This window comes from Phasianus colchicus, chromosome Z, assembly GCF_987193195.1.
Source record: "Phasianus colchicus chromosome Z, bPhaCol1.hap1.1, whole genome shotgun sequence".
Lineage (NCBI taxonomy): Eukaryota > Metazoa > Chordata > Aves > Galliformes > Phasianidae > Phasianus > Phasianus colchicus.
In genome coordinates, this window is record NC_143476.1 from 6,455,309 (window position 1) to 6,575,278 (window position 119,970).

At 49.4% G+C, this 119,970-nt stretch overlaps 4 protein-coding genes and 2 long non-coding RNA genes across 7 annotated transcripts; all 6 read left to right on the forward strand.

Annotated features, from left to right (window-relative positions):
• Window positions 1-47,428: 47,428 nt before the first annotated feature.
• Window positions 47,429-49,327, forward strand: LOC149912330 (uncharacterized). Of its 2 annotated transcripts, XR_016461475.1 has the most exons (4): window positions 47,429-47,564; window positions 48,113-48,199; window positions 48,543-48,620; window positions 49,272-49,327. It is a non-coding gene; the product is annotated as an uncharacterized LOC149912330 (long non-coding RNA). The 2 variants fall into 2 exon arrangements; XR_016461474.1 differs by lacking the exon at window positions 49,272-49,327 and having other exon boundaries at window positions 48,543-48,730.
• A 158-nt stretch (window positions 49,328-49,485) lies between these two features.
• On the forward strand, window positions 49,486-51,775 carry LOC149912331 (rho GTPase-activating protein 32-like). Its single transcript, XM_090131009.1, has 6 exons — window positions 49,486-49,653; window positions 49,967-50,048; window positions 50,528-50,709; window positions 51,150-51,278; window positions 51,444-51,526; window positions 51,664-51,775. Exons 1-6 carry the CDS (start codon window positions 49,603-49,605, stop codon window positions 51,773-51,775), a joined length of 639 nt encoding a protein of 212 aa, XP_089987135.1. The 5' UTR covers window positions 49,486-49,602.
• Window positions 51,776-73,984: 22,209 nt separating this feature from the next.
• On the forward strand, window positions 73,985-75,035 carry LOC149912332 (uncharacterized). Its single transcript, XR_016461655.1, has 3 exons — window positions 73,985-74,034; window positions 74,511-74,654; window positions 74,939-75,035. It is a non-coding gene; the product is annotated as an uncharacterized LOC149912332 (long non-coding RNA).
• Window positions 75,036-75,141: 106 nt separating this feature from the next.
• Window positions 75,142-110,039, forward strand: LOC149912333 (maestro heat-like repeat-containing protein family member 2B). The gene is made up of 26 exons (XM_090131010.1): window positions 75,142-75,269; window positions 75,435-75,517; window positions 75,878-75,985; window positions 76,344-76,489; window positions 76,953-77,157; window positions 101,924-102,064; window positions 102,448-102,514; window positions 102,614-102,709; window positions 102,871-103,036; window positions 103,170-103,268; window positions 103,420-103,535; window positions 104,439-104,531; window positions 104,816-104,885; window positions 105,001-105,114; window positions 105,200-105,273; window positions 105,604-105,723; window positions 105,867-105,974; window positions 106,158-106,317; window positions 106,445-106,485; window positions 106,662-106,814; window positions 107,942-108,061; window positions 108,233-108,355; window positions 108,479-108,634; window positions 108,856-108,981; window positions 109,288-109,367; window positions 110,021-110,039. Exons 1-26 carry the CDS (start codon window positions 75,210-75,212, stop codon window positions 110,037-110,039), a joined length of 2,844 nt encoding a protein of 947 aa, XP_089987136.1. The 5' UTR covers window positions 75,142-75,209.
• A 9-nt stretch (window positions 110,040-110,048) lies between these two features.
• Window positions 110,049-111,137, forward strand: LOC149912334 (maestro heat-like repeat-containing protein family member 2B). The gene is made up of 4 exons (XM_090131011.1): window positions 110,049-110,113; window positions 110,498-110,593; window positions 110,767-110,903; window positions 111,092-111,137. Exons 1-4 carry the CDS (start codon window positions 110,057-110,059, stop codon window positions 111,135-111,137), a joined length of 336 nt encoding a protein of 111 aa, XP_089987137.1. The 5' UTR covers window positions 110,049-110,056.
• On the forward strand, window positions 111,121-112,657 carry LOC149912335 (maestro heat-like repeat-containing protein family member 2B). The gene is made up of 4 exons (XM_090132607.1): window positions 111,121-111,195; window positions 111,661-111,813; window positions 112,073-112,227; window positions 112,371-112,657. Exons 1-4 carry the CDS (start codon window positions 111,187-111,189, stop codon window positions 112,420-112,422), a joined length of 369 nt encoding a protein of 122 aa, XP_089988733.1. The 5' UTR covers window positions 111,121-111,186; the 3' UTR covers window positions 112,423-112,657.
• The last annotated feature ends 7,313 nt before the right edge of the window (window positions 112,658-119,970 follow it).

Consider the following 119,970-nt stretch of genomic DNA (forward strand, 5'->3'; position numbering starts at 1 on the left):
TAGTGCTGATGTCAGGAAGGACTGTAAGGATGGAAAGGCTGGTGTTTGCCATGGGCTGGGAAACACATCTGGTTTTCATCTTCCCTTTGTCTTTGTGTGCTAGAAAAAGAGGAGAGTGTGCCCTAACCTTGGACCCCTCCTGCCCTCTTCTGCTGAGATGGAGAAATGTTCCAGCTTCTAGAAGGACATCAGGACAAAGATATGTAATGAAAATAAGTCCAGGCTGGCTGTCCTTGTGGGCATCAGCTGCTGGCATCTGCATTGCTGCTGCCATGAGCATGGCAAAGCAGGTAAAAGATTGCGTTTCCTTGTGTGACACAGGAGCTCTTGACTTGAAAGCTAGAGGGATGCAATAGAAAGAGCTGCAACCTCTGCCAGACATGGCAAAGGTGAGTGGGATGTTGTTTCAATTAGTGCTGATGTCAGGAGGACTGTAAGGATGGAAAGGCTGGTGTTTGCCATGGGCAGTGAAACACATCTGGTTTTCATTTTCTCTTTCTCTTTGAGTGCCAGATAAACATGGGATAGTTTGCCCTCACCTTGGACCCCTCCTACCCTCTTCTGCTGAAATGGAGAAATGTTCCAGCTTCTAGAAGGACATCAGGACAAAGATATATAATGTAAATAAGTCCAGGCTGGCTGTCCTTGTGGGCATCAGCTGCTGGCATCTGCATTGCTGCTGCCTAGTGCATGGCACAGCAGGTAAAAGATTGCTTTTCCTTGTGTGACACAGGAGCTCTTGACTTGAAAGCAAGAGGGATGCAATAGAAAGAGCTGCAACCTCTGCCAGACATGGCAAAGGTGAGTGGGATGTTGTTTCAGTTGCTGCTGATGTCAGGAAGGACTGTAAGGATGGAAATTCTGGTGTTTGCCATGGGCAGGGAAAGACATCTGGTTTTCATCTTCTCTTTGTCTTTGTGTGCCAGAAAAAGAGGAGAGTGTGCCCTAATCTTGGACCCCTCCTGCCCTCTTCTGCTGAGATGGAGAAATGTTCCAGCTTCTAGAAGGACATCAGAACAAAGATGTGTAATGAAAATAAGTCCAGGCTGGCTGTCCTTGTGGGCATCAGCTGCTGGCATCTGCATTGCTGCTGCCATGAGCATGGCAAAAAGGTAAAATATTGCTTTTCCTTGTGTGACACGGGAGCTCTTGACTTGAAAGCTAGAGGGATGCAATGGAAAGGGCTGCAACCTCTGCCAGACATGGCAAAGGTGAGTGGGATGCTGTTTCAGTTGCTGCTGAAGTCAGGAAGACTGTAAGGATGGAAAGTCTCGTGTTTGCCATAGGCAGGGAAACACATCTGGTTTTCATTTTCTCTTTGAGTGCCAGTTAAAGAGCAGAGTGTGCCCTCACCTTGGACCCCTCCTGCCCTCTGCTGCTCAGAGGGAGAAATGTCCGAGCTTCTAGAAGGAAATCAGGACAAAGATATGTAATGAAAATAAGTCCAGGCTGGCTGTCCTTGTGGGCATCAGCTGCTGGCATCTGCATTGCTGCTGCCATGAGCATGGCAAAGCACGTAAAAGGTTGCTTTTCCTTGTGTGACACAGGAGCTCTTGACTTGAAAGCTAGAGGTATGCAATAGAAAGAGCTGCAACCTCTGCCAGACATGGCAAAGGTGAGTGGGATGTTGTTTCCATTGCTGATGATTGCAGGAAGGACTGTAAGGATGGAAAGGCTGGTGTTTCCCATGGGCTGGGAAACATATCTGGTTTTCATTTTCTCTTTCTCTTTGAGTGCCAGATAAAGAGCAGAGTGTGCCCTCACCTTTGAGCCCTCCTGCCCTCTTCTGCTGAGATGGAGAAATGTTCCAGCTTCTAGAAGGACATCAGGACAAAGATATGTAATGAAAATAAGTCCAGGCTGGCTGTCCTTGTGGGCATCAGCTGCTGGCATCTGCATTGCTGCTGCCATGAGCATGGCACAGCAGGTAAAAGATTGCTTTTCCTTGTGTGACACAGGAGCTCTTGACTTGAAAGCTAGAGGTATGCAATAGAAAGAGCTGCAACCTCTGCCAGACATGGCAAAGTTGAGTGGGATGTTGTTTCCATTGCTGATGATGGCAGGAAGGACTGTAAGGATGGAAAGGCTGGTGTTTGCCATGGGCTGGGAAACACATCTTGTTTTCATTTTCTCTTTCTCTTTGAGTGCCAGATAAAGAGCAGAGTGTGCCCTCAACTTGGACCCCTCCTGCCCTCTTCTACTGAGATGGAGAAGTGTTCCAGCTGCTAGAAGGAAATCAGGACAAAGATATGTAATGAAAAGAAGTCCAGGCTGGCTGTCCTTGTGGGCATCAGCTGCTGGCATCTGCATTGCTGCTGCCATGAGCATGGCACAGCAGGTAAAAGATTGCTTTTCCTTGTGTGACACAGGAGCTCTTGACTTGAAAGTTAGAGGGATGCAATGGAAAGGGCTGCAACCTCTGCCAGACATGGCAAAGGTGAGTGGGATGTTGTTTCAATTATTGCTGAAGTCAGGAAGACTGTAAGGATGGAAAATTCTGGTGTTTGCCATAGGCAGGGAAACACATCTGGTTTTCATTTTCTCTTTGTGTTCCAGAAAAAGAGGAGTGTGTGCCCTCACCTTGGACCCCTCCTGCCCTCTTCTGCTGAGATGGAGAAATGTTCCAGCTTCTAGAAGGACATCAGGACAAAGGTATGTAATGAAAATAAGTCCAGGCTGGCTGTCCTTGTGGGCATCAGCTGCTGGCATCTGCATTTCTGCTGCCATGAGCATGGCACAGCAGGTAAGGGATTGCTTTTCCTTGTGGGACAGCTGTTAAGCCATTCTGATTCACCCTTTTCATCCACAGCATACAGATTTTTCCCACACTGCTGTTTTTATCCAGCAGTGTGCATATGTGCAGTGGTACAGAGGTTGGTGGCCCTGCCTGTGGCAGGGAGTTGGAGATTCCAGATCCTTGAGGTCCCTTCCAACCAGTGCCATTCTATGTGTGTGTGTGTGACTGGCTAAACACCAATTGTTGCTAGCTCAGCAGGTATACTGCTAATTATTGAATGCCTGACAGCTGCTTATCAACACTTGGCCACTATTTCTGGACACCTGCTCATCCCTGAAGAGAGAGAAGTTTGGAAGGAGGACAGAGGGGAGTCTCTTGATGCCTGCCTGTTGCATCCCAACCTGCCCACAGAGTGAGTCAGTTCGGCCTTGTGTGGAGGCCCTGGCTTCTTTGGAGTCTGTTTTTCTTTTGCTGAGCTTCTCCTATCCAAACAGAATGGCCTTACAACATGCTTTCTGGTCCTTAATGCTATACCCATGCAGTTTGTAACTATTACAGTTCTGTAAGTGAGAATTGATCACATGATTGAACAACTGTATTTCTAAAATATGTTATGAAATAACTTCTTTTTACTAATACTAATAAAGTCTTTCTACTTTTTCAAACTGTTTCTAAGGGCAAATTACAAAACACATGGTGCTGTACTGCTTCAGAGCAATCCCACATTTGATAGCCAGTGCAGAAACAACATTCCATCCTACAGCATTAGCTAGTTCAGAGGTACCAGACGTGTATCTGGATGTGGCTGTTGTGCATAACTGGGGCTGAGGGATCAGAAATGACAGCTCCACTCTTGGAGACCACAGAACTAAAATGGAAAGATAAAATAGTTGCAGGGCAATTGTTCTCTGTGCCTGAAGCAGGGACCGATTTATGGGGGAGAGATTTAACAGTTAAATGAGGATTACAGCTGCAAGTCTGTGAAACAGATATCAGGGGTCAATGAATGTGTTATCAGCTGTGATGAGAAGAAATGAATCCAAAGGTGTGGGCAGGGGAAGGAAATCGGGGTGGACTCACAATTTTCCCTTACAAAGAACTGCCCAAGGAGGGAGTGGAGCTGTGAAACAGCAACAATATCCCATAGCCTTAGAAGGGAGAGTGGGTCTAAAAGCTGTAACACAGACAGTGCTTAAGGATGGTCTTCTGGAACCTTGTCTGTGGCCTTATAACACCCCAATCCTGTCGGCACGGAAGGCAGACGGCACGTATCGGCTGGTGCAAGATGTAAGGAAATGACTGAACCCGTTCTCAAAAGACAGCCTGTGGTTCCTAACCCCTATACCCTAATGAGTCAGATCCCACACGGACAGCAGTGGTTTGGTGTGAGAGACCTCAAAGATGCTTTCCGGACAGCCTCTGGACTCAGAGAGAAATGGCTGCGTTTGTATGAGGACACATTGTAATCCTGTCGTGATTCGTGATGATACTGTAGATACTGGAACTCGTGCTAATCCTTGTCTTTGCAGCATTTGAAGCAAGCAACTGGTGCTGCTGTCATGCAGAAAACTCCCTTCCAACCACTCAGCAAGCATTTGGATGAGACAGCTTCCTGCTGGGGAGCCCTCCGACATCACTGCTGCCTCCTCCAGAACCATACCTGCAGATGCTTCAGAGCTCTTCAGCATGGACTTCCTTCCTCCCATCAGCAGCTGCTCCTGCACTGACCTTCATTCACACTGGGATACCATCTGCTTCCAGCAGGAGCTGACCTGCGAGACAGAGAAAGGAAACGTGGGATGAGCACAAATGCAGAAGCACAAGGCTGTGTCACCACCACGTCTTGCAGCCTTGGGAAGTCAGCTGCAACTGCAGCCTTGGTCAGAATTACAACGGGCACCGTAAATTAAGTGTGACCTCTGAAGTTGTTGCCATGATCAGAAATAGACGCTGAAATCGCTCACATAACTGTCGGTGGTTCCCTCCAAATTCTTTTGCTTTGGGGAACAGATGGACTCGGAATGGAAGGACACGAGAAAAATGACATCTGTTTGAGCTCAGCAGACTTGAGAGGTGGGCCTGGGTGAACCTCATGAGGTTCAGCACAGCCAAGTGCAAGGTTTGGCATTTGGGCCGGAGGAATCCCAGGCATTCTTTTGTCATCGTGGTGGTTTCCAATAGACCCCAACAATGAGACATCAGGTCGCCGTGTGGGCTCCTGGGTGACACTGCCATTTCCCAGCCATTGCAGCCTAGGGGCAAATAAAGTAAAATACTTCAGAAAGATCTCACACTGATTGCATATTTTACTGTTCTTTTACACAAAACAGAAGGAGAGGGCAGCAGATGCATGCAGCTGCATCAACACCCAGGCTGCTGAAGGAATGGAAAGACAGAAACATCAAATATCAATGCCTTATTCTAATGCAAGGAGGGAAGCTTCTATCAATGTTACTTTTTATCATTTAAAATGAGCAGTTGGCACTCTTAAAGGAAAATCCTAGGCCCCAGGTTCTGACAGTGTGGCAATCTGGACTCAGCTGTGACTGATCCAAACAGTCTGTTCCAGATTTTAACATCCCTTCTATGCATTCACAAGTTTTCTCTCTTGACTTCCCCTTACAGCCGTTAGATGCCAGCAAAACATCCCACAAACACTCCTTAACTCTGTGCACACAGGCACCCATCCAACCAGAGCCATCAGTCATTCCCAGCCATGCGCTCTTCCTCCAATCATGGTCAGCATCACACGGCCGTCACGCAGCTCACTTGACTCAGTTTTTCTCTTCTTTCTGGAGGTGTCCTTGCTTCTCAGCCTTACCTTCTCGTGATGTTTATCTCGCTCTGCAGCTCCTGCTCTGAATAGGCTTTCTTGGATTCCCGCATGACAGGCACAAAATGCAGCCACAGCCCCTGCCACCAAGGTCAGCTCTTCAGCACACATTACCTGAGGAGCACTTGGCAACTCCTGCAACCTGAGCAGTGCCAGGAAGACTGTTTCACTTCTGCTTCTCCTGGCTCAGAAATTCATTTTCCTACCTAGAAAATGGAAAAAGAAAAGAAAGAAAAAAAATCCTGACATTAGCAGACACAATTGATACTATGGAATTCTGGAAGGCAAGGGATTTGCCCTCTATGATGAGAAGTTGACTGCAAAGAACTCAGAAGAGCCATGAGCAGGTTGTGAACTTGTGGGTAAAATCAGGAAGTGCAGCAGTGCAGGGCTTCTGGAGGTGAGGGTCTGCTACAGCCGCCTGGAAAGAGAGCCTGTTGGTGGGAGCTGCTTACTGCAGCCAGCAGAAGCATCGCACTCACTGACTCTCATCCTGATGGGGGATTCCAGTCAGTCTGGGAAATCAGCATGGCTGGCTGCAAGCAATCTGACAGACTCCTGGAGTGCAGTGAGAATCACTCTGTGGTGCAGGCATTGGGCACAGCAAGCAGAAGGGAAGCATTGCTGGACATGGTGCACACCAGGGGTTACGACAGGAGGCGGTCAGGGCTGCAGTGACCATGCCCTCCTTGAGTTGGTGATCTCAAGGAATGCGGGCCTGGCAGGAAGCAAAGGCAGGAGCCTGAACTTCAGGAGAGCCAGCTGCAGGCTGTTCCAGGAATTCTTGGACGAGATCCTCTGGACAACTGTTTGTAGGGGCAAAGGGATGGAAAAGAGCTGGTCACTTTCTCAGAAAAAAACTTGCTCAGGTTGCAGGCTGAGCTGCAGGAGAGGAAGGGGAGGAGGTGCCAGCACGGCTCTGCACGATGCTCTGCCACACTGGGCAGCTTGATCATGGCTCAGCAGTGGGATCAGACGAGGAGAAGGGGAGAAGGAAATCAAGGATGGGAGGGAACCATCAGACACAGTCAATAAGTGTCTGTGAAGTCTTGCAAACCAGAGATTCCCAGGTTGTTTCTGCTTTTGCAGCATTTGTGTGGTGCAGGGTGAGCAAATTCTTCTGCTGCTTGATTGCCGCCTAAAAGGGAAATGGCCACTGAGCTGCAGACCAAGCAGTACTGCCTGACGTTGGCCAGGGGGAGCTTCTCCTGCCGCAGTGTGCTGATGACAGGTCTGGAGATGATCTGCAGGGCCAGTTCGTAGATGGGAGCCAGGAAAGGACATGATGGGAGGAGGGAGGTGTTAAGCAACATCCAAGGCATCAAAATGCATCAGAAGGCCCTGAAAAGCATCACAAAGCCACAGCCAGGAAGCTTGGGAGTATCATGAGCAGCATCCAGGATGCGAGAGATTATTTGCTACCATGCCAAATGGTAGCAGAGCTCCCCCTGCAGACATCCCAAAGCCAGACAAAACAGGAACAAACCCGGAGCTGAGCTGCATGCACCCCACAGCCACAGCATTGCAAGCTGGGGTGCCTTGCTGTGTGCTGCATTCATCCCAGTCCGTGTGAATGAAGACTCTGGAGGCAGTCAAGGCGTTGGTTGAGCACAAGATTCCTTTTATTATTATATAAAGGACAGGAGGGTGTGAGAGGTCCACGGTGAAGATGGGACTCATCCTGTCTTGTCATGGAGAGAGTGGCTCAGAGCTCTCAGTGCTGCTGTCCGGTGCCTGGGACTGGAGGCCTGATTGAAAGTCCCCCTGCAAGAGGCTCTGCTCCTCTTCACTGATGCTGACCTGCTCCTGCATGGAGGTGCTGCTGTCGGGGCACTCACACTGTGCTTCAGATGGGCTGCACTGCAGAGACTCTGGGTTAAAATCCACACTTGTGACTGTGGTGTCTGGGAGGCTCAGGTCAGCAACTTCAGCAGAGCCAGGTGTAATGAGAGCATGGACTTCGATGAGCTCCTTCTCTCCATTAATGTTGTTAGATGGAAGGCTGCTATTAGAACTGCAGCAACTTGTGCTTCCTATGAGCTCTCCACTGATGGAAGCACACAGAGCATCCTCGCTACTTGCCCTGGATCTTATGGCTTGGCAAGGGCTCGATTCACCTAGAAAGGATACACAGGGGTTAGTGTCAAACTTTCACAAGCTGAATTACGACAGTGGTACTTGATCAGGGGTGAAGATTTAGGCACGGGATTGAACGCTAGAAAGAGATACATGTGCAGAGCAAGCTTGAATTCTATGCTCCTGAAAAGCAGGGATTTGGAAGCTGCATTTGCACCCTTACCTGCCAGGACTACCACTGCTGTTTCTGAGGGCTGCCTGGCATTGCGCTGCAGTTGGCGTTTGCTGCCAGAGGATGGCTTCCTGAGGCTGAAGCAGCAACACCAACTGCTAGCTGGTGATTCCTCAGTCTTGCTGGGTGGATTTTGTCTGGAGAGAGAAAACAGCCAATGCTGTGAGTCGTGCGTGGTGCAGGGTGAGGGAAGAGCAGCACTGAGCTCTTGGCAGCAGTTGCTTGTTCCTAGCACTGCCTGGTTTCTGCAGGAAAACAGAAAAACCCACCCAAACAATGATGCTAGGTGCTGGAAAAGAAAGTCCTCTTTACCTGTCAGATGGAAAGTCAACGACGGTGTGGAATTTGCCCTGCCCAGCTGCAGGGCTTTCTTCCACTTCAATGTCCCTGCTGCTCTCTGTCACAACAGGAGACCTGCTGTGGCCTCGCCTCTGTGCCTGTGCCTCCTCCAGGCTGAGCAGCTTTGTGGCAGCAGAAGAGACCCCCACAGACTTGGGCCCTGGGAGAGAATTGTGCCCTGTCAGGGAAAACCACAGGTAAGAGCGAGGATCAGAAAGCAGCAGCACAGCCACCACAGTTCTGGGGGAGGTGCTGTATTTTTCTCAGGCTTGCTTATCCGAGCCACTGGAAGAAGAGGAGCTCAAAATAACCATGTGGGAAGAGGTGTGTTTATGGCAAAGGACACGGTCATCATTAAGAGCAGCTTACTGTATCAAAATAGGCAAGGAAAAACCCAAGGAAATGGGGGCAGGGAACTGAGAAAGCTTCGCTGCCACACTTGCATCAAGCTTTTCCTGCGTGCAAACCATAATAATGACGGTTTCCTCCTTGTGAAGTTTGGGCTTGGACATTCTCAGCATCCAGCAACAGGATGCCATACCCTAATGGAAGTCCAGAGGTCTGCTGTCCCCTTGATGGTAAAAGAGTATCTCAAACATCCTGGAGAAGGCCTGCATTTGGTCAAGGTGTCAGGTCAAGATCAAGCTAATGGAGGAAGACACTCACCTGCTGCATCTGCAATGTCTGCTCCGGATTTGGAGCCGAAGAGGACGTCGGTGTGGTTGATGATGAATTCCACCACATCCGACTGCGTCTGCAGCTCCATGCAGGCAGCTCTTCCGCTGGCGCAGGCAGACTCGTTCTGCTGTGATCTGTAGAAAAGGCAGATTTTAGAAGTCATTTCTCCAAGACCGTTTCCCCGAGTCTGAATTGTTGCAGCCAAAAGCTGTCAGCTGAGGCTCTGGAGACTTCCGCAGTGGGCAATCAGTGATGCCACTGCAGAAATTCCCCTGGATGATCAAGGACACGTCAGTCCCATCTCAACAAGACTGCAGAAATTGTCACCTAGACATTGTGCCCGTGGGGATGGAGAACAGCTCAGGCTCCTGCTCTTCTGTCAGCCACAGATTTTACAGGAGAAGAGCACATTTGATGGAGAAAAAGGGAGCACTGTTTTTTTTTTTAATGGAGAACAGATGTAAGCGTTGTGTTGAAACAGAACCAGCAGTTTACCTTAAGAGGTTTGGAGCCCACACAATGGCTAGGTTCTTGGCATGCATGTTTGTGATGGTGGAGCTCCCAGCCAGACACGCCAAGTGTCTCATCAGGAACTCCAGTGTCCTGGAAAACAAGAGAGGCAAACGTTCAGCACCAACGAGCATGCCGTGCTGCAATTCAGAAAGCAAACCTCCATTCATGCTACTTCTTGTGATTGCTACTGTCACCGAAGATGAAGTAGATCCAACCTGACTGAGTGCCACGCTGCAGCACCAAGCCCCAGCACAGCACAGCCGCAGCCATCAGCTGCACCAAGCGTGCCCCCGTGCCCAGGAACTGACCCCATAAAGTAAGCCCATGGAGCCTTCAACCCTTCAGCATACACAGGCATCGTGTTGCCGGCGTGAGACAGAGCCTGGAACCGCATCGTTGCCCTCTGCAATGCAGTAGGGCTGAGCTCAGCAGGCTGAGGGCAGCACTGACCTGTAGTGAGGAGCGGGCAGCTGCTGGATGACGTCCTGCATTCTGAGCAGCCGCTCCTCCTCTGTAGCGGCACCAACAGCATCCTGGAGTAGTGCAGAAAGGGAGCGAGACACCAATCAGGCTAGTACACCACTGCGAGTAAACCTCGTGGGGCTGACAGCAAAAGGGCCTCCGAGCTGGGGCACTGCTGCAGCCATCTGCCAAGAGGCCCAGGAAGAGGGAAATGAAAGACGTGGCCTTGTGCTTACCGAGAACTTGCCGTACAGCTGGTGGGTGAGCAGAGGGTTCGGGAGCTCCCTGAAGTACATCTTGCAGAGGGAGCTCACGCTGTGAATGTCACGGACGGTGAGCTCAGGAATCTGCTCCGACTCAAATTCCTGCCTGGAGAGAGGGACGCAAACCCGGTTGAGCGAGAGGAAGGCAAGCCCAAAGCCACACCAGATGCACTCAGGCTGTGTCAGTCGCAGCACTCTTACCGCAGCCTCTGGATGTTGGACGCGACGCCGGACAGGCGGTATATCCCCTGCACCACGCCGTGCTGCTCAATGAACTCAGCGCAGCTCTGGAGGACCTGGGGGACTGAAGAACACGTGCCAGCCGTCAGTGGAGCTCCTGATTCAGTCGTGCTGCAGGCTGTGCTTCACATCCCATCCACTAAGCCCAGCCAGGCTTGGCTGAAGCAAATACAGATGTGCTTGTCTCTTAGGAGCATCCGCCTCACTTTATCCTTCAGCCATCAACTCCCATTACACGTGTCTCCACGGCTATCAGCCTGCCCCCTGCTAGATATGAGCTCCCTTTCATCTTCTTTAGATGCCCAGCAGAGGAAGATCTCAGGAATGGGCAGCTCCTTACCATCACGACCGGAGTGGAGAAGATGCTCTCCCAGGTCACCGCCAAACACCCTTTCCTTCTCCACCTCCCGCTCGGTCGGTTTCTTTGGGCGGGCCTTCACCAAGGAACGAAGGAAGGTGAGGATCTTGCTGCGTTTCTTGGGCACTGCACAACAAAAGGAAGAAACCAGGTCATTTCAGGTCTGGCTCCGTTGGACGAGGCCGAGCACAGCACATTCTACAGAGCACGTCAGAACGGGAAGAACATTACCAACCAGTACATACAAAAAGGGATTTTCCCCATCTCTGGAGGAGCCCAAGGCCAGGTTGGATGGGGTCCTGGGCAGCCTGATCTAGTCTCACATAAACTGTGGGGGCTGGGAGACCATCCTGAGGCGGGAGGGTTGGAGCATGATGATCCATGAGGTTCCTTCCATCCCAAGCCATTCCATGAGAGTTCTATAGTTTCCCCAAGTCCAGTCATAAACACAGGAGGATTGGGCCAAATCCCTGCCCCATGGTGTGCATAAAGAATCATCAACCCAGAGGACAATGTGGGATGGATAAAGGAGGTACTAAACATGGAACGCACCCCCAAAAAGACTTCATTTTGCTTCCCCACACCATCAAATGTAACATCCCTACCTGGCTTTGGCACTGAGTTGATGAGTGCCTCAGGAATGTTCTTATTAATGAGTTCCACACACTCCCCTGGGAAAAATCCAACCTGTAACAAGAAGAGAAGCCAACTATTGCATGCAGCACTTCTCAGGTCTGAACTGTTAAACCAAAAGCCACATAACATTTCCCTCGGAACGTGCTTGCCTGACGTTCCATAAGACTATCCAGCAGAAAATGGCCATAGTTCAAAGCATAAAGGTAATAATTTTTCAACATTTGCAGCCAAAGGCAAGGTCCCCTGACACCGACACAGGGAAACTGTTTACGTCCATTAGGCATCCTGTGCATGCAGAGCAGCTCTAAGCTAAGATTCCTGCCTTTACTGCAGTTGCACTCTCCAGTCTGAAGCTTGTGCCTACCTGGAAGCCGAGCTTGCCTCTCCACCAGGGGGTCAGCTCCTTTGGTGGCATGTCGATGACACACACGATGTCTCCCACCTGCAAGAGATTGCAGTGTCAATCCCAGCTTCAGCACAGCTGGGAGGAAAGCACAGCTCAAATGACTGCATTCTTCTGCACTGCCAAACATGGCCGAGCATGAGAGCACTTGCACCAGTGCAGCTCTGAAGACATTTGCCATTGTAAAATTGAGCAACAAGGAACGCCTTGAACTGCTTACCTCAAAGGAGAGTTCATCCGCTGCCTGGGCAACGTATCTCTTAATAGCATGGGCAGCAGCAATAGCTGGAACATTCACAGGTGCCACCTCATGGTCTAGCAGGGGCTTCCCCTTGTTCTCAGCCTGAAACAGAGAGCACAGGCCACGGTGAGGAGCTGGGAACCAACAAGGAGGATTTCAAGGTGAGGAGCACATCTGCAGAGAAAGCTGCAGGAAATGCACTCGGTCCTTATCGTGGGCACTTCAGAAGGAACTGCAAGTCTAATAACGGCTGTTTCTCTCCCTGGTGTGCAGCAGGCACACGCCAGCAAAGATGCATCTCTCCCCATCCAGACTAATCAGCAATGGCACTGACGCAGACAGGTGGCCTTGTGTATTTTGCCCCCTCCTTTCCTGCGCTCTTTGTGCAGGAAGGCTGACTGTTTAAGATGCTAGGAGACCGTGAAGAGGGAAACCAAAGCTACGGCTGCAGTTACAAGGTGCAAACAGTGCCATTGCAAGCACCAAGCAGCTCTCTTGAGCAGTCCAACCAACAGCGAGGCCAGACAGAGCAGAGAATGATTGTTGTTTCTGCAGCAATTTCAAGGGAAAAGTCAGTAGAGGACAAACACAACAGCCGAGATGGCTCTGGTACTTTTATAAACTTGCCACTCTTGCACTACTGTCTTGCCACAGAGGAGCTCTCTTGGAAAGCAGGAGAGCACATCTGCGGCTCACTCTGCTGGCTGCAGTCAGGGAACAAAGACCAATCAGAGCTTCATACTCTACCTCTGTCCATGCCAGGTCAGGCCCACAGCTGATCTCGCTGCACGCCACGGCCATCAGCGTAGGTGTGACAAGCTGGAACTGAAAAGAAACACACTTTTATGTTCTCTGTTCACATCTCTGCTGTGCTCCCTACAGCTGTCGGGCACACTCACACAGCCCAAGCACGCCTGCTGGTGTCCCTGGTGATGCTGTGCAGCTCTGCACAAGCTGGGGCTGGGACTCTTTGCCTAAGGGATTGCTTTCCATAAAACCAGCTGGTCACAGCACCACAGACAGCATCCTTCTGAGGGCTGAGCTGCAGAGCACGTGGAGAAAACCCACACGTGACCAGCGTCCCATCAAAGCTGGATGAGGCTGTGTTACTAAACACGGGGCGTCACGGGCTGCTAAAGCATGTGGGGGGACAAAGCATGGCAGGTACCTGGCAAGAGATCAGAACGAGGGAGAGAAATCTCTCGAATCCGCAGCCGTTCCTTGTCACTTTGCTCTGATCTTCCACGAGCAAAAGCTGCAGCAGGGAAGCAGGCAGAGGGTGGAGAGAGGAGAGAGAAAGAGCAGGTCAGTTTGCTTCCACGGTTTAGCAAAGACTACGAGGGAAAAACCAAAATCTGCCCTCCCTCAACTTAAAAACTTAAGTTTTCAACTTAAAACCATTTCCCCTTGTCCTGCTGATATCTACCCTTTCAAAGAGTTGATTCCCCTCCTCTTTTTAGGCTCCCTTTAGGTACTGAAGGCTGCCATGAGGTCACCCCACTGCCTTCTTTTCTCCAGGCTGAACAAGCCCAGCTCCCTCAGCCTGTCTTTGCAGGGGAGGTGCTCCTGTCCCCTGATCATCTCTGTGGCTCGCCTCTGGACCCTCTTCAACAGCTCCCTGTCTTTCTGGACACTGTACTGCAGCTGGGGCCTCACAAGAGCAGAGCAGGGGGGGACGATCACCTCCCTGTCCCTCATGGCCACCCCTCTGCTGATGGAGATAATGTGATCCTATGAGCTCCGCCAGCCAGCAGTTCTCAGCACTCACTGTCCCCCCGTCTCTCCCACACTGTCTCAGCTTACCTACAAGGTGCTGCACAGGACGGTGTGAAGACAAAGGGACGCAGTCGGTGCACAAGTGCAACAAGCGAGCTGCTCAGTCAGAGCTCCAGCGCTCCAATGAAGGGACGCAGCACGCACTGCTCCTCCCCTCATTCTAGCCCTTATGACATCACTGAGGGCCACCAGGCTGCTCCACCACGACGGACAGGGTGGGGAGGCAAGACCAGTCACAAGGGCAGAAGATTCCAAAAGCCCAGCCCAACGTTCTGGAATCAGGGGCTGCTTGGAATTCTAGCCCAGCCAAATCCTGGAGAAGCTGGCACAGGGTCGTCATGACCAAAGCGCAGGACCTGGCGCTTGCTCTTGTTGAGCCTCGCACAACTGGCCTCAGTGCATCCCTCTGGAGGGCCTTCCTGCCCTCAGCCAGATGGACGCTTCCTCCCAGCAGCGTACCTTGCAGTGCTGGGCCCATGTCAAATCCACACTAGAGTGGCTTTTGTTACATTCAAGGGCATGTTGCAGCACCCATCTATTTCACCTGGAAGGAAATAAAGCAGGAGATGGGAGAAACACAGAACTACTGCCAGACTGCTTTATCCCTTTCTTAGCCCAACTTCCCTTGCCTCATCCCCTACCCCAACTCCTGGATGATGCCCACGGGCTGATAGTTGGATCTCAAGTCCATAGGACTCCTTTCACAGGGCTCCATCAAAAAGGCTGTCACACTTGTTCCGTACACTCACACTGACCCAGCAGTGGTATCACAGTCACTTAACACACACACAACAACCAAACCCCGAGCATGCACATCCCTTCCTGCGTGACTGCAGCCCACAGCTCCCCTTCACACCTCCGTGGATCTCTGGTGTTTTACACTGATGCAGCCTCGCTGCAGCTCCGTGGCTGTCACACAAGGCCTGCAGGACCTCTTTCTCTGCAAACCCCGTCTGCAGGCATTGGTTCACGAGGTTCACCTCCTGCCCTCCTGAGCAAAAACAAGCACTAAGAACAAGAGCAAAGCACACTGGACTCGACCTGGCTGGATCCCCAACCCTCAGTCCTGTCAGACGGACCCTGGTGTGGAGACTCATCCCCAAAGCCTGGCTGGACATCAGCACAGGCATCCTTCTTCAAACGCCGCATCCAAGCAGCAAGGGATCAAAGCGTTGGCACAGCTGAAACAGAAATGCTGTGTGAGTTTCCTGTTAGCACTGAGCAGGAACAAATCTACCGCTGAGCAGCAGGATGTGAGACAAGCAGCAGAAGACACCCAACCTGCAGAACCAGCTCGTTTGGGGTCGGTCCAGATGTTTGTCTGCTCCCTTCCCTGGCCCAGGCCAAGCTTGTGAGCTGCTCCTCCTTTGTGCAGGGGGAAATGGTGCAGATGCCATGTGGTGGCTATGCACAGCGTGCCTTGGACTTGCTTTTCCTCTCTCCATCTGCCATTAGCAAACAGCATCTCCAGCCTCCAGAGATCACTGAGTCCAACCCCTGCACAACAGTGAAAAAAAAGATATGATAAGGGGTACTTAAAGCACAGCATCTGTAATCAGATCAGACTCCTGCACTGTGAAGACTTCCATGAGTATTCCTGCAGAGTGCATCACTTAGTCTCTCTTTAGCCTTGTGTTCATGGTTTTCCTGTAAGAGCTTGTCTAAACACTGCCTATAATCGTGGTTATGCTAGAAGCATTTGGATTTCTTGATCCTCAGTGTGATTTCAGTAACAAATCCAGATGCTTTTTTGTTAAGGGCAGCTTTCAATTTCTCAACTGAAATTTCAATATTGCATTAGGTGTTGACAACCACGGGGCTGCAGTACAGAGAATTACAGGAAGATTAATTTCTCCATCTCCATGCTCCTAGACATTTATGATTACAGTGATGTAGTTATATACAAAGTTGCAAGATACCAAAGCTAGAATAAGCTCTTGGTGCAGCAGGATGTCTGGAGCCCAAGTGCAGAGTCTCAGTGTTGCAAAGCCTTGAAGAGGTGCACCGTATGTGCTGGGGCTGATGACACAGACACTGGAGCAAGGCCAGTGTGATGTTAGAAACTTGACCAGCAGCTGATCTGTTGTCAGCCATTTCTGGACACAAACGGGATCTGGTCGACTTAGGACATGACCTTTGGGCTGGAGAGCAACTCCCCGAGGAATCACACAGCCACTGCAGACCGTTGGCAAGAACCCCATACCAAAACAGCTCATCTGCAATCAGTTTTTAATCTGTGCAGCAGTGATTGGAACAGGCGCACGCTCTCTGCAATTGCAGGAATGCTCACAAGTGGAATGTACATCACCTGTGTGCTCCAGCTCTTCTGTGTGCATGCTAGGAGCAGTGATCCCCCTGCACCCAGGGCTGCAATAAAGTCCTGTGGGCTTTCTAACCTGCCCACCAGCAGCCCAGGCTGCCCAGAGCCACATCCAGCCTGGCCGTGGATGCCTGCAGGGATGGGGCATTCACAGCCTCCCTGGGCACTTACATGTTTTCTTCCAACTCCTTGATAAAATTCCTGACTGCCTTCAGTTTTATAGCCAAAGCAGTGTTTGAGCTGGTAATGTACTCTTGAACAGCACTGCTGCCTTTAACATTTGTATGTTTAGATCTGAAAAGAGAGTTTGGTCATTATTTCATGATGAGAGAATCTTATATGACAAAACAGAATTACAAAAATCTGACAATACTGTAAAATGCCAGCGTAAGAATGTGGCTTTGATTTTTTTTTTTTTATTTTTTTTTAATGGTGAGTGTACCATTAATTCAAGACAAGAATTTTGTTTGTAAGTCGATCTCTATAACTGTTCTTGGCATCATTCTGTAGGATGAACTAGATACATGGAATTTGGCACTGGCTCCCCAGGGCAGTGGTTTGGCACTGAGCTGACAAAGGCCAAAGAGCATTTGCACAATGCTCTCAGACACAGGGCTTGACCCATAGGAGGTCCGGTGTGGAACCAGGAGGTGGAATACATGATCCTCGAGGTCCCTTCCAAATAAAGATATTCCATCATCCTCTAATACTTATATTCCCAAGTCCTGTACACAGTGCTCAGATGCTTAATTGAAAGGTTCCATGAAACAGTGAGGTATCTATGTCCCTTTACCACCCAGTTATTCAATTTGCCACATGGATCTTTCATCCAGTCACATTAAAAAAGCACTCAAAGTATTTCCTTCAGTCTTCCATTCTGATAGAGCTTTCTGGAGCAAATAAAGAGTTGCAACTCAGAATGTCCACACCTCCCTTCCTGCACCCTGCATACTTTTTTAATTGTACTGTGATTACGTACCATTCTATTGTCACCCTCATTCTGTCATTATCTAGGCAGTTTACTGACATTAAATTTTCCAGCAACAGATGCCCACAAGTACAGCCAGCCTGGACTTATTTCCAATACTTACCTTTGTCCTGATGTCCTTGTAGGAGCTGGGACATTTCTCCATCTCAGCAGCAGAGGGCAGGAGGGGTCCAAGGTGAGGGCACGCTCTCCTCTATTTTTCTGGCACTCAAAGACAAAGGGAACAAGAAAACCAGCAGTGTTTCCCTGCCCATGGCAAACACCAGCCTTTCCATCCTTACAGTCCTTCCTGCCATCAGCAGAGACATTTTGCTTTCTTGTGCCACTTCATCCCTTTAGCATCTGGCATCCTAACAAAAAAGTACTCTAACACAGGAATTTTAATATTTTCATATTAAATGTCAGAATTAGAACCATTATGTTTACCAAATATTTAAAACGTTCAACCCAGTGAGAAGTGAATTGATGTTGTATTTAGCATTCAGATAAGAACTTGTGAAGGAAGTAAAAAGTGCTGCTTTCATAAACTATAGTCTCATTGTCAAGCCTTGCACTGTCTCAGCAGCTTATTACAGAATGCTCATTCAAGCAGGAATTAAGAGATGCGTCTGAATTGATAACAACAACGAGTAATTAAGAAAGCTTGACTGCAGTCTGCTTGAGGATTCCAGTCTGAAGTGTGTTCCACGTGATGACAACTGGGAATGTCTTTCTCTCACCATTAGAACCATTGCACCTCTGACTAAACACATAGCTAATCACCACTGAAAACCTAGGTGCAATTTCTGCAGTGCACAGACCAACTGCATGTTGATTAACATTCAGAGAGATTGTGCAGGTGTCCTTTTAGGAACTGGCCTACAGTATGCTAAGAGGGATGGATGTGGGGACATTAGGATAACGTGCCCTCTGCCTGTTAAGACAGCCCCAGCAGAGCAGGTCAGCAGGCTGAAGAGCTGAGTGGGTCACCAGGGCTCAGAGACTTCACTCGGCCATCTGAAAGTTGAGGGACTTCGCCCCAAGCTGCCCTTTTCCATGCAGGCAAGGAGGCCAAGAGAAGGTGGATCGGCACGGTTCTGGTGCAGACAGGGGCTGCAGTGTGAGCAGGCCTACACAGACAAGGCTGTGCCCACACAGAGTGACAGCAGCTTTCGCTGTGAGCAGATTCCCAGGGGGCCTGAGCCATGGCAGTTCTTGATGGCAGCATGTTCCCATCAGCCCTGGAAGTCTTCTCTGGACGTCTGTCGCATTCTGGAATCCACACTGAGGACGCAGTCGCTGTGTCAGAGCAGCTGGCAGAGTCACGGGGAACCGTGACGTAGTTGGCCCAGGGAGCAACAACAAGGCCTGCACTGCTCAGCCAGCCCAGGCCAAAGGGGAGCACGAGAGAGAGCAGAGGAGAGAGGGGGGGAAAGAGGGCCAGGAAGGAAAGGCCTGTGCCTGAATGGACGTGTAGCAGCAGCTGCTGACAGCAAACTCGGTGATGGCAGGGGCACAGCAGAGCAGTGCAATGCTGGCAGCTTCCTGTGTCTTTCACACAGGCACTGCAGACATGGCCAGCACTGGGAGATCAGCAGAACTGCTGCACACCTCTGCCAGCCCAGGCCAGAGGAGTGCAGAACAGTGAGCTGCTGCTGAGGGGAGAGAGGATGGCCTGAGAGCTGACCTGAGAGGCAGGGCTGGCTGTGTGACAGCAGCCTCTGTGTCCTCCTCCTGTGTCTGTGAGGGCCAGAGGGCCAGAAGAGAACATGCCCAGACAACGAAGCCCTGCTGTCCTCTGCTGCTCAGCTGGAGAGATGTTCCGCCTTCCTGAAGGACGCTGATCCAAAGGGAAGGAATCAAAGGAAGTCCAGGCTGGCTGTCCTTGTGGGCATCAGCTGCTGGCAGCTGCCTCTGTGCTGCCATGGGCAGGGCACAGCACACACAGTGTTTGCAGTTCCCTGTGTGACACTGGCCCTGGTGACCTGACAGCCATAGGGAGACAAGAGAAAGAGCTGCCTCCCTCTGCCAGATGAGGCAAAGGTGAGAATCCCAGAATCACAGCATGGCCCGGGTTGGAAAGGAGCTCAAGGTTCATGAATCTCCAACCCTTGGCTCTCCAAGGGTGCACAGGGGGCTTTGTTCTCCCTGTGGTGCAGCTTCAGTGCCAACTCACAGCTGAGCTGGTTGGCACACTGTGACAGCCTGCCGCTCTGAAGCTCTTGGGGCAGTGCTCAGTTCTTTCTGAAGTACTCTGGAAAATGCTGCTTCTCCTTCACCAAGTCTGTTTCCAGACAGACGTCTTTTTCTCCTCTGTACACACAAACAGTATCTTGTAACTCCCTGGCACAGTGCTCAGAAGTGATACTTCTGGAAGCACGTCAGAGAAAAGTGGCCTTGTCCCAGTGGACTTTCAGAGCAGATGAGAACAAGTCCTGGTTGACGGCTTTCTTCTGCTTCTGGAACTGCACAGCCAGGTTGTGTGTTGTCATACTTTATGCCAGAGTGCCAAACTGAAGCAGTTTCTGCAACCTCTTTTTTTCATACTTGTCACTCTTTGCTGAGACCTTAACTTAGTCATTTTTAATGCGCTCTCATCTAAACTACTGTGTCCTCCAGTGTCAGTGTTGTATGAATCAGGACTGTGGGATTTCATCAGTGAAAGGATTCTGCTCTAATGACTGTCATTCTAAAGCTGATATTGTTTCTACCGCATCAGGCTTGCATGAAGCATCTTTGATCAACAGAGAAATCAGAAAAATTGCTTTTCCTATTGCAGTTTCCTTTTAACTAGTGATGAAAGCTGTCAGTTTATTTTTGGCACCAGAAATCCTGGGATGCAACCAGGTTAGATAAGAAGTGAAACTGAGTCAACAGTAAGGGAACACAGATGAGACAGCATCACACAGCTCTGGAAAAGATGTTCCAGCTCTGTGTCTACCTACACCTTCAGGAGATGAAAAGTACTGGCTTACTGAGGTGTCCTGGGTTGCAGGTTCTGTTAATCTCCATTTTTGGAAGAGCTGCTTGCAATAAATACCTTGTAAGGTGAATGAGCTTGATAGAAGTAGGGTGTGAAAGAGATGGATTTGCTGTTTCCCTGAAGGTGCAGGAGTATTGCTGTGCCTACAGTCAGTAAACAAGGCAGAAATCACTGTGTTCCTCAGAATGAAAAACAAAAGAATAAAAATCTTTTTGTGAGTGACAGCACGCCTGAATGAAGCACAAATCTAAACATTTAAAATAAGGGTTAGTGTCAAAGGGACTTGCAGTATTTCTCGTGAAGAAATTTTTGATGCTTCTTTATGAAAGTCATCATAACAAAAGTGTACTGATGTCTTTGCTGAGGATTTCCTTGGTTCCAGCCTGAAGGTGTGCGCAGGCATGAGCAGGCAGTGCTGAGCTGCAGGTGAGTGCCTGTGTCCCACAGCAGGAAACCCGTGGATGTCTTCAGGGGTTTGAAATGGGCAGAGCTGTGAAACCTGCAGGCTTTCACTGAAATTGTCCTCTGCTTTATTTTGTAATCTTAGTTTCACCAATGCTTTCCAATATTATTTTCATATGAATGCAGATACATGGGATAGGATTTAAAGTTTTTATGGTGCTGCTGTATAATTTTCTGTGGTCATCATAAGCCAATAAAAAAAATAAATGGTAATCAGGCAATCTATTAACAACCTGTGGCACGTGTCAAAACAATGAAATTCCTTGCAGGAAGACAATATTGCTATATAATAATGTGGCTATCCAAAACTGTTAATTATACTTGATGAGCTGGAGATAATCCTGAAATGGGGGACTTTGATCTTAGCCAAGAATAATAAAACTTATTATCATTCTTAAATTGGCAGCAGCTATCAAAAGCCTGTGTCTTATTTCCCTTTTAGTAACACTGGCTAAATCAGAGAAACTGATAAAAGAATATCATGATTGCAGCTTAGTGATTCTTTCCCACTTGACCAGAAGTAATCAATGTCCAAAAATGTCTGTAAATACTTTTTCTATCTTATTTTGCCAGATGAATTGATATTTGAGATGAATGGCAAAAACATTTTGCGTACATAGATAAGCAGTGCAAATTTGCAGGATTGTTTTAGAGAAAAAAGCTCCGGTTATCAGATCGTTTCCATGCAGAAATAAGATTTACAGAAAAATTCTCCTTATTATTATTCACGCATGAATAAGTACAAAAAAGAGATGTGGGGGATGTTGTTTCAATTCCAGGTGATTGTAGGAAGGACTGTCAGGATGGAAAGGCTAGTGTCTGCCATGGGCAAAGAAACACTTCTGGTTTTCATCTTCTCTTTGCCTTTGAGTGCAAGAGACCATGAGGAGAGTGTGCCCTAAACTTGGACCCTTTTTGAGCATTGCAGCAGAGATGTAGAAGTGTTCAACCTTCTAGAAGGACTTCAGGACAAAGATATGTAATGAAAATAAGTCCAGGCTGGCTGTCCTTGTGGGCATCAGCTGCTGACATCTGCATAGTTGTTGCTATGGGAATGGCAGAACAGCTGGAATATTGCATTTCCTTGTGTGACACAAGCACTGGTGAATTCAAAGCCAGAGGGGTATAATAGAAAGAGAATCACCTCCCTTCCAGATTAGGCAAAGGTGAGTGGGATGTTGTTTCAATTAGTGCTGATGTCAGGAAGACTGTAAGGATGGAAAGGCTGGTGTTTGCCATGGGCAGGGAAACACATCTGGTTTTCATTTTCTCTTTCTCTTTGAGTGCCAGATAAACAGGGGAGAGTGTGCCCTCACCTTGGAACTCTCCTGCCCTCTGCTGCTCAGAGGGAGAAATGTTAGAGCTTCTAGAAGGACATCAGGACAAAGATATGTAATGAAAATAAGTCCAGGCTGGCTACCCTTGTGTGCATCAGCTGCTGGCATCTGCATTGCTGCTGCCATGAGCATGGCAAAGCAGGTAAAAGGTTGCTTTTCCTTGTGTGACACAGGAGCTCTTGAGTTGAAAGCTAGAGGGATGCAATAGAAAGAGCTGCAACCTCTGCCAGACATGGCAAAGGTGAGTGGGATATTGTTTCAGTTGCTGCTGATGTCAGGAAGGACTGTAAGGATGGAAAGTCTGGTGTTTGCCATGGACAGAGAAACACATCTGGTTTTCATCTTCTCTTTGTCTTTGTGTGCCAGAAAAAGAGGAGAGTGTGCCCTCACCTTGGACCCATCCTGCCCTCTTCTGCTGAGATGGAGAAATGTTACAGCTTGTAGAAGGACATCAGGACAAAGATATTAAATGAAAATAAGTCCAGGCTGGCTGTCCTTGTGGGCATCAGCTGCAGGCATCTGCATTGCTGCTGCCATGAGCATGGCACAGCAGGTAAAAGATTGCTTTTCCTTGTGTGACACAGGAGCTCTTGACTTGAAAGCTAGAGGGATGCAATAGAAAGAGCTGCAACCTCTGCCAGACATGGCAAACTTGAGTGGGATGTTGTTTCAGTTGCTGCTGATGTCATGTAGGACTGTAAGGATGGAAAGGCTGGTGTTTGCCATGGGAAGGGAAACACATCTGGTTTTCATCTTCTCTTTGTCTTTGTGTGCCAGATACAGAGGAGAGTGTGCCCTAACCTTGGACCCCTCCTGCCCTCTTCTGCTGAGATGGAAAAATGTTCCAGCTTGTAGAAGGACATCAGGACAAAGATATATAATGACAATAAGTCCAGGCTGGCTGTCCTTGTGGGCATCAGTTGCTGGCATCTGCACTGCTGCTGCCATGAGCATGGCAAAGCAGGTAAAAGATTGCTTTTCCTTGTGTGACACAGGAGCTCTTGACTTGAAAGCTAGAGGGATGCAATAGAAAGAGCTGCAACCTCTGCCAGACATGGCAAAGGTGAGTGGGATGTTGTTTCAATTAGTGCTGATGTCAGGAAGGACTGTAAGGATGGAAAGGCTGGTGTTTGCCATGGGCAGGGAAACACATCTGGTTTTCATTTTCTCTTTCTCTTTGAGTAACAGGTAAACAGGGGAGAGTGTGCCCTCACCTTGGAAATCTCCTGCCCTCTTCTGCTGAGATGGTGAAATGTTCCAGCTTGTAGAAGGACATCAGGACAAAGATATATAATGACAATAAGTCCAGGCTGGCTGTCCTTGTGGGCATCAGTTGCTGGCATCTGCACTGCTGCTGCCATGAGCATGGCAAAGCAGGTAAAAGATTGCTTTTCCTTGTGTGACACAGGAGCTCTTGAGTTGAAAGCTAGAGGGATGCAATAGAAAGAGCTGCAACCTCTGCCAGACATGGCAAAGGTGAGTGGGATGTTGTTTCAGTTGCTGCTGATGTCAGGAAGGACTGTAAGGATGGAAAGGCTGGTGTTTGCCATGGGCAGGGAAACACATCTGGTTTTCATCTTCTCTTTCTCTTTGAGTGCCATATTAACAGGGGAGAGTGTGCCCACACCTTGGAACTCTCCTGCCCTCTTCTGCTGAGAGGGAGAAATGTTCCAGCTTGTAGAAGGACATCAGGACAAAGATATGTAATGAAAATAAGTCCAGGCTGGCTGTCCTTGTGGGCATCAGCTGCTGGCATCTGCATTGCTGCTGCCATGAGCATGGCACAGCAGGTAAAAGATTGCTTTTCCTTGTGTGACACAGGAGCTCTTGAGTTGAAAGCTAGAGGGATGCAATAGAAAGAGCTGCAACCTCTGCCAGACATGGCAAACTTGAGTGGGATGTTGTTTCAGTTGCTGCTGATGTCATGTAGGACTGTAAGGATGGAAAGGCTGGTGTTTGCCATGGGAAGGGAAACACATCTGGTTTTCATCTTCTCTTTGTGTGCCAGAAAAAGAGGAGAGTGTGCCTGCTACTTGGACCCCTCCTGCCCTCTTCTGCTCAGAGGGAGAAATGTTCCAGCTTGTAGAAGGACATCAGGACAAAGATATGTAATGAAAATAAGTCCAGGCTGGCTGTCCTTGTGGGCATCAGCTGCTGGCATCTGCATTGCTGCTGCCATGAGCATGGCACAGCAGGTAAGAGATTGCTTTTTCTTGTGTGACACAGGAGCTCTTGACTTGAAAGCTAGAGGGATGCAATAGAAAGAGCTGCAACCTCTGCCAGACATGGCAAACTTCAGTGGGATGTTGTATCAGTTGCTGCTGATGTCAGGAAGGACTGTAAGGATGGAAAGGCTGGTGTTTGCCATGGGCAGGGAAACACATCTGGTTTTCATCTTCTCTTTGTGTGCCAGAAAAATAGGAGAGTGTGCCCTAACCTTGGACCCCTCCTGCCCTCTGCTGCTGAGATGGAGAAATGTCCCAGCTTATAGAAGGACATCAGGACAAAGATATGTAATGAAAATAAGTCCAGGCTGGCTGTCCTTGTGGGCATCAGCTGCTGGCATCTGCACTGCTGCTGCCATGAGCATGGCAAAGCAGGTAAAAGATTGCTTTTCCTTGTGTGACACAGGAGCTCTTGACTTGAAAGCTAGAGCGATGCAATAGAAAGAGCTGCAACCTCTGCCAGACATGGCAAAGGTGAGTGGGATGTTGTTTCAGTTGCTGCTGATGTCAGGAAGGACTGTGAGGATGGAAAGTCTGGTGTTTGCCATGGGCAGGGAAACACATCTGGTTTTCATGTTCTCTTTGTGTGCCAGAAAAAGAGGAGAGTGTGCCTGCTACTTGGACCCCTCCTGCCCTCTTCTGCTGAGATGGAGAAATGTTCCAGCTTGTAGAAGGACATCAGGACAAAGATATGTAATGAAAATAAGTCCAGGCTGGCTGTCCTTGTGGGCATCAGCTGCTGGCATCTGCATTGCTGCTGCCATGAGCATGGCAAAGCAGGTAAAAGATTGCTTTTCCTTGTGTGACACAGGAGCTCTTGACTTGAAAGCAAGAGGGATGCAATAGAAAGAGCTGCAACCTCTGCCAGACATGGCAAACTTGAGTGGGATGTTGTTTCAGTTGCTGCTGATGTCATGTAGGACTGTAAGGATGGAAAGGCTGGTGTTTGCCATGGGCAGGGAAACACATCTGGTTTTCATCTTCTCTTTGTCTTTGTGTGCCAGATACAGAGGAGAGTGTGCCTGCTACTTGGACCCCTCCTGTCCTCTTCTGCTGAGATGGAAAAATGTTCCAGCTTGTAGAAGGACATCAGGACAAAGATATATAATGACAATAAGTCCAGGCTGGCTGTCCTTGTGGGCATCAGCTGCTGGCATCTGCACTGCTGCTGCCATGAGCATGGCAAAGCAGGTAAAAGATTGCTTTTCCTTGTGTGACACAGGAGCTCTTGACTTGAAAGCTAGAGGGATGCAATAGAAAGAGCTGCAACCTCTGCCAGACATGGCAAAGGTGAGTGGGATGTTGTTTCAGTTGCTGCTGATGTCAGGAAGGACTGTAAGGATGGAAAGGCTGGTGTTTACCATGGGCAGGGAAACACATCTGGTTTTCACTTTCTCTTTCTCTTTGAGTGCCAGATAAACGGGGGAGAGTGTGCCCTCACCTTGGAACTCTCCTGCCCTCTTCTGCTGAGAGGGAGAAATGTTCCAGCTTGTAGAAGGACATCAGGACCAAGATATATAATGACAATAAGTCCAGGCTGGCTGTCCTTGTGGGCATCAGCTGCTGGCATCTGCACTGCTGCTGCCATGAGCATGGCAAAGCAGGTAAAAGATTGCTTTTCCTTGTGTGACACAGGAGCTCTTGACTTGAAAGCTAGAGGGATGCAATAGAAAGAGCTGCAACCTCTGCCAGACATGGCAAAGGTGAGTGGGATGTTGTTTCAGTTGCTGCTGATGTCAGGAAGGACTGTGAGGATGGAAAGTCTGGTGTTTGCCATGGGCAGGGAAACACATCTGGTTTTCATGTTCTCTTTGTGTGCCAGAAAAAGAGGAGAGTGTGCCTGCTACTTGGACCCCTCCTGCCCTCTTCTGCTGAGATGGAGAAATGTTCCAGCTTCTAGAAGGACATCAGGACAAAGATATGTAATGAAAATAAGTCCAGGCTGGCTGTCCTTGTGGGCATCAGCTGCTGGCATCTGCATTGCTGCTGCCATGAGCATGGCAAAGCAGGTAAAAGATTGCTTTTCCTTGTGTGACACAGGAGCTCTTGACTTGAAAGCAAGAGGGATGCAATAGAAAGAGCTGCAACCTCTGCCAGACATGGCAAACTTGAGTGGGATGTTGTTTCAGTTGCTGCTGATGTCATGTAGGACTGTAAGGATGGAAAGGCTGGTGTTTGCCATGGGCAGGGAAACACATCTGGTTTTCATCTTCTCTTTGTCTTTGTGTGCCAGATACAGAGGAGAGTGTGCCTGCTACTTGGACCCCTCCTGTCCTCTTCTGCTGAGATGGAAAAATGTTCCAGCTTGTAGAAGGACATCAGGACAAAGATATATAATGACAATAAGTCCAGGCTGGCTGTCCTTGTGGGCATCAGCTGCTGGCATCTGCACTGCTGCTGCCATGAGCATGGCAAAGCAGGTAAAAGATTGCTTTTCCTTGTGTGACACAGGAGCTCTTGACTTGAAAGCTAGAGGGATGCAATAGAAAGAGCTGCAACCTCTGCCAGACATGGCAAAGGTGAGTGGGATGTTGTTTCAGTTGCTGCTGATGTCAGGAAGGACTGTAAGGATGGAAAGGCTGGTGTTTGCCATGGGCAGGGAAACACATCTGGTTTTCACTTTCTCTTTCTCTTTGAGTGCCAGATAAACGGGGGAGAGTGTGCCCTCACCTTGGAACTCTCCTGCCCTCTTCTGCTGAGAGGGAGAAATGTTCCAGCTTGTAGAAGGACATCAGGACCAAGATATATAATGACAATAAGTCCAGGCTGGCTGTCCTTGTGGGCATCAGCTGCTGGCATCTGCACTGCTGCTGCCATGAGCATGGCAAAGCAGGTAAAAGATTGCTTTTCCTTGTGTGACACAGGAGCTCTTGACTTGAAAGCTAGAGGGATGCAATAGAAAGAGCTGCAACCTCTGCCAGACATGGCAAAGGTGAGTGGGATGTTGTTTCAATTAGTGCTGATGTCAGGAAGGACTGTAAGGATGGAAAGGCTGGTGTTTGCCATGGGCAGGGAAACACATCTGGTTTTCATTTTCTCTTTCTCTTTGAGTAACAGGTAAACAGGGGAGAGTGTGCCCTCACCTTGGAAATCTCCTGCCCTCTGCTGCTCAGAGGGAGAAATGTCCAAGCTTCTAGAAGGACATCAGGACAAATATATGTAATGACAATAAGTACAGGCTGGCTGTCCCTGTAGGCATCAGCTGCTGGCATCTGCATTGCTGCTGCCATGAGCATGGCACAGCAGGTAAAAGATTGCTTTTCCTTGTGTGACACAGGAGCTCTTGAGTTGAAAGCTAGAGGGATGCAATAGAAAGAGCTGCAACCTCTGCCAGACATGGCAAACTTGAGTCGGATGTTGTTTCAGTTGCTGCTGATGTCAGGAAGGACTGTAAGGATGGAAAGGCTGGTGTTTGCCATGGGAAGGGAAACACATCTGGTTTTCATCTTCTCTTTGTGTGCCAGAAAAAGAGGAGAGTGTGCCTGCTACTTGGACCCCTCCTGCCCTCTTCTGCTCAGAGGGAGAAATGTTCCAGCTTGTAGAAGGACATCAGGACAAAGATATGCAATGAAAATAAGTCCAGGCTGGCTGTCCTTGTGGGCATCAGCTGCAGGCATCTGCATTGCTGCTGCCATGAGCATGGCACAGCAGGTAAAAGATTGCTTTTCCTTGTGTGACACAGGAGCTCTTGAGTTGAAAGCTAGAGGGATGCAATAGAAAGAGCTGCAACCTCTGCCAGACATGGCAAACTTGAGTGGGATGTTGTTTCAGTTGCTGCTGATGTCAGGAAGGACTGTAAGGATGGAAAGGCTGGTGTTTGCCATGGGAAGGGAAACACATCTGGTTTTCATCTTCTCTTTGTCTTTGTGTGCCAGAAAAAGAGGAGAGTGTGCCCTAACCTTGGACCCCTCCTGCCCTCTGCTGCTGAGATGGAGAAATGTCCCAGCTTATAGAAGGACATCAGGACAAAGATATGTAATGAAAATAAGTCCAGGCTGGCTGTCCTTGTGGGCATCAGCTGCTGGCATCTGCATTGCTGCTGCCATGAGCATGGCAAAGCAGGTAAAAGATTGCTTTTCCTTGTGTGACACAGGAGCTCTTGACTTGAAAGCTAGAGCGATGCAATAGAAAGAGCTGCAACCTCTGCCAGACATGGCAAAGGTGAGTGGGATGTTGTTTCAGTTGCTGCTGATGTCAGGAAGGACTGTAAGGATGGAAAGTCTGGTGTTTGCCATGGGCAGGGAAACACATCTGGTTTTCATTTTCTCTTTCTCTTTGAGTGCCAGATAAACAGGGGAGAGTGTGCCCTCACCTTGGATATCTCCTGCCCTCTTCTGCTGAGAGGGAGAAATGTTCCAGCTTGTAGAAGGACATCAGGACAAAGATATGTAATGAAAATAAGTCCAGGCTGGCTGTCCTTGTGGGCATCAGCTGCTGGCATCTGCATTGCTGCTGCCATGAGCATGGCACAGCAGGTAAGAGATTGCTTTTCCTTGTGTGACACAAGAGCTCTTGACTTTAAAGCTAGAGGGATGCAATAGAAAGATGTGCAACCTCTGCCAGACATGGCAAACTTCAGTGGGATGTTGTTTCAGTTGCTGCTGATGTCAGGAAGGACTGTAAGGATGGAAAGGCTGGTGTTTGCCATGGGCAGGGAAACACATCTGGTTTTCATCTTCTCTTTGTGTGCCAGAAAAAGAGGAGAGTGTGCCTGCTACTTGGACCCCTCCTGCCCTCTTCTGCTGAGATGGAGAAATGTTCCAGCTTGTAGAAGGACATCAGGACAAAGATATGTAATGAAAATAAGTCCAGGCTGGCTGTCCTTGTGGGCATCAGCTGCTGGCATCTGCATTGCTGCTGCCATGAGCATGGCACAGCAGGTAAGAGATTGCTTTTCCTTGTGTGACACAGGAGCTCTTGACTTTAAAGCTAGAGGGATGCAATAGAAAGAGCTGCAACCTCTGCCAGACATGGCAAACTTCAGTGGGATGTTGTATCAGTTGCTGCTGATGTCAGGAAGGACTGTAAGGATGGAAAGGCTGGTGTTTGCCATGGGCAGGGAAACACATCTGGTTTTCATCTTCTCTTTGTGTGCCAGAAAAAGAGGAGAGTGTGCCCTAACCTTGGACTTCTCCTGCCCTCTGCTGCTGAGATGGAGAAATGTCCCAGCTTATAGAAGGACATCAGGACAAAGATATGTAATGAAAATAAGTCCAGGCTGGCTGTCCTTGTGGGCATCAGCTGCTGGCATCTGCATTGCTGCTGCCATGAGCATGGCACAGCAGGTAAAAGATTGCTTTTCCTTGTGTGACACAGGAGCTCTTGAGTTGAAAGCTAGAGGGATGCAATAGAAAGAGCTGCAACCTCTGCCAGACATGGCAAAGGTGAGTGGGATGTTGTTTCAATTAGTGCTGATGTCAGGAAGGACTGTAAGGATGGAAAGGCTGGTGTTTGCCATGGGCAGGGAAACACATCTGGTTTTCATTTTCTCTTTCTCTTTGAGTGCCAGATAAACAAGGGAGAGTGCGCACTCACCTTGTAACTCCCCTGCCCTCCACTGCTGAGATGGAGAAATGTTCCAGATTCTAGAAGGACATCAGGACAAAGATATGTAATGAAAATAAGTCCAGGCTGGCTGTCCTTGTGGGCAGCAGCTGCTGGCATCTGCATTGCTGCTGCCATGAGCATGGCACAGCAGGTAAAAGATTGCTTTTCCTTGTGTGATACAGGAGCTCTTGAGTTGAAAGCTAGAGGGTTGCAATAGAAAGAGCTGCAACCTCTGGCAGAAATGGCAAAGGTGAGTGGGATGTTGTTTCAGTTGCTGCTGATGTCAAGATGGACTGTGAGGATGGAAAGGCTGGTGTTTGCCATGGGCAGGGAAACACATCTGGTTTTCATCTTCTCTTTGTGTGCCAGAAAAAGAGGAGAGTGTGCCTGCTACTTGGACCCCTCCTGCCCTCTTCTGCTCAGAGGGAGAAATGTTCCAGCTTGTAGAAGGACATCAGGACAAAGATATGTAATGAAAATAAGTCCAGGCTGGCTGTCCTTGTGGGCATCAGCTGCTGGCATCTGCATTGCTGCTGCCATGAGCATGGCACAGCAGGTAAAAGATTGCTTTTCCTTGTGTGACACAGGAGCTCTTGACTTGAAAGCTAGAGGGATGCAATAGAAAGAGCTGCAACCTCTGCCAGACATGGCAAACTTGAGTGGGATGTTGTTTCAGTTGCTGCTGATGTCATGTAGGACTGTAAGGATGGAAAGGCTGGTGTTTGCCATGGGCAGGGAAACACATCTGGTTTTCATTTTCTCTTTCTCTTTGAGTAACAGGTAAACAGGGGAGAGTGTGCCCTCACCTTGGAAATCTCCTGCCCTCTGCTGCTCAGAGGGAGAAATGTCCAAGCTTCTAGAAGGACATCAGGACAAATATATGTAATGACAATAAGTCCAGGCTGGCTGTCCCTGTAGGCATCAGCTGCTGGCATCTGCATTGCTGCTGCCATGAGCATGGCACAGCAGGTAAAAGATTGCTTTTCCTTGTGTGACACAGGAGCTCTTGAGTTGAAAGCTAGAGGGATGCAATAGAAAGAGCTGCAACCTCTGCCAGACATGGCAAACTTGAATCGGATGTTGTTTCAGTTGCTGCTGATGTCAGGAAGGACTGTAAGGATGGAAAGGCTGGTGTTTGCCATGGGCAGGGAAACACATCTGGTTTTCATCTTCTCTTTGTGTGCCAGAAAAAGAGGAGAGTGTGCCTGCTACTTGGACCCCTCCTGCCCTCTTCTGCTCAGAGGGAGAAATGTTCCAGCTTGTAGAAGGATATCAGGACAAAGATATGTAATGAAAATAAGTCCAGGCTGGCTGTCCTTGTGGGCATCAGCTGCTGGCATCTGCATTGCTGCTGCCATGAGCATGGCACAGCAGGTAAGAGATTGCTTTTTCTTGTGTGACACAGGAGCTCTTGACTTGAAAGCTAGAGGGATGCAATAGAAAGAGCTGCAACCTCTGCCAGACATGGCATACTTCAGTAGGATGTTGTTTCAGTTGCTGCTGATGTCAGGAAGGACTGTAAGGATGGAAAGGCTGGTGTTTGCCATGGGCAGGGAAACACATCTGGTTTTCATCTTCTCTTTGTGTGCCAGAAAAAGAGGAGAGTGTGCCCTAACCTTGGACCCCTCCTGCCCTCTGCTGCTGAGATGGAGAAATGTCCCAGCTTATAGAAGGACATCAGGACAAAGATATGTAATGAAAATAAGTCCAGGCTGGCTGTCCTTGTGGGCATCAGCTGCTGGCATCTGCATTGCTGCTGCCATGAGCATGGCAAAGCAGGTAAAAGATTGCTTTTCCTTGTGTGACACAGGAGCTCTTGACTTGAAAGCTAGAGCGATGCAATAGAAAGAGCTGCAACCTCTGCCAGACATGGCAAAGGTGAGTGGGATGTTGTTTCAGTTGCTGCTGATGTCAGGAAGGACTGTAAGGATGGAAAGTCTGGTGTTTGCCATGGGCAGGGAAACACATCTGGTTTTCATTTTCTCTTTCTCTTTGAGTGCCAGATAAACAGGGGAGAGTGTGCCCTCACCTTGGAACTCTCCTGCCCTCTTCTGCTGAGAGGGAGAAATGTTCCAGCTTGTAGAAGGACATCAGGACAAAGATATGTAATGAAAATAAGTCCAGGCTGGCTGTCCTTGTGGGCATCAGCTGCTGGCATCTGCATTGCTGCTGCCATGAGCATGGCACAGCAGGTAAGAGATTGCTTTTCCTTGTGTGACACAAGAGCTCTTGACTTGAAAGCTAGAGGGATGCAATAGAAAGATGTGCAACCTCTGCCAGACATGGCAAACTTCAGTGGGATGTTGTATCAGTTGCTGCTGATGTCAGGAAGGACTGTAAGGATGGAAAGGCTGGTGTTTGCCATGGGCAGGGAAACACATCTGGTTTTCATTTTCTCTTTCTCTTTGAGTGCCAGATAAACAGGGGAGAGTGTGCCCTAACCTTATACCCCTCCTGCCCTCTGCTGCTGAGATGGAGAAATGTTCCAGCTTGTAGAAGGACATCAAGACAAAGATATGTAATGAAAATAAGTCCAGGCTGGCTGTCCCTGTGGGCATCAGCTGCTGGCATCTGCATTGCTGCTGCCATGAGCATGGCACAGCAGGTAAAAGATTGCTTTTCCTTGTGTGATACAGGAGCTCTTGAGTTGAAAGCTAGAGGGATGCAATAGAAAGAGCTGCAACCTCTGGCAGAAATGGCAAAGGTGAGTGGGATGTTGTTTCAGTTGCTGCTGATGTCAGGAAGGACTGTGAGGATGGAAAGGCTGGTGTTTGCCATGGGCAGGGAAACACATCTGGTTTTCATTTTCTCTTTCTCTTTGAGTAACAGGTAAACAGGGGAGAGTGTGCCCTCACCTTGGAAATCTCCTGCCCTCTGCTGCTCAGAGGGAGAAATGTTCCAGCTTCTAGAAGGACATCAGGACAAAGATATGTAATGACAATAAGTCCAGGCTGGCTGTCCCTGTAGGCATCAGCTGCTGGCATCTGCATTGCTGCTGCCATGAGCATGGCACAGCAGGTAAAAGATTGCTTTTCCTTGTGTGACACAGGAGCTCTTGACTTGAAAGCTAGAGGGATGCAATAGAAAGAGCTGCAACCTCTGCCAGACATGGCAAACTTGAGTCGGATGTTGTTTCAGTTGCTGCTGATGTCAGGAAGGACTGTAAGGATGGAAAGGCTGGTGTTTGCCATGGGCAGGGAAACACATCTGGTTTTCATCTTCTCTTTGTGTGCCAGAAAAACAGGAGAGTGTGCCTGCTACTTGGACCCCTCCTGCCCTCTTCTGCTCAGAGGGAGAAATGTTCCAGCTTGTAGAAGGACATCAGGACAAAGATATGTAATGAAAATAAGTCCAGGCTGGCTGTCCTTGTGGGCATCAGCTGCTGGCATCTGCATTGCTGCTGCCATGAGCATGGCACAGCAGGTAAGAGATTGCTTTTTCTTGTGTGACACAGGAGCTCTTGACTTTAAAGCTGAGGTATGCAATAGAAAGAGCTGCAACCTCTGCCAGACATGGCATACTTCAGTGGGATGTTGTTTCAGTTGCTGCTGATGTCAGGAAGGACTGTAAGGATGGAAAGGCTGGTGTTTGCCATGGGCAGGGAAACACATCTGGTTTTCATCTTCTCTTTGTGTGCCAGAAAAAGAGGAGAGTGTGCCCTAACCTTGGACTTCTCCTGCCCTCTACTGCTGAGATGGAGAAATGTCCCAGCTTATAGAAGGACATCAGGACAAAGATATGTAATGAAAATAAGTCCAGGCTGGCTGTCCTTGTGGGCATCAGCTGCTGGCATCTGCATTGCTGCTGCCATGAGCATGGCACAGCAGGTAAGAGATTGCTTTTTCTTGTGTGACACAGGAGCTCTTGACTTTAAAGCTGAGGTATGCAATAGAAAGAGCTGCAACCTCTGCCAGACATGGCATACTTCAGTGGGATGTTGTTTCAGTTGCTGCTGATGTCAGGAAGGACTGTAAGGATGGAAAGGCTGGTGTTTGCCATGGGCAGGGAAACACATCTGGTTTTCATCTTCTCTTTGTGTGCCAGAAAAAGAGGAGAGTGTGCCCTAACCTTGGACCCCTCCTGCCCTCTGCTGCTGAGATGGAGAAATGTCCCAGCTTATAGAAGGACATCAGGACAAAGATATGTAATGAAAATAAGTCCAGGCTGGCTGTCCTTGTGGGCATCAGCTGCTGGCATCTGCATTGCTGCTGCCATGAGCATGGCACAGCAGGTAAAAGATTGCTTTTCCCTGTGTGACACAGGAGCTCTTGAGTTGAAAGCTAGAGGGATGCAATAGAAAGAGCTGCAACCTCTGCCAGACATGGCAAAGGTGAGTGGGATGTTGTTTCAATTAGTGCTGATGTCAGGAAGGACTGTAAGGATGGAAAGGCTGGTGTTTGCCATGGGCAGGGAAACACATCTGGTTTTCATTTTCTCTTTCTCTTTGAGTGCCAGATAAACAAGGGAGAGTGCGCACTCACCTTGTAACTCCCCTGCCCTCCACTGCTGAGATGGAGAAATGTTCCAGATTCTAGAAGGACATCAGGACAAAGATATGTAATGAAAATAAGTCCAGGCTGGCTGTCCTTGTGGGCAGCAGCTGCTGGCATCTGCATTGCTGCTGCCATGAGCATGGCACAGCAGGTAAAAGATTGCTTTTCCTTGTGTGATACAGGAGCTCTTGAGTTGAAAGCTAGAGGGTTGCAATAGAAAGAGCTGCAACCTCTGGCAGAAATGGCAAAGGTGAGTGGGATGTTGTTTCAGTTGCTGCTGATGTCAAGATGGACTGTGAGGATGGAAAGGCTGGTGTTTGCCATGGGCAGGGAAACACATCTGGTTTTCATCTTCTCTTTGTGTGCCAGAAAAAGAGGAGAGTGTGCCTGCTACTTGGACCCCTCCTGCCCTCTTCTGCTCAGAGGGAGAAATGTTCCAGCTTGTAGAAGGACATCAGGACAAAGATATGTAATGAAAATAAGTCCAGGCTGGGGGTCCTTGTGGGCATCAGCTGCAGGCATCTGCATTGCTGCTGCCATGAGCATGGCACAGCAGGTAAAAGATTGCTTTTCCTTGTGTGACACAGGAGCTCTTGACTTGAAAGCTAGAGGGATGCAATAGAAAGAGCTGCAACCTCTGCCAGACATGGCAAACTTGAGTGGGATGTTGTTTCAGTTGCTGCTGATGTCATGTAGGACTGTAAGGATGGAAAGGCTGGTGTTTGCCATGGGCAGGGAAACACATCTGGTTTTCATTTTCTCTTTCTCTTTGAGTAACAGGTAAACAGGGGAGAGTGTGCCCTCACCTTGGAAATCTCCTGCCCTCTGCTGCTCAGAGGGAGAAATGTCCAAGCTTCTAGAAGGACATCAGGACAAATATATGTAATGACAATAAGTACAGGCTGGCTGTCCCTGTAGGCATCAGCTGCTGGCATCTGCATTGCTGCTGCCATGAGCATGGCACAGCAGGTAAAAGATTGCTTTTCCTTGTGTGACACAGGAGCTCTTGAGTTGAAAGCTAGAGGGATGCAATAGAAAGAGCTGCAACCTCTGCCAGACATGGCAAACTTGAGTCGGAGTTGTTTCAGTTGCTGCTGATGTCAGGAAGGACTGTAAGGATGGAAAGGCTGGTGTTTGCCATGGGCAGGGAAACACATCTGGTTTTCATCTTTTCTTTCTCTTTGTGTGCCAGAAAAAAAGGAGAGTGTGCCCTAACCTTGGACCCCTCCTGCCCTCTTCTGCTGAGATGGAGAAATGTTCCAGCTTGTAGAAGGACATCAGGACAAAGATATGTAATGAAAATAAGTCCAGGCTGGCTGTCCTTGTGGGCATCAGCTGCTGGCATCTACATTGCTGCTGCCATGAGCATGGCACAGCAGGTAAGAGATTGCTTTTTCTTGTGTGACACAGGAGCTCTTGACTTTAAAGCTGAGGTATGCAATAGAAAGAGCTGCAACCTCTGCCAGACATGGCATACTTTAGTGGGATGTTGTTTCAGTTGCTGCTGATGTCAGGAAGGACTGTAAGGATGGAAAGGCTGGTGTTTGCCATGGGCAGGGAAACACATCTGGTTTTCATCTTCTCTTTGTGTGCCAGAAAAAGAGGAGAGTGTGCCCTAACCTTGGACCCCTCCTGCCCTCTGCTGCTGAGATGGAGAAATGTTCCAGCTTCTAGAAGGACATCAGGACAAAGATATGTAATGAAAATAAGTCCAGGCTGGCTGTCCTTGTGGGCATCAGCTGCTGGCATCTGCATTGCTGCTGCCATGAGCATGGCACAGCAGGTAAAAGATTGCTTTTCCTTGTGTGACACAGGAGCTCTTGACTTGAAAGCAAGAGGGATGCAATAGAAAGAGCTGCAACCTCTGCCAGACATGGCAAAGGTGAGTGGGATGTTGTTTCAGTTGCTGCTGATGTCAGGAAGGACTGTGAGGATGGAAAGGCTGGTGTTTGCCATGGGAAGGGAAACACATCTGGTTTTCATCTTCTCTTTGTGTGCCAGAAAAAGAGGAGAGTGTGCCTGCTACTTGGACCCCTCCTGCCCTCTTCTGCTGAGATGGAGAAATGTTCCAGCTTGTAGAAGGACATCAGGACAAAGATATGTAATGAAAATAAGTCCAGGCTGGCTGTCCTTGTGGGCATCAGCTGCTGGCATCTGCATTGCTGCTGCCATGAGCATGGCACAGCAGGTAAGAGATTGCTTTTCCTTGTGTGACACAAGAGCTCTTGACTTGAAAGCTAGAGGGATGCAATAGAAAGATGTGCAACCTCTGCCAGACATGGCAAACTTCAGTGGGATGTTGTATCAGTTGCTGCTGATGTCAGGAAGTACTGTAAGGATGGAAAGGCTGGTGTTTGCCATGGGCAGGGAAACACATCTGGTTTTCATTTTCTCTTTCTCTTTGAGTGCCAGATAAACAGGGGAGAGTGTGCCCTAACCTTGGACCCCTCCTGCCCTCTGCTGCTGAGATGGAGAAATGTTCCAGCTTGTAGAAGGACATCAAGACAAAGATATGTAATGAAAATAAGTCCAGGCTGGCTGTCCCTGTGGGCATCAGCTGCTGGCATCTGCATTGCTGCTGCCATGAGCATGGCACAGCAGGTAAAAGATTGCTTTTCCTTGTGTGATACAGGAGCTCTTGAGTTGAAAGCTAGAGGGATGCAATAGAAAGAGCTGCAACCTCTGGCAGAAATGGCAAAGGTGAGTGGGATGTTGTTTCAGTTGCTGCTGATGTCAGGAAGGACTGTGAGGATGGAAAGGCTGGTGTTTGCCATGGGCAGGGAAACACATCTGGTTTTCATTTTCTCTTTCTCTTTGAGTAACAGGTAAAAAGGGGAGAGTGTGCCCTCACCTTGGAAATCTCCTGCCCTCTGCTGCTCAGAGGGAGAAATGTTCCAGCTTCTAGAAGGACATCAGGACAAAGATATGTAATGACAATAAGTCCAGGCTGGCTGTCCCTGTAGGCATCAGCTGCTGGCATCTGCATTGCTGCTGCCATGAGCATGGCACAGCAGGTAAAAGATTGCTTTTCCTTGTGTGACACAGGAGCTCTTGACTTGAAAGCTAGAGGGATGCAATAGAAAGAGCTGCAACCTCTGCCAGACATGGCAAACTTGAGTCGGATGTTGTTTCAGTTGCTGCTGATGTCAGGAAGGACTGTAAGGATGGAAAGGCTGGTGTTTGCCATGGGCAGGGAAACACATCTGGTTTTCATCTTCTCTTTGTGTGCCAGAAAAACAGGAGAGTGTGCCTGCTACTTGGACCCCTCCTGCCCTCTTCTGCTCAGAGGGAGAAATGTTCCAGCTTGTAGAAGGACATCAGGACAAAGATATGTAATGAAAATAAGTCCAGGCTGGCTGTCCTTGTGGGCATCAGCTGCTGGCATCTGCATTGCTGCTGCCATGAGCATGGCACAGCAGGTAAGAGATTGCTTTTTCTTGTGTGACACAGGAGCTCTTGACTTTAAAGCTGAGGTATGCAATAGAAAGAGCTGCAACCTCTGCCAGACATGGCATACTTCAGTGGGATGTTGTTTCAGTTGCTGCTGATGTCAGGAAGGACTGTAAGGATGGAAAGGCTGGTGTTTGCCATGGGCAGGGAAACACATCTTGTTTTCATCTTCTCTTTGTGTGCCAGAAAAAGAGGAGAGTGTGCCCTAACCTTGGACTTCTCCTGCCCTCTACTGCTGAGATGGAGAAATGTCCCAGCTTATAGAAGGACATCAGGACAAAGATATGTAATGAAAATAAGTCCAGGCTGGCTGTCCTTGTGGGCATCAGCTGCTGGCATCTGCATTGCTGCTGCCATGAGCATGGCACAGCAGGTAAGAGATTGCTTTTTCTTGTGTGACACAGGAGCTCTTGACTTTAAAGCTGAGGTATGCAATAGAAAGAGCTGCAACCTCTGCCAGACATGGCATACTTCAGTGGGATGTTGTTTCAGTTGCTGCTGATGTCAGGAAGGACTGTAAGGATGGAAAGGCTGGTGTTTGCCATGGGCAGGGAAACACATCTGGTTTTCATCTTCTCTTTGTGTGCCAGAAAAAGAGGAGAGTGTGCCCTTACCTTGGACCCCTCCTGCCCTCTGCTGCTGAGATGGAGAAATGTCCCAGCTTATAGAAGGACATCAGGACAAAGATATGTAATGAAAATAAGTCCAGGCTGGCTGTCCTTGTGGGCATCAGCTGCTGGCATCTGCATTGCTGCTGCCATGAGCATGGCACAGCAGGTAAAAGATTGCTTTTCCCTGTGTGACACAGGAGCTCTTGAGTTGAAAGCTAGAGGGATGCAATAGAAAGAGCTGCAACCTCTGCCAGACATGGCAAAGGTGAGTGGGATGTTGTTTCAGTTGCTGCTGATGTCAGGAAGGACTGTGAGGATGGAAAGGCTGGTGTTTGCCATGGGCAGGGAAACACATCTGGTTTTCATCTTCTCTTTGTGTGCCAGAAAAAGAGGAGAGTGTGCCTGCTACTTGGACCCCTCCTGCCCTCTTCTGCTCAGAGGGAGAAATGTTCCAGCTTGTAGAAGGACATCAGGACAAAGATATGTAATGAAAATAAGTCCAGGCTGGCTGTCCTTGTGGGCATCAGCTGCTGGCAGCTGGACTGCTGCTGCCATGAGCATGGCAAAGCAGGTAAAAGATTGCTTTTCCTTGTGTGACACAGGAGCTCTTGACTTGACAGCTAGAGGGATGCAATAGAAAGAGCTGCAACCTCTGCCAGACATGGCAAAGGTGAGTGGGATGTTGTTTCACTTGCTGATGATGTCAGGAAGGACTGTAAGGATGGAAAGGCTGGTGTTTGCCATGGGCAGGGAAACACATCTGGTTTTCATCTTCTCTTTGTGTGCCAGAAAAAGAGGAGAGTGTGCCTGCTACTTGGACCCCTCCTGCCCTCTTCTGCTGAGATGGAGAAATGTTCCAGCTTGTAGAAGGACATCAGGACAAAGATATGTAATGAAAATAAGTCCAGGCTGGCTGTCCTTGTGGGCATCAGCTGCTGGCATCTGCATTGCTGCTGCTGCCATGAGCATGGCACAGCAGGTAAAAGATTGCTTTTCCTTGTGTGACACAGGAGCTCTTGAGTTGAAAGCTAGAGGGATGCAATAGAAAGAGCTGCAACCTCTGCCAGACATGGCAAAGGTGAGTGGGATGTTGTTTCAGTTGCTGCTGATGTCAGGAAGGACTGTGAGGATGGAAAGTCTGGTGTTTGCCATGGGCAGGGAAACACATCTGGTTTTCATTTTCTCTTTCTCTTTGAGTGCCAGATAAACAGGGGAGAGTGTGCCCTCACCTTGGAACTCTCCTGCCCTCTTCTGCTGAGAGGGAGAAATGTTCCAGCTTGTAGAAGGACATCAGGACAAAGATATGTAATGAAAATAAGTCCAGGCTGGCTGTCCTTGTGGGCATCAGCTGCTGGCATCTGCATTGCTGCTGCCATGAGCATGGCACAGCAGGTAAAAGATTGCTTTTCCTTGTGTGACACAGGAGCTCTTGACTTGAAAGCTAGAGGGATGCAATAGAAAGAGCTGCAACCTCTGGCAGAAATGGCAAAGGTGAGTGGGATGTTGTTTCAGTTGCTGCTGATGTCAAGATGGACTGTGAGGATGGAAAGGCTGGTGTTTGCCATGGGCAGGGAAACACATCTGGTTTTCATCTTCTCTTTGTGTGCCAGAAAAAGAGGAGAGTGTGCCTGCTACTTGGACCCCTCCTGCCCTCTTCTGCTGAGATGGAGAAATGTTCCATCTTGTAAAAGGACATCAGGACAAAGATATGTAATGAAAATAAGTCCAGGCTGGCTGTCCTTGTGGGCATCAGCTGCTGGCATCTGCATTGCTGCTGCCATGAGCATGGCACAGCAGGTAAGAGATTGCTTTTTCTTGTGTGACACAGGAGCTCTTGACTTTAAAGCTGAGGTATGCAATAGAAAGAGCTGCAACCTCTGCCAGACATGGCATACTTTAGTGGGATGTTGTTTCAGTTGCTGCTGATGTCAGGAAGGACTGTAAGGATGGAAAGGCTGGTGTTTGCCATGGGCAGGGAAACACATCTGGTTTTCATCTTCTCTTTGTGTGCCAGAAAAAGAGGAGAGTGTGCCCTAACCTTGGACCCCTCCTGCCCTCTGCTGCTGAGATGGAGAAATGTTCCAGCTTCTAGAAGGACATCAGGACAAAGATATGTAATGAAAATAAGTCCAGGCTGGCTGTCCTTGTGGGCATCAGCTGCTGGCATCTGCATTGCTGCTGCCATGAGCATGGCACAGCAGGTAAAAGATTGCTTTTCCTTGTGTGACACAGGAGCTCTTGAGTTGAAAGCAAGAGGGATGCAATAGAAAGAGCTGCAACCTCTGCCAGACATGGCAAAGGTGAGTGGGATGTTGTTTCAGTTGCTGCTGATGTCAGGAAGGACTGTGAGGATGGAAAGGCTGGTGTTTGCCATGGGCAGGGAAACACATCTGGTTTTCATCTTCTCTTTGTGTGCCAGAAAAAGAGGAGAGTGTGCCTGCTACTTGGACCCCTCCTGCCCTCTTCTGCTGAGATGGAGAAATGTTCCAGCTTGTAGAAGGACATCAGGACAAAGATATGTAATGAAAATAAGTCCAGGCTGGCTGTCCTTGTGGGCATCAGCTGCTGGCATCTGCATTGCTGCTGCCATGAGCATGGCACAGCAGGTAAGAGATTGCTTTTCCTTGTGTGACACAGGAGCTCTTGACTTGAAAGCTAGAGGGATGCAATAGAAAGAGCTGCAACCTCTGCCAGACATGGCAAAGGTGAGTGGGATGTTGTTTCAATTATTGCTGAAGTCAGGAAGACTGTAAGGATGGAAAGGCTGGTGTTTGCCATGGGCAGGGAAACACATCTGGTTTTCATCTTCTCTTTGTGTGCCAGAAAAAGAGGAGAGTGTGCCCTAACCTTGGACTTCTCCTGCCCTCTGCTGCTGAGATGGAGAAATGTCCCAGCTTATAGAAGGACATCAGGACAAAGATATGTAATGAAAATAAGTCCAGGCTGGCTGTCCTTGTGGGCATCAGCTGCTGGCATCTGCATTGCTGCTGCCATGAGCATGGCACAGCAGGTAAGAGATTGCTTTTTCTTGTGTGACACAGGAGCTCTTGACTTTAAAGCTGAGGTATGCAATAGAAAGAGCTGCAACCTCTGCCAGACATGGCATACTTCAGTGGGATGTTGTTTCAGTTGCTGCTGATGTCAGGAAGGACTGTAAGGATGGAAAGGCTGGTGTTTGCCATGGGCAGGGAAACACATCTGGTTTTCATCTTCTCTTTGTGTGCCAGAAAAAGAGGAGAGTGTGCCCTAACCTTGGACCCCTCCTGCCCTCTGCTGCTGAGATGGAGAAATGTCCCAGCTTATAGAAGGACATCAGGACAAAGATATGTAATGAAAATAAGTCCAGGCTGGCTGTCCTTGTGGGCATCAGCTGCTGGCATCTGCATTGCTGCTGCCATGAGCATGGCACAGCAGGTAAAAGATTGCTTTTCCCTGTGTGACACAGGAGCTCTTGACTTGAAAGCTAGAGGGATGCAATAGAAAGAGCTGCAACCTCTGCCAGACATGGCAAAGGTGAGTGGGATGTTGTTTCACTTGCTGATGATGTCAGGAAGGACTGTGAGGATGGAAAGGCTGGTGTTTGCCATGGGCAGGGAAACACATCTGGTTTTCATCTTCTCTTTGTGTGCCAGAAAAAGAGGAGAGTGTGCCTGCTACTTGGACCCCTCCTGCCCTCTTCTGCTCAGAGGGAGAAATGTTCCAGCTTGTAGAAGGACATCAGGACAAAGATATGTAATGAAAATAAGTCCAGGCTGGCTGTCCTTGTGGGCATCAGCTGCTGGCAGCTGGACTGCTGCTGCCATGAGCATGGCAAAGCAGGTAAAAGATTGCTTTTCCTTGTGTGACACAGGAGCTCTTGACTTGAAAGCTAGAGGGATGCAATAGAAAGAGCTGCAACCTCTGCCAGACATGGCAAAGGTGAGTGGGATGTTGTTTCACTTGCTGATGATGTCAGGAAGGACTGTAAGGATGGAAAGGCTGGTGTTTGCCATGGGCAGGGAAACACATCTGGTTTTCATCTTTTCTTTCTCTTTGTGTGCCAGAAAAAAAGGAGAGTGTGCCCTAACCTTGGACCCCTCCTGCCCTCTTCTGCTGAGATGGAGAAATGTTCCAGCTTGTAGAAGGACATCAGGACAAAGATATGTAATGAAAATAAGTCCAGGCTGGCTGTCCTTGTGGGCATCAGCTGCTGGCATCTGCATTGCTGCTGCCATGAGCATGGCACAGCAGGTAAAAGATTGCGTTTCCTTGTGTGACACAGGAGCTCTTGACTTGAAAGCTAGAGGGATGCAATAGAAAGAGCTGCAACCTCTGCCAGACATGGCAAAGGTGAGTGGGATGTTGTTTCAGTTGCTGCTGATGTCAGGAAGGACTGTGAGGATGGAAAGTCTGGTGTTTGCCATGGGCAGGGAAACACATCTGGTTTTCATTTTCTCTTTCTCTTTGAGTGCCAGATAAACAGGGGAGAGTGTGCCCTCACCTTGGAACTCTCCTGCCCTCTTCTGCTGAGAGGGAGAAATGTTCCAGCTTGTAGAAGGACATCAGGACAAAGATATGTAATGAAAATAAGTCCAGGCTGGCTGTCCTTGTGGGCATCAGCTGCTGGCATCTGCATTGCTGCTGCCATGAGCATGGCACAGCAGGTAAGAGATTGCTTTTTCTTGTGTGACACAGGAGCTCTTGACTTTAAAGCTGAGGTATGCAATAGAAAGAGCTGCAACCTCTGCCAGACATGGCATACTTCAGTGGGATGTTGTTTCAGTTGCTGCTGATGTCAGGAAGGACTGTAAGGATGGAAAGGCTGGTGTTTGCCATGGGCAGGGAAACACATCTGGTTTTCATCTTCTCTTTGTGTGCCAGAAAAAGAGGAGACTGTGCCTGCTACTTGGACCCCTCCTGCCCTCTTCTGCTCAGAGGGAGAATTGTTCCAGCTTGTAGAAGGACATCAGGACAAAGATATGTAATGAAAATAAGTCCAGGCTTGCTGTCCTTGTGGGCATCAGCTGCTGGCATCTGCATTGCTGCTGCCATGAGCATGGCACAGCAGGTAAGAGATTGCTTTTCCTTGTGTGACACAGGAGCTCTTGACTTGAAAGCTAGAGGGATGCAATAGAAAGAGCTGCAACCTCTGCCAGACATGGCAAACTTCAGTGGGATGTTGTATCAGTTGCTGCTGATGTCAGGAAGGACTGTAAGGATGGAAAGGCTGGTGTTTGCCATGGGCAGGGAAACACATCTGGTTTTCATCTTCTCTTTGTGTGCCAGAAAAAGAGGAGAGTGTGCCTGCTACTTGCACCCCTCCTGCCCTCTTCTGCTGAGATGGAAAAATGTTCCAGCTTGTAGAAGGACATCAGGACAAAGATATGTAATGAAAATAAGTCCAGGCTGGCTGTCCTTGTGGGCATCAGCTGCTGGCATCTGCATTGCTGCTGCCATGAGCATGGCACAGCAGGTAAGAGATTGCTTTTCCTTGTGTGACACAGGAGCTCTTGACTTGAAAGCTAGAGGGATGCAATAGAAAGAGCTGCAACCTCTGCCAGACATGGCAAACTTCAGTGGGATGTTGTTTCAGTTGCTGCTGATGTCAGGAAGGACTGTAAGGATGGAAAGGCTGGTGTTTGCCATGGGCAGGGAAACACATCTGGTTTTCATTTTCTCTTTCTCTTTGAGTGCCAGATAAACAGGGGAGAGTGTGCCCTCACCTTTGAGCTCTCCTGCCCTCTTCTGCTGAGAGGGAGAAATGTTCCAGCTTGTAGAAGGACATCAGGACAAAGATATGTAATGAAAATAAGTCCAGGCTGGCTGTCCTTGTGGGCATCAGCTGCTGGCATCTGCATTGCTGCTGCCATGAGCATGGCACAGCAGGTAAGAGATTGCTTTTCCTTGTGTGACACAGGAGCTCTTGACTTGAAAGCTAGAGGGATGCAATAGAAAGAGCTGCAACCTCTGCCAGACATGGCAAACTTCAGTGGGATGTTGTTTCAGTTGCTGCTGATGTCAGGAAGGACTGTAAGGATGGAAAGGCTGGTGTTTGCCATGGGCAGGGAAACACATCTGGTTTTCATGTTCTCTTTGTGTGCCAGAAAAAGAGGAGAGTGTGCCCTAACCTTGGACTTCTCCTGCCCTCTGCTGCTGAGATGGAGAAATGTTCCAGCTTGTAGAAGGACATCAGGACAAAGATATGTAATGAAAATAAGTCCAGGCTGGCTGTCCTTGTGGGCATCAGCTGCTGGCATCTGCATTGCTGCTGCCATGAGCATGGCAAAGAAGTTAAAAGATTGCTTTTCCTTGTGTGACACAGGAGCTCTTGACTTGAAAGCTAGAGGGATGCAAAAGAAAGAGCTGCAACCTCTGCCAGACATGGCAAAGGTGAGTGGGATGTTGTTTCAGTTGCGGCTGATGTCAGGAAGGACTGTAAGGATGGAAAGGCTGGTGTTTGCCATGGGCAGGGAAACAAATCTGGTTTTCATCTTCTCTTTGTCTTTGTGTGCCAGGAAAATTGGAAAGTGTGCCTTCAACTCGGACCCCTCCTGCCCTCTGCTGCTCAGAGGGAGAAATGTCCCAGCTTCTAGAAGGATATCAGGACAGAGATATGTAATAAAAATATGTCCAGGCTGGCTGTCCTTGTGGGCATCAGCTGCTGGCATCTGCACTGCTGCTGCCATGAGCATGGCAAAGCAGGTAAAAGATTGCTTTTCCTTGTGTGACACACGAGCTCTTGACTTGACAGCTAGAGGTATGTAATAGAAAGAGCTGCAACCTCTGCCAGACATGGCAAAGTTGAGTGGGATGTTGTTTCAATTAGTGCTGATGTCAGGAAGGACTGTAAGGATGGTAAGGCTGGTGAGAAAGGGGTGTTTATGTTAGGTTGGATGTGAGGAGGAAGTTTTTCAGCCAGAGGGTGGTGAGGCACTGGAACAGGTTGCCCAGACAGGCTGTGGATGCCCCATCCCTGCAGGCATCCAAGGCCAGCCTGGATGTGGCTCTGGGCAGCCTGGGCTGCTGGTTGGCAGGTTAGAAAGCCCACAGGACTTTATTGCAGCCCTGGGTGCAGGGGGATCACTGCTCCTAGCATGCACACAGAAGAGCTGGAGCACACAGGTGATGTACATTCCACTTGTGAACATTCCTGCAATTGCAGAGAGCGTGCGCCTGTTCCAATCACTGCTGCACAGATTAAAAACTGATTGCAGATGAGCTGTTTTGGTATGGGGTTCTTGCCAACGGTCTGCAGTGGCTGTGTGATTCCTCGGGGAGTTGCTCTCCAGCCCAAAGGTCATGTCCTAAGTCGACCAGATCCCGTTTGTGTCCAGAAATGGCTGACAACAGATCAGCTGCTGGTCAAGTTTCTAACATCACACTGGCCTTGCTCCAGTGTCTGTGTCATCAGCCCCAGCACATACGGTGCACCTCTTCAAGGCTTTGCAACACTGAGACTCTGCACTTGGGCTCCAGACATCCTGCTGCACCAAGAGGTTATTCTAGCTTTGGTATCTTGCAAATTTGTCTATAACTACATCACTGTAATCATAAATGTCTAGGAGCATGGAGATGGAGAAATTAATCTTCCTGTAATTCTCTGTACTGCAGCCCCGTGGTTGTCAACACCTAATGCAATATTGAAATTTCAGTTGAGAAATTGAAAGCTGTCCCTAACAAAAAAACATCTGCATTTGTTATTGAAATCACACTGAGGATCAAGAAATCCAAATGCTTCTAGCATAACCACGATTATAGGCAGTGTTTAGACAAGCTCTTACAGGAAAACCATGAACACAAGGCTAAAGAGAGATTAAGTGATGCACTCTGCAGGAATACTCATGGAAGTCTTCACAGTGCAGGAGTCTGATCTGATTACAGATGCTGTGCTTTAAGTACCCCTTATCATATCTTTTTTTTCACTGTTGTGCAGGGGTTGGACTCAGTGATTTCTGGAGGCTGGAGATGCTGTTTGCTAATGGCAGATGGAGAGAGGAAAAGCAAGTGCAAGGCATGCTGTGCATAGCCACCACATGGCATCTGCACCACTTCCCCCTGCACAAAGGAGGAGCAGCTCACAAGCTTGGCCTGGGCCAGGGAAGGGAGCAGACAAACATCTGGACCGACCCCAAACGAGCTGGTTCTGCAGGTTGGGTGTCTTCTGCTGCTTGTCTCACATCCTGCTGCTCAGCGGTAGATTTGTTCCTGCTCAGTGCTAACAGGAAACTCACACAGCATTTCTGTTTCAGCTGTGCCAACGCTTTGATCCCTTGCTGCTTGGATGGGGCGTTTGAAGAATGATGCCTGTGCTGATGTCCAGCCAGGCTTTGGGGATGAGTCTCCACACCAGGGTCCGTCTGACAGGACTGAGGGTTGGGGATCCAGCCAGGTCGAGTCCAGCATGCTTTGCTCTATTTCTTAGTGCTTGTTTTTGCTCAGGAGGGCAGGAGGTGAACCTCATGAACCAATGCCTGCAGACGGGTTTTGCAGAGAAAGAGGTCCTGCAGGCCTTGTGTGACAGCCACGGAGCTGCAGCGAGGCTGCATCCGTGTAAAACACCAGAGATCCACGGAGGTGTGAAGGGGAGCTGTGGGCTGCAGTCACGCAGGAAGGGATGTGCATGCTCGGGGTTTGGTTGTTGTGTGTGTGTTAAGTGACTGTGATACCACTGCTGGGTCAGTGTGAGTGTACGGAACAAGTGTGACAGCCTTTTTGATGGAGCCCTGTGAAAGGAGTCCTATGGACTTGAGATCCAACTATCAGCCCGTGGGCATCATCCAGGAGTTGGGGTAGGGGATGAGGCAAGGGAAGTTGGGCTAAGAAAGGGATAAAGCAGTCTGGCAGTAGTTCTGTGTTTCTCCCATCTCCTGCTTTATTTCCTTCCAGGTGAAATAGATGGGTGCTGCAACATGCCCTTGAATGTAACAAAAGCCACTCTAGTGTGGATTTGACATGGGCCCAGCACTGCAAGGTACGCTGCTGGGAGGAAGCGTCCATCTGGCTGAGGGCAGGAAGGCCCTCCAGAGGGATGCACTGAGGCCAGTTGTGCGAGGCTCAACAAGAGCAAGCGCCAGGTCCTGCGCTTTGGTCATGACGACCCCGTGCCAGCTTCTCCAGGATTTGGCTGGGGTAGAATTCCAAGCAGCCCCTGATTCCAGAACGTTGGGCTGGGCTGTTGGAATCTTCTGCCCTTGTGACTGGTCTTGCCTCCCCACCCTGTGCGTCGTGGTGGAGCAGCCTGGTGGCCCTCAGTGATGTCATAAGGGCTAGAATGAGGGGAGGAGCAGTGCGTGCTGCGTCCCTTCATTGGAGCGCTGGAGCTCTGACTGAGCAGCTCGCTTGTTGCACTTGTGCACCGACTGCGTCCCTTTGTCTTCACACCGTCCTGTGCAGCACCTTGTAGGTAAGCTGAGACAGTGTGGGAGAGACGGGGGGACAGTGAGTGCTGAGAACTGCTGGCTGGCGGAGCTCATAGGATCACATTATCTCCATCAGCAGAGGGGTGGCCATGAGGGACAGGGAGGTGATCGTCCCCCCCTGCTCTGCTCTTGTGAGGCCCCAGCTGCAGTACAGTGTCCAGAAAGACAGGGAGCTGTTGGAGAGGGTCCAGAGGCGAGCCACAGAGATGATCAGGGGACTGGAGCACCTCCCCTGCAAAGACAGGCTGAGGGAGCTGGGCTTGTTCAGCCTGGAGAAAAGAAGGCAGTGGGGTGACCTCATGGCAGCCTTCAGTACCTAAAGGGAGCCTAAAAAGAGGAGGGGAATCAACTCTTTGAAAGGGTAGATATCAGCAGGACAAGGGGAAATGGTTTTAAGTTGAAAACTTAAGTTTTTAAGTTGAGGGAGGGCAGATTTTGGTTTTTCCCTCGTAGTCTTTGCTAAACCGTGGAAGCAAACTGACCTGCTCTTTCTCTCTCCTCTCTCCACCCTCTGCCTGCTTCCCTGCTGCAGCTTTTGCTCGTGGAAGATCAGAGCAAAGTGACAAGGAACGGCTGCGGATTCGTGAGATTTGTCTCCCTCGTTCTGATCTCTTGCCAGGTACCTGCCATGGTTTGTCCCCCCACATGCTTTAGCAGCCCGTGACGCCCCGTGTTTAGTAACACAGCGTCATCCAGCTTTGATGAGACGCTGGTCACGTGTGGGTTTTCTCCACGTGCTCTGCAGCTCAGCCCTCAGAAGGATGCTGTCTGTGGTGCTGTGAGCAGCTGGTCTACAGGAAACCAATCCCTTAGGCAAAGAGTCCCAGCCCCAGCTTGTGCAGAGCTGCACAGCATCACCAGGGACACCAGCAGGCGTGCTTGGGCTGTGTGAGTGTGCCCGACAGCTGTAGGGAGCACAGCAGAGATGTGAACAGAGAACATAAAAGTGTGTTTCTTTTCAGTTCCAGCTTGTCACACCTACGCTGATGGCTGTGGCGTGCAGCGAGATCAGCTGTGGGCCTGACCTGGCATGGACAGAGGTAGAGTATGAAGCTCTGATTGGTCTTTGTTCCCTGACTGCAGCCAGCAGAGTGAGCCGCAGATGTGCTCTCCTGCTTTCCAAGAGAGCTCCTCTGTGGCAAGACAGCAGTGCAAGCGTGGCAAGTTTATAAAAGTACCAGAGCCATCTCGGCTGTGGTGTTTGTCCCCTACTGACCTTTCCCTTGAAATGGCTGCAGAAACAACAATCATTCTCTGCTCTGTTTGGCCTCGCTGTTGGTTGGACTGCTCAAGAGAGCTGCTTGGTGCTTGCAGTGGCACTGTTTGCACCTTGTAACTGCAGCCGTAGCTTTGGTTTCCCTCTTCACGGTCTCCTAGCATCTTAAACAGTCAGCCTTCCTGCACAAAGAGCGCAGGAAAGGAGGGGGCAAAATGGACAAGGCCACCTGTCTGCGTCAGTGCCATTGCTGATTAGTCTGGGTGGGGAGAGATGCATCTTTGCATTGCCTGGCGTGTGCCTGCTGCACACCAGGGAGAGAAACAGCCGTTATTAGACTTGCAGTTCCTTCTGAAGTGCCCATGATAAGGACCGAGTGCATTTCCTGCAGCTTTCTCTGCAGATGTGCTCCTCACCTTGAAATCCTCCTTGTTGGTTCCCAGCTCCTCACCGTGGCCTGTGCTCTCTGTTTCAGGCTGAGAACAAGGGGAAGCCCCTGCTAGACCATGAGGTGGCACCTGTGAATGTTCCAGCTATTGCTGCTGCCCATGCTATTAAGAGATACGTTGCCCAGGCAGCGGATGAACTCTCCTTTGAGGTAAGCAGTTCAAGGCGTTCCTTGTTGCTCAATTTTACAATGGCAAATGCCTTCAGAGCTGCACTGGTGCAAGTGCTTTAATGCTCGGCGATGTTTGGCAGTGCAGAAGAATGCAGACATTTGAGCTGTGCTTTCCTCCCAGCTGTGCTGAAGCTGGGATTGACGTTGCAATCTCTTGCAGGTCGGAGACATCGTGTGTGTCATCGACATGCCACCAAAGGAGCTGACCCCCTGGTGGAGAGGCAAGCTCGGCTTCCAGGTAGGCACAAGCTTCAGACTGGAGAGTGCAACTGCAGTAAAGGCAGGAATCTTAGCTTAGAGCTGCTCTGCATGCACAGGATGCCTAATGGACGTAAACAGTTTCCCTGTGTCGGTGTCAGGGGACCTTGCCGTTGGCTGCAAATGTTGAAAAATTATTACCTTTATGCTTTGAACTATGGCCATTTTCTGCTGGATAGTCTTATGGAACGTCAGGCAAGCACGTTCCGAGGGAAATGTTATGTGGCTTTTGGTTTAACAGTTCAGACCTGAGAAGTGCTGCATGCAATAGTTGGCTTCTCTTCTTGTTACAGGTTGGATTTTTCCCAGGGGAGTGTGTGGAACTCATTAATAAGAACATTCCTGAGGCACTCATCAACTCAGTGCCAAAGCCAGGTAGGGATGTTACATTTGATGGTGTGGGGAAGCAAAATGAAGTCTTTTTGGGGGTGCGTTCCATGTTTAGTACCTCCTTTATCCATCCCACATTGTCCTCTGTGTTGATGATTCTTCATGCACACCATGGGTCAGAGATTTGGCCCAATCCTCCTGTGTTTATGATTGGACTTGGGGAAAGTATAGAATCTTCATAAAATGGCTTGGGATGGAAGGGACCTCAGGGATCATCATGCTCCAACCCTCCCGCCTCAGGATGGTCTCCCAGCCCCCACATTTAATGTGAGACTAGATCAGGCTGCCCAGGGCCCCATCCAACCTGGCCTTGGGCTCCTCCAGGCATGGGGAAAATCCCTTTTTGTATGTACTGGTTGGTAATGTTCTTCCCGTTCTGACGTGCTCTGTAGAATGTGCTGTGCTCGGCCTCGTCCAACGGAGCCAGACCTGAAATGACCTGGTTTCTTCCTTTTGTTGTGCAGTGCCCAAGAAACGCAGCAAGATCCTCACCTTCCTTCGTTCCTTGGTGAAGGCCCGCCCAAAGAAACCGACTGAGCGGGAGGTGGAGAAGGAAAGGGTGTTTGGCTGTGACCTGGGAGAGCATCTTCTCCACTCCGGTCGTGATGGTAAGGAGCTGCCCATTCCTGAGATCTTCCTCTGCTGGGCATCTAAAGAAGATGAAAGGGAGCTCATATCTAGCAGGGGGCAGGCTGATAGCAGTGGAGACACGTGTAATGGGAGTTGATGGCTGAAGGATAAAGTGAGGCGGATGCTCCTAAGAGACAAGCACATCTGTATTTGCTTCAGCCAAGGCTGGCTGGGCTTAGTGGATGGGATGTGAAGCACAGCCTGCAGCACGATTGAATCAGGAGCTCCACTGACAGCTGGCACGTGTTCTTCAGTCCCCCAGGTCCTCCAGAGCTGCGCTGAGTTCATTGAGCAGCACGGCGTGGTGCAGGGGATATACCGCCTGTCCGGCGTCGCGTCCAACATCCAGAGACTGCGGTAAGAGTGCTGCGACTGACACAGCCTGAGTGCATCTGGTGTGGCTTTGGGCTTGCCTTCCTCTCGCTCAACCGGGTTTGCGTCCCTCTCTCCAGGCAGGAATTTGAGTCGGAGCAGATTCCTGAGCTCACCGTCCGTGACATTCACAGCGTGAGCTCCCTCTGCAAGATGTACTTCAGGGAGCTCCCGAACCCTCTGCTCACCCACCAGCTGTACGGCAAGTTCTCGGTAAGCACAAGGCCACGTCTTTCATTTCCCTCTTCCTGGGCCTCTTGGCAGATGGCTGCAGCAGTGCCCCAGCTCTGAGGCCCTTTTGCTGTCAGCCCCACGAGGTTTACTCGCAGTGGTGTACTAGCCTGATTGGTGTCTCGCTCCCTTTCTGCACTACTCCAGGATGCTGTTGGTGCCGCTACAGAGGAGGAGCGGCTGCTCAGAATGCAGGACGTCATCCAGCAGCTGCCCGCTCCTCACTACAGGTCAGTGCTGCCCTCAGCCTGCTGAGCTCAGCCGTGCTGCATTGCAGAGGGCAACGATGCGGTTCCAGCCTTTGTCTTTCTGAATTGCAGCACGGCATGCTTGTTGGTGCTGAACGTTTGCCTCTCTTGTTTTCCAGGACTCTGGAGTATCTGATGAGACACTTGGCGTGTCTGGCTGGGAGCTCCAGTATAACAAACATGCATGCCAAGAACCTAGCCATTGTGTGGGCTCCAAACCTCTTAAGGTAAACTTCTGGTTCTGTTTCAACACAACGCTTACATCTGTTCTCCATTAAAAAAAAAAACAGTCCTCTCTTTTTCTCCATCAAATGTGCTCTTCTCCTGTAAAATCTGTGGCTGACAGAAGAGCAGGAGCTTGGGCTGTTCTCCAACCCCACGGGCACAATGTCTAGGTGACAATTTCTGCAGTCTTGTTGAGATGGGACTGACGTGTCCTTGATCATCCAGGGGAATTTCTGCAGTGGCATCACTGATTGCCCACTGCGGAAGTCTCCAGAGCCTCAGCTGGCAGCTTTTGGCTGCAACAATTCAGACTCGGGGAAACGGTCTTGGAGAAATGACTTCTAAAATCTGCCTTTTCTACAGATCACAGCAGAACGAGTCTGCCTGCGCCAGCGGAAGAGCTGCCTGCATGGAGCTGCAGACGCAGTCGGATGTGGTGGAATTCATCATCAACCACACAGACGTCCTCTTCGGCTCCAAATCCGGAGCAGACATTGCAGATGCAGCAGGTGAGTGTCTTCCTCCATTAGCTTGATCTTGACCTGACACCTTGACCAAATGCAGGCCTTCTCCAGGATGTTTGAGATACTCTTTTACCATCAAGGGGACAGCAGACCTCTGGACTTCCATTAGGGTATGGCATCCTGTTGCTGGATGCTGAGAATGTCCAAGCCCAAACTTCACAAGGAGGAAACCGTCATTATTATGGTTTGCACGCAGGAAAAGCTTGATGCAAGTGTGGCAGCGAAGCTTTCTCAGTTCCCTGCCCCTTTTATCTAGGGGTGAGCTCTCTTAATGATGACCGTGTCCTTTGCCATAAACAGACTTCTGCCCACATGGTTATCTTGAGCTCCTCTTCTTCCAGTGGCTCGGATAAGCAAGCCTGAGAAAAATACAGCACCTCCCCCAGAACTGTGGTGGCTGTGCTGCTGCTTTCTGATCCTCGCTCTTACCTGTGGTTTTCCCTGACAGGGCACAATTCTCTCCCAGGGCCCAAGTCTGTGGGGGTCTCTTCTGCTGCCACAAAGCTGCTCAGCCTGGAGGAGGCACAGGCACAGAGGCGAGGCCACAGCAGGTCTCCTGTTGTGACAGAGAGCAGCAGGGACATTGAAGTGGAAGAAAGCCCTGCAGCTGGGCAGGGCAAATTCCACACCGTCGTTGACTTTCCATCTGACAGGTAAAGAGGACTTTCTTTTCCAGCACCTAGCATCATTGTTTGGGTGGGTTTTTCTGTTTTCCTGCAGAAACCAGGCAGTGCTAGGAACAAGCAACTGCTGCCAAGAGCTCAGTGCTGCTCTTCCCTCACCCTGCACCACGCACGACTCACAGCATTGGCTGTTTTCTCTCTCCAGACAAAATCCACCCAGCAAGACTGAGGAATCACCAGCTAGCAGTTGGTGTTGCTGCTTCAGCCTCAGGAAGCCATCCTCTGGCAGCAAACGCCAACTGCAGCGCAATGCCAGGCAGCCCTCAGAAACAGCAGTGGTAGTCCTGGCAGGTAAGGGTGCAAATGCAGCTTCCAAATCCCTGCTTTTCAGGAGCATAGAATTCAAGCTTGCTCTGCACATGTATCTCTTTCTAGCGTTCAATCCCGTGCCTAAATCTTCACCCCTGATCAAGTACCACTGTCGTAATTCAGCTTGTGAAAGTTTGACACTAACCCCTGTGTATCCTTTCTAGGTGAATCGAGCCCTTGCCAAGCCATAAGATCCAGGGCAAGTAGCGAGGATGCTCTGTGTGCTTCCATCAGTGGAGAGCTCATAGGAAGCACAAGTTGCTGCAGTTCTAATAGCAGCCTTCCATCTAACAACATTAATGGAGAGAAGGAGCTCATCGAAGTCCATGCTCTCATTACACCTGGCTCTGCTGAAGTTGCTGACCTGAGCCTCCCAGACACCACAGTCACAAGTGTGGATTTTAACCCAGAGTCTCTGCAGTGCAGCCCATCTGAAGCACAGTGTGAGTGCCCCGACAGCAGCACCTCCATGCAGGAGCAGGTCAGCATCAGTGAAGAGGAGCAGAGCCTCTTGCAGGGGGACTTTCAATCAGGCCTCCAGTCCCAGGCACCGGACAGCAGCACTGAGAGCTCTGAGCCACTCTCTCCATGACAAGACAGGATGAGTCCCATCTTCACCGTGGACCTCTCACACCCTCCTGTCCTTTATATAATAATAAAAGCACACTCGTGCTCAATCAACGCCTTGACTGCCTCCAGAGTCTTCATTCACACGGACTGGGATGAATGCAGCACACAGCAAGGCACCCCAGCTTGCAATGCTGTGGCTGTGGGGTGCATGCAGCTCAGCTCCGGGTTTGTTCCTGTTTTGTCTGGCTTTGGGATGTCTGCAGGGGGAGCTCTGCTACCATTTGGCATGGTAGCAAATAATCTCTCGCATCCTGGATGCTGCTCATGATACTCCCAAGCTTCCTGGCTGTGGCTTTGTGATGCTTTTCAGGGCCTTCTGATGCATTTTGATGCCTTGGATGTTGCTTAACACCTCCCTCCTCCCATCATGTCCTTTCCTGGCTCCCATCTACGAACTGGCCCTGCAGATCATCTCCAGACCTGTCATCAGCACACTGCGGCAGGAGAAGCTCCCCCTGGCCAACGTCAGGCAGTACTGCTTGGTCTGCAGCTCAGTGGCCATTTCCCTTTTAGGCGGCAATCAAGCAGCAGAAGAATTTGCTCACCCTGCACCACACAAATGCTGCAAAAGCAGAAACAACCTGGGAATCTCTGGTTTGCAAGACTTCACAGACACTTATTGACTGTGTCTGATGGTTCCCTCCCATCCTTGATTTCCTTCTCCCCTTCTCCACGTCTGATCCCACTGCTGAGCCATGATCAAGCTGCCCAGTGTGGCAGAGCATCGTGCAGAGCCGTGCTGGCACCTCCTCCCCTTCCTCTCCTGCAGCTCAGCCTGCAACCTGAGCAAGTTTTTTTCTGAGAAAGTGACCAGCTCTTTTCCATCCCTTTGCCCCTACAAACAGTTGTCCAGAGGATCTCGTCCAAGAATTCCTGGAACAGCCTGCAGCTGGCTCTCCTGAAGATCAGGCTCCTGCCTTTGCTTCCTGCCAGGCCCGCATTCCTTGAGATCACCAACTCAAGGAGGGCATGGTCACTGCAGCCCTGACCGCCTCCTGTCGTAACCCCTGGTGTGCACCATGTCCAGCAATGCTTCCCTTCTGCTTGCTGTGCCCAATGCCTGCACCACAGAGTGATTCTCACTGCACTCCAGGAGTCTGTCAGATTGCTTGCAGCCAGCCATGCTGATTTCCCAGACTGACTGGAATCCCCCATCAGGATGAGAGTCAGTGAGTGCGATGCTTCTGCTGGCTGCAGTAAGCAGCTCCCACCAACAGGCTCTCTTTCCAGGCGGCTGTAGCAGACCCTCACCTCCAGAAGCCCTGCACTGCTGCACTTCCTAATTTTACCCACAAGTTCACAACCTGCTCATGGCTCTTCTTAGTTCTTTGCACTCAACTTCTCATCATAGAGGGCAAACCCCTTGCCTTCCAGAATTCCATGGTATCAATTGTGTCTGCTTTATGTCAGGATTTTTTTTCTTTCTTTTCTTTTTCCATTTTCTAGGTAGGAAAATGAATTTCTGAGCCAGGAGAAGCAGAAGTGAAACAGTCTTCCTGGCACTGCTCAGGTTGCAGGAGTTGCCAAGTGCTCCTCAGGTAATGTGTGCTGAAGAGCTGACCTTGGTGGCAGGGGCTGTGGCTGCATTTTGTGCCTGTCATGCGGGAATCCAAGAAAGCCTATTCAGAGCAGGAGCTGCAGAGCGAGATAAACATCACGAGAAGGTAAGGCTGAGAAGCAAGGACACCTCCAGAAAGAAGAGAAAAACTGAGTCAAGTGAGCTGCGTGACGGCCGTGTGATGCTGACCATGATTGGAGGAAGAGCGCATGGCTGGGAATGACTGATGGCTCTGGTTGGATGGGTGCCTGTGTGCACAGAGGTAAGGAGTGTTTGTGGGATGTTTTGCTGGCATCTAACGGCTGTAAGGGGAAGTCAAGAGAGAAAACTTGTGAATGCATAGAAGGGATGTTAAAATCTGGAACAGACTGTTTGGATCAGTCACAGCCGAGTCCAGATTGCCACACTGTCAGAACCTGGGGCCTAGGATTTTCCTTTAAGAGTGCCAACTGCTCATTTTAAATGATAAAAAGTAACATTGATAGAAGCTTCCCTCCTTGCATTAGAATAAGGCATTGATATTTGCTGTTTCTGTCTTTCCATTCCTTTAGCAGCCTGGGTGTTGATGCAGCTGCATGCATCTGCTGCCCTCCCCTTCTGTTTTGTGTAAAAGAACAGTAAAATATGCAATCAGTGTGAGATCTTTCTGAAGTATTTTACTTTATTTGCCCCTAGGCTGCAATGGCTGGGAAATGGCAGTGTCACCCAGGAGCCCACACGGCGACCTGATGTCTCATTGTTGGGGTCTATTGGAAACCACCACGATGACAAAAGAATGCCTGGGATTCCTCCGGCCCAAATGCCAAACCTTGCACTTGGCTGTGCTGAACCTCATCAGGTTCACCCAGGCCCACCTCTCAAGTCTGCTGAGCTCAAACAGATGTCCTTTTTCTCGTGTCCTTCCATTCCGAGTCCATCTGTTCCCCAAAGCAAAAGAATTTGGAGGGAACCACCGACAGTTATGTGAGCGATTTCAGCGTCTATTTCTGATCATGGCAACAACTTCAGAGGTCACACTTAATTTACGGTGCCCGTTGTAATTCTGACCAAGGCTGCAGTTGCAGCTGACTTCCCAAGGCTGCAAGACGTGGTGGTGACACAGCCTTGTGCTTCTGCATTGGTGCTCATCCCACGTTTCCTTTCTCTGTCTCGCAGGTCAGCTCCTGCTGGAAGCAGATGGTATCCCAGTGTGAATGAAGGTCAGTGCAGGAGCAGCTGCTGATGGGAGGAAGGAAGTCCATGCTGAAGAGCTCTGAAGCATCTGCAGGTATGGTTTTGGAGGAGGCAGCAGTGATGTCGGAGGGTTCCCCAGCAGGAAGCTGTCTCATCCAAATGCTTGCTGAGTGGTTGGAAGGGAGCTTTCTGCATGACAGCAGCACCAGTTACTCAACTCAAATGCTGCAAAGACAAGGATTAGCACGAGTTCCAGTATATACAGTATCATCACGAATCACGATAGGATTACAATGTGTCCTCATACAAACGCAGCCATTTCTCTCTGAGTCCAGAGGCTGTCCGGAAAGCATCTTTGAGGTCTCTCACACCAAACCACTGCTGTCCGTGTGGGATCTGACTCATTAGGGTATAGGGGTTAGGAACCACAGGCTGTCTTTTGAGAACGGGTTCAGTCATTTCCTTACATCTTGCACCAGCCGATACGTGCCGTCTGCCTTCCGTGCCGACAGGATTGGGGTGTTATAAGGCCACAGACAAGGTTCCAGAAGACATCCTTAACCACTGTCTGTGTTACAGCTTTTAGACCCACTCTCCCTTCTAAGGCTATGGGATATTGTTGCTGTTTCACAGCTCCACTCCCTCCTTGGGCAGTTCTTTGTAAGGGAAAATTGTGAGTCCACCCCGATTTCCTTCCCCTGCCCACACCTTTGGATTCATTTCTTCTTCATCACAGCTGTTAACACACTGACACCCTGATATCTGTTTCACAGACTTGCAGCTGTAATCCTCATTTAACTGTTAAATCTCTCCCCCATAAATCGATCCCTGCTTCAGGCACAGAGAACAATTGCCCTGCAACTATTTTCTCTTTCCATTTTAGTTCTGTGGTCTCCAAGAGTGGAGCTGTCATTTCTGATCCCTCAGCCCCAGTTATGCACAACAGCCACATCCAGATACACGCCTGGTACCTCTGAACTAGCTAATGCTGTAGGATGGAATGCTGTTTCTGCACTGGCTATCAAATGTGGGATTGCTCTGAAGTAGTACAGCACCATGTGTTTAGTAATTTGCCCTTAGAAACAGTTTGAAAAAGTAGAAAGACTTTATTAGTATTAGTAAAAATATGTTATTTCATAACATATTTTAGAAATACAGTTGTTCAATCATGTGATCAATTCTCACTTACAGAACTGTAATAGTTACAAACTGCATGGGTATAGCATTAAGGACCAGAAAGCATGTTGTAAGGCCATTCTGTTTGGATAGGAGAAGCTCAGCAAAAGAAAAACAGACTCCAAAGAAGCCAGGGCCTCCACACAAGGCCGAATTGACTCACTCTGTGGGCAGGTTGGGATGCAACAGGCAGGCATCAAGAGACTCCCCTCTGTCCTCCTTCCAAACTTCTCTCTCTTCAGGGATGAGCAGGTGTCCAGAAATAGTGGCCAAGTGTTGATAAGCAGCTGTCAGGCGTTCAATAATTAGCAGTATACCTGCTGAGCTAGCAACAATTGGTGTTTAGCCAGTCACACACACACACACAGAATGGCTCGGGTTGGAAGGGACCTCAAGGATCAGGAATCTCCAACTCCCTGCCACAGGCAGGACCACCAACATCTGTAGCATTGCATATATGCACACTGCTGGATAGAAACAGCAGTGTGGGAAAAAACTGTATGCTGTGGATGCAAAGGGTGAATCAGAATGGCTTAACACCTGTCCCACAAGGAAAAGCAATCCCTTACCTGCTGTGCCATGCTCATGGCAGCAGCAATGCAGATGCCAGCAGCTGATGCCCACAAGGACAGCCAGCCTGGACTTATTTTCATTACATATCTTTGTCCTGATGTCCTTCTACAAGCTGGAACATTTCTCCCTCTGAGCAGCAGAGGGCAAGAGGGGTCCAAGGTGAGGGCACACTCTCCCCTGTTTATCTGGAACTCAAAGAGAAAGAGAAAATGAAAACCAGATGTGTTTCCCTGCCCATGGCAAACACCAGCCTTTCCATCCTTACAGTCCTTCCTGACTTCAGCACTAATTGAAACAACATCCCACTCACCTTTGCCATGTCTGGCAGAGGTTGCAGCTCTTTCTATTGCATCCCTCTAGCTTTCAACTCAAGAGCTCCTGTGTCACACAAGGAAAAGCAATCTTTTACCTGCTGTGCCATGCTCATGGCAGCAGCAATGCAGTTGCCAGCAGCTGATGCCCACAAGGACAGCCAGCCTGGACTTATTTACATTACATATCTTTGTCCTGATGTCCTTCTACAAGCTGGAACATTTCTCCATCTCAGCAGAAGAGGGCAGGAGGGGTCCAAGGTGAGGGCACACTCTGCTCTTTTTCTGGCACACAAAGAGAAAATGAAAACCAGATGTGTTTCCATGCCCATGGCAAACACCAGCCTTTCCATCCTTACAGTCCTTCCTGACATCAGCAGCAACTGACACAAAATCCCTCTCACCTTTGCCATGTCTGGCAGAGGTTGCAGCTCTTTCTATTGCATCCCTCTAGCTTTCAAGTCAAGAGCTCCTGTGTCACACAAGGAAAGCAATCTTTTACCTGCTGTGCCATGCTCATGGCAGCAGCAATGCAGATGCCAGCAGCTGATGCCCACAAGGACAGCCAGCCTGGACTTATTTTCATTACATATCTTTGTCCTGATGTCCTTCTAGAAGCTGGAACATTACTCCCTCTGATCAGCAGCGGGCAGGAGAGTTAGAAGTTGCAGGCACACTCTCCCCTGTTTATCTGGCACAAAAAGACAAAGAGGAAATGAAAACCAGATGTGTTTCCCTGCCCATGGCAAACACCAGCCTTTCCATCCTTACAGTCCTCCTGACATCAGCAGCAACTGAAACAACATCCCACTCACCTTTGCCATGTCTGGCAGAGGTTGCAGCTCTTTCTATTGCATCCCTCTAGCTTTCAAGTCAAGAGCTCCTGTGTCACACATGGAAAAGCAATCTTTTACCTGCTGTGCCATGCTCATGGCAGCAGCAATGCAGATGCCAGAGGCTGATGCCCACAAGGACAGCCAGCCTGGACTTATTTTCATTACATATCTTTGTCCTGATGTCCTTCTAGAAGCTGGAACATTTCTCCCTCTGAGCAGCAGAGGGCAAGAGGGGTCCAAGGTGAGGGCACACTCTGCTCTTTTTCTGGCACACAAAGAGAAAATGAAAACCAGATGTGTTTCCCTGCCCATGGCAAACACCAGCCTTTCCATCCTTACAGTCCTTCCTGACATCAGCAGCAACTGACACAAAATCCCTCTCACCTTTGCCATGTCTGGCAGAGGTTGCAGCTCTTTCTATTGCATCCCTCTAGCTTTCAAGTCAAGAGCTCCTGTGTCACACAAGGAAAAGCAATTTTTACCTGCTGTGCCATGCTCATGGCAACACCAATGCAGATGCCAGCAGCTGATGCCCACAAGGACAGCCAGCCTGGACTTATTTTCATTACATATCTTTGTCCTGATGTCCTTCTAGAAGCTGGAACATTTCTCCCTCTGAGCAGCAGAGGGCAAGAGGGGTCCAAGGTGAGGGCACACACTCCTCTATTTATCTAGCACAGAATGATTAAGACAAAATGAAAACCAGATGTGTTTCCCTGCCCATGGCAAATACCAGACTCTCCATTCTTACAGTCCCTCCTGACATCAGCACTAATTGAAACAACATCCCACTCATCTTTGCCATGTCTGGCACAGGTTGCAGCTCTTTCTATTGCATCTCTCAAGCTTTCAAGTCAAGAGAACCTGTGTCACACAAGGAAAAGCAATCTTTTACCTGCTGTGCCATGCTCATGGCAGCAGCAATGCAGATGCCAGCAGCTGATGCCCACAAGGACAGCCAGCCTGGACTTATTTTCATTACATATCTTTGTCCTGATGTCCTTCTACAAGCTGGAACATTTCTCCCTCTCAGCAGAAGAGGGCAGGAGGGGTCCAATTTGCAGGCACATTCTCCTGTTTTTCCGGAACACAAAGAGAACATGAAAACCAGATCTCTTTCCCTGCCCATGGCAAACACCAGCCTTTCCATCCTTACAGTCCTTCCTGACAGCAGCAGCAACTGAAACAACATCCCACTCACCTTTGCCATGTCTGGCAGAGGTTGCAGCTCTTTCTATTGCATCCCTCTAGCTTTCAACACTAGAGCACCTGTATCACACAAGGAAAAGCAATTTTTTACCTGCTTTGCCATGCTCATGGCAGCAGCAGTGCAGATGCCAGCAGCTGATGCCCACAAGGACAGCCAGCCTGGACTTATTTTCATTACATATCTTTGTCCTGATGTCCTTCTAGAAACCGGGACGTTTCTCCATCTGAGCAGCAGAGGGCAGGAGAGTTCCAAGGTGAGGGCACACTCTCCCCTGTTTATCTGGCTCTCAAAGAGAAAGACAAAATGAAAACCAGATGTGTTTCCCTGCCCATGGCAAACACCAGCCTTTCCATCCTTACAGTCCTTCCTGACATCAGCACTAATTGAAACAACATCCCACTCACCTTTGCCATGTCTGGCAGAGGTTGCAGCTCTTTCTATTGCATCCCTCTAGCTTTCAACTCTAGAGCACCTGTGTCACACAAGGAAAAGCAATCTTTTACCTGCTTTGCCATGCTCATGGCAGCAGCAGTGCAGATGCCAGCTGCTGATGCCCACAAGGACAGCCAGCCTGGACTTATTTTCATTACATATCTTTGTCCTGATGTCCTTCTAGAAGCTGGGACGTTTCTCCATCTCAGCAGAACAGGGCAGGAGGAGTCCAAGCTGAGGGCACACACTCCTCTATTTATCTAGCACAGAATGATTAAGACAAAATGAAAACCTGATGTGTTTCACTGCCCATGGCAAACACCAGACTCTCCATCCTTACAGTCCCTCCTGACATCAGCACTAATTGAAACAACATCCCACTCATCTTTGCCATGTCTGGCAGAGGTTGCAGCTCTTTCTATTGCATCTCTCTAGCTTTCAAGTCAAGAGCTCCTGTGTCACACAAGGAAAAGCAATCTTTTACCTGCTGTGCCATGCCCATGGCAGCAGAAATGCAGATGCCAGCACCTGATGCCCACAACGACAGCCAGCCTGGACTTATTTTCATTACATATCTTTGTCCTGATGACCTTCTAGAAGCTGGAACATTTCACCATCTCAGCAGAAGAGGGCAGGAGGGGTCCAAGGTGAGGGCACACTCTCCTCTTTTTCTGGAACACAAAGAGAAGATGAAAACCAGATGTCTTTCCCTGCCCATGGCAAACACCAGCCTTTCCATCCTTACAGTCCTTCCTGACGTCAGCAGCAACAGAAACAAAATCCCACTCATCCTTGCCATGACTGGCAGAGGTTGCAGCTCTTGCTATTGCATCCCTCTTGCTTTCAAGTCAAGAGCTCCTGTGTCACTCAAGGAAAAGCAATCTTTTACCTGCTTTGCCATGCTCATGCCAGCAGCAATGCAGATGCCAGCAGCTGATGCCCACAAGTACAGCCAGCCTGGACTTATGTTCATTAGATATCCTTGTCCTGATGTCCTTCTAGAAGCTGGAACATTTCTCCATCTGAGCAGCTGAGGGCAGGAGAGTTCCAAGGTGAGGGCACACTCTCCCCTGTTTATCTGGCTCTCAAAGAGAAACACAAAATGAAAACCAGATGTGTTTCCCTGCCCATGGCAAACACCAGCCTTTCCATCCTTACAGTCCTTCCTGACATCAGCACTAATTGAAACAACATCCCACTCACCTTTGCCATGTCTGGCAGACGTTGCAGCTCTTTCTATTGCATCCCTCTAGCTTTCAAGTCAAGAGCTCCTGTGTCACACAAGGAAAAGCAATCTTTTACCTGCTGTGCCATGCTCATGGCAGCAGCAATGCAGATGCCAGCAGCTGATGCCCACAAGGACAGCCAGCCTGGACTTATTTTCATTTCATATCTTTGTCCTGATGTCCTTCTAGAAGCTGGAACATTTCACCATCTCAGCAGAAGAGGGCAGGAGATTTCCAAGGTGAGGGCACACTCTCCTCTGTTTATCTGGCAATCAAAGAGAAAGAGAAGATGAAAACCAGATGTGTTTCCCTGCCCATGGCAAACACCAGACTTTCCATCCTTACAGTCCTTCCTGACATCAGCAGCAACTGAAACAACATCCCACTCACCTTTGCCATGTGTGGTAGAGGTTGCAGCTCTTTCTATAGCATCCTTCTTGCTTACAAGTCAACAGAGTCTGGGTCACTCAAGGAAAAGCAATCTTTTAATTGCTGTGCCATGCTCATGGCAGCAGCAATGCAGATGCCAGCAGCTGATGCCCACAAGGACAGCCAGCCTGGACTTATTTTCATTACATATCTTTGTACTGATGTCCTTCTAGATGCTGGAACATTTCTCCCTCTGAGCAGCAGAGGGCAGGAGAGTTCCAAGGTGAGGGCACACTCTCCCCTGTTTTTCTGGCACACAAAGAGAAAGAGAAAATGAAAACCATATGTGTTTCCCTGCCCATGGCAAACACCAGCCTTTCCATCCTTACAATCTTTCCTGACATCAGCACTAATTGAAACAACATCCCACTCACCTTTGCCTAATCTGGCAGGGAGGTGATGCTCTTTCTATTAAACCCCTCTGGCTTTGAATTCACCAGTGACTGTGTCACACAAGGAAATGCAACATTCCACCTGTTCTCCCATTCCCATAGCAACAACTCTGCAGATGTCAGCATCTGATGCCCACAAGGACAGCCAGCCTGGACTTATTTTCATTACATATCTTTGTCCTGATGTCCTTCTAGAAGGTTGAACACTTCTCCATCTCTGCTGCAATGGTCAAAAAGGTTCCAAGTTTAGGGCACACTCTCCTCATGGCCTCTTGCACTCAAAGACAAAGGGAACATGAAAACCAGAAGTGTTTCTTTGCCCATGGCAGACACTAGCCTTTCCTTCCTGACAGTCCTTCCTGCAATTACCTGGAGTTGAAACAACATCCCCCACATCTCTTTTTTGAACTTATTCATGCAGGAATAATAATAATGAGAATTTTTCTGTAAATCTTATTTCTGCATGGAAACGATCAGATAACCGGAGCTTTTTTCTCTAAAACAATCCTGCAAATTTGCATTGCTTATCTATGTACGGAAAATGTTTTTGCCATTCATCTCAAATATCAATTCAACTGGCCAAAGAATATAGAAAAAGTATTTACAGACATTTTTGGACATAGATTACTTCTGGTCAAGTGGGAAGGAATCCCTAAGCTGCAATCATGGAATTCTTTTATCACTTTCTCTGATTTAGCCAGTGTTACTAAAAAGGAAATAAGACACAGGCTTTTTAAAGCAGCTGCCAATTTAAGAATGATAATAAGTTTTATTATTCTTGGCTAAGATCAAAGTCCCCCATTTCAGGATTATCTCCAGCTCATCAAGTATAATTAACAGTTTTGGATAGCCACATTATTATATAGCAATATTGTCTTCCTGCAAGGAATTTCATTGTTTTGACACGTGCCACAGGTTGTTAATAGATTGCCTGATTACCATTTATTTTTTTTATTGGCTTATGATGACTACAGAAAATTATACAGCAGCACCATAAAAACTTTAAATCCTATCCCATGTATCTGCACTCATACGAAAATAATATTGGAAAGCATTGGTGAAACTAAGATTACAAATTAAAGCAGAGGACAATTTCAGTGAAAGCCTACAGGTTTCTCAGCTCTGCCCATTTCAAACCCCTGAAGACACCCACGGGTTTCCTGCTGTGGGACACAGGCACTCACCTGCAGCTCAGCACTGCCTGCTCATGCCTGTGCACACCTTCAGGCTGGAACCAAGGAAATCCTCAGCAAAGACATCAGTACACTTTTGTTAGGATGACTTTCATAAAGAAGCATCAAATATTTCTTCACGAGAAATACTGCAAGTCCCTTTGACACTAGCCCTTATTTTAAATGTTTAGATTTGTGCTTCATTCAGGTGTGCTGTCACTCACAAAAAGATTTGTATTCTTTTGTTTTTCATTCTGAGGAACACAGTGTTTTCTGCCTTGTTTACTGACTGTAGGCACAGCAATACTCCTGCACCTTCAGGGAAACAGCAAATCCATCTCTTTCACACCCTACTTCTATCAAGCTCATTCACCTTACAAGGTATTTATTGCAAGCAGCTCTTCCAAAAATGGAGATTAACAGAACCTGCAACCCAGGACACCTCAGTAAGCCAGTACTTTTCATCTCCTGAAGGTGTAGGTAGACACAGAGCTGGAACATCTTTTCCAGAGCTGTGTGATGCTATCTCATCTGTGTTCCCTTACTGTTGACTCAGTGTCACTTCTTATCTAACCTGGTTTCATCCCAGGATTTCTGGTCCCAAAAATAAACTGTCAGCTTTCATCACTAGTTAAAAGGAAACTGCAATAGGAAAAGCAATTTTTCTGATTTCTCTGTTGATCAAAGATGCTTCATGCAAGCCTGATGCGGTAGAAACAAGATCAGCTTTAGAATGACAGTCATTAGAGCAGAATCCTTTCACTGATGAAATCCCACAGTCCTGATTCATACAACACTGACACTGGAGGACACAGTAGTTTAGATGAGAGCGCATTAAAAATGACTAAGTTAAGGTCTCAGCAAAGAGTGACAAGTATGAAAAAAAGAGGTTGCAGAAACTGCTTCAGTTTGGCACTCTGGCATAAAGTATGACAACACACAACCTGCCTGTGCAGTTCCAGAAGCAGAAGAAAGCCGTCAACCAAGACTTGTTCTCATCTGCTCTGAAAGTCCACTGGGACAAGGCCACTTTTCTCTGACGTGCTTCCAGAAGTATCACTTCTGAGCACTGTGCCAGGGAGTTACAAGATACTGTTTGTGTGTACAGAGGAGAAAAAGACGTCTGTCTGGAAACAGACTTGGTGAAGGAGAAGCAGCATTTCCAGAGTACTTCAGAAAGAACTGAGCACTGCCCCAAGAGCTTCAGAGCGGCAGGCTGTCACAGTGTGCCAACCAGCTCAGCTGTGAGTTGGCACTGAAGCTGCACCACAGGGAGAACAAAGCCCCCTGTGCACCCTTGGAGAGCCAAGGGTTGGAGATTCATGAACCTTGAGCTCCTTTCCAACCCGGGCCATGCTGTGATTCTGGGATTCTCACCTTTGCCTCATCTGGCAGAGGGAGGCAGCTCTTTCTCTTGTCTCCCTATGGCTGTCAGGTCACCAGGGCCAGTGTCACACAGGGAACTGCAAACACTGTGTGTGCTGTGCCCTGCCCATGGCAGCACAGAGGCAGCTGCCAGCAGCTGATGCCCACAAGGACAGCCAGCCTGGACTTCCTTTGATTCCTTCCCTTTGGATCAGCGTCCTTCAGGAAGGCGGAACATCTCTCCAGCTGAGCAGCAGAGGACAGCAGGGCTTCGTTGTCTGGGCATGTTCTCTTCTGGCCCTCTGGCCCTCACAGACACAGGAGGAGGACACAGAGGCTGCTGTCACACAGCCAGCCCTGCCTCTCAGGTCAGCTCTCAGGCCATCCTCTCTCCCCTCAGCAGCAGCTCACTGTTCTGCACTCCTCTGGCCTGGGCTGGCAGAGGTGTGCAGCAGTTCTGCTGATCTCCCAGTGCTGGCCATGTCTGCAGTGCCTGTGTGAAAGACACAGGAAGCTGCCAGCATTGCACTGCTCTGCTGTGCCCCTGCCATCACCGAGTTTGCTGTCAGCAGCTGCTGCTACACGTCCATTCAGGCACAGGCCTTTCCTTCCTGGCCCTCTTTCCCCCCCTCTCTCCTCTGCTCTCTCTCGTGCTCCCCTTTGGCCTGGGCTGGCTGAGCAGTGCAGGCCTTGTTGTTGCTCCCTGGGCCAACTACGTCACGGTTCCCCGTGACTCTGCCAGCTGCTCTGACACAGCGACTGCGTCCTCAGTGTGGATTCCAGAATGCGACAGACGTCCAGAGAAGACTTCCAGGGCTGATTGGAACATGCTGCCATCAAGAACTGCCATGGCTCAGGCCCCCTGGGAATCTGCTCACAGCGAAAGCTGCTGTCACTCTGTGTGGGCACAGCCTTGTCTGTGTAGGCCTGCTCACACTGCAGCCCCTGTCTGCACCAGAACCGTGCCGATCCACCTTCTCTTGGCCTCCTTGCCTGCATGGAAAAGGGCAGCTTGGGCTGAAGTCCCTCAACTTGCAGATGGCCGAGTGAAGTCTCTGAGCCCTGGTGACCCACTCAGCTCTTCAGCCTGCTGACCTGCTCTGCTGGGGCTGTCTTAACAGGCAGAGGGCACGTTATCCTAATGTCCCCACATCCATCCCTCTTAGCATACTGTAGGCCAGTTCCTAAAAGGACACCTGCACAATCTCTCTGAATGTTAATCAACACGTAGTTGGTCTGTGCACTGCAGAAATTGCACCTAGGTTTTCAGTGGTGATTAGCTATGTGTTTAGTCAGAGGTGCAATGGTTCTAATGGTGAGAGAAAGACATTCCCAGTTGTCATCAGGTGGAACACACTTCAGACTGGAATCCTCAAGCAGACTGCAGTCAAGCTTTCTTAATTACTCGTTGTTGTTATCAATTCAGACGCATCTCTTAATTCCTGCTTGAATGAACATTCTGTAATAATCTGCTGAGACAGTGCAAGGCTTGACAATGAGACTATAGTTTATTAGAGCAGCACTTTTTACTTCCTTTACAAGTTCTTATCTGAATGCTAAATACAACATCAATTCACTTCTCACTGGGTTGAACGTTTTAAATATTTGGTAAATTTAAGGTTCTAATTCTGACATTTAATGTGAAAATATTAAAATTCCTGTGTTACATTACATTTTTGTTAGAATGCCAGATGCTAGAGGGATGAAGTGGCACAAGAAAGCAAAATGTCTCTGCTGATGGAAGGAAGGACTGTAAGGATGGAAAGGCTGGTGTTTGCCATGGGCAGGGAAACACATCTGGTTTTCTTGTTCCCTTTGTCTTTGAGTGCCAGAAAAATAGAGGAGAGCGTGCCCTCACCTTGGACCCCTCCTGCCCTCTGCTGCTGAGATGGAGAAATGTCCCAGCTCCTACAAGGACATCAGGACAAAGGTAAGTATTGGAAATAAGTCCAGGCTGGCTGTATTTGTGGGCATCTGTTGCTGGAAAATTTAATGGCAGTAAACTGCCTAGATAATGACAGAATGAGGGTGACAATAGAATGGTACGTAATCACAGTGCAATGAAAAAAGTATGCAGGGTGCAGGAAGGGAGGTGTGGACATTATGAGTTGCAACTCTTTATTTGCTCCAGAAAGCTCTATCAGAATGGAAGACTGAAGGAAATACTTTGAGGGGTTTTTTAATGTGACTGGATAAAAGATCCATGTGGCAAATTGAATAACTGGGTGGTAAAGGGACATAGATACCTCACTGTTTCATGGAACCTTTCAGTTAAGCACCTGAGCACTGCGTACAGACCTTGGGAATATAAGTATTAGAGGATGATGGAATATCTTTATTTGGAAGGGACCTCGAGGATCATGTATTCCACCTCCTGGTTCCACACCGGACCTCCTATGGGTCAAGCCCTGTGTCTGAGAGCATGGTGCAAATGCTCTTTGGCCTTTGTCAGCTCAGTGCCAAACCACTGCCCTGGGGAGCCAGTGCCAAATTCCATGTATCTAGTTCATCCTACAGAATGATGCCAAGAACAGTTATAGAGATCGACTTACAAACAAAATTCTTGTCTTGAATTAATGGTACACTCACTATTTAAAAAAAAAAAAAAAAAAAAAGAAGAAGAAGAAGAAGAAAAAAAATAAAAAAATGAAAGCCGCATTCTTACGCTGGCATTTTACAGTATTGTCAGATTTTTGTAATTCTGTTGTGTCAGATCAAGGTTCTCTCATCGTGAAATAATGACCAAGTTCTCTTTTCATATCTAAACATACAAATATAAAGGCAGCAGTGCTGTTCAAGAGTACATTACCAGCTCAAACACTGCTTTGGCTGTAAAACTGAAGGTAGTAAGGAATTTTATCAAGGAGTTGGAAGAAAACATGTATGTGTAGATTTAAAAGCGACCTGTATTGTTACTTAGAGTTTGATATAGTGTAATCCAATGCACAGTACTTGTAACGTGTGTTTTACAAAATGCTGTGCAATGTAGGCATCTATTAAGATAAATGCTGCAAGTTCTAATATGTCCATGACTTTTTCAAACTGTTCCTTACTGCTACACATCACTACGAGTAGTTCTTCTGTCAGGAAGGATCACATGAGTAATTAACCTGTGACCTTAAGTTTGGAATTAACTGCATACAGTGGAAGTAAGAGCTGTGGGTTATTTTGCTCTTTCAGTGTTGAACAGCCGAGGTGTTTTGTTTTGGAGGGTGGACAGTGATGGGACACGTGGGGAATGGCTTTAAACTGAGACGGGGGGTGTTGAGGTTTAGGTTGGATGTGAGGAGGAAGTTTTTCAGCCAGAGGGTGGTGAGGCACTGGAACAGGTTGCCCAGGGAGGCTGTGGATGCCCCATCCCTGCAGGCATCCAAGGCCAGGCTGGATGTGGCTCTGGGCAGCCTGGGCTGCTGGTGGGCAGGTTAGAAAGCCCACAGGACTTTATTGCAGCCCTGGGTGCAGGGGGATCACTGCTCCTAGCATGCACACAGAAGAGCTGGAGCACACAGGTGATGTACATTCCACTTGTGAACATTCCTGCAATTCCAGAGAGCATGCGCCTGTTCCAATCACTGCTGCACAGATTAAAAACTGATTGCAGATGAGCTGTTTTGGTATGGGGCTCTTGCAAACGGTCTGCAGTGGCTGTGTGATTCCTCGGGGAGTTGCTCTCCAGCCCAAAGGTCATGTCCTAAGTCGACCAGATCCCGTCTGTGTCCAGAAATGGCTGACAACAGATCAGCTGCTGGTCAAGTTTCTAACATCACACTGGCCTTGCTCCAGTGTCTGTGTCATCAGCCCCAGCACATACGGTGCACCTCTTCAAGGCTTTGCAACACTGAGACTCTGCACTTGGGCTCCAGACATCCTGCTGCACCAAGAGCTTATTCTAGCTTTGGTATCTTGCAACTTTGTATATAACTACATCACTGTAATCATAAATGTCTAGGAGCATGGAGATGGAGAAATTAATCTTCCTGTAATTCTCTGTACTGCAGCCCCGTGGTTGTCAACACCTACTGCAATATTGAAATTTCAGTTGAGAAATTGAAAGCTGTCCCTAACAAAAAAACATCTAAATTTGTAATTGAAATCACAGTAAGGATCAATAAATCCAAATGCTTCTAGCATAACCACGATTATAGGCAGTGTTTAGACAAGCTCTTACAGGAAAACCATGAACACAAGGCTAAAGAGAGACTAAGTGATGCACTCTGCAGGAATACTCATGGAAGTCTTCACAGTGCAGGAGTCTGATCTGATTACAGATGCTGTGCTTTAAGTACCCCTTATCATATCTTTTTTTTCACTGTTGTGCAGGGGTTGGACTCAGTGATCTCTGGAGGCTGGAGATGCTGTTTGCTAATGGCAGATGGAGAGAGGAAAAGCAAGTCCAAGGCATGCTGTGCATAGCCACCACATGGCATCTGCACCATTTCCCCCTGCACCAAGGAGGAGCAGCTCACAAGCTTGGCCTGGGCCAGGGAAGGGAGCAGACAAACATATGGACCGACCCCAAACGAGCTGGTTCTGCAGGTTGGGTGTCTTCTGCTGCTTGTCTCACATCCTGCTGCTCAGCGGTAGATTTGTTCCTGCTCAGTGCTAACAGGAAACTCACACAGCATTTCTGTTTCAGCTGTGCCAACGCTTTGATCCCTTGCTGCTTGGATGGGGCGTTTGAAGAATGATGCCTGTGCTGATGTCCAGCCAGGCTTTGGGGATGAGTCTCCACACCAGGGTACGACTGACAGGACTGAGGGTTGGGGATCCAGCCAGGTCGAGTCCAGTGTGCTTTGCTCTTGTTCTTAGTGCTTGTTTTTGCTCAGGAGGGCAGGAGGTGAACCTCGTGAACCAATGCCTGCAGACGGGTTTTGCAGAGAAAGAGGTCCTGCAGGCCTTGTGTGACAGCCACGGAGCTGCAGCGAGGCTGCATCCGTGTAAAACACCAGAGATCCACGGAGGTGTGAAGGGGAGCTGTGGGCTGCAGTCACGCAGGAAGGGATGTGCATGCTCGGGGTTTGGTTGTTGTGTGTGTGTTAAGTGACTGTGATACCACTGCTGGGTCAGTGTGAGTGTACGGAACAAGTGTGACAGCCTTTTTGATGGAGCCCTGTGAAAGGAGTCCTATGGACTTGAGATCCAACTATCAGCCCGTGGGCATCATCCAGGAGTTGGGGTAGGGGATGAGGCAAGGGAAGTTGGGCTGAGAAAGGGATAAAGCAGTCTGGCAGTAGTTCTGTGTTTCTCCCATCTCCTGCTTTATTTCCTTCCAGGTGAAAGCGATGGGTGCTGCAACATGCCCTTGAATGTAACCCACTCTAGTGTGGATTTGACATGGGCCCAGCACTGCAAGGTACGCTGCTGGGAGGAAGCGTCCATCTGGCTGAGGGCAGGAAGGCCCTCCAGAGGGATGCACTGAGGCCAGTTGTGCGAGGCTCAACAAGAGCAAGCGCCAGGTCCTGCGCTTTGGTCATGACGACCCCGTGCCAGCTTCTCCAGGATTTGGCTGGGGTAGAATTCCAAGCAGCCCCTGATTCCAGAACGTTGGGCTGGGCTGTTGGAATCTTCTGCCCTTGTGACTGGTCTTGCCTCCCCACCCTGTGCGTCGTGGTGGAGCAGCCTGGTGGCCCTCAGTGATGTCATAAGGGCTAGAATGAGGGGAGGAGCAGTGCGTGCTGCGTCCCTTCATTGGAGCGCTGGAGCTCTGACTGAGCAGCTCGCTTGTTGCACTTGTGCACCGACTGCGTCCCTTTGTCTTCACACCGTCCTGTGCAGCACCTTGTAGGTAAGCTGAGACAGTGTGGGAGAGACGGGGGGACAGTGAGTGCTAGAACTGCTGGCTGGCGGAGCTCATAGGATCACATTATCTCCATCAGCAGAGGGGTGGCCATGAGGGACAGGAGGTGATTGTCCCTGTCTAATCTGCCCTTGTGGGGCCCCATCTGCAGCACAGTGTCCAGAAAGACAGGGAGCTGTTGGAGAGGGTCCAGAGGCAAGCCACAGAGATGATCAGGGGACAGGAGCACCTCCCCTGCAAAGACAGGCTGAGGGAGCTGGGCTTGTTCAGCCTGGAGAAAAGAAGGCTGTGGGTTGATTTCATGGCAGCCTTCAGTACCTAAAGGGAGCCTAAAAAGAGGAGGGGAATCAACTCTTTGAAAGGGTAGATAACAGTAGGACAAGGGGAAATGGTGTTAAGTTGAAAACTTAAGTTTTTAAGTTGAGGGAGGGCAGATTTTGATTTTTCCCTCGTGATCTTTGCTGAACCGTGGAAGCAAACTGACCTGCTCTTTCTCTCTCCTCTCTCCACCCTCTGCCTGCTACCCTGCTGCAGCTTTTGCTCGTGGAAGATCATAGCAAAGTGACAAGGAACGGCTGCGGATTCGTGAGATTTCTCTTCCTCGTTCTGATCTCTTGCCAGGTACCTGCCATGGTTTGTCCCCCCACATGCTTTAGCAGCCCGTGACGCCCCGTGTTTAGTAACACAGCCTCATCCAGCTTTGATGGGACGCTGGTCACGTGTGGGTTTTCTCCACGTGCTCTGCAGCTCAGCCCTCAGAAGGATGCTGTCTGTGGTGCTGTGACCAGCTGGTCTACAGGAAAGCAATCCCTTAGGCAAAGAGTCCCAGCCCCAGCTTGTGCAGAGCTGCACAGCATCACCAGGGACACCAGCAGGCATGCTTGGGCTGTGTGAGTGTGCCCGACAGCTGTAGGGAGCACAGCAGAGATGTGAACAGAGAAAATAAAAGTGTGTTTCTTTTCAGTTCCAGCTTGTCACACCTACGCTGATGGCCGTGGCGTGCAGCGAGATCAGCTGTGGGCCTGACCTGGCATGGACAGAGGTAGAGTATGAAGCTCTGATTGGTCTTTGTTCCCTGACTGCAGCCAGCAGAGTGAGCCGCAGATGTGCTCTCCTGCTTTCCAAGAGAGCTCCTCTGTGGCAAGTCAGTAGTGCAAGAGTGGCAAGTTTATAAAAGTACCAGAGCCATCTCGGGTGTTGTGTTTGTCCTCTACTGACTTTTCCCTTGAAATGGCTGCAGAAACAACAATCATTCTCTGCTCTGTTTGGCCTCGCTGTTGGTTGGACTGCTCAAGAGAGCTGCTTGGTGCTTGCAATGGCACTGTTTGCACCTTGTAACTGCAGCCGTAGCTTTGGTTTCCCTCTTCACGGTCTCCTAGCATCTTAAACAGTCAGCCTTCCTGCACAAAGAGCGCAGGAAAGGAGGGGGCAAAATGGACAAGGCCACCTGTCTGCGTCAGTGCCATTGCTGATTAGTCTGGATGGGGAGAGATGCATCTTTGCTGGCGTGTGCCTGCTGCACACCAGGGAGAGAAACAGCCGTTATTAGACTTGCAGTTCCTTCTGAAGTGCCCATGATAAGGACCGAGTGCATTTCCTGCAGCTTGCTCTGCAGATGTGCTCCTCACCTTGAAATCCTCCTTGTTGGTTCCCAGCTCCTCACCATGGCCTGCGCTCTCTGTTTCAGGCTGAGAACAAGGGGAAGCCCCTGCTAGACCATGAGGTGGCACCTGTGAATGTTCCAGCTATTGCTGCTGCCCATGTCGTTAAGAGATACGTTGCCCAGGCAGCGGATGAACTCTCCTTTGAGGTAAGCAGTTCAAGGCGTTCCTTGTTGCTCAATTCTACAGTGGCAAATGCCTTCAGAGCTGCACTGGTGCAAGTGCTCTCATGCTCGGCGATGTTTGGCAGTGCAGAAGAATGCAGTCATTTGAGCTGTGCTTTCCTCCCAGCTGTGCTGAAGCTGGGATTGACGTTGCAATCTCTTGCAGGTGGGAGACATCGTGTGTGTCATCGACATGCCACCAAAGAACCTGACCCCCTGGTGGAGAGGCAAGCTCGGCTTCCAGGTAGGCACAAGCTTCAGACTGGAGAGTGCAACTGCAGTAAAGGCAGGAATCTCAGCTTAGAGCTGCTCTGCCTGCACAGGATGCCTAATGGACATAAACAGTTTCCCTGTGTCGGTGTCAGAGGACCTTGTCTTTGGCTGCAAATGTTGAAAAATTATTACCTTTATGCTGTGAACTATGGCCATTTTCTGCTGGATAGTCTTATGGAACGTCAGGCAAGCACGTTCCGAGGGAAATGTTATGTGGCTTTTGGTTTAACAGTTCAGACCTGAGAAGTGCTGCATGCCATAGTTGGCCTCTCTTTTCTTCTTGTTACAGGTTGGATTTTTCCCAGGGGAGTGTGTAGAACTCATTAATAAGAACATTCCTGAGGCACTCATCAACTCTGTGCCAAAGCCAGGTAGGGATGTTACATTTGATGGTGTGGGAAAGCAAAATGAGGTCTTATTTGGGGTGCGTTCCATGTTTAGTACCTCCTTTATCCATCCCACATTGTCCTCTGGGTTGATGATTCTTCATGCACACCATGGGGCAGAGATTTGGCCCAATCCTCCTGTGTTTATGACTGGACTTGGGGAAAGTATAGAATCTTCATGGAATGGCTTGGGATGGAAAGGAACCTCAGGGATCATCATGCTCCAACCCTCCTCAGGATGGTCTCCCAGCCCCCACATTTAATGTCAGACTAGATCAGGCTGCCCAGGGCCCCATCTAACCTGGCCTTGGGCTCCTCCAGAGATGGGGAAAATCCCTTTTTGTATGAACTGGTTGGTAATGTTCTTCCCGTTCTGATGTGCTCTGTAGAATGTGCTGTGCTCGCCCTCGTCCAACGGAGCCAGACCTGAAATGACCTGGTTTCTTCCTTTTGTTGTGCAGTGCCCAAGAAACGCAGCAAGATCCTCACCTTCCTTCGTTCCTTGGTGAAGGCCCGCCCAAAGAAACCGACCGAGCGGGAGGTGGAGAAGGAAAGGGTGTTTGGCGGTGACCTGGGAGAGCATCTTCTCCACTCCGGTCGTGATGGTAAGGAGCTGCCCATTCCTGAGATCTTCCTCTGCTGGGCATCTAAAGAAGATGAAAGGGAGCTCATATCTAGCAGGGGGCAGGCTGATAGCAGTGTAGGCACGTGTAATGGGAGTTGATGGCTGAAGGATCAAGTGAGGCGGATGCTCCTAAGAGACAAGCACATCTGTATTTGCTTCAGCCAAGCCTGGCTGGGCTTAGTGGATGGGATGTGACTCCCGGAAGCACAGCCTGAAGCACGATTGAATCAGGAGCTCCACTGACGGCTGGCACGTGTTCTTCAGTCCCCCAGGTCCTCCAGAGCTGCGCTGAGTTCATTGAGCAGCACGGCGTGGTGCAGGGGATATACCGCCTGTCCGGCGTCGCGTCCAACATCCAGAGACTGCGGTAAGAGTGCTGCGACTGACACAGCCTGAGTGCATCTGGTGTGGCTTTGGGCTTGCCTTCCTCTCGCTCAACCGGGTTTGCGTCCCTCTCTCCAGGCAGGAATTTGAGTCGGAGCAGATTCCTGAGCTCACCGTCCGTGACATTCACAGCGTGAGCTCCCTCTGCAAGATGTACTTCAGGGAGCTCCCGAACCCTCTGCTCACCCACCAGCTGTACGGCAAGTTCTCGGTAAGCACAAGGCCACGTCTTTCGTTTCCCTCTTCCTGGGCCTCTTGGCAGATGGCTGCAGCAGTGCCCCAGCTCGGAGGCCCTTTTGCTGTCAGCCCCACGAGGTTTACTCGCAGTGGTGTACTAGCCTGATTGGTGTCTCGCTCCCTTTCTGCACTACTCCAGGATGCTGTTGGTGCCGCTACAGAGGAGGAGCGGCTGCTCAGAATGCAGGACGTCATCCAGCAGCTGCCCGCTCCTCACTACAGGTCAGTGCTGCCCTCAGCCTGCTGAGCTCAGCCCTGCTGCATTGCAGAGGGCAACGATGCGGTTCCAGGCTCTGTCTCACGCCGGCAACACGATGCCTGTGTATGCTGAAGGGTTGAAGGCTCCATGGGGTTACTTTATGGGGTCAGTTCCTGGGCACGGGGGCACGCTTGGTGCAGCTGATGGCTGCGGCTGTGCTGTGCTGGGGCTTGGTGCTGCAGCGTGGCACTCAGTCAAGTTGGATCTACTTCATCTTCTGTGACAGTAGCAATCACAAGAAGTAGCATGAATGGAGGTTTGCTTTCTGAATTGCAGCACGGCATGCTCGTTGGTGCTGAACGTTTGCCTCTCTTGTTTTCCAGGACACTGGAGTTCCTGATGAGACACTTGGCGTGTCTGGCTGGGAGCTCCACAATCACAAACATGCATGCCAAGAACCTAGCCATTGTGTGGGCTCCAAACCTCTTAAGGTAAACTTCTGGTTCTGTTTCAACACAACGCTTCATCTGTTCTTCCGTAAAAAAAAAACAGTCCTCCCTTTTTCTCCATCAAATGTGCTCTTCTCCTGTAAAATCTGTGGCTGACAGAAGCGCAGGAGCCTGGGCTGTTCTCCAACCCCACGGGCACAATATCTAGGTGACAATTGTGTTCTATTCTTTAGATGGGACTGACGTGTCCTTGATCATCCAGGGGAATTTCTGCAGTGGCATCACTGATTGCCCACTGCGGAAGTCTCCAGAGCCTCAGCTGACAGCTTTTGGCTGCAACAATTCAGACTCGGGGAAACGGTCTTGGAGAAATGACTTCTAAAATCTGCCTTTTCTACAGATCACAGCAGAACGAGTCTGCCTGCGCCAGCGGAAGAGCTGCCTGCATGGAGCTGCAGACGCAGTCGGATGTGGTGGAATTCATCATCAACCACACCGACGTCCTCTTCGGCTCCAAATCCGGAGCAGACATTGCAGATGCAGCAGGTGAGTGTCTTCCTCCATTAGCTTGATCTTGACCTGACACCTTGATCAAATGCAGGCCTTCTCCAGGACCTCTGAGATACTCTTTTACCATCAAGGGGACAGCAGACCTCTGGGCTTCCATTAGGGTGTGGCATCCTGTTGCTGGATGCTGAGAATGTCCAAGCCCAAACTTCACAAGGAGGAAACCGTCATTATTATGGTTTGCATGCAGGAAAAGCTTGATGCAAGCGTTGCAGTGAAGCTTTCTCAGTTCCCTGTCCCTTTTATCTAGGGGTGAGCTCTCTTAATGATGACCATGTCCTTTGCCATAAACAGACTTCTGCCCACATGGTTATGTTGGGCTCCTCTTCTTCCAGTAGCTGGGATAAGCAAGCCTGAGAAAAATACAGCACCTCCCCCAGAACTGTGGTGGCTGTGCTGCTGCTTTCTGATCCTCGCTCTTACCTGTGGTTTTCCCTGACAGGGCACAATTCTCTCCCAGGGCCCAAGTCTGTGGGGGTCTCTTCTGCTGCCACAAAGCTGCTCAGCCTGGAGGAGGCACAGGCACAGAGGCGAGGCCACAGCAGCTCTCCCCCTGTGACAGAGAGCAGCCGGGACATTGAAGTGGAAGAAAGCCCTGCAGCTGGGCAGGGCAAGTTCCACACCGTCATTGACTTTCCATCTGAAAGGTAAAGAGGACTTTCTTTTCCAGCACCCAGCATCATTCTTTGGGTGGGCTTTTCTGTTTTTCTGCAGAAACCAGGCAGTGCTAGGAACAAGCAACTGCTGCCAAGAGCTCAGTGCAGCTCTTCCCTCACCCTGCACCACGCACAACTCACAGCATTGGCTGTTTTCTCTCTCCAGGCAAAATCCACCCAGCAAGAGTGAGGAATCACCAGCTAGCAGTTGGTGTTGCTGCTTCAGCCTCAGAAAGCCATCCTCTGGCAGCAAACGCCAACTGCAGCACAATGCCAGGCAGCCCTCAGAAACAGCAGTGGTAGTCCTGGCAGGTAAGGGTGCAAATGCAGTTTCCAAATCCCTGCTTTTCATGAACATAGAATTCAAGCTTGCTCTGCACTTGTATCTCCTTCTGGCATTCCAGCCCCTGCCTAGCATCTTCAGTTCACCCCTGATCAAGAACCACTGTCGTAATTCAGCTTGTGAAAGTTTGACACTAACCCCTGTGTATCCTTTCTAGGTGAATCGAGCCCTTGCCAACCCAGAGGATCCAGGGCAAGTAGCGAGGATGCTCTCTGTGCTTCCATCAGTGGAGAGCTCTTAGGAAGCACAAATTGCTGCAGTTCCAACAGCAGCCTTTCATCTGACATCAGTAATGGAGAGAAGGAGATCATCGAAGTTCATGCTCTCATTACACCTGGCTCTGCTGAAGTTGCTGACCTGAGCCTGCAAGACACCACAGTCACAAGTGTGGATTTTAACCCAGAGTCTCTGCAGTGCAGCCCATCCCAAGCACAGTGTGAGTGCCCCGACAGCAGCACCTCCATGCAGGAGCAGGTCAGTGTCAGTGAAGAGGAGCAGAGCCTCTTGAAGGAGGACTGTCAATCAGACCTCCAGTCCCAGGCACCGGACAGCAGCACTGAGAGCTCTGAGCCACTCTCTCCATGACAAGACAGGATGAGTCCCATCTTCACCGTGGACCTCTCCCACCCTCCTGTCCTTTATTTAATAATAAAAGCACACTCGTGCTCAATCAACGCCTTGACTGCCTCCAGAGTCTTCATTCACACGGACTGGGATGAATGCAGCACACAGCAAGGCACCTCAGCTTGCAATGCTGTGGGTGTTGGGTTTGTGCAGCACAGCTCCGGGTTTGTTCCTGTTTTGTCTGGCTTTGGGATGTCTGCAGGGGGAGCTCTGCTACCATTTGGCATGGTAGCAAATAATCTCTCGCATCCTGGATGCTGCTCATGATACTCCCAAGCTTCCTGGCTGTGGCTTTGTGATGCTTTTCAGGGCCTTCTGATGCATTTTGATGCCTTGGATGTTGCTTAACACCTCCCTCCTCCCATCATGTCCTTTCCTGGCTCCCATCTACGAACTGGCCCTGCAGATCATCTCCAGACCTGTCATCAGCACACTGCGGCAGGAGAAGCTCCCCCTGGCCAACGTCAGGCAGTACTGCTTGGTCTGCAGCTCAGTGGCCATTTCCCTTTTAGGCGGCTCCTGCAGAAGAATCAAGCAGCAGAACCTTTTGCTCACCCTGCACCACACAAATGCTGCAAAAGCAGAAACAACCTGGGAATCTCTGGTTTGCAAGACTTCACAGACACTTATTGACTGTGTCTGATGGTTCCCTCCCATCCTTGATTTCCTTCTCCCCTTCTCCACGTCTGATCCCACTGCTGAGCCATGATCAAGCTGCCCAGTGTGGCAGAGCATCGTGCAGAGCCGTGCTGGCACCTCCTCCCCTTCCTCTCCTGCAGCTCAGCCTGCAACCTGAGCAAGTTTTTTTCTGAGAAAGTGACCAGCTCTTTTCCATCCCTTTGCCCCTACAAACAGTTGTCCAGAGGATCTCGTCCAAGAATTCCTGGAACAGCCTGCAGCTGGCTCTCCTGAAGATCAGGCTCCTGCCTTTGCTTCCTGCCAGGCCCGCATTCCTTGAGATCACCAACTCAAGGAGGGCATGGTCACTGCAGCCCTGACCGCCTCCTGTCGTAACCCCTGGTGTGCACCATGTCCAGCAATGCTTCCCTTCTGCTTGCTGTGCCCAATGCCTGCACCACAGAGTGATTCTCACTGCACTCCAGGAGTCTGTCAGATTGCTTGCAGCCAGCCATGCTGATTTCCCAGACTGACTGGAATCCCCCATCAGGATGAGAGTCAGTGAGTGCGATGCTTCTGCTGGCTGCAGTAAGCAGCTCCCACCAACAGGCTCTCTTTCCAGGCGGCTGTAGCAGACCCTCACCTCCAGAAGCCCTGCACTGCTGCACTTCCTAATTTTACCCACAAGTTCACAACCTGCTCATGGCTCTTCTTAGTTCTTTGCACTCAACTTCTCATCATAGAGGGCAAATCCCTTGCCTTCCAGAATTCCATAGTATCAATTGTGTCAGGATTTCTTTATTTTATTTATTTATTTATTTATTTATTTCGATTTTCTAGGTAGGAAAATGAATTTCTGAGCCAGGAGAAGCAGAAGTGAAACAGTCTTCCTGGCACTGCTCAGGTTGCAGGAGTTGCCAAGTGCTCCTCAGGTAATGTGTGCTGAAGAGCTGACCTTGGTGGCAGGGGCTGTGGCTGCATTTTGTGCCTGTCATGCGGGAATCCAAGAAAGCCTATTCAGAGCAGGAGCTGCAGAGCGAGATAAACATCACGAGAAGGTAAGGCTGAGAAGCAAGGACACCTCCAGAAAGAAGAGAAAAACTGAGTCAAGTGAGCTGCGTGACGGCCGTGTGATGCTGACCATGATTGGAGGAAGAGCGCATGGCTGGGAATGACTGATGGCTCTGGTTGGATGGGTGCCTGTGTGCACAGAGGTAAGGAGTGTTTGTGGGATGTTTTGCTGGCATCTAACGGCTGTAAGGGGAAGTCAAGAGAGAAAACTTGTGAATGCATAGAAGGGATGTTAAAATCTGGAACAGACTGTTTGGATCAGTCACAGCCGAGTCCAGATTGCCACACTGTCAGAACCTGGGGCCTAGGATTTTCCTTTAAGAGTGCCAACTGCTCATTTTAAATGATAAAAAGTAACATTGATAGAAGCTTCCCTCCTTGCATTAGAATAAGGCATTGATATTTGCTGTTTCTGTCTTTCCATTCCTTTAGCAGCCTGGGTGTTGATGCAGCTGCATGCATCTGCTGCCCTCCCCTTCTGTTTTGTGTAAAAGAACAGTAAAATATGCAATCAGTGTGAGATCTTTCTGAAGTATTTTACTTTATTTGCCCCTAGGCTGCAATGGCTGGGAAATGGCAGTGTCACCCAGGAGCCCACACGGCGACCTGATGTCTCATTGTTGGGGTCTATTGGAAACCACCACGATGACAAAAGAATGCCTGGGATTCCTCCGGCCCAAATGCCAAACCTTGCACTTGGCTGTGCTGAACCTCATCAGGTTCACCCAGGCCCACCTCTCAAGTCTGCTGAGCTCAAACAGATGTCATTTTTCTCGTGTCCTTCCATTCCGAGTCCATCTGTTCCCCAAAGCAAAAGAATTTGGAGGGAACCACCGACAGTTATGTGAGCGATTTCAGCGTCTATTTCTGATCATGGCAACAACTTCAGAGGTCACACTTAATTTACGGTGCCCGTTGTAATTCTGACCAAGGCTGCAGTTGCAGCTGACTTCCCAAGGCTGCAAGACGTGGTGGTGACACAGCCTTGTGCTTCTGCATTGGTGCTCATCCCACGTTTCCTTTCTCTGTCTCGCAGGTCAGCTCCTGCTGGAAGCAGATGGTATCCCAGTGTGAATGAAGGTCAGTGCAGGAGCAGCTGCTGATGGGAGGAAGGAAGTCCATGCTGAAGAGCTCTGAAGCATCTGCAGGTATGGTTCTGGAGGAGGCAGCAGTGATGTCGGAGGGCTCCCAGCAGGAAGCTGTCTCATCCAAATTCTTGCTGAGTGGTTGGAAGGGAGCTTTCTGCATGACAGCAGCACCAGCTGCTTGCTTCACATGCTGCAAAGACAAGGATTAGCAGGAGTTCCAGTATCTACAGTATCATCACGAATCATGATAGGATTACAATGTGTCCTCATACAAACGCAGCCATTTCTCTCTGAGTCCAGAGGCTGTCCGGAAAGCATCTGCGAGGTCTCTCACACCAAACCACTGCTGTCCGTGTGGGATCTGACTCATTAGGGTATAGGGGTTAGGAACCACAGGCTGTCTTTTGAGAACGGGTTCAGTCATTTCCTTACATCTTGCACCAGCCGATACGTGCCGTCTGCCTTCCGTGCCGACAGGATTGGGGTGTTACAAGGCCACAGACAAGGTTCCAGAAGACCATCCTTAACCAGTGTCTGTGTTACAGCTTTTAGACCCACTCTCCCTTCTAAGGCTATGGGATATTGTTGCTGTTTCACAGCTCCACTCCCTCCTTGGGCAGTTCTTTGTAAGGGAAAATTGTGAGTCCACCCCGATTTCCTTCCCCTGCCCACACCTTTGGATTCATTTCTTCTTCATCACAGCTGTTAACACATTCATTGACCCCTGATATCTGTTTCACAGACTTGCAGCTGTAATCCTCATTTAACTGTTAAATCTCTCCCCCATAAATCGGTCCCTGCTTCAGGCACACAGAACAATTGCCCTGCAACTATTTTATCTTTCCATTTTAGTTCTGTGGTCTCCAAGAGTGGAGCTGTCACTTCTGATCCCTCAGCCCCAGTTATGCACAACAGCCACATCCAGATACACGTCTGGTACCTCTGAACTAGCTAATGCTGTAGGATGGAATGTTGTTTCTGCACTGGCTATCAAATGTGGGATTGCTCTGAAGCAGTACAGCACAATGTGTTTTGTAATTTGCCCTTAGAAACAGTTTGAAAAAGTAGAAAGACTTTATTAGTATTAGTATTAGTAAAAAGAAGTTATTTCATAACATATTTTAGAAATACAGTTGTTCAATCATGTGATCAATTCTCACTTACAGAACTGTAATAGTTACAAATTGCATGGGTATAGCATTAAGGACCAGAAAGCATGTTGTAAGGCCATTCTGTTTGGATAGGAGAAGCTCAGCAAAAGAAAAACAGACTCCAAAGAAGCCAGGGCCTCCACACAACGCCAAACTGACTCACTCTGTGGGCAGGTTGGGATGCAACAGGCAGGCATCAAGAGACTCCCCTCTGTCCTCCTTCCAAACTTCTCTCTCTTCAGGGATGAGCAGGTGTCCAGAAATAGTGGCCAAGTGTTGATAAGCAGCTGTCAGACGTTCAATAATTAGCAGTATACCTGCTGAGCTAGCAACAATTGGTGTTTAGCCAGTCACACACACACACACAGAATGGCCCGGGTTGGAAGGGACCTCAAGGATCACGAATCTCCAACCCCCTGCCACAGGCAGGGCCACCAACATCTGTAGCACTGCACATATGCACACTGCTGGATAGAAACACCAGTGTGGAAAAAAACTGTATGCTGTGGATGCAAAGGGTGAATCAGAATGGCATAACAGCTGTCATACAAGGAAAAGCAATCCTTTACCTGCTGTGACATGCTCATGGCAACACCAATGCAGATGCCAGCAGCTGATGCCCACAAGGACAGCCAGCCTGGACTTATTTTCACTACATATCTTTGTCCTGATGTCCTTCTAGAAGCTGGGACATTTCTCCTTCTGAGCAGCAGAGGGCAGGATGGGTCCAAGGTGAGGGCACACTCTGCTCTTTATCTGGCACTCAAAGAGAAAGAGAAAATGAAAATCAGCTGTGTTTCCATGCCCATGGCAAACACCAGCCTTTCCATCCTTATAGTCCTTCATGACATCAGCACTAATTGAAACAACATCCCACTCACCTTTGCCATGTCTGGCAGAGGTTGCAGCTCTTTCTATTGCATCCCTCTAGCTTTCAAGTCAAGAGCTCCTGTGTCACACAAGGAAAAGAAATCTTTTACCTTCTTTGCCATGCTCATGGCAGCAGCAATGCAGATGCCAGCAGCTGATGCCCACAAGGACAGCCAGCCTGGACTTATTTTCATTACATATCTTTGTCCTGATGTCCTTCTACAAGCTGGAACATTTCACCATCTCAGCAGAAGAGTGCAGGAGGGGTCCAAGTTACAGGCACACTCTCCTCTTTTTCTGGCACACAAAGAGAAAATGAAAACCAGATGTGTTTAACTGCCTATGGCAAACCCCAGACTTTCCATCCTTACAGTCTTCCTGACTTCAGCACTAATTGAAACAACATCCCACTCACCTTTGCCATGTCTGGCAGAGGTTGCAGCTCTTTCTATTGCATCCCTCTAGCTTTCAAGTCAAGAGCTCCTGTGTCACACAAGGAAAAGCAATCTTTTACCTTCTTTGCCATGCTCATGGCAGCAGCAATGCAGATGCCAGCAGCTGATGCCCACAAGGACAGCCAGCCTGGACTTATTTTCATTACATATCTTTGTCCTGATGTCCTTCTAGAACCTGGGACATTTCTCCCTCTGAGCAGCAGAGGCCAGGAGGGGTCCAAGGTGAGGGCACACTCTGCTCTTTATCTGGCACTCAAAGAGAAAGAGAAAATGAAAACCAGCTCTGTTTCCCTGCCCATGGCAAACACCAGCCTTTCCATCCTTACAGTCCTTCCTGACATCAGCAGCAACTGAAACAACATCCCACTCACCTTTGCCATGTCTGGCAGAGGTTGCAGCTCTTTCTATTGCATCCCTCTAGCTTTCAAGTCAAGAGCTCCTGTGTCACACAAGGAAAAGCAATCTTTTACCTGCTTTGCCATGCTCATGGCAGCAGCAATGCAGATGCCAGCAGCTGATGCCCACAAGGACTGCCAGCCTGGACTTATTTTCATTACATATCCTTGTCCTGATGTCCTTCTAGAAGCTGGAACATTTTTCCATCTCAGCAGCAGAGGGCAGGAGGGGTCCAAGGTGAGGGCACACTCTGCTCTTTTTCTGGCACACAAAGAGAAAATGAAAACCAGATGTGTTTCCCTGCCCATGGCAAACACCAGACTTTCCATCCTTAAAGTCCTCCTGACATCAGCACTAATTGAAACAACATCCCACTCACCTTTGCCATGTCTGGCAGAGGTTGCAGCTCTTTCTATTGCATCCCTCTAGCTTTCAAGTCAAGAGCTCCTGTGTCACACAAGGAAAAGCAATCTTTTACCTTCTTTGCCATGCTCATGGCAGCAGCAATGCAGATGCCAGCAGCTGATGCCCACAAGGACAGCCAGCCTGGACTTATTTTCATTACATATCTTTGTCCTGATGTCCTTCTAGAAGCTGGAACATTTCTCCCTCTGAGCAGCAGAGGACAGGATGGGTCCAAGGTGAGGGCACACTCTGCTCTTTATCTGGCACTCAAAGAGAAAGAGAAAATGAAAACCAGCTGTGTTTCCTTGCCCATGGCAAACATCAGACTTTCCATCCTTACAGTCCTTCCTGCAATCATCAGCAATGGAAGCAACATCCGACTCACCTTTGCCATGTCTGGCAGAGGTTGCAGCTCTTTCTATTGCATCCCTCTTGCTTTCAAGTCAAGAGCTCCTGTGTCACACAAGGGAACGCCATCTTTTACCTGCTTTGCCATGCTCATGGCAGCAGAAGTCCAGATGCCAGCAGCTGATGCCCACAAGGACATCCAGCCTGGACTTATTTTCATTACATATCTTTGTCCTGATGTCCTTCTAGAAGCTCTAACATTTCTCAGCAGTAGCAGAGGAGGGCAGGAGGGGTCCAAGGTGAGGGCACACTCTGCTCTTTTTCTGGCACACAAAGAGAAAATAAAAACAAGATGAGTTTCCCTGCCCATGGGAAACACCAGACGTTCCATCCTTAAAGTCCTCCTGACATCAGCACTAATCGAAACAACATCCCACTCACCTTTGCCATGTCTGGCAGAGGTTGCAGCTCTTTCTATTGCATCCCTCTAGCTTTCAAGTCAAGAGCTCCTGTGTCACACAAGGAAAAGCAATCTTTTACCTGCTGTGCCATGCTCATGGCAGCAGCAATGCAGATGCCAGCAGCTGATGCCCACAAGGACAGCCAGCCTGGACTTATTTTCATTACATATCTTTGTCCTGATGTCCTTCTAGAAGCTGGGACATTTCTCACTCTGAGCAGCAGAGGGCAGGATGGCTCCAAGGTGAGGGCACACTCTGCTCTTTAACTGGCACTCAAAGAGAAAGAGAAAATGAAAAGCAGATGTGTTTCCCTGCCCATGGCAAACACCAGCCTTTCCATCCTTACAGTCCTTCCTGACATCTGCACTAATTGAAACAACATCCCACTCACCTTTGCCATGTCTGGCAGAGGTTGCAGCTCTTTCTATTGCATCCCTCTAGCTTTCAAGTCAAGAGCTCCTGTGTCACACAAGGAAAAGCAATCTTTTACCTGCTTTGCCATGCTCATGGCAGCAGCAATGCAGATGCCAGCAGCAGATGCCCACAAGGACAGCCAGCCTGGACTTATTTTCATTACATATATTTGTCCTGATGTCCTTCTACAAGCTGGAACATTTCTCCATCTCAACAGAAGAGGGCAGGAGGGGTCCAAGGTGAGGGCACACTCTGCTCTTTATCTGGCACTCAAAGAGAAAGAGAAAATGAAAACCAGATGTGTTTCCCTGCCCATGGCAAACACCAGCCTTTCCATCCTTACAGTCTTCCTGACTTCAGCAATAATTGAAACAACATCCCACTCACCTTTGCCATGTCTGGCAGAGGTTGCAGCTCTTTCTATTGCATCCCTCTAGCTTTCAAGTCAAGAGCTCCTGTGTCACACAAGGAAAAGCAATCTTTTACCTGCTTTGCCATGCTCATGGCAGCAGCAATGCAGATGCCAGCAGCAGATGCCCACAAGGACAGCCAGCCTGGACTTATCTTCATTAAATATCTTTGTCCTGATGTCTTTCCAGAAGCTGGGACATTTCTCCATCTCAGCAGAAGAGGGCAGGAGGGGTCCAAGGTGAGGGCACACTCTGCTCTTTATCTGGCACTCGAAGAGAAAGAGAAAATGGAAACCAGATGTGTTTCCCTGCCCATGGCAAACACCAGCCTTTCCATCCTTACAGTCCTCCTGACATCAGCACTAACTGAAACAACATCCCACTCACCTTTGCCATGTCTGGCAGAGGTTGCAGCTCTTTCTATTGCATCCCTCTAGCTTTCAATCAAGAGCTCCTGTGTCACACAAGGAAAAGCAATCTTTTACCTGCTGTGCCATGCTCATGGCAGCAGCAATGCAGATGCCAGCAGCTGATGCCCACAAGGACAGCCAGCCTGGACTTATTTTCATTACATATCTTTGTCCTGATGTCCTTCTAGAAGCTGGGACATTTCTCACTCTGAGCAGCAGAGGGCAGGATGGCTCCAAGGTGAGGGCACACTCTGCTCTTTAACTGGCACTCAAAGAGAAAGAGAAAATGAAAAGCAGATGTGTTTCCCTGCCCATGGCAAACACCAGCCTTTCCATCCTTACAGTCCTTCCTGACATCTGCACTAATTGAAACAACATCCCACTCACCTTTGCCATGTCTGGCAGAGGTTGCAGCTCTTTCTATTGCATCCCTCTAGCTTTCAAGTCAAGAGCTCCTGTGTCACACAAGGAAAAGCAATCTTTTACCTGCTTTGCCATGCTCAAGGCAGCAGCAATGCAGATGCCAGCAGCAGATGCCCACAAGGACAGCCATCCTGGACTTATCTTCATTAAATATCTTTGTCCTGATGTCTTTCCAGAAGCTGGGACATTTCTCCATCTCAGCAGAAGAGGGCAGGAGGGGTCCAAGGTGAGGGCACACTCTGCTCTTTATCTGGCACTCGAAGAGAAAGAGAAAATGGAAACCAGATGTGTTTCCCTGCCCATGGCAAACACCAGCCTTTCCATCCTTACAGTCCTCCTGACATCAGCACTAACTGAAACAACATCCCACTCACCTTTGCCATGTCTGGCAGAGGTTGCAGCTCTTTCTATTGCAACCCTCTAGCTTTCAAGTCAAGAGCTCCTGTGTCACACAAGGAAAAGTAATCTTTTACCTGCTGTGCCATGCTCATGGCAGCAGCAATGCAGATGCCAGCAGCTGATGCCCACAAGGACAGCCAGCCTGGACTTATTTTCATTACATATATTTGTCCTGATGTCCTTCTACAAGCTGGAACATTTCTCCATCTCAACAGAAGAGGGCAGGAGGGGTCCAAGGTGAGGGCACACTCTGCTCTTTATCTGGCACTCAAAGAGAAAGAGAAAATGAAAACCAGATGTGTTTCCCTGCCCATGGCAAACACCAGCCTTTCCATCCTTACAGTCTTCCTCAATTCAGCAATAATTGAAACAACATCCCACTCACCTTTGCCATGTCTGGCAGAGGTTGCAGCTCTTTCTATTGCATCCCTCTAGCTTTCAAGTCAAGAGCTCCTGTGTCACACAAGGAAAAGCAATCTTTTACCTGCTTTGCCATGCTCATGGCAGCAGCAATGCAGATGCCAGCAGCAGATGCCCACAAGGACAGCCAGCCTGGACTTATCTTCATTAAATATCTTTGTCCTGATGTCTTTCCAGAAGCTGGGACATTTCTCCATCTCAGCAGAAGAGGGCAGGAGGGGTCCAAGGTGAGGGCACACTCTGCTCTTTATCTGGCACTCGAAGAGAAAGAGAAAATGGAAACCAGATGTGTTTCCCTGCCCATGGCAAACACCAGCCTTTCCATCCTTACAGTCCTCCTGACATCAGCACTAACTGAAACAACATCCCACTCACCTTTGCCATGTCTGGCAGAGGTTGCAGCTCTTTCTATTGCATCCCTCTAGCTTTCAATCAAGAGCTCCTGTGTCACACAAGGAAAAGCAATCTTTTACCTGCTGTGCCATGCTCATGGCAGCAGCAATGCAGATGCCAGCAGCTGATGCCCACAAGGACAGCCAGCCTGGACTTATTTTCATTACATATCTTTGTCCTGATGTCCTTCTAGAAGCTGGGACATTTCTCACTCTGAGCAGCAGAGGGCAGGATGGGTCCAAGGTGAGGGCACACTCTCCCCTGTTTATCTGGCACTCAAAGAGAAAGAGAAAATGAAAACCAGATGTGTTTCCCTGCCCATGGCAAACACCAGCCTTTCCATCCTTACTGTCCTTCCTGACATCAGCACTAATTGAAACAACATCCCACTCACCTTTGCCATGTCTGGCAGAGGTTGCAGCTCTTTCTATTGCATCCCTCTAGCTTTCAAGTCAAGAGCTCCTGTGTCACACAAGGAAAAGCAATCTTTTACCTGCTTTGCCATGCTCATGGCAGCAGCAATGCAGATGCCAGCAGCTGATGCCCACAAGGACAGCCAGCCTGGACTTATTTTCATTACACATCTTTGTCCTGATGTCCTTCTAGAAGCTTGGACATTTCTCCCTCTTAGCAGCAGAGGGCAAGAGAGTTCCAAGTTGAGGGCAAACTATCCCCTGTTTATCTGGCACTCAAAGAGAAAGAGAAAATGAAAACCAGATGTGTTTCCCTGCCCATGGCAAACACCAGCCTTTCCATCCTTACAGTCCTTCGTGACATCAGCAGCAATGGAAACAACATCCCACTCACCTTTGCCATGTCTGGTAGAGGTTGCAGCTCTTTCTATTGCATCCCTCTAGCTTTCAAGTCAAGAGCTCCTGTGTCACACAAGGAAAAGCAATCTTTTACCTGCTTTGCCATGCTCATGGCAGCAGCAATGCAGATGCCAGCAGCTGATGCCCACCAGGACAGCCAGCCTGGACTTATTTTCATTACATATTTTTCTTCTGATGTCCTTCTACAAGCTGGAACATTTCTACATCTCAGCAGAAGTGGGCAGGAGGGGTCCAAGGTGAGGGCACACTCTGCTCTTTATCTGGCACTCGAAGAGAAAGAGAAAATGAAAACCAGATGTGTTTCCCTGCCCATGGCAAACACCAGCCTTTCCATCCTTACAGTCCTCCTGACATCAGCACTAACTGAAACAACATCCCACTCACCCTTGCCATGTCTGCCAGAGGTTGCAGCTCTTTCTATTGCATCCCTCTAGCTTTCAAGTCAAGAGCTCCTGTGTCACACAAGGAAAAGCAATCTTTTACCTGCTGTGCCATGCTCATGGCAGCAGCAATGCAGATGCCAGCAGCTGATGCCCACAAGCACAGCCAGCCTGGACTTATTTTCATTACATATCCTTGTCCTGATGTCCTTCTACAAGCTGGAACATTTCTCCATCTCAGCAGAAGTGGGCAGGAGGGGTCCAAGGTGAGGGCACACTCTGCTCTTTATCTGGCACTCAAAGAGAAAGAGAAAATGAAAACCAGATGTGTTTCCCTGCCCATGGCAAACACCAGCCTTTCCATCCTGACAGTCCTCCTGACATCAGCACTAATTGAAACAACATCCCACTCACGCTTGCCATGTCTGCCAGAGGTTGCAGCTCTTTCTATTGCATCCCTCTAGCTTTCAAGTCAAGAGCTCCTGTGTCACACAAGGAAAAGCAATCTTTTACCTGCTTTGCCATGCTCATGGCAGCAGCAATGCAGATGCCAGCAGCTGATGCCCACAAGGACAGCCAGCATGGACTTATTTTCATTACATATCTTTGTCTTGATGTCGTTCTAGAAGCTTGGACATTTCTCCCTCTCAGCAGAAGAGGGCAAGAGAGATCCAAGTTGATGGCAAACTATCCCATGTTTATCTGGCAGTCAAAGAGAAGGAGAAAATGAAAACCAGATGTGTTTCCCTGCCCATGGCAAACACCAGCCTTTCCATCCTTACAGTCCTTCCTGACATCAGCAGCAATGGAAACAACATCCCACTCACCTTTGCCATGTCTGGCAGAGGTTGCAGCTCTTTCTATTGCATCCCTCTAGCTTTCAAGTCAAGAGCTCCTGTGTCACACAAGGAAAAGCAATCTTTTACCTGCTGTGCCATGCTCATGGCAGCAGACATGCAGATGCCAGCAGCTGATGCCCACAAGCACAGCCAGCCTGGACTTATTTTCATTACATATCTTTGTCCTGATGTCCTTCTACAAGCTGGGACATTTCTACATCTCAGCAGAAGAGGGCAGGATGGGTCCAAGGTGAGGGCACACTCTCCTCTTTATCTGGCACTCAAAGAGAAAGAGAAAATGAAAACCAGATGTGTTTCCCTGCCCATGGCAAACACCAGCCTTTCCATCCTTACAGTCCTCCTGACATCAGCACTAACTGAAACAACATCCCACTCACCCTTGCCATGTCTGCCAGAGGTTGCAGCTCTTTCTATTGCATCCCTCTAGCTTTCAAGTCAAGAGCTCCTGTGTCACACAAGGAAAAGCAATCTTTTACCTGCTGTGCCATGCTCATGGCAGCAGCAATGCAGATGCCAGCAGCTGATGCCCACAAGGACAGCCAGCCTGGACTTATTTTCATTACATATCTTTGCCCTGATGTCCTTCTAGAAGCTTGGACATTTCTCCATCTCAGCAGAATTGGGCAGGAGGGGTCCAAGGTGAGGGCACACTCTGCTCTTTATCTGGCACTCAAAGAGAAAGAGAAAATGAAAACCAGATGTGTTTCCCTGCCCATGGCAAACACCAGCCTTTCCATCCTTACAGTCCTCCTGACATCAGCACTAACTGAAACAACATCCCACTCACCCTTGCCATGTCTGCCAGAGGTTGCAGCTCTTTCTATTGCATCCCTCTAGCTTTCAAGTCAAGAGCTCCTGTGTCACACAAGGAAAAGCAATCTTTTACCTGCTGTGCCATGCTCATGGCAGCAGACATGCAGATGCCAGCAGCTGATGCCCACAAGGACAGCCAGCCTGGACTTATTTTCATTACATATCTTTGTCTTGATGTCCTTCTAGAAGCTTGGACATTTCTCCATCTCAGCAGAAGAGGGCAGGATGGGTCCAAGGTGAGGGCACACTCTCCTCTTTATCTGGCACTCAAAGAGAAAGAGAAAATGAAAACCAGATGTGTTTCCCTGCCCATGGCAAACACCAGCCTTTCCATCCTTACAGTCCTTCCTGACATCAGCACTAACTGAAACAACATCCCACTCACCTTTGCCATGTCTGGCAGAGGTTGCAGCTCTTTCTATTGCATCCCTCTAGCTTTCAAGTCAAGAGCTCCTGTGTCACACAAGGAAAAGCAATCTTTTACCTGCTTTGCCATGCTCATGGCAGCAGCAATGCAGATGCCAGCAGCTGATGCCCACAAGGACAGCCAGCCTGGACTTATTTTCATTACATATCTTTGTCCTGATGTCCTTCTACAAGCAGGAACATTTCTGCATCTCAGCAGAAGAGGGCAGGATGGGTCCAAGGTGAGGGCACACTCTGCTCTTTATCTGGCACTCAAAGAGAAAGAGAAAATGAAAACAAGATGTGTTTCCCAGCCCATGGCAAACACCAGCCTTTCCATCCTTACAGTCCTTCCTTACATCAGCACTAATTGAAAGAACATCCCACTCACCTTTGCCATGTCTGGCAGAGGTTGCAGCTCTTTCTATTGCATCCCTCTAGCTTTCAAGTCAAGAGCTCTTGTGTCACACAAGGAAAAGCAACCTTTTACCTGCTTTGCCATGCTCATGGCAGCAGCAATGCAGATGCCAGCAGCTGATGCCCACCAGGACAGCCAGCCTGGACTTATTTTCATTACATATTTTTCTTCTGATGTCCTTCTACAAGCTGGAACATTTCTACATCTCAGCAGAAGTGGGCAGGAGGGGTCCAAGGTGAGGGCACACTCTGCTCTTTATCTGGCACTCAAAGAGAAAGAGAAAATGAAAACCAGATGTGTTTCCCTGCCCATGGCAAACACCAGCCTTTCCATCCTTACAGTCCTCCTGACAGCAGCACTAACTGAAACAACATCCCACTCACCCTTGCCATGTCTGCCAGAGGTTGCAGCTCTTTCTATTGCATCCCTCTAGCTTTCAAGTCAAGAGCTCCTGTGTCACACAAGGAAAAGCAATCTTTTACCTGCTGTGCCATGCTCATGGCAGCAGCAATGCAGATGCCAGCAGCTGATGCCCACAAGCACAGCCAGCCTGGACTTATTTTCATTACATATCCTTGTCCTGATGTCCTTCTACAAGCTGGAACATTTCTCCATCTCAGCAGAAGTGGGCAGGAGGGGTCCAAGGTGAGGGCACACTCTGCTCTTTATCTGGCACTCAAAGAGAAAGAGAAAATGAAAACCAGATGTGTTTCCCTGCCCATGGCAAACACCAGCCTTTCCATCCTTACAGTCCTTCCTGACATCATCAGCAAGTGAAACAACATCCCACTCACCTTTGCCATGTCTGGCAGAGGTTGCAGCTCTTTCTATTGCATCCCTCTAGCTTTCAAGTCAAGAGCTCCTGTGTCACACAAGGAAAAGCAATCTTTTACCTGCTTTGCCATGCTCATGGCAGCAGCAATGCAGATGCCAGCAGCTGATGCCCACAAGGACAGCCAGCCTGGACTTATTTTCATTACATATCTTTGCCCTGATGTCCTTCTAGAAGCTTGGACATTTCTCCATCTCAGCAGAATTGGGCAGGAGGGGTCCAAGGTGAGGGCACACTCTGCTCTTTATCTGGCACTCAAAGAGAAAGAGAAAATGAAAACCAGATGTGTTTCCCTGCCCATGGCAAACACCAGCCTTTCCATCCTTACAGTCCTCCTGACATCAGCACTAACTGAAACAACATCCCACTCACCCTTGCCATGTCTGCCAGAGGTTGCAGCTCTTTCTATTGCATCCCTCTAGCTTTCAAGTCAAGAGCTCCTGTGTCACACAAGGAAAAGCAATCTTTTACCTGCTGTGCCATGCTCATGGCAGCAGACATGCAGATGCCAGCAGCTGATGCCCACAAGGACAGCCAGCCTGGACTTATTTTCATTACATATCTTTGTCCTGATGTCCTTCTACAAGCAGGAACATTTCTGCATCTCAGCAGAAGAGGGCAGGATGGGTCCAAGGTGAGGGCACACTCTGCTCTTTATCTGGCACTCAAAGAGAAAGAGAAAATGAAAACAAGATGTGTTTCCCAGCCCATGGCAAACACCAGCCTTTCCATCCTTACAGTCCTTCCTTACATCAGCACTAATTGAAAGAACATCCCACTCACCTTTGCCATGTCTGGCAGAGGTTGCAGCTCTTTCTATTGCATCCCTCTAGCTTTCAAGTCAAGAGCTCTTGTGTCACACAAGGAAAAGCAACCTTTTACCTGCTTTGCCATGCTCATGGCAGCAGCAATGCAGATGCCAGCAGCTGATGCCCACAAGGACAGCCAGCCTGGACTTATTTTCATTACATAACTATGTCCTGATGTCCTTCTACAAGCTGGAACATTTCTCCATCTCAGCAGAAGAGGGCAGGATGGTTCCAACGTGAGGGCACACTCTGCTCTTTAACTGGCACTCAAAGAGAAAGAGAAAATGAAAACCAAATGTGTTTCCCTGCCCATGGCAAACACCAGCCTTTCCATCCTTACAGTCCTTCCTGCCATCAGCACTAATTGAAACAACATCCCACTCACCTTTGCCTAATCTGGCAGGGAGGTGATGCTCTTTCTAATATACCCCTCTTGCTTTGAATTCACCAGTGCTTGTGTCACACAAGGAAATGCAACATTCCAGCTGTTCTGCCATTCCCATAGCAACAACTATGCAGATGCGAGCAGCTGATGCCCACAAGGACAGCCAACCTGGACTTATTTTCATTACATATCTTTGTCCTGAAGTCCTTCTAGAAGGTTGAACACTTCTCCATCTCTGCTGCAATGGTCAAAAAGGGTCCAAGTTTAGGGCACGCTCTCCTCATGGCCTCTTCCACTCAAAGACAAAGGGAACATGAAAACCAGAAGTGTTTCTTTGCCCATGGCAGACACTAGCCTTTCCATCCTGACAGTCCTTCCTACAATCACCTGGAATTGAAACAATATCCCCCACATCTCTTTTTTGAACTTATTCATGCATGAATAATAATAATGAGAATTTTTCTGTAAATCTTATTTCTGCATGGAAACGATCTGATAACCAGAGCTTTTTTCTCTAAAACAATCCAGCGAATTTGCATTGCTTATCTATGTACGCAAAATGTTTTTGCCATTCATCTCAAATATCAATACATCTGGCAAAATAAGATAGAAAAAGTATTTACAGACATTTTTGGACATAGATTACTTCTGGTCAAGTGGGAAAGAATCCCTAAGCTGCAATCATGAAATTCTTTTATCACTTTCTCTGATTTAGCCAGTGTTACTAAAAGGGAAATAAGACACAGGCTTTTTAAAGCAGCTGCCAATTTAAGAATGATAATAAGTTTTATTATTCTTGGCTAAGATCAAAGTCCCCCATTTCAGGATTATCTCCAGCTCATCAAGTATAATTAACAGTTTTGGATAGCCACATTATTATATAGCAATATTGTCTTCCTGCAAGGAATTTCATTGTTTTGACACGTGCCACAGGTTGTTAATAGATTGCCTGATTACCATTTATTTTTTTTATTGGCTTATGATGACCACAGAAAATTATACAGCAGCACCATAAAAACTTTAAATCCTATCCCATGTATCTGCACTCATACGAAAATCATATTGGAAAGCATTGGTGAAACTAAGATTACAAAATAAAGCAGAGGACAATTTCAGTGAAAGCCTGCAGTTTTACAGCTCTGCCCATTTCAAACCCCTGAAGACACCCACGGGTTTCCTGCTGTGGGACACAGGCACTCACCTGCAGCTCAGCACTGCCTGCTCATGCCTGCGCACACCTTCAGGCTGGAACCAAGGAAATCCTCAGCAAAGACATCAGTACACTTTTGTTATGATGACTTTCATAAAGAAGCATCAAATATTTCTTCACGAGAAATACTGCAAGTCCCTTTGACACTAGCCCTTATTTTAAATGTTTAGATTTGTGCTTCATTCAGGCGTGCTGTCACTCCCCAAAAGATTTTTATTCTTTTGCTTTTCATTCTGAGGAACACAGTGATTTCTGCCTTGTTTACTGACTGTAGGCACAGCAATACCCCTGCACCTTCAGGGAAACAGCAAATCCATCTCTTTCACACCCTACTTCTATCAAGCTCATTCACCTTACAAGGTATTCATTGCAAGCAGCTCTTCCAGAAATGGAGATTAACAGAACCTGCAACCCAGGACACCTCAGTAAGCCAGTACTTTTCATCTCCTGAAGGGGTAGGTAGACACAGAGCTGGAACATCTTTTCCAGAGCTGTGTGATGCTGTCTCATCTGTGTTCCCTTACTGTTGACTCAGTGTCACTTCTTATCTAACCTGGTTGCATCCCAGGATTTCTGGTGCCAAAAATAAACTGTCAGCTTTCATCACTAGTTAAAAGGAAACTGCAATAGGAAAAGCAATTTTTCTGATTTCTCTGTTGATCAAAGATGCTTCATGCAAGCCTGATGCGGTAGAAACAATATCAGCTTTAGAATGACAGTCATTAGAGCAGAATCCTTTCACTGATGAAATCCCACAGTCCTGATTCATACAACACTGACACTGGAGGACTCAGTAGTTTAGATGAGAGCGCATTAAAAATGACTAAGTTAAGGTCTCAGCAAAGAGTGACAAGTATGAAAAAAAGAGGTTGCAGAAACTGCTTCAGTTTGGCACTTTGGCATAAAGTATGACAACACACAACCTGCCTGTGCAGTTCCAGAAGCAGAAGAAAGCCGTCAACCAAGACTTGTTCTCATCTGCTCTGAAAGTCCACTGGGACAAGGCCACTTTTCTCTGACGTGCTTCCAGAAGTATCACTTCTGAGCACTGTGCCAGGGAGTTACAAGATACTGTTTGTGTGTACAGAGGAGAAAAAGACGTCTGTCTGGAAACAGACTTGGTGAAGGAGAAGCAGCATTTTCCAGAGTACTTCAGAAAGAACTGAGCACTGCCCCAAGAGCTTCAGAGCGGCAGGCTGTCACAGTGTGCCAACCAGCTCAGCTGTGAGTTGGCACTGAAGCTGCACCACAGGGAGAACAAAGCCCCCTGTGCACCCTTGGAGAGCCAAGGGCTCATCTCTGAAGCCACAAAGCACTTGGGCTCACCGTGCTTTTTTTTGCACATCGGTCTTGTTTACAATGACAGTCACACTCTTTTCACTTGAAAATGCAGAGCTGACATGAGCACTGGAGCCCTGGGCAGCCTGGCCTCGTATTAAATGTAGAAGCTGGGGCCCTGCCTATGGCAGGGGGGTTGGAGATTGATGAACCTTGAGCTCCTTTCCAACCCGGGCCATGCTGTGATTCTGGGATTCTCACCTTTGCCTCATCTGGCAGAGGGAGGCAGCTCTTTCTCTTGTCTCCCTATGGCTGTCAGGTCACCAGGGCCAGTGTCACACAGGGAACTGCAAACACTGTGTGTGCTGTGCCCTGCCCATGGCAGCACAGAGGCAGCTGCCAGCAGCTGATGCCCACAAGGACAGCCAGCCTGGACTTCCTTTGATTCCTTCCCTTTGGATCAGCGTCCTTCAGGAAGGCGGAACATCTCTCCAGCTGAGCAGCAGAGGACAGCAGGGCTTCGTTGTCTGGGCATGTTCTCTTCTGGCCCTCTGGCCCTCACAGACACAGGAGGAGGACACAGAGGCTGCTGTAACACAGCCAGCCCTGCCTCTCAGGTCAGCTCTCAGGCCATCCTCTCTCCCCTCAGCAGCAGCTCACTGTTCTGCACTCCTCTGGCCTGGGCTGGCAGAGGTGTGCAGCAGTTCTGCTGATCTCCCAGTGCTGGCCATGTCTGCAGTGCCTGTGTGAAAGACACAGGAAGCTGCCAGCATTGCACTGCTCTGCTGTGCCCCTGCCATCACCGAGTTTGCTGTCAGCAGCTGCTGCTACACGTCCATTCAGGCACAGGCCTTTCCTTCCTGGCCCTCTTTCCCCCCCTCTCTCCTCTGCTCTCTCTCGTGCTCCCCTTTGGCCTGGGCTGGCTGAGCAGTGCAGGCCTTGTTGTTGCTCCCTGGGCCAACTACGTCACGGTTCCCCGTGACTCTGCCAGCTGCTCTGACACAGCGACTGCGTCCTCAGTGTGGATTCCAGAATGCGACAGACGTCCAGAGAAGACTTCCAGGGCTGATTGGAACATGCTGCCATCAAGAACTGCCATGGCTCAGGCCCCCTGGGAATCTGCTCACAGCGAAAGCTGCTGTCACTCTGTGTGGGCACAGCCTTGTCTGTGTAGGCCTGCTCACACTGCAGCCCCTGTCTGCACCAGAACCGTGCCGATCCACCTTCTCTTGGCCTCCTTGCCTGCATGGAAAAGGGCAGCTTGGGCTGAAGTCCCTCAACTTGCAGATGGCCGAGTGAAGTCTCTGAGCCCTGGTGACCCACGCAGCTCTTCAGCCTGCTGACCTGCTCTGCTGGGGCTGTCTTAACAGGCAGAGGGCACGTTATCCTAATGTCCCCACATCCATCCCTCTTAGCATACTGTAGGCCAGTTCCTAAAAGGACACCTGCACAATCTCTCTGAATGTTAATCAGCACGTAGTTGGTCTGTGCACTGCAGAAATTGCACCTAGGTTTTCAGTGGTGATTAGCTATGTGTTTAGTCAGAGGTGCAATGGTTCTAATGGTGAGAGAAAGACATTCCCAGTTGTCATCAGGTGGAACACACTTCAGACTGGAATCCTCAAGCAGACTGCAGTCAAGCTTTCTTAATTACTCGTTGTTGTTATCAATTCAGACGCATCTCTGAATTCCTGCTTGAATGAACATTCTGTAATAATCTGCTGAGACAGCGCAAGGCTTGACAATGAGACTATAGTTTATGAAAGCGTCACTTTTTACTTACTTTACAAGTTCTTATCTGAATGCTAAATACAACATCAATTCACTTCTCACTGGGTTGAACGTTTTAAATATTTGGTAAATATAAGGTTCTAATTCTGACATTTAATATGAAAATATTAAAATTCCTTGTAAGTACTTTTTTGTTAGAATGCCAGATGCTAAAGGGATGAAGTGGCACAAGAAAGCAAAATATCTCTGCTGATGGCAGGAAGGACTGTAAGGATGGAAAGGCTGGTGTTTGCCATGGGCAGGGAAACACATCTGGTTTTCATGTTCTCTTTGTCTTTGAGTGCCAGAAAAATAGAGGAGAGCGTGCCCTCACCTTGGACCCCTCCTGCCCTCTGCTGCTGAGATGGAGAAATGTCCCAGGTTCTAGAAGGACTTCAGGTCAAAGATTTGTAATGAAAATAAGTCCAGGCTGTCTGTCCTTGTGGGCATCAGCTGCTGGCATCTGCATTTCTGTTGCCATGAGCATGGCACAGCAGGTAAAAGATTGCTTTTCCTTGTGTGACACAGGAGCTCTTGACTTGAAACCTAGAGGGATGCAATAGAAAGAGCTGCAACCTCTGCCAGACATGGCAAGGGTGAGTGGGATGTTGTTTCAATTAGTGCTGATGTCAGGAAGGACTGTAAGGATGGAAAGTCTGTTGTTTGCCATGGGCAGGGAAACAGATCTGGTTTTCATCTTCTGTTTGTCTTTGAGTGCCAGAGGCCAGGAGGATTCCTGTTTCCATGGACTATCATCAAATTGTCTTTCACTTTGGCGATCACACATTCTTCTGGACCCTGTGGATCCACCTGACAATTTGCCCATAGTTCAGACTAGACAAACACAGACTGAAGAATCTCTCAGTTTTCAGCAGGTCCTCATCAGGTGTCACTTTGGTCCTCTCCTCCAGGCTGCATGATATCTCTGGCATATTACTAGAGAGGAAAAACCCAATGATGTTGTGTACGCCCCACTCCTGTATGCATTCAAGGCCAGGCTGGATTTGGCTCTGGGCAACCTGGTGAATGGTTGGCTGCCCTACACAGAGCAGGGGTTTGAAACTAGATGATCATTGTGGTCCTTTTCAACCCAGGCCATTCTTTGATTCTATGATTTAATCAGAATGTAACTGCTGTAGTATCTCCTCATAGGATGCCAAAAATCAGTCAAGTCCTGCAGTACTCCATAATAAACACTGCAAATACACTGCAGTTCATTTAATCCATCCAGTTATTCAGTGCACTCTTTTTCTAGCCAGGCTACTTGGTCCTCTACAGCTTCTGGTCTTCTGAAAAACATCAGTGTTTTGTTATTCATTTGGAAGCTCAGTGTTACGTCCTGTGACCTCTCTAGATTTCTCCATGAGAATATGTAGAAATCTGTAAAGCTCTGATGTCCCTCAGTTCACTACACAAAATTTAAGGGCAGTGCCAAATTCCGTATATCTAGTTCATCCTGCAGAATGATGCCATTTTTTTATCTCAGTGAAAAGTATAGCAGTCAAAGCAGGACTGGATTTTTGTTCCAGCGCAGACCAAATTTCCTGCCTACCTTCAAGAAAAGCTCATCGTGTGTAGCTACAGTTACGTACAGATGCAGCTCCTCTGTTAAAATGTACAGAGAGAATGTTCTCTAACCTTGATATGAGATATTTACTGATCTTGTAGCATGAGTGACCTCGTGATTCTTCACGCCTGTCAATTTTTAAATAATGAGAAATAAAAACACATATTTTTCAAAACAGGTATAGAGATTGACTTACAAAAAAATGTTTATCTTGAATCAATCATACACTCAGCATTGCAATAAAAAAAAATAATAAAAAAAAAAAAAGAAAGAAGAAAAGCCACATTCTTACAGTGGCATTTTACAGTATTGTAATTCTGTTGTGTGAAATCAAGGTTCTCTCATCGTGAAATAATGACCATGTTCTCTTTTCATATCTAAACATACAAATGCTAAAGGCAGCAGTGCTGTTCAAGAATACATTACCAGCTCAAACACTGCTTTGGCTATAAAACTGAAGGTAGTAAGGAATTTTATCAAGGAATCACAGAATTGCCAGGGTTGGAAGGGACCTCAAGGATCATGAATCTCCAACCCCCCTGCCACATGCAGGGCCACCACCATTCCACCTAATGCTAGACCAGACTGCCCAGGGCCCCATCCAATCTGGCCTTGAACACCTCCAGGGACGGGGCATCCACAACCTCCCTGGGCAGTTGTTCCAGTACAGTACAGTCATGTTTTAATTTCAGTCTGAGTCAGGACACACTGCATAGCAGAGTACTTGTATTTGTACTGTATTAATTGTGACTTTCAGAGTTACAGTTAAACAGTTTGGGCCCTGATGACTTCAGCTGTTGAAAATAATGCAGCCTAGTCACCTCCTTGGACGGTGACAGCAGTGGAAATGTGAAATTGCTGCCTTCCCTTTTCTTTTTCATGGTTTAGACTCTAAGGTTAGTGTTGCTAGCTAGGTTTGTCATGTTTCTAATGTTATTCGAAATGTAGCAGCAGAGCTCCAGACAGACACCAAAAGAAGTGAAGCTTCTATCTTCATGTGGGCTGGACTCTTAACTGTACGCTTTTCAATAAAGGAGATTATTTTGTATGCCAGCATTTTCTACAATAGAGATTAGTGTGTATAATACTTTCCACGTATCATCTTTCCTCCTTTCTCACATGAGTTGCTCCCCTAAACAGAAAGTTTGATAAGGGCAAACTAAGAGTTACCTGAAAGCTGCAATAACTGATAAGAACACATCAGCAGAACCAAAGCGTGATTTCACTTCTAGAGGTTTTATTAGAAATGCAAGTATTCTGCTGTTCAGATAGAAATTCCTTAATAATCTCTATGTAGAAGCAATTAGCAATGGCTCCGTTTTACTGCTGCTGTCAAATCATATTAGTACAAAAACTGAGATGGTAATGTCTCAGATTTTTTTTCCTTTAAAAAGCCAAACAGTTGAGCTCAATACAAATACCTGTAAGTGACAGAGATTTAATATTTAAGCCAGCAGTTAGTGAAGAAATGCTTAAGCAATTCAAATTCCATTATTTTAAAGTTATTCTCTCTACTCCTAACTAGCCTATTGAAATTGGTACAATAAGATTTGCAATACTTTCAAGAGGTGTGTTTTCTTTATTTTCCTATGTATTTATCACTTTATTTTCATTTCAATGAAACCAGCTGAATGCACAGTTTGAAATTCTACTGATATATTTTGAAGCCTTCCTGGAGTGACGACATCAGTGGGCATTGGGCAACTGCTGTCATCTCCCTGTACTTGTGGAAGGCTTTTGACATGTTCCCACATTGCGTCCTTCTCTCTGAGTTGGAGAGAGATGGATTTGAAGGCTGAATCATTCTGTGGGTAAATAATTGGTCTGATGGTCACAGCCAGAGGTTGTTATCACCGGTTCTGAGTCCGGGTGGAGGCCAGTCGTGAGTGGTGTCCCCTAAGGGTCCATCCTGGGGCTGGTGCTCTTCAGCATTTTCATCAATGTCACAGGCAGTGGAAACAACACACAGAGGGTGGTGAGGCACTGGAACAGGTTGCCCAAGGAGGCTGTGGATGCCCCATCCCAGCAGGCACGCAAGGCCAGGCTGGATGTGGCTCTGGGCAGCCTGGGCTGCTGGTTGTGACTGCACACAGCAGGGGGATTAAAACTATGTGATCATGGTGTCCTTTTCAACCCAGGCCATTGCAAGATTCTATGATTCCATGACACAAGTGTACCCTCAGCAAATTTGCTGATGATACCCAGTGAGGTGGTACAGCTGGCAGAGTAGAAGGGAGGGATGCGATCCAGAGGGACCTCCCGGCATGGAGTCCCCAGTCACTGAGACAGTGCCGGGCAGCGGTGCCCAGCAGCTGCTCCCTGGCAGGGGCTCTCCCTCAGCTGAGGTCATTCCCTGCTTGGAATTCCGCATGGAACCGGAACCCCAGAGCCGAGTGCATCACAGAACATGCTGCGTTTGGGGGCCTGCAGGGCTGCCCTGCGTGCTGCCTGGTCCCCAGCCATTCCCTGTGAGGTGACACTGCGCTGTGATGTCACAGTGGTACCTCGTGCGCCCTCGTGGCAGCGGTGGGAGCGGTGGCTCAGTCCGCTTGTGGGACCCGCAGGAAGCGGAACCAGAGAGAGCGTTGCGTCTACCTGGAGATTTCCTGCTGTCATGGAGCGGCTGAGAGCCCTTCGAGGTGAGTCCCTCCACCTCTCCGCACGCCGTGACGCCGCCCGAGCGCACGTGTGCCTCCAGAGTCAGTTCAGGCCGCGCCGGCAGCACCGTCCTCGCTCTGCTGAGCGCAGCTGCCCGCCGTGGTTTCCCCGGCACCCCAGCAAGGGGAAAGCTCCCTCCCCCGTCCCCGCCAACCGTGGGGCTGGAGGAGCGTTCCTCCCAGAGCCGGCCGGATGCTCGGCCCTGGCTCCGAGCGACACCGGCGGCAGCTGCTCCGCTCTTTGCTTCCAGGTCTCTTTGCCTGTGTGGGCTGCGTGCCCAGACGTACGCGTCGCAGGGAGAGAAGCAGGGTGCCGAGCCCTGTCCCTGTCTCCGCTGTGACTGTGCTGCAACAGCGCCTGCAAGACCGGGAGGTGAGCTGGGGACGTCCGGCCGTGAATCCTTGCCGTGGCGCAGTGCCGTGGTCCTGTGGGTGCCGGGCCGCGGCACCACACCGGCACGGTGATGGGTGGCAGTGGGCGGCTCCCCGAGAGCAAGGGCAAAGCAAAGCATGACTGGTCCCTGTCCCCAGGGTGATCGAGCACAGGTGTACCGCGAGCTGGAGGGCGCCCTGTGGGAAGACGACAGCCGCCCGCCGTGCGGAGTGGTGAACCGGCTGCTGGCAGAGGTGTCCCGGGACCTGACGGCAGCCCAGGTGAGGGGTTACAGCCAAAGGCAAAGGGAGCCGCTGCCCGTGCTGGTGTTGTGCTGGTGGACGGCGGTGGCTCAGCCCTTCCCGGGGTCTCAGGCAGTCTCCTGGACGGTGTGTCACCAGTGACTCCTTTTCAGGGTGTCAGGGACAACGTGAGGATGGCTGCCAGCAACGTCCTGGTGGCTCTGGCCCGGATGCATTTCAGCTTGGTGATGGCTGAGCTCCAGGGCCAGCTGAAGGCCATCGGGGAGAGACCCAAGGATTTTGTGCTCATCACCCTCAGCAAACTGTTCGGCATCTACGGTAGAGTGCTCTCAGCCACCCTACACCTATGACAACTGGGGAAAGGGGTCTTTCCTCTCTGGGGGATGCAGGGCTTCCCCCCCGCCTCTGTTGCTGCCAGGGCTCTGACTGTGGACCTCTCCTTCCTCTGCAGCTCCACAGTGCATCCCCTTCACGTGGCTGATGCTGGCTGGCCTGCGCAGTGTGGTGGGCCAGGTGAGGAGCGGCCGGACCCTGCGCCTCGCTTGTGCTGGTGAGTGCTGGCTCCAGAGCAGGGGGCCTCGGGACAGCCCTTGCACCTCGCCCTGCTGCAGGCTCTCACAGGCTCCCTTTTCTCTCATTCTGTTTTAGAAAAAGTATATATATATATTATTCATTATTTTTGTTTGTTTGTTTGTTTTCAGTTTTGAAACAGTGGCTGGATGGAGTGAAGTCTAACTTGTCCTCTGGATCCCAATGCCCCTGGCCTGCCATGGAGAAAGAGCGGATCTATGAGAACCTTCAGGAGCTGCTCTTCTCTGTGCTGAGGAACTGGCAGGACTGCCAGGAGGAGGAGGTGAGCCTTGCTGCGCCCCCAGCCCAGGGTGGCAGTGGGGGCACCCATGTGGCAGCTCTGTCTGTGCCCAGTGGGCTGGCAGCTGAGCAGTGATGGGAGGGAGTGGGCTGGCTCTGCAAAGGGCCCCGAAGTGGCTCTGTGGCAGGGAGCAGCTGCATGTCACAGCATGTGGCAGGAAGAGCTGGGGATGAGGGTCTGGGGAAAACCTGCCTGCCCTCCAGAGCGAGCTCATCTCCTGCTGGGCGTGGGGGTTGGGGAAGGGGAAGGGAAAGAGAAAGCCTTCTCTGTAGGAAGGGCAGACCTTCGGTCTTTGATGCCGGGCCTCTGCCATCCCTCTCCAGGACAAACAGGCTGTCCTCGGGGCCGTGGCTGCCATGCTGGATGTTCTCCTGCAAGAGGAGCTGCACCAAGAGCACGTCTGGGAGCAGCTCCTCTGGCTCGTGCACCCGTGTCAGGAGATCCAAGACACCTGCAGGGTGGCCAAGGTGAGACGCTGTGCAGGGCTCAGGGTGGACGTGGGGCCAGTGCAAGTGCCACGAGGGGTCGGGGGGTGCAGGGAGGAGGTGGGGAGCCCTTGGAGAAAGGAGGAATGGGTGCCTGAGAGCCTGAGGAGCTCTGTGTTAGCAACTGGGGGTCAGTTGCATCTGACTGGAGGAGAAGAGGGCTGCTGGGTGGGAAATGCCTGCAAATGATGCCCAAACACAGCTTGTTTGAGAGCAGAGAGACTCTCGGTGCTGCTGGGAGGTGGGGGATAAAAAGCCTGTGCAGGAGCTTCTCCCTGCAGAGAAACAATTGGGAAAAAGTTTTTCCACTCCCAAGTGGCTAGATGTGGCTTCATCCCTTTCTTCCTCTCCTTGTCTCTTGCAGAGCCTCACTGTCTTCCTGGAGGCCTTAGAGGGCATTGAGTCTGTCATCCAGAAGGACAGGTTTCTGGACATCACGAGTGCCGTGTTCTACCAGGTAAGGGGAGCCTATCCCTGTGCCCACAGCAGTTTCCCTCTTGCCTAAGTCTCAGGAGGAGTGCAAAGGTCTGAGCTCCTGACTAATGCAGCTCAGCCTTGGCTCCTGCATGCTCATGGCTGTTCCAGAACCGTGCCTGTCCCCCCGGGGATGCTGTGAGGCAGGCTGGGTTTTGTCTGCCTGTGCTCTTCCTGAGAGTGCCCAGGGAGATGAGAGCAGCAGCACAGCGTATTTTCCATCCTCAGTGCTGATGTGATTTTCTCATATGGACTTTGTTCCCACAGCTCTATGACAACACCAAGCAGCACAGTGAGGCTGATCGTGCGGAGCTGACCCACTGCATCCTGCTGCAGGGTAAGGAGAGGAGCTTTGGCAATGCTTGGCGGTGCCCTGGCCAAAACCCCTCTCACAAACCTCAGGAATGGGCTTGAGTTTCTTGCTAACATAGCGTGGGATTTCCTCCCTGCAGCCCGGATCTGCCCAGAGGAAATGGTCCTGTTTCTGCAGTCACAGCTGGGCGAGGACTGGGAGGCTGGACGCGTGGCAGCACTGGGTCTGCTCGGTGCTCTGGCTCGCTCTGATGGTCAGTACCACAGGCTGGGACTTCCAGGGATCCCCTCTGCCATCGGGGTTGTGGCTCCGCTCATGCTTCTGTGCATCTCTTGCAGAGCCCGTGATGATGGAGAAGCTGCCCCAGGTGGTTGAGGCTGTGCAGTGTCTGTGCAGCGACCTCAGGATCCGGGTGAGCTGCTTTGGGAAAGGAAAGCTCTGTCAGGGTGGTGATGCTGCTGCCAACACGGGCAGGGCTGGGGTGACTAGAGAGGTGCTGGGGCATTGACCACACGGTCGCGATGGCTCCTGTGGGAGAGCAGGCAGAGCGGAGCGGGCAGGTCCCTGTGCTGTGCTTGGAAAGTGCACAGCCTGGTGCTACGGCCTGGCCCTCACCTCAGGAGCCAAGGCTTCTCCTCTGCTCCTGTTGTCTCTGCTCGTGCCCAAAGGCTGCCCCGATGAGCAGGTGGCTTCCCTTTGCCTTCTGACCTGAAAAATCACACCCACAACTGACCCCTGGCAGGTGAGGACGGCAGTTCTGCACTTCATCAAGGACCTGCTCAGTTCGAACACCCGGAGCTGCTCAGCCTGGGATGTGGTGGGGCACATCTTCACTGAGTTCAGCCGCACCGCTGGAAGAAGGGTAAGGACAGTGGGCAGCATCTTCTTTGGGAAGACCTGTGCTGCTCAGAGGGTGGCACAGAAGCACCGCTGGGGCCGCACCTGAGCCTCCTGAGAGGCTCCTGAGAACTGAGGTAACCGGGTTTCAACACCGTTGTTGTGCAGGCAGCTGGAGACCTTTCGGCCCGGGAAGCCCAGGAGGAAGGAGCTCTGCAGGAGCTGTGCATGGACATCCTGGGGTCTCTGGACGTCTCTGCGACAGGGATGTCCAAAGTAAGTCACATCTGCCCTGCTGCTGCTCCTTGCCTTCGCACCACCTGTTCCTCATCCCACCGCCCCAGGTCTCTCCTCCAGCGTGCTCTGAAGCACGCAAGGCTCAGGGAAATTCGCAGAGTCCTCTTCGTCTCTGAGCGGAGGCAGGAATGCTGACACGCTCAACTGCCTCGTTCCCGACAGCTCCTGTGGCCACGGCTGCTGCTGTTCGTGGTGCCAGCCCAGCACACCGGCATGCTGATCCCGGTCTCGCGCTGTGTCCGAGCCCTGGCCGAGAGAGAGGATCTGACAGGACGGCGAGTAGAGGAGCTGGATCCCCATTTCCTCAGCTCCATGTTTCAAGGTAGGAGCAGAAGCTCCGCCAGTGAGCTCTGCTGACCTGTGCTACCACCCAGAAGGGACAGCGGAGCTGCGCGTGGCTGGGCACGGAGCGTCTTGGAGTCTGACTCAGCACTTTTTTCTCCTCACAGGCCCACGACTGACTCCCCAGACACTGCTGGCGCGCCTGCTGGTGAGTAGATGCTCCAGAGCCCAGTGCCACCAGCCCCCGGGAGGAAGCAGCACGGCCACGGGCAGAGCTGTTGGCTGCTCCTTGCCTGCCAGGGCAGAGCCACGCTGCTTCCATCCTGGGGGGAAGCCGCTGCTCTTGCTGCAGAAGTGACCCTGCTTCTCCTTGCTCTCGCTCAGGTGGTGGCAGGGAGCCCTGTTGCAGGCAGCGAACTCCAGGCCGCTGCCTTGCAGCTGATGCAAAACCTCCACAGCAGGTTCCACAGAGCTGTGGGGGCCATGTGGGCCGCTGAGATCCCCCTGCTGCTGCAGTGTCTCCAAGGTAAAGTGCTGGTGGGGAGGGAGAGGCGGAGGCAGGGAAGGGCGGGAGTGAAAATGCAGCTCTCTCTGCAGGGTGGCAGAGGGGAAGCATTGCCTGCAGCCCAGTGCTTGCTCTGCTGCTGTTCCCATTCCAGGGAGACAGCGCTGAGGCCCGGGGATCTTTCCCCGCGGGGATCTGCCCCTTCCAGGACACGGATGGGCCCTTCACGTCCCCTCAGTTAGTTCTGTGTTCCTGCGGGGACAGTGTTTGTGGGGAGGGACAGGTCATGGTGGAGGGGGTGCGGGTCCCAGCTTGGCAGTGTCAAGTGCCCAGGCCAAGCCAGGTTTGCAGCAGCTCTTCTTCTGTGCCTTGATCCCAAGTAAGGGTCTTTTTCTTCCTGTTGCTGTGCAGGGAAAGATGAGAGCTTCCTGGATGCTGCAGGGTGGGAGCGCCGTCTGCTGAAGGTACAGCACTGCTGGGTGCAGAGAAGTGCTTGCCTGCCCCAAGTAGCCCCGCTCCCATATGAGCCACCACGGGACAGGAACAGCCTCTCCAGTGCTGCTGAGGAGCCTTTGAGGCGCTGCCTCTTCCGCTCTGTCCCAAGCCCAAGGGGGGTCTTAGGAGAAGAGCGGCAGGAGGCTTTAAGGGAGGGAATGCTGGGGGAGCTGGGAGAGGAACTGTTCTTCCAGACACCTCTCCCCAGAGGGCTGCAGCAATTGGGAGTGAGGGAAGAGGCAAAGGGCAAGGGAACATCGTCTTCTCCTGTTCTCCAACAGTTCCTCGGGGCGTCAATGGACACCATACGGGATGAGGCCTGGATCGAGGCCCTGAGCTGTGAGCTGAGCCGGTGGCTGAGCAGCTCTGCCAGCAGCTCTGCAGAAAAGGTGAGTTCCCCCCGGCTCCACGCAGCGGTGCAGCTGCAGGTGTCCAACTGGGGCTGGGGCTGCGGCTGGTGCTCTGCCCACGCGGGATGCTGGTGCTGCTTCCCCAGTCTGTGCCCCCAGAGGGCCTTTCCCTGCAAGCTGCCCAGGGATGGATAAAGCTCGGCCCTGCAGCTGCTCTCAGCGACTCCCGGGGAGCGTGGCTCCTTCCACCTGGCCCTCCCCCAACAGGTTAAGCTGCTGCCACATCTCAACTTCTTCCTTCCCTTCCCCTGCAGTCTTTCCTGTACAAGGCTCTGGGCACAGTGCTGGGAGCCTGTAAGGGAGTCCTCCACGTCCAGGAGAAGCTGCTGCAGCACCTGGAGGAAGCAAACGCGGAGGACCCATGTGAGGCCCAGGTGAGCCCTGCTCTCCTCCAGCTCCTGCGAGCATCCCCGCTCCGTCCCTGGGGCAGAGGGCTTCTCCTGGCCCTGCTCCGCGCCTTTCCATCTCCTCCCTGCTGCCCTTTTCCTCAGGAGAGGATCTGTAGATGCAGGCCTGTGCCAACTGCCCCTTGTTCCTTTGTGCAGGGAATGGTCTCTCTTCTGAGCCACGCGGCTGAGAGTAACTTCCAAGCAGTCCTGGCCACGCTCACCACGTTTGCGTCCAGGCTGTGCAAAGGCCGCAACGCGAGGATTTCCAGGCGCAAGAAGGTAAAGCGTTACGGGTTTCCATCTTGGCATTCTTCTGCCTTATTTTCTGCCCTGGAGCCCAGGTGCATCGCGGGGCACTGGGGGCCGTTGAGCGAGTGTCTCAAGGCATTTCTTCCCACACAGATGGAGCTGGACAGCACGAGAGCTCAGGCCACACGCAGCGCTCTCGTGCTCGCCCACGGCAGCTTGGCACTGCGTGCCTCCAAGGAACAGCTGCTCGCCCACCTGGAGGGAGACATCGTGGGCAACATCCTGATGCTCTACAGCTGCAGCTGCCGGGTGAGAGCTCAAAGCGTGCCAGGGTGTCTGAGCGCCCAGCTGCAGCCCCTCCACAAGGGGGGATGCTGAGAGGGGCCTTCCCTTTCCAAAGGTGCCTCGGGGAATGGTTTGTGCCCAGATGAAGACCCAAGCCCTTCCCTTAGCGTTGCCCCCACGTGTCCCCCTTGCAGCCCTTGTCCCGTCCCGCAGTTCACAGAATGTTCTTCTCTCTTGGGCCTCAGGACCTGCAGAACAACCTCGCGCTGGTGCAGAGCATCACCGACTTCAGCTCTGCCTTCCAAGCAGTCGTGGGTGATTCTGCATGCTTTAATCCCTCCTTGAAGGGAAAGCTTCTGGAGATCCTGATGGTGAGTGCCTAGAGGCAGGGCTGCCTGCAGAGTTCTGGGCTGTGCCACGCAGCCCACTTCCCTGGGGGCACACAGGTCTCCATCAGCCACACGTCTCCAGCTGGTGGGGACTTTGGGTGCTGGATGCAGCTGCTGGGCAGCGGGCTAGGTGCACCAGCTGTCGAGCTGCTGCATCCTGCAGTGCTTCCATGGGAAACATGGGAGTGATGGGGCTGGTGTGTGGCAGTTGTGCCTGTCTCGGGGCTGGGTGGAAAAGCTCTCATGTGCCCCCTGCCCACCTTGACAGTGTCTCTCTGGGACTTGCAGGACCTGCTGAAGAAATATTATTCGGGCATCCCTGTCTCCCCAGTGCCCCTCAAGGTGGTTCTGGCCCTGGAGCAGCTGAGGTAAGGTCTGAGGTTGCAAGGCAGGATGGTGGTCCCCATTTTCGGTAGCTCCTGAAGGCCTGGAGGGGGTAGGGGAAGAGGAGCTGCATCTATAGGAGTGAAGGCTGGGCTGTTGTGCCCGGCGAAGCTGAGGTTCTGGGCAGGGAGAAAGGCCCTGGTGCTCCTGTCCCCTGGCAGGGAAGAGAAGGGAGAGTTGGGGTCTCCTTCCCTTCAGAGAGGGAGCTGGTTCAGTGCTGCCTGGGAGGAGGTGGGCGCTGCTGGAACTGAAGACAGTGCTCAGCAGCAGGAGCTGGGGGTATTGGCTTGGTAGCTGTCGATTAGGAGAAAGTCAGATGCTGCCTGAACCAGTCTGGAGAGCACTGCTAAAGGCCCTTTCTGATTTCTCTTCCTTCCTCCTGTCAGCAAGCTGAAGCCCTGTTTTGAAAGCAAGGACATGCGGGAGATGTTGGTCCTGTGCTGCAAGAACATTGTGACGCACCCTTCAGCAGAGATGATGCTGAAGATCAGGAAGTCACAGCACGCAGCGCAGTACCTGCAGGTAACCTGCCGTAACTTTCCTGGCCACCTCTCGGTCAAACCCGACCTCAGCACACGCAGCCTATGCTCTGGCAGCAGCCGTGAAGCTAAACCTCACTGCCCTCTTCTGCTTTCAGCTTCAGCAAACGTCCCTGAAAGCTCTGGGCCGGCTCATGGCGGTTCTGCTCCAGACAGAGCCCAGCGGCGGCTTCTTTCAGAACATAGTGCATGTGAGTATGTGTGGGGCAAGGGAGAAAGCATGGTGCCTGTCGGCAGTGGGGGCAGATCTGGGGACTGAGAGGGTGATCAGAGGGGAGCAATCTCCTGCTGACGTGCCAGCTCACTGCGAGCTCAGAAATGGGCAGAGCGATGGGCCCTGCAGGGGAAAGGCAGGAGCCAGCCCCTGGCAGGCCACAGCCGAGGAAAAGCTCCCGGGTTAGCAGGCAGGATGACTGCAGAGAGCGGGGGCAGCAGTGCCGGTGCTCAGTGAGGCTGGAGGCCACGTGGAGCCACAGGGCAGCCTTGGGGGAAAGTGCTGGGGAAGGAGGGACAGGGAGAGGGGCGGCAGGAGGGAAAGCAAAGACGTCCTCAGTGAGACAGATGCTCTACCCCAGGTCCTGCAGAAATCCATGGTAGCAGAGAACGTGTGGGAGCGCAAGAGGGCCCTGCAGACCTGCTCCCAGCTGCTGGCTGTTTGCGAAGAGCTTCAAGTGAGTAAAGAGCCCCACCGCATGCCCCCTGCTCCCTCCCCAGAGCCCCTGAGCTAGAAGGCGAGCTCCGCCCAGCTGTGCATGCTGTGCCACGGCGTGAGGAAGGCACAGGCGGAGAAGCCAGGGAGAGCCGGGGCTGCCTACAGCTTTCTTCCTGCCTCTCACCCCTGCAGAGAGCAGATGCCTGCGAGCACTTTGGCTCCCTGGTGGGATTGCTGGCGCCTCTGACGTGCGACCCCATGCCCGCATCCCGCCAGTTGGCTGCCTCCTGTCTGAGCTCCCTTCTCCGAATCCAAGGTGAGCAGAGCAGGTTGCACCAGCCCTCTGCCCTCCTCCGTAGCACTGCCAGAGCCCCACGGGCTGGGCCCTGTTTACAGGAGGGAGAGGCACCGTGCACAGCTCTCTTCTCATCCCCACCCTGTCCTCTGTCTCTGCCCCGTGGAGAGCGGTTCCATTTCCAGAAGCATGACTTCCCTTTTCTCCCTGGGCTCTTTCCAGCCAAAGCAGCCAACAGGGAGCCAAGAGACATCGGGAGCCTGACTGAGGGACTGCATGCCTGCAGCACTGTCTCTCAGCTCCAGACCACGTCCAAAATGGCCATGGTAAGTGGACCCAGAAAGGGGTGGTGGGATCTCTGTGCGGAGGCTTCTGCACGACTCTGTGCTGCTCCCAGCCTTTCACACCGTTTCCAAAATGAGCTGTCACCCTGAGACCGCTGTTCTCAGCAAGCAGCAGGAGGCTCTGAGCTATGGCTGGCCTTCAGGCACGCAGTGCAAGGGGCTGACTCCATGATGTGTGTGTGTGTGTGTGTGTGTGTGTGTGTGCACTTGCGTGCATGTGTGACTGTGGCTGCTGGGAGGTAGGCTTTGCATGTCAGCAGACACCATGGGTGCAGAAGCTGAGCGAAGGCTCAGCCGCCTTCCGTGTAAATAGCAGGGTACGGACAGCAGGAGCGTTGTGAATGGCCGGCAAACCACTGAGCTAAGAATGCCCTCCAGACTGCTTTGTGCTCTGAAGAGCTGCGCAGAGCAGTGATGGGATCTCTCCTGCTTCTCATCTCTCTGCAGATCGTGTGCAGAAACTTCCCCGTCGAACGCACCGTCGACTTCATGATGGCCACCAAGGAGACCATCCGGAAAGCCACAGGAGTGCGCGTGCGTGCTGCTGGGAAGTGGGTGACCACCTTTCTGCAGATGCACGGGAAGGACATCTGTTGGAACGTAAGAGACTTTCTTTCTTCCACGTGTCTTGGTTTGTTTCTGGCTGTTGCACCATGCCCTGTGCCGTCTGCCTCTGGAACTAAAGCAGCACAGCCTGAGCGCAGAGCCAGAGCTTGGACAGGGGGGCTGGTTTGAAATTTAGGCTTAGGCGTTGCAGCATGTCAAGGGAGCAGGCACTGCTCCTGTGCTGAATGCCCATGGTTAGGCCCTGCAGAGTCCAGGATGCAGCAAGTCATTCCTTCTCCCCTTCTTCTTCCAGGTGCCACCCATCCTCTACATCCTGCGCAGCTGCGCGTCATCTACGCAGCAGAGCACGTTCGTGCCCTTCCTGTGCCAGGCGGTGGTCATCCTCACCCGCTGTCACACTGAGGCCGTGATGAACAACTTCTCCCGGCCGCCTGGACCCACAGACAGGTACTGGCACTCCTGCCTTTGCTGTAGTTGTAGCTTGCCTCTGCCAGAGGGATCCAGGGAGGAGGCAGCTTTTCTTTTTTCCTCTCAAAGTCTGTGTGAGGTGGAAATTACTCAGTCACAACTTGAGACTCTCCATTTTCTAGTGAGACGTGGAAGAGAATAAGAGAGTTCTGCCTTCAACGGTGGAGCCAGTAGAAGAAAAAGGAAGAAAAAGAAAAGGAAACGAAAGGAAAAAGAGAAAACAAAAGGAGAGAAGAGAAAAAAGAAAAAAAGAGAAGAAGGAGAGAAGGGGAGTAGAAGGGAGAGGAGGGAAAAGGGAAAGGAGAGGGAATGAGGAGGAATGAGAGGAAAGGGGAGGGAAGAAAAAGGGAATGAAAAAGAGAAATTTAAAATGAGGAGAGGAGAGGAGAGGAGAGGAGAGGAGAGGAGAGGAGAGGAGAGGAGAGGAGAGGAGAGGAGAGGAGAGGAGAGGAGAGGAGAGGAGAGGAGAGGAGAGGAGAGGAGAGGAGAGGAGAGGAGAGGAGAGGAGAGGAGAGGAAAAAGAGAAGGAAAAAGGGAAGGAAAAAGGGAAGGAGGGGAAAGGAGGAGAGAAAAGAGAAGACGAGAGGAGAGGAGAGGAAAAAGCGAAGGAAAAAGGGAAGGAGGGGAAAGGTGGCGAGAAGAGAAGAGAAGAGAAGAGAAGAGAAGAGAAGAGAAGAGAAGAGAAGAGAAGAGAAGAGAAGAGAAGAGAAGAGAAGAGAAGAGAAGAGAAGAGAAGAGAAGAGAAGAGAAGAGAAGAGAAGAGAAGAGAAGAGAAGAGAAGAGAAGAGAAGAGAAGAGAAGAGAAGAGAAGAGAAGAGAAGAGAAGAGAAGAGAAGAAAGGGAGGAGACGGGAGGAGAGGGGAGGAGAGGGGAGGAGAGGGGAGGAGAGGGGAGGAGTGGGGAGGGGAGGAGAGGAGAGGAAAGAAAATGAAAAGAGAGAAGGGGAGGAGAAGGGAGAGGAGGGAAAAGGGAAAGGAGAGGGGATGAGGAGGAAACAGAGAGGGAAGGAAAAAGGGAATGAAAAAGAAATTTAAAATGAGAGGAGTAGAAGAAAAAGGGAAGGGAAAATGGAAGGAGAAAGGGAAAGGAAAAGGGAAGGAAAAAGGGAAGGGAAAATGGAAGGAGAAAGGGAAAGGAAAAGGGAAGGAAAAAGGGAAGGAGGGGAAAGAAGAAGAGAGGGGAAGAGAGAAGAGAGGAGAAAGAAGAGAGGAGAGAGAAGAGAGAAGAGAAGAGAAGAGAAGAGAAGAGAAGAGAAGAGAAGAGAAGAGAAGAGAAGAGAAGAGAAGAGAAGAGAAGAGAAGAGAAGAGAAGAGAAGAGAAGAGAAGAGAAGAGAAGAGAAGAGAAGAAAGAGAAAATTGTATCATTTATTAAAAATAAATAAATGCGAGAATCCTGGCTGAGATGTGAAAAGGGTATTTTTTTAGCAGTCTTCCTATTTATAGCTGAAGGAACCTGGGAAGCTCATCTAGTGCAATCCCCTGCCTTAGCAGAACTCCTAGATTAGGTCACTCAGGAACGCATCCAGGCAGGTTTTGAGTAATGTCTCCAGAGAAGGAGACCCCACAGCCTCTCTGGGCAACCTGCTCCAGTGCTCCATCACCCCTACTGAAGGGTCTGAAAGTCTGAATGGCCTTCAGAATTGAAAAACGAGTTGAGTTATGAACTGTAAAAGTTTACCTCAGCAGTCTAAGTGCATGTGTCTCTCATGAAACTAGGACACATCTACACGTCTCTTTTTCCCCCTTAAATTCCTCACATCCCTAGCATCTATGACAAAATGTGTCATAATATGTTGGCAGACAGTGCTTGGTGGCAGGCTTTAATTTTAACAGTCTTTCAGACCAGAAGCTGTGTAGCTCAGCTCTAGATTCAACACTTACATTTAGACACTCAAATGTAGTTGCTGCAGACGCCTTAAATTTGGAGGCTCCTCAGTTGTGCAGTCAGACATGAGTACCACTGAGAGAATCTGGTCCATGTTGGAGCTGTGGGTGGTTCCTCACTGAGTGGCTGACGCTCGTTCAAAGCTCAGCAATGTCTCTTGGCAACTCAGATGCCAAAGAGGTATTTATCTGCTAGCTCTGCTTATCTTGGCAGCAAATCTGGAAATATTCACACAATAATTTGCATTATTTTGGCAACAGCACGAAATGTGAACCAACAGTAATAGAAGCCACTCTCAGCAGTGGCAGATGGGCTGCACAGCTAAGGGTGGAATTAGGCTGCAAGTTCACACATCTCTCACAACTACGCTGTGCTCCTAGTTAGATTCAGTGGGTTTACAGACTTCCAGAAGCAAAAGCAGCTGTCAGCCACGCTCAATTAGACAGGTTGGCAGATGTTTGGCCTCACTAGAACATCGTGAGGACACAGAACAAACTCAAAGGTAGCCCAGCAATAGCATTTCTCACACTGGAGAAGAGTAAGGAGGCTGTGGATGCCCATCCCTGGAGGTATTCGAGGCCAGGCTGGATGTGGCTCTGGGCAGCCTGGTTGAGTGCTTGGTGCCCTGCACACAGCAGGGGCGTTGAAACTGTGTGATCATTGTTCCTTTCAACCCAGGCTATCCTGTGATTCTATGATTCTCTGATACATTTTATTCACAGACAAAGGTCGCATGTCTTAAAGCATAATAAAGCTATGTTTTAATTTATGCACTGAAAGAAACACTACAACAGCAAAAATGCACAACTTGGTTTTGATTTTGATTTCTTTTTATTTTCTTTTTTTTTTTTTTCTCTCTCTCTCCTTTTTAACCTTAGAATATCATATAGGGAAGAACCACTGGTGTCCCCACACAATATGACATAACCCCACTGACACAGCAGTACTGGTTAATGTCTTTTTTTTAAGGCTGCCAAATATGCAAACAGAAACAGGCTAGACTTCTAATGTGGCCGAATATTTCCCTTTCCAGGTAACAACTCCATTAATCACGTACCTTCATCTACCTGTCCAGCAGTTCATTGTTTTTCTGCTGAAGGAGACTTTGCAATTAAAATCGTACTGAAATGAGAGCCATAGTTTTCCAGCATGAAGACTCAGAATGCCCTCAGTGAAAAACAACCTATTTCTTTTAAAAAAGATTTCTCATTTGCACCATGGCTTATTATACATGTAGAAGTATGTTCATTTTGTGTGTGTCTCAAGTTTACCACCAACATGCAGCATAAAAAATGCACACATTTTTTATTCTAAATGAAGTTGAAACAAATTTATTTTCAAAGATTTCTTAATACAATCCTTGTGAAATGTTCTGTATTTACGAATCTCTATTTTCTCACTGAAGGTGGTTCCATAGTGCTGCTCACTGGACAAGAGGAATAATTTATTGCATTATTTGGTGGCTGTTTTTCACAGCCTGATGTTAAAACAGCTGGTCTTGTCCTACTGCCTCTTCCTCCCTGAAAAGCAAACTAAACAAATCAACAAATAAAGAAAAGGGAATGTACAGACAGAAACTTAATTCACACCATTAGCTTATCCAGCTATCAAACTCCATTCAGACGAGGTGATTTTAAGAGTAGTTCCTCCCATGAACTACAACTCTGACTCTCAACAGAAATTATTTCTGTTTTCAACAATTTCAGTGCCTGTAAGTGCAGCCTTGCCTTACCTTATTGGAGAGTTCTAATGAAATCTTAGGAAAACTTGCCTCCCTCGCTTTCAAGATCTCCAATCTTTAAGTCCGTGTCAGCATTCACTTTTTGGCTACCGCCTATTCAGTGACAGAAAGCCAGCATGCATGTTTCAGTTTGTTTTCCAAGCTTGCCCTTTGACAACAGAATGATGAAAAGACACCACGTTTCTCCAGCCGGTTGCTGATTTGAACACAAGCTGAAGTGGTGTGAGCGGTTTCCCATGAAGTAACTTGGCAGTTTAATTATCAAATGCATTAGTTGTGTTTTCTAGTTTCAATTAGTAGGGGAGAGAAAGCTGAAACTTCAAGTAAGCTTCATGTGCTGTTAAGAAAGACCCTGGATAACGGTGCTTCTCATTAGTACAAGGTGTCACCGCCTGGGAGTTAAGTTTTTGTGTAGCGAAAACCACCAGCAGAAAAGTCAGTCTGCCCTTCATATTCATTTCCTTTATTGCCACATTCCAGCATTTTTTCCTGTAAATACCACGGCCAAAGGAATATTTAAGGCAGTTTCGGCATATGTGGGGAGATTCAAGTCATCGTTCCATCAATCAGTGTCTCTTATTCTGCCAGCATCTGACAGGTGACAAACTGGTCTTCTGTTTTTCTAGGGTAGACATCACTGAGCAATGATAAAGAGGAATCAATCCTATACAATTAAGGAGGAAGTAAAGAAGAAATTAAGAAGAAAAGAATTGAGAAGAAAAATGTATAAGATCTGCTCATTCTGGGAGTGAAGCAAGTCTTGTGGTCAGTAGATGAAAAGATGATTCAGAAACATGGAAGACATATTTTTAAAGCAAGTAAGTTCTGTATATCAGGAGTATAATTAACAGGAAGATACATGAGTTAAGTGACAGGTAACCATAACTTCAGTGTTAAAATGTCCGTTTGGATCGTTGTTAATTTGTTTAATGTACTTAGCAGTGTATTAGCAGAAGATATTTTAGGGTACATATTTTAGTGTCTCTGTGGCAGATGCTTGGTTTTCATAAACCACACATATATTTTACTTTTAAAATAAAAGCAGGGTGCCTCATCCAGAGACTAATTATACTGCAAAGCAAAACCAGCATGTTGCTCTGCACAGGTTACCAAAGCCATCCTCCTTCAGCTAGATCTGGCTACTTAATAGCTTTCATTAGCTGGGAACAGTTTCCAAAGCACTCTGTTAAAGCCATTTCCAAACCATTCTGTCCTAGGGCAGGAAGAAAAATTAGCACGTGTCCAAACAAAAATTGCTACAACTTTTTTTGTTCCCAAAAGAGAGATGAAAAGGACAAGTTTGTATTTTCTCATTCCTGACATGAGAATACAGTACAACTAAAGAGAACAGGTAGTCAGAGCCTCACTGACCATAAACCATTTTGTAATGAATAAGTCCTTTATTTTTTTTGTTCTATCAGATAGCAAACCCCAGAATAACAACTGTCCCACTGACTCTGTGTCAATGTGAGGATTAGAGGGAAGAGTGGAGAAAAGTGGTTTAATTGTATTTGTATGAATGAAGGAGATTAAATCATTTCATCAGTGTTTGTAACACAGTTTACCTGCTTTCAGGTAACATAAGCAATCTCCATTTTAAGCAGTACCTCCTGACCTGGGGAAAGAACATCCAGCAGTTCTGGAGGCTAACATACACTATATAAGTGCTCTCACAAAAAGTACTGGTGCTGTGATGAGCTCAACCTTCCCCTCTTTCACGTCACCAGTGCTGTAGAGCAAGGGGCAAGTTCTCAGAGCAAACACGGTAAGAACAATCCATGCACTGAAAGGCACACTCATACAGTGCTATACAATGCAAAATAGTTTTCTTACTAACAGTGATGGTGAAGATAAGGGCCAACTGACCTACAATCTACAGAACATTTCTACCAATACATCCATGTGAACCTCCCTTCTCCACTCTTTGCCCTCTCCTTTCAGACACAGGACACTCACCTGAGACGCAGTGTAGACAGGAATCTTTCAAATAAGCACAGGACATCTAACACCAATTAAGCCTCCCCAGCTTTTCTCTTGGCCTGTAACTTTCTCTCCAAAAGGATACACATCTTCTGTAGGATCCATGGCATATCTGCAGGCTTCTGAATGTTTCAGGTGTCCCAAAGCACCTAAAACAGTTGTAGCCATTCATGCATAAGCACCTGAATTCTACTCAGCGATCTGCAAGGTGAAAATCTCAAGAGTAACATGAGCGTACTTTGTTTGCAAGAACATCATCTGCAGGTTTCTGTTCCTTCCGTTACTGTTTCCTACTTTCACACTGCCAAGAAAAAGCACAGCAACAGAAAAAGGGCACAGGAATATACATCCTTCATTTCTAAGCCCTTGGTGAACTGAATTTCCCACACTGTCTGGAGATGCCTCGGCAAACTTCTTTCTAAATCACACCCAGCTGCACAGTGCCAAAGGGCTGCCGTCCTGTAACCAAGTGCTGTCAGAATATGGAAGCATGACTTTCTACATCTACTACATGTACTTTCTTTCCATTGAGCCAGAAATGTCGTACCTTCCAAATCATGATGCTGGTAGAGACCACAGACAGTGCAAACAGCTTCCAGGAGAAGCCATGTAACAGCAACTTCAATCAAGGAGCAAAAATTACAAGAGAAAGGAAGTGCAGCTGATGGTTCCCTCATACTGTAAATAATCTAGAAATGGGAACAAAACACAGCTTTTAGCAGTATTAGATGTCGCACAAGGAAAACTGTATTGAAATGTTTTTCAGAGTTTGCAAGGAGCAAAATCTGCAGATAGGACAACTCTTGTGCTGCCATTTTTCTTCCTGCAGATGAAGCTGCTAAAGAGAGAAATAATATATGCAGGAATTGCAATCAGAGGTACATAAAAGTGTGAATAAATGATAGCCCAGAATCCACAAAACAGCATAATATCTTTTCAATATTGGGAAAAAAAAAAAAAAAGTAAAATATTTTTTAAACTTAAATAGACATTCTATGTAAAATATGTGCTCCAGTGACAACTGTAACATGCAATCTTACCTGTATCCTTCAATAAGCCAAAATGTAACAAAAGAAATGCACCATGTTTCTAGAGAACTGATTTTCTAGGTCTCATCTGCACTATGTTCATCCTAAAATATTGAATTATGAAAACATTTAGCTTTGTACTTGAAACTCATTTGCTCAAACTATGTACTGCTATGAATGCACATAATATCAATCAAGTATCCATGAAGCAGCAGACTGTCAAGAAAGAGGTAATCACAGTGTTTTTTGCTAAACATACTCCTATGATTTCATCACAGTTTCCAAATTACACTGGCTTTGAAATTTGGAGAATTTGCTGGTTTAGAGTCATCAGTGTCAGAGCACTCTTTCTTTCTATTTCATGCTGCTTTGTCAACTCTATTGTATCATTATTTTCATTACATATCTTTGTCCTGAAGTCCTTCTAGAAGATTGGATATTTCTCCCTTTGAGCAGAAGAGGGCAGGAGAGTTCCAAGGTGAGGGCACACTCTCCCCTGCTTATCTGGCACTCAAAGAGAAAGAGAAGATGAAAACCAGATGTGTTTCCCTGAGCAGGGCAAACACCAGACTTTCCATCCTTACAGTCATGCCTGACATCAGCAATAATTGAAACAACATCCCACTCACCTTTGCCATGTCTGGCAGAGGTTGCAGCTCTTTCTATTACATCCCTCTAGCTGTCAAGTCAAGAGCTCCTGTGTCACACAAGGAAAAGCAATCTTTTACCTGCTTTGCCATGCTCATGGCAACACGAATGCAGAAGCCAGCAGCTGATGCCCACAAGGACAGCCAGCCTGGACTTATTTTCATTACATATCTTTGTCCTGATGTCCTTCTAGAAGCTGGGACATTTCTCCATCTCAGCAGAAGAGGGCAGGAGGGGTCCAAGGTGAGGGCACACTCTCCTCTGTTTATCTGGCACAAAAAGAGAAAGAGAAGATGAAAACCAGATGTGTTTCCCTGCCCATGGCAAACACCAGCCTTTCCATCCTTACAGCCCTTCCTGACATCAGCACTAATAGAAACAACATCCCACTCACCCTTGCCATGTCTGGCAGAGGTTGCAGCTCTTTCTATTGCATCCCT

Coding starts and splice junctions, on each gene's coding strand:
- LOC149912334 (XM_090131011.1), top strand. CDS start 110,057: ATGGCGGTTCTGCTCCAGACAGAGCCCAGCGGCGGCTTCTTTCAGAAC. Junction 110,594..110,766: donor CTGTTTGCGAAGAGCTTCAA/GTGAGTAAAGAG, acceptor TCACCCCTGCAG/AGAGCAGATGCCTGCGAGCA. Junction 110,904..111,091: donor ATCCAAGGTGAGCAGAGCAG/GTTGCACCAGCC, acceptor GGCTCTTTCCAG/CCAAAGCAGCCAACAGGGAG.
- LOC149912331 (XM_090131009.1), top strand. CDS start 49,603: ATGCCACCAAAGGAGCTGACCCCCTGGTGGAGAGGCAAGCTCGGCTTC. Junction 50,049..50,527: donor CAACTCAGTGCCAAAGCCAG/GTAGGGATGTTA, acceptor TTTGTTGTGCAG/TGCCCAAGAAACGCAGCAAG. Junction 50,710..51,149: donor CTGAGATCTTCCTCTGCTGG/GCATCTAAAGAA, acceptor CTCTCCAGGCAG/GAATTTGAGTCGGAGCAGAT.
- LOC149912333 (XM_090131010.1), top strand. CDS start 75,210: ATGTACTTCAGGGAGCTCCCGAACCCTCTGCTCACCCACCAGCTGTAC. Junction 103,037..103,169: donor CAAACTGTTCGGCATCTACG/GTAGAGTGCTCT, acceptor CTTCCTCTGCAG/CTCCACAGTGCATCCCCTTC. Junction 106,318..106,444: donor CCTCAGCTCCATGTTTCAAG/GTAGGAGCAGAA, acceptor TTCTCCTCACAG/GCCCACGACTGACTCCCCAG.
- LOC149912335 (XM_090132607.1), top strand. Junction 111,814..112,072: donor GGAAGGACATCTGTTGGAAC/GTAAGAGACTTT, acceptor TTCTTCTTCCAG/GTGCCACCCATCCTCTACAT. Junction 112,228..112,370: donor CCGCCTGGACCCACAGACAG/GTACTGGCACTC, acceptor TCCATTTTCTAG/TGAGACGTGGAAGAGAATAA.